General features: G+C 42.4%; 6 protein-coding genes, 2 long non-coding RNA genes and 1 other non-coding gene across 14 annotated transcripts in view; 5 read left to right on the forward strand and 4 right to left on the reverse strand.

Annotated features, from left to right (window-relative positions):
- Positions 1-1,417: 1,417 nt before the first annotated feature.
- il13ra2 (interleukin 13 receptor, alpha 2) lies at positions 1,418-12,628 on the forward strand. 4 transcript variants are annotated; one of them, XM_030437016.1, is made up of 10 exons: positions 1,418-1,468; positions 1,917-2,014; positions 3,098-3,249; positions 4,166-4,322; positions 4,424-4,544; positions 5,522-5,706; positions 5,867-6,006; positions 7,704-7,839; positions 10,939-11,056; positions 11,161-12,628. In XM_030437016.1, coding segments are annotated over exons 1-10 (1,206 nt in total). In that variant the 5' UTR covers positions 1,418-1,466; the 3' UTR covers positions 11,258-12,628. The 4 variants fall into 4 exon arrangements, with proteins under 4 accessions (XP_030292876.1, XP_030292877.1, XP_030292879.1 ...); XM_030437017.1 differs by having other exon boundaries at positions 7,707-7,839; XM_030437019.1 differs by lacking the exons at positions 10,939-11,056; positions 11,161-12,628 and adding exons at positions 8,240-8,307; positions 8,610-9,751.
- Positions 12,629-12,804: 176 nt separating this feature from the next.
- On the reverse strand, positions 12,805-16,518 carry LOC115594777 (uncharacterized). Its single transcript, XR_003986552.1, has 2 exons — positions 15,909-16,518; positions 12,805-13,128 (listed from the first exon to the last, which is right to left on the reverse strand). It is a non-coding gene; the product is annotated as an uncharacterized LOC115594777 (long non-coding RNA).
- Positions 16,519-20,815: 4,297 nt separating this feature from the next.
- LOC115594796 (transmembrane protein 47-like) lies at positions 20,816-29,923 on the reverse strand. Its single transcript, XM_030439046.1, has 3 exons — positions 29,571-29,923; positions 24,992-25,132; positions 20,816-21,819 (listed from the first exon to the last, which is right to left on the reverse strand). Exons 1-3 carry the CDS (start codon positions 29,791-29,793, stop codon positions 21,638-21,640), a joined length of 546 nt encoding a protein of 181 aa, XP_030294906.1. The 5' UTR covers positions 29,794-29,923; the 3' UTR covers positions 20,816-21,637.
- A 9,216-nt stretch (positions 29,924-39,139) lies between these two features.
- On the forward strand, positions 39,140-39,211 carry trnaq-uug (transfer RNA glutamine (anticodon UUG)). Its single transcript has one exon. It is a non-coding gene; the product is annotated as a tRNA-Gln (tRNA).
- Positions 39,212-41,597: 2,386 nt separating this feature from the next.
- On the forward strand, positions 41,598-71,375 carry LOC115594127 (neuronal migration protein doublecortin). The gene is made up of 7 exons (XM_030437946.1): positions 41,598-41,775; positions 46,582-47,007; positions 49,995-50,335; positions 61,070-61,172; positions 64,777-64,863; positions 68,176-68,273; positions 68,386-71,375. The coding sequence occupies exons 2-7, from the start codon at positions 46,644-46,646 to the stop codon at positions 68,440-68,442; spliced, it is 1,050 nt and encodes a 349-aa protein (XP_030293806.1). The 5' UTR covers positions 41,598-41,775; positions 46,582-46,643; the 3' UTR covers positions 68,443-71,375.
- A 5,354-nt stretch (positions 71,376-76,729) lies between these two features.
- On the forward strand, positions 76,730-89,166 carry LOC115593993 (calpain-5-like). The gene is made up of 13 exons (XM_030437735.1): positions 76,730-77,334; positions 79,134-79,322; positions 79,787-79,918; positions 80,599-80,807; positions 81,185-81,377; positions 81,474-81,664; positions 83,164-83,241; positions 83,329-83,524; positions 83,611-83,733; positions 86,336-86,538; positions 87,018-87,139; positions 87,237-87,373; positions 88,156-89,166. Exons 2-13 carry the CDS (start codon positions 79,158-79,160, stop codon positions 88,336-88,338), a joined length of 1,932 nt encoding a protein of 643 aa, XP_030293595.1. The 5' UTR covers positions 76,730-77,334; positions 79,134-79,157; the 3' UTR covers positions 88,339-89,166.
- A 537-nt stretch (positions 89,167-89,703) lies between these two features.
- LOC115593994 (serine/threonine-protein kinase PAK 3-like) lies at positions 89,704-106,873 on the reverse strand. The gene is given in 16 exon segments (XM_030437736.1): positions 89,704-93,120; positions 93,460-93,597; positions 93,721-93,917; positions 94,090-94,189; positions 94,381-94,498; positions 95,194-95,306; positions 95,398-95,446; positions 97,180-97,243; positions 98,308-98,482; positions 98,570-98,725; positions 100,887-100,949; positions 104,647-104,684; positions 104,789-104,942; positions 106,452-106,552; positions 106,682-106,814; positions 106,816-106,873. Coding segments are annotated over 16 exon segments (1,728 nt in total). The 5' UTR covers positions 106,855-106,873; the 3' UTR covers positions 89,704-93,030.
- Positions 106,874-136,447: 29,574 nt separating this feature from the next.
- LOC115594392 (uncharacterized) lies at positions 136,448-140,117 on the reverse strand. The gene is made up of 4 exons (XR_003986467.1): positions 139,999-140,117; positions 137,795-137,846; positions 137,607-137,708; positions 136,448-137,020 (listed from the first exon to the last, which is right to left on the reverse strand). It is a non-coding gene; the product is annotated as an uncharacterized LOC115594392 (long non-coding RNA).
- The window catches only part of mepcea (methylphosphate capping enzyme a), an 11,232-nt gene continuing 6,993 nt past the window's right edge, over positions 139,941-144,179 (forward strand). Inside the window, exons 1-2 of one of the 3 annotated variants that reach the window (XM_030438451.1) lie at positions 139,941-140,249; positions 141,514-143,369. In XM_030438451.1, the coding sequence (XP_030294311.1) occupies positions 141,561-143,369 (1,809 nt within the window). In that variant the 5' untranslated portion in view covers positions 139,941-140,249; positions 141,514-141,560. Of the gene's footprint in view, positions 140,382-140,423; positions 140,537-141,513; positions 143,370-144,179 lie in introns of those variants that run through there. The other 2 variants (XM_030438450.1, XM_030438453.1) reach the window with 2 other exon arrangements.

The following is a 144,179-nucleotide window of genomic DNA, read 5'->3' on the forward strand; positions in this document are numbered from 1 at the left end:
TGTTGAAGGGTGCCTGCGCAGGTGTGGTTGCTGCAAGAAAAGGAGTCATCAGCCATGGTAGGAGTGGATAGGCCCTTCTCCTAATATGATGCCATCCGATCGGTTGGTTTAGAGCTCTGGTTATCCGGATTTGGTAATCTTGAAAACTGTGTATCTGGATCAGGGTGATCCAATCCAATGTTGCATTGAAAAACCGGCATAAAAGTAAGCGGGATTACCTGATCCTGGATAGCATAAAATGGGATTTCCAAATCCAGATAATTTTGATCCAGATTAAATGTTTTGAACAACTGGCCCATAGTGTTTAGGAGTCTTACAAAATGGTGGTTGCTAACAAGCGGCTAACTGAGACAATAGAAGTTGTCACATCCATTAAACGTCTTCATGCCGAACATGGAGACTCATCAACTTACAGTCCGTCTGTACAGGCCGACTTAGTTACAAGCTATTCTAAGTCACAACTTGTAGACCGATCAAATATTAGAAAATTTCATGCAAGTCATGCATCCACAATGTTGCCTGCTTATAGCCTAACACTAGTTTTTTTTTTTTTACTTCTAGCGATTTCGTATACGCTTCGAAAAGCACAAAAGTGGTGCTCATCAGTGAAGACATCCATGAAGACTTCCGTTTGTGTTTGCCACAGAGATTATTTTCCGCAAAAAAATCCAGTTTGAAAATCCCACGGTATAACATGACCTCCTCCGAGTGTTTGGCCCGTGGCAAAGTTTTTTTGTGATGTCATGCCAGGCAAAAGTTCAACCTCAGGTTCAAGTTCAAGTCAAGATCTGATCACAACAATCTGGCTATTGGATGAGTATCCAGACACAAAAGTAAAGGGAGGGACCAAGTCTTGTTTCTGCGTGGGTCTGGTTGTCATGGGGAGAAACATACACATGCCAGGTGCTGACTAATATCGGATGACACCCCTGGCAGGTGCCCACGTGTTCACTGACCTATTGTGGTTTGAAGATTAAGTTATCCATAGATGGTTTCATCAGTGCCAACTAGACATGTGCATTGTTGCAGCGAGTCTTTATATATAATTTATAATAAGTAGGGTATGTTTGGCATGGACTGCAAAGATGCCTTATTTGGTCAGGTAAGGAGAAATTCGGTGGAACAGTTATTCATCCATAAATCTCAGTGACAGGGCAAGAGGCAACATGTAGGAAGAGATAAATAAACCTAATTGTTTTTTTTTCCTCCCTCTTCTTCTTCACCTCCTGTTCCTATGTGCAACATGCTCCCAATGATAAAAAGAAAACAATAAGAAAACAAAGAAAAACAGACCAACAATATCATTGCAGACACGGAGTCATTGCTCACCAGCACCGGAAAACAAAACAAAACAAACACGGTGTCAGTGTGCTCTCTCTCATGAGCAGCATAAATTGGTCAATCCTCCCACGCTGTGTCAGTCTCACGCACTCAGTCTGCGCGGGGAACATCGCTCCCGCACCTTCATGTAAGTACCAGTCTCTTTGATTCTGACAGCCTTCAGACGTGTGGCGACGTCTCCTCGACTGTTACGTATTTATTCGGTTTCATGGGGATATGGAACATTTAGTATTTTGTGTTTGATTCTGCTTCAGACCTTTTTTCTTTTTTCTTTTTTTTTTTTTTTTACCTCAGAGATTTCAATTTCAATTCCTATTATTGTGGTAGTTATCTACCAAAGATCTCCCACTTTGTGAGGATTCTGGTTGATCTTGTTAAAAGAAAAAGAAAAATCGTTCAGTTAAATCTTAACTACCAGGTCATTTGTAAAATAAATAAATAAATAAAACAATTAGGCCATTATTATCGTGTGAAATTCATCTCGTTTCATTTTGCCTGATTTTTTTTTTTTTTTTTTTTTAATCCTTCTTCCTCCTTCAAATCCTTTCAGTTTTTGGTTGTCGGTGTGTACACAGGCTGCTGATGGCGGCTAAATCCTGGCTGACTCATCCAGCCGCGCTGATGCTGCTCCTAATGAACTGGATGGAGTGCACGCTTTGCAGCGGTTTCACAGGTCGGTCCGCAGCCGTTTATGTCAATCATTAACTTTTCAGTCGCGTGCTGAGTTTAAGCATCGATCAATCGCTCGTGTGCAGTGTAAAACCTGTCCAAGCGACATAAGATTAATGAATGGGGCGTACAATGAATCAACTGGGGATGGTTGCCAGCATGGGTGCGACTTTGCGCAAACCTTTTCCATGGAATGAAGTCTAATAAATGCGCACGCAATAATCAGCAACAGGCAGTGATTAGATTCGGTTTCAAGCCATCCCTGCTGCAATGGATTGCCATGGATGGACTGTTTGCCACTTGGTGAGAGTTTGGGTGCCATGGTGTGGACAAAAGGAGCTCAATGAAAAAATAAAAGATGGCATTAGACAACTTATTTTAGGCAATGTGCAGGACGCACAATATTGACCAACGTCAGTAAAAAAAAAAAAAAACAACATGCAGAAATGTACTTTTTAAAGAGCATGAACCAAATTCACATATTTCATCAAAAACTCAAGTGTCACCGTCAATGTCCCCCACTTGGGGCCACCTCAGGCGATTTAAATAATAGAAAAGTAAAGCAGCAAACATTTTTTTTTTTTTACCAAAGTTAGAGTTAAGCAAGAAGCTCTGTACTGTAAGTAATTATCTTATATGTATTAAAAAAATCTGTCAAATAAGACGCAACAAACATTTTAAAGGTTTTTCAGTATGCATTCTGATGTTACAGTATATCCTGATAACACCTATTTTCTAATGAATAATAACACTCTTCATGCACATGTTGCTGGTAGTTGCTTAGCCTCAGTTTATAGGGTATTGTGCACATTTGATAAAATGTATAAGATATTTGTCATAATTTCAAACAAGACTCAGCAGCAAAGTGTTCCCTTTTGTTAGTTAAGATTTCTTGGTGCAAACTCCTGTGCAAATGATTTTTCACAAATAACGCGTTTAAAAAAGTGTAGGGGACAAAATCTGCTATTTCGAAAAGTGCCCCCAGTGTTAATGACACCTGTGTGCGGGTTTCTAAACAAAGATTGAACACTTAACGGTCACACTCAAATGCACACAGTCTGTAAATAGATATCCTTTTCACTTGCAGTGGATCCTCCTGCGGACATTGTGATATCAGACCCTGGTCATCTCGGATATCTTGACATTACATGGAGCCTCCCGACCAGCCTCACTGATAAGACGGAGTGCCCCAAACTGTATCAGCTGGAGTACTTTGACACATACAGGGACAGGTGGAATGTAAGTGCAAACCATTTAATTCTGCCCTTGCTAACTCGTCTAACCTCCTGACAAGAATTCAGAGATTTCTCTCACCCGATTAGCTATCCGAATGAGACGATGAATGGATGCATTGTTATGTCATTATTGCAACATGATCTCGCAGGATTACGACATGGAAGTGTCTCAAATTATGCTCATCTTCAGGTTCATAGTTTTCTTTTGGGTTACTGCTCGAATACTGCCTCAAAACACATTGGTTGCCCTCTCAGTAGAATATTTGTTAGCCTGTTTTGTCGGGGGTTGAAAAATCCAGATGTCTGAGCCATAATTCCAAACAAAACTTACGTCATTGCAGTGTGATGCGTTTTACCACGAATTGTCTAACCATAAAAATTCCCAGGTCAGTATTTTAACTTCCTGGACCTGGTTGAATGAACCGGATGATGCCAATGATTTAGGCATTGGAAATGTTCCTGATGGTGTCTTGGGCAATCAGAAGTCATGCTATGATGACAAAGACAGATGATCAATGATCATATCTCACCCTTTGACAATCAGTGTTCCTATCTTGAGTCCAGACTACCTTGAGGATGCATAAATCTCTTTCTTTTGCAATCTCGTACAGTCCAACAGGTTTAAATCTTAAAATATTGACTTGTACTATACTGAGGACTGATATCATCTTTTCCCAGCCCTGCCCTGTCTCAGTGGCATGTCTTTCAATAGGGCATTTGTTGTTGGCAGGGTAAGAGTTTCTACGAGGACACTGAAAACCTTCAGGGCATGATCTTTTTTAACCGCTGAGGTATTTTGTGTCAGATGGGACTGACTGTCATCAATGCTCGGCTGTAAGCATTTACAGGGAAACACATTGTCAGTTTTCCCACACCTCCTATATGAATCATATTAACGGCGTTGTGTTTCTGATTGGCAGGCTGTCAGGACGCCTCAGAGGACATACAGCGCCCAGTTTGACCTGACGAAAGATGTTAGAGTGCGAGTGTACACCTTGCTGAATGGACCCTGCACCAACGGCACTCTGACCAGGAGCACCAACTACACTGAACTGGTCCAGAAACCCCCCAGCACAGGTCAGTCTGAAAGCTGTTTTGTCGATGACAGATAAAGCATCAACATCAGACAAATTTGATGAGATGGCATTGATTGGTTTTATTCGTCGTTCTTCCCAAAGGTGTTGCAGACACAGCAGTCAAAGATTTTGTCTGCGTGTACCATAACATGAAGTACATTGAGTGCACTTGGGGAAGGAGCCCAAAGACGCCGGCATACTCACAGCACAACCTATATTTCTGGTATGTCACATCCCATCAAATATTTTAGCCACGCCAGCCATTGACTGTTTAAAATAAGTACAAAGTCAATGCAGAAAAGCGTGAACATGCACTCTTTCTAAAGGCCAGCAGGGGGCGGCTCCACTGTTTTAAAAAAGAAGTTAGATTGTATGTAAGCTTATGAGAAAATGACCTGACTTGTCACTCAGAAAGCAGTTTCCTGATTCAAGTCTCCTTCAATGCGGCATGATGTTCCTTTCGTAAAACATGGTCCCATGCAGAGTAAAACAGACGATAGTGGGGAATGCTTAGACACTTCTGGTCTAAAAAGCCAAGTCCAGATCCAGAATCACCTCAGGACGTATTTTGGGCGGGAAGCTTTTGCAAAGACAAGCTTTTTCTCTCCTTTCTCCGCCATGCAGCTGGCACCTAAAAGTCTGGGCAGAAAGATTACGAAAGCTTCACGCCAAAATGCACGAGTAGCTCTTTGCTTTTGGGAAACAGGCAGACTGCAACACGTGGCTCACCTTTAAAGGCGAGGCCAGTGGCAAGGTGTTTCAGGAGCAGCGTTTTCTTTGGGAGAGAGGAGCTTCTGTTGGCCTTTTTAACGTTCGAGACCTTTTACATGTACAAGGAAAGGAATAAAACAAAACAACCACAACAGACCTTGTTTAATGATCACCTTGAGAAACCAGCGTCAATGAACGAGACAAGCAAATGTAAACACAGTCTTGGAAATATCAGTGAGGATTGCGATCAGATAGTCTTATGTAAACCCCTGAGGAATTGTCTTTACAGCGTGTCAAAATCCACTTCATTATCATCAGGAGCAACATTGTCTCAATTATGGCGAAAATTCTAGATGATTTAATGAGTGCTGTTGAGGTTTCATGCGACTGAGTACTTCAAATTATTGGCCACCATTTAGGTAAAGGTGAACCTCTCCTAAACTCTCCGAAACTTACGATCTCAACAACACTGGCCCATCTCTTCCCCAGGCACATGGAACTGGAAAAGACGGAGGAATGTCCGAAATACCTCGTATTGAGCGGCGTCAGGAGCGGCTGCAACTTCACAGGGACGTATCTCCCTGATTTCACTGACATCATTTTCTGCGTAAATGGCTCCTCTCCTGAAGGGCCCCTTGAACCAGCATTCATCTCCCTGCAAATCCAAGACCATGGTACGTGCACGTTCTGGTAGCAGCAGTAAAGACATAACATTCAGACTGAGTGTGGGTGACGTGGTTATTGTTCCAATGTTTTGAGCCCGGGTCAACTGATTCCTTTCAGCCTCTTGCCACGATCTGTAATCTGCTCCGCTGTGTTTTTATGTTCATGCAGTGAAGCCTGAACCCACAGAGAAGCTGTATCTGCAAACAGGCTCTGACAGGAAGCTGGAACTACGCTGGGACCCTCCCGCTGGCAGGGTTCCTGGACCCTGCCTTGAATGGCAGATGGAACAGGATGGAAAAATTGCGCCGGTATGGATTATTTACATTTTTGCGGTATCAATCTCTAAGGCGCTGATGCAAAAGTGATGAAAACATTGCAGAGCCACCTGCTGAAAACAGTAGTTTAAGCACACAAGGAAAAGTAAAATAAGTCTCACGTCAGTTTTATTTATACAGCCCAAAATCACAATCGCGTTGCATGAGTGGGCTTTACAAACTGTACAGTGAATGGCATCCTCTGTCCTTAAACCCTTGACTCGAGTGAGGAAATTTTGCCATATTGAAAAAAAAACAAACAACCTTTTGGCAGGGAAAAAATATGGAACCTCAGGCAGTACCACAGAGGAGGGAACCCTCTCCCAGGATGGACAGACGTGCGACAGATGTTGTGTGCACAGAACAGGACAACAAAATTTATACAACACAGTTTATAATTTTCATTGACATAATGTCTGACACACATCATTTATACAGATAGATAGATAAAGATATATGTGAAGAGTGTGGATCCAGGAGTGTGGAAACACGTGCACCTTGTGTGTTTTGCAATTCGTTTTCTCGTATGTTCAACATTCCCAGATTACCTGGAATACATTTTTAATCACTAACCTCCGGCAACAGAGCTTGAAGTGATTCATCAACACACCTCTTAGTGGATAAATTACAGTAACACATACACTATGTGTCAAGAGAAAACCAATTCTTGTCATTTGATAATTGCAGACTTTTAATAAAAAACACTGTTGACATTTTGACAACCTTGGCAAGGCAGAATAATTGATTCCAGGTTATGTAAATCAGAAACATTAAATTCAACAGACAAATAAAAATACATTAAAAAGCAATAAAAATAAATTCTAAGCATGATGTGTCTTGCAAAGACCGCAACACCTACACAAAAGAAGAGAAGCATTAACATGTCTCACAACACCTTCATTACAGAAGTGATTACAGAGAAGAAAACTCTACTTTCTCTTACATGCAAACCTCACATGTCATAACGACGCGCTGTCTGACTTCACCAACTGCCCCGTAGCTGTGGGTGGCCAGCTAGGGGATGTATTAGCAGCTAGTTCGCTACATTTAACATGTTCTCTTAGCTTTTTGGACTAATAAGTAGATTAGGAAACAACTCTGTTAAATGCTGAAATGACACAGTCATATTTACACAAGCAAAAAAGCTCTCATAAAACATACCTCAGTCCTAACAGGCTACCCGGCGCGACAGTTACCGCGGGTGTGTGCTTTATGCTAGTCTTAGCAGCAGAAGGAGGCAGCTGTTGCCACCACAGCTCTGTTCAGCTCAGGGGCTGTGTGCTTTGTGCTAACGCGAGCCGCTACAAGAGCGTGTCGCTGCTGCAATGGTGTTTTTAATTGTTAGTATTCTGTTAGCGGCTGAACGATGGTCTGTCACTGATGCTGCTGCTCACTCATTTTTTGGGTCATGTGCTGTGTGCTTGATGCTACTGAGCCATCAAGCTGCTGAAGAGCAGGGCTCAGCGGTTCGGATATCAAGATATTTTAGCTTTACTTTCCCTGTCATTTTGTGCCGCTAGCTCACTTATAGCTCCAGCGATATGTCTGCCTCACCCTTTGTGCGTCACTAGATTTACTCATACTTGCACAAAAAAGCTGATTCATGCAGCTTTCAGCTAGTTAAGGCTTCAGGCTATAAGCAAGTGTCAAGCTCTGACTTAATTTCTTCACTTGTTTTTTGTTGTTGACAGAAGATTATCACCGGACAGACTTTGCCCCTCACCCACGACGAAAAAATAAGCTGCTTCAGGGTTCGGTCCAGATTGAACAAGTATTGTGCAGAAAAAAGCCTTTGGAGTGAGTGGAGTCGTCCGATGTGCCACCCAGGTAATGATGTCTCAATTTATGAAAAAAATACAAAGTTTTTCTACCTAATATATGAGTATATAAATCTAATTTTCCAGTGAAAAATCAGTTCACCAGTGAGAAAAACAAGCTTTTACTATGGAAAAAAATGAAAACAACATTATGAATGCTCTATCAATCGTCAGTACTCTCCCAGTCACTGTCCATCTTGAAGTTCCTTTTAGAATTTCCCCTCAATCACTAAATCTTTTTTTTGCACATTGCATGTGTCACAGACAAATGTGTAAGTCTGTTTGGGTGTTTCATTTTGGTTTTTAAATTCCAGTGAGATTTGAATTATATCCCGAATTCTTGAGGGATCTTTTCTGTTTTTTTTTCACTGAATAAAAACTAAGCTGTAAAGCAACTTTTTTGTTTAAAGCCACATCATCAAGTCTTCATTAACTTTGTGGAATCTCAGCTGGAAGGCCCCGATGTCGTCATTATATGGTACGTTTAATTTTGTGTTATTTATTATTACCACTGTTTTATTTTAATTGGACTCTTTTTAGTGTCACGGTTCGCCCTTCTCCGTGATCCCAATCAACTCCAACTCAAGTTTATTTCACTCCATATCATTTTCAGAGCTCAACAGGATCTTGAATTTTACTCTTTGAATTTGAAATACTGAGAACTATTAAAGACACATATCCACTGACACTCTCGTGATACTGATAGTCATTCTAATGTGTTCAGTGTTGTTTTAAAAATCATTTGCCATCTTTTCTAATGTGTCCTCTTTTGTTTTACAGCCACAGATGTTGCCTTACGTCGGTCTTTTGAAGGGCAGGATGAAAGGTCATCTTCCAAACTAAAAGTTTTCGTCATTTTTTGAGCTTCAAACAAGAGACGTCCAGTTATACTTTTGTGAATGTGTTTTGGACCACTTATTATTTTGAATGTAGGGGATTTTTACCCCCCCCCCCACTAACCAGTTGAGCACAAGTCCAGCATTATCTTAAGTGCCTGTCTTCTAGACGGGCTATCTACGTAAATGCAGTTTAAAAACTTTATTATTTCACTTCATGTTGAAAGTTGCATTACATTTATTACTTTTTACTTGGATTGCTATTTTTGTTTTTTGCACTGAAGATTGACTGAAATGTACACTTTATATGTATAAAGCATATATATCTATATATAGATATATATAGATATAAATAGATATTAAGCATACTTTGAAAGTTTAGATGATAAATGTATGTGAGTGGCCTGCACTAAAGATAGACTTACTGAAGTTATTTCACCTTAATGCACAGATCTTACCTTCATTGCACCACCAGTAACTCATACTGTGTGTTTACACTGTTTACTTGTGAGTACACCTTTGTGGTGATGGGTGTGATGAAACACAATTCAATTTGTAAGAAATAATGTCAAACAATATCTCTTGTCTCCTCTGCCTCAGGAGACATTTTATATAAAAGGGGCATTTTTGACAAATGAGGTACATAACTGTACTTTTGACAGTACTGAGCTGACCATAATGATATAACCTGTTTAGCTTTATGACTTCTAATTTTTTTTCTTAAGTTCTTATTTGATGAAGCTGCCAGCTGTGTTCTGATATGTGCACTGTACTTTAATGTTATTTGAGGGCATGGGCGTATACACATTGCACGGAGAGTAGAAGAAAGGGGGTTCAATACGAGTCCAGTCACTCATTCTTGCCACTAGAAGGTAAATGTGAGTGTTGGACACAGACTGCCTACTTCAACACCTTCTGCTGAAAGTGACCCCAGAGAAGTCCACCTCCATGTCCACAATACGAAAATAACTTATTCTGTCACTGTTTGTTTGAGTGTTTTCTGGTTGAGTACTTGCCACATCTCTTGCCAGTTCATTCAGACTTGAAGCATCACAGTGCATTCATAAAATAAAAGTTTTGCTCAAACTGTGCTGCTGTGAGTTTCCTTCATTGCACTACAGATGGTTGATAATGGTGTCCCACAAGGGCCAATATTAGGCCCCCTATTGTTAGCTCTGTTACCAGTCACAATCTTCTTTTGGCAACCTTCAGACCTTCTTAATTATTTGAAACTTGGAAATCCAACCATACAGTAGAGCATTATAAATAATTCAACTCATGTCCAACTAATCACCAAAACACTAAAAATACAAATTAGAACAAATTAGAACAAAGCTTGTTTCTCCTTTCAGAGTGAAAAATAACGACAGTGTACAATCCCCTATAATATCTAAAAAGGATTATGGAGATATCTTGTGTGTTTTTGCAATTGCCACTGCCCATAAACCACTGAAAGCCATTAACCAGACTGTTTGATTTGATATACTCAGGAAAACTATTGATCATTTTCTGTACACTGTACTCAGTTTGAAGTGATAACCATGACACTGAATCACAGAGTAGGTTAACTTAGAAAGTGTAACGCAAAAACTGTAGCTGAACTGCGGAAAAACTGATGAGAAACACTCGTTCCTCTGCGGGGCCATCGATGTTCTTCTTGCTGATGTTTTTAATTAGATATGTAAATCTCTTCAGAAGTATGCGTGTCTCTAATTACTGCTCTGTTTGACAGAATTGTCATGCTATGATGCTCTCAGCATCTTGATCTTAATGAGACCGAAACGCTGAACTAAATAAAGCACAATGCAAAAATTACAGTGTAATGTGTTTCAGGTGTCAGTTGTTTGTGTTCCGTAGGCTAGCACATCTAATTTGAAACATTTACAACAACGTTAAAAGATCTGACTACCAGCTTTAGTAATGTTTGGGTGTGTGCATCCACAGTGGGGGAAGCATGTGCAAAATGTAGCTCTATGTATGCCTGTACTCTTATGTTTGGACACTGAAAACGATCAGTGACAGGGGTTTGAAATGTGAAAGTTATCAAAATTTGTAATACATACTGCTGTAACACAGTGTCACACTTGTGTGTCTATAAAATGTCCAAATCAGGACCTCCTGGTTTCCTGGACTTTTTTTTTTCTAATGCTTATTTTTTGTTGTTTAGATTTTATTTGACTTGTCTTTGTAAGGTTAGTTACTTTTTTTGCAGAAGTGACATGTAACTAAACTGTAATGAGCCTGACCCTCGTGTGTTTTTGCTTTTGCTTTAGAAGAGAAAGAAGTCACGCCTGACCCCGGGTCGGACATGGTACCTGTCTATGTCTACGTCGCTGTTGCCGTCATTGCCACACTGGTGCTGTCGCTGTGTGTGGGAGCAATGCTGAGATTGTGAGTAAGCGCATTTAAACTATACAGTGTAGTGTGCACTCAGTAAGATATGATAGAATAAGTGGGATTAAAGCTCTCAAAGTTACCTGTGATTCCCCTGTTAGGAGGGCACCCAAGCAAGAGAAGGAGCCGGACTCTCTGCTCACCACCCTCTTCGCCCAAAATCCACTTCCGACGGCGGGGGGAGGCCTGAGAAGATGAGAAAAAACCTCTGACAGATGTTTTGACTGCATCGACATTATTTCAGGACGTCGTATTTGAAAGTCATACGACGGAGCTCAGTCCTCAGCTGAGATTTTAACCACTGCTAACAAATCACTGAAGATAATACACATTGGGGTGAAGGTTCAGTATTATTATGTTACGCTTGCCTTTTTAGTTTACATTTTTATACAAATGCTTGAATCTATGAACTGCTTGAAGTTGCAAACTGGAATCCTGTGTTGTCTCTGATGTGCTGCCAGCCGAGGGAGTCAACAGAGGTTAATTTGCAGATGTTGTGTCCAGGGGTCATTAAGGAGGATTTGTTGTTTGTGTTTTATTATTTGCCACATCGCTTGCCAGGTGATTCAGTCCACTTGATCCCGCTGGGGAATTAAGACCTTTCTTTTTTATTGAATTCAGTAACATGTTTTTGGTTTAATTGTTTACTTTTTCTGCCTCAACTCTTGCCAGTCTAAACCCAGTAAACAGCGATAGTGAAATGGACTTTATTGCACACTTCAAACAAATGAAGTCTTTCATCGCAAACAGAATTTATTATTGTTGTATTTTTTTTTTATATATATATAAACGGAAGACTAGCCAGTTTTGTGATGAAGAGTTTGAATTAACAATCTGTAAATGTTGACGCAGTTTCGTTAAAAACATGCCAAATGTTACACCAAATGTAACCACCCTCCCTTTGGCTTTTGAACATTTTATTTCATGAAATGGAGGAGTTGGTCGGACCATTACTTTTTTTAACGAGCTCTTCGCATCATAAAACAACAGATATCTGACTGTCTACTCCTATTAACTTTAGAAATAAACATTTTACAAGCAGCCAGAACAAGAACTAATATGCACATTATGAGTGTATCACCTGCAGCTTTTATGCTCTCATACAGGAATATTTTGAGCTCTGTGTGTGTTAACGGGGGCCTGAAACGTAAATGATTTTTAATGATTACTAGCCTACTAATGATCCTCATCAAAATGATATTTGCTTGTTCAGCTACTCTCTCAGTGAGAGTTACAGGATTTTGAACCATTACCTCCTTTTATATTTACTGTTATAATGACTTAAATTAAAATATTAAACAAACGCACGATACTGTTTGTTGTGTGGTTTACGTCGCCTCAGTATCTCATGAGTGACATTGGTTGTGTTTTTTTTTAAAGTACACACACACACCACCACCACAACCACCACCACCACCACCAGCACCACCAGCTACAAAAAAAGCCCAGTTTTCTTTGCAAGAAGCAAATGTTTGGGTTTTTGTAATTCAAACACTGGATATCAATAGTGTTCATTTCTGTTTTATTTGGTGGCCTATTTCAAATAAAGCTCATTGTTGATGAAACTACGAACTTTCGTTTGCAGTCACTTTGCTAACAAACGCTCACAGCAACAAGTTAATATTCTGTAACATCTTTTTTTATGACCTTCTAGCCTTTGAAAGTTTTTTGTGTCTTGCTGACTAAGTTTAGTGTACAAAGTGATCAGTGGTGATCAGTCAGCCACTGATTTTAGAGGAGACATATTTCAGGATCATAATTTTATTTTGGGTTACTGCGAGAATAGGTTTACATGCTTTAGTGCTCAGAAGTTTTCTCATGCTGTCCACTGCAGCAGCGCTGTCTTCCCCAGATACAAAGTCTGCTCTGATTGGTCAGCTCACAGGCGCCCAAGCCGGCACTGGTCACCATGTCTCTGGCTGGCTCAGCTTCCAGTTAGCTTAGGCAGGATAGCTGATAGGGTATTTCAGGAGCAGTGTTTTCCGTGGGAGGGAGGCACTTCTGCTGGCCTGGACTTTGGTCTCTAAACTTTCGAGACCTTCAATATGCACAAGAGCCTAAATAACACACTGACGGAAAGGAAAAATGTGGAAAAAAACATAGTGGATGAAATCATGTCGAACATCAACCCAGCCTTGTATTAATCAGGCATACATGCAAACACTTAAGTTACTTAATCTAAGTAGCTATGCACTGGCCCTGCCAAACAAACAAATACATAGTATTGTAAATCAGTTAAATAAGGTTTAATGAGGTTACAATGATTGAATTAAAGTGTCCACATCAGCTAACAGGGTGTTATTGAGGACAGAGGGGCAGACTGCCCGGCTGAAACCTATATTTCTATAACTCGCTGAACTCTTTGCCTCATCAGAGCTGCAGAAGACAAAACAATCTAATGGAGACTTATCGTGCCTGGCTCTCACCATCAACAATAAAGTTGGTTTCACTCCAGTGAGTTTAATAACTTGAATGACCGAAGGAACCAATTAAATGTCTTTGATTTGACATGAGTAAACACATATGGGTGATTTACTTTTAAAAATGAAAATAGGCTTCTATGAAAATGTGGGGTTTTCTATCGTACTCAGCCCCGTCTGCCATGGCTGGTTGCTCTTAAAGAGTCACAACATATTTGTGTTCTAGGAACAATTATTACAAGCAGTGATGTGTTATGTAAATAATATTTCTGTTGGCAACTTATTGCATTTTCAAACAGAAAAATATTTTTACAACCTTTCCCATAAATCAACCTCAGCAGCCTCAAAGCCATTCATGAGAGAACAATCTGTAACCAACGGAGTTGTCCTTGGATATTTTTTTCTATACTGCAGGAAAGTTGGTTTTGATGATGAAGGTCATGTATTTTGCGTTATTCTTGGAAATTTTGAGTTATTTCCATCATTATAACTAATTGTAGTTTGCTTTGGATAAAAAAAAAACCAAAACAATAAATCTAATGTAATGTGTTCTCTCATTTCAAACAGTAAAGAACCCACATGTGTCCCATTTGTCACTAAATCGAAAAACAAACCAGCCCCAATCTACATTAAGATAAGAACAAAAAGTATGTAAATATATGGGGGATGCTAAATGTCAACTATTTGGCTAGTGAAGAAAGAAAAAGATGTCTTGAAATGAAATTTAGGTTAGCTGAAGGTGTATAGGGGCTGACACACCCACACCTGGAGTAGATTGTCAATCGGCGCCTGCTGATAAGCAGTGTAATAACACTGTGTTTTAAGCGTCTTAACATGCTCCAAATCTCACCCCAAAAGGTATGCAGCATGAGCAGACACCTAAGAACACAGCACTGTCGCGTTTATGACTCACAATGAATAAAAAAGTGGTTAAAACAGTGTGTTTGTGCAAGCAGCTACATACCGTTTGTTGACATCCATGTCGTAGACCAAAGTAGTCGATCCGTCGAGCGTGCGCTTACTCCCTCACTGGCAGCGACGGAAACTTGAATTTTGCAGACAGAAACGTATTCCAGCATTTTCGTTTTTCTGTTCATAATGTACATGTTCATGTTACAGCCTGCCATGAGCCATTAGCCTTACAATAGCCTGTTATGAGTCTATTCGCTCTGCACCGAGAGCTAGCTTGTCTGCTCATGCTAATGGTTCTTGCAGAGAGCAGAGCAGAGAGTCCGTGATGATCGAAGCTGTTTACGAAATAGTCACGATGGAGAGCTTGTCTGATGTCGAAGTGGAAGACATCGACGACGAACTTTTTGAATTCGACGGTAGTCCATATTTGTTCGTACCGGAGTATACAGATGAGGAGTTACTAGCACTAGAGAACAAGAGAGCGGAGAGAGAGGCGCAGAGAGCGTAACAGGCAGAGGCGGCTTCACGGCCAAGGACATCGGCGACCTGGTGGTGCTCTTGTGGATGTTGTGTCCAAATGGATACAGAAGAGGAAAGCCTATGCTGTAAGGAATGGGACATCATACAGCCTGATGTGTCCCAGGATAGTGCACAGTGTGTCACCCGCACAGAGTTCAAACAGAGTTTGCACGTCTATTTGAAGGACGACCAGCCACAACGGTGATGTTTTGGGGTCGTAAAGAGGCAAACGGTGGAAGCTTATATTCTTATATTTCTTCATTCTGTTGCCACAATTGGGCATTGCACAAACTCGTACCATTTTCAGTAACTAGCGCTGCTTCGATCATCACGGACTCTCTGCTCTGCTCTCTGTAAGAACCATTAGCATGAGCAGACAAGCTAGCTCTCTGTGCAGAGCGAATAGACTCCTAACAGGCTATTGTAAGGCTAATGGCTCATGGCAGGCTGTAACATGAACATGTACGTTATGAACAGAAAAACGAAAATGCTGGAATACGTTTCTGTCTGCAAAATTCAAGTTTCCATCGCTGCCAGTGAGGGAGTAAGCGCACGCTGGACGGATCGACTAGTTTGGTCTACGACATGGATGTCAACAACTGGTATGTAGCTGCTTGCACAAACACACTGTTTTAACCACTTTTTTATTAATTGTGAGTCATAAACGCTACAGTGCTGTGTTCTTAGGTGTCTGATCTTGCTTCATACCTTTTGGGGTGAGATTTGGAGCATGTTAAGACGCTTAAAACACAGTGTTAAGTTCTGACCCCATGCTGTTAGCTGTCAATGCTAACTCTCCGTTCAAGGAGCCCTGTTAGGGGTGGACCAAACGTGTTCGCGTTTTCGGTACTGGCTAGTCAAGGGTAGCTTGAGCGATAAAGCTACATGTTGAAATCGACCAAAGTTCTCCTTTAAAGCTGGCTTTATTCCATTTAGTAATGCAAACTACAAACATTGCTCACCAGGACACTCGGAATCGTTTACATTTGTGTTCATACCTGTGCTTCTCCTGCTTTGACAGTGAAAATGTATGCTTTGAAAGAAAATCTCTATAAACACAATCTCCCTCAACTTGACTTAAATGGGGCTGCAAATTAATCTCAATAGGGGTTTTAAACAAACCAGAGTTTCTGGCTGGCAGTCTATGGGGGTGAGGTCTGCAGTGTGACACGGACAGATTAGGAATGAGATAGCAGGTATCACACAAAGGGACTGCTACACTATTTGCCAATTTTCCCTTTCTGTTTTTGAATGTATGATACCTGTATACTTTTTTTTTTTGCTCTTGTCGCCCTCTAGTGTCCAGATAGTATTTAGCACCCACCTTATAAATGAATAAAATGAGTGTTACTGTAATTAAAGAAATGAATGTGATTTAGTTGTTATGATGCAATTTTGGGAGACGCTACGGGGAGAAAAGTAAAAGTACTGAATATCACCTTGAAACTTCCACAGTGGATCAGACACATGACAATTATTTTTTGGATTACAAGTTGTCTAGTTGAATTTGCACTTGGTCCCATACATCTCCAACAAACATTGAATAAAACCAGGTTGAAAATGTTTGTTTTGTTGACACATTGCAGTCAGGGATTTTTAACGAAGGTAAGTTTGAATAGTTCCTTTTCTCATTCCACAAATCAGAAAAACGACCAATTCAAAACAACCATTCAAAAATGTTACATTGCTGCAACGTTATTAGGAATACAATGTTATATAAATCAGGCTATGACTGATATATGAATATACATATGAACAGACAAAAATGGCCTTAATTGACAGAGAAAAAATGGTAAATGTGGTACAAATTAGTTATCGCCATTAAACATTCCTAGCTGATTCCTTACATGAGGAACATTATCATTATTATATCTTGCATTACAGTGTGTGCGGGTGCAAGTGCTTGTGAGTGTACGCTTGAGTTGGTTGTCAAATATATTGATAAAAAATAGTATTCACAAATGTAATGAAATGGGCACTGTTTTGCATAAATATGATACAAAAATGAATGTGTCTTTTGGATGTTTTTCCCCCCCGATAGTCTGGAGGAAGTCTTGTTATTAAAGCAAAACAGCCCAACAACTCAAAATTGAAGTCCTGAAGACCAGAGCTGGATACAACCAAAAAATAACTACACACTCCAATATGTAATGAAAATGGTCATTAAACATAGAATTTCCACTGCATGATATTCTTCTTTCATGTTGGGAAAGTGAGCATGTGGTTTGAGGCTGACGTTTGTCTTTTAGCATTTCACCCAACATTCATTGACGTCCACAAGGTCAGCGAGGCAGCTGACGGCTTCCCACGGCGGGTCCCGCCTGACTGTCCGTGTGCATGTGTGTGTCTCTGGGGTAGCTGTTTGTCTCTTGTGTAGTTCATTGCTCAGTAGTAACAAAAGAAGGCCCTTACACGATTAAACAAAACAGGAAAAAATGAGAGAAACTCTGACACACACGCTCTCACACACTAATGTTTCCCATGCTTGTGCCACGCTGCTCAGATCACTTGGGACGCGGCCTCTGACGGCTGTGAGGCACGTCCAAGTGAAGCAACCTTGCTGCATGACAAAACACAATATAATGATTGGTGTGCAGTTCGATGAGTGATTCTGAGGAGGCACAGAAAAGTAATTGAAGTGATTTTGACTGTTGAATCTGGGTTGAATGGGGCCCAGGTGACTTGCAGGGCAGCATGAGTGTGACGGTGGAGGAGAAGTGAGTAACTTCTTTCAGGTTAATATGTAATTTTGGCGGAGCCAGGCTTGACAGAGGATTGGTCGGGGGGGGTAATGTGTAGCCCGGGCTCTACTTTTCAGTCCGTTTATCTGCAGACGACTTTCCACTGCTGAGGATCGCAGGACGAGCTGGTCACCTTCAGGTCTGCATTGTATCCTTTTCTTGGGAGTTTTTCAGTACATCTGTGCTTAATCTCCTCAACTAAAACAATGGTTTCCGTCCTCAGGCATGACGGTGCCAGAGCCAGCCGTTGTCTCTGTCCCCCAGGCTCAGTAACTGGAATCTGTCCCTGCAGAGTGAAAAGAGTGCAGGGCCTGTCTGGTTACTGCACCCAGGGGCCAGACTTCTCTCCGAAAAGGCCCACGTTATCTCTACTACAGCTACAATTCACTGCTTGAGATGTAGAAATGTGACTGAATGTGTTGTGTGAACAAACAGCTGCACGAAAGGGTTTTTTTCTTGTTTCTTTTCCTCTGCTGACCTACAGTGAGAGTTAGAATGCTAATCCTCTCAAGCAAAATCGTTGCTCATGTCCAAAGTATTCGGAGATGAGGGCATGTAGCAGCAGCTGCATTATCTTCAGCTGCAGAATGATTCAGTGTTGTGTCTCAGGTCAGTCTGACTGAAGTCCGGTGCCCACCGCAATCAGAACAATCTTGGTCTCAGCACCACTGGTATCTCAAAAGTTTCTTATCTTGGCAAAAAAACAAAAACAATCATATGGTGCTCTCATTGTAGTCTTCTCTATCTGTTCCGCTTCGTTATTTTCATAGAGCGTAGCGAAACAATCAAGATAAACACATCAAATGTAACCTGATGTAAACTTGAAAACATGCCAGCGCTTGAATCCCCCCTTCAGCTGCGGGAAAGAATCACAGCTCCATCTCCGGCCCCTCACGGTATGGGCCGGCAAAGCAGAAGCTAGAATCAGATCACAGGGGATATGAGCATCTGGAACTTAGATTTACCGTGAAAAAAAAAAAAAGAAGCAAAACATGAACATTGCCTTTGTTGAGACATTTCCTGAAGGAGCAGTTCTCCGAAGAAATAAAATTCAGTCATTATTTATTCACTAACATGCCGGTGAAAAGTCTGGTAGAGTTTTGAAGTCGTTCCTGGAGCTTCACAGCAAAACAGCGTTACAGCATTCTCGTAAACAACTGCAGTAGATGGGAAGTTGTTTTGAAATGTATAAAAATCAACAAAAAAACCCCCCAAAATGGCCAACAAGGCCCAAATTGATTTGAAATGACGTTCACCCCCTTGCATTTCAGATAGTGTGCTTGCTAACACATTTAGCTTGTAGCCCATGTGAAGACTTTGGCTTTTAAAAAGGGTGTAAAACCATCTTTTTAAATCATTTTGGGATCTCACCGTTAACACAGACTTGGATTACGCCTGATAAACAACTGGGGGAAAAAAACAAACTAAAAATGCAGGGGTTTTTGTCCCGGACTACAAGTCCCCATCTGCTCCACTTGTTTAGGGGAATGCTTCGATACTGTTGTGCTGTGAAACCCAGAAATGTTTTGCGAACCAAAACGGGGTGAGCAGCTAATGATCGAATTTGTATTTTTGGGTGAACTGTTCCTTTAAGTCCTCTTTACTATTCCGCGCATGTAATGCAAGAAGGGGCGGCTATCTGTGTGGGTTGGAGATGCTGAGAATGAAGACCTGCCTGCATTCTGGCCTTCGACCTTCACCAAAACCAGTGAGTGCATTATTTAAAAACCTTTTTCTGCACAATAAAAGCAGAGAGAGCGTGCCCGCCCTGGGAAACACATCTGTATATGAAGTGGCTGCACCGATGAACTGTGGGTGTTTGTGAAGGTTTTAAAATATTCACCTGCAGTCAAATTACAATATTTTGGAGTGTCAAATGAGCTTGCTGTCAAAACATCTTCCCTTTTGTGTTCTCCGCTAATGTTTAACTTAAGTTAACGCTTTACACGTTGGACAGGGCAGAAACACGATCCCATCATGCTTTAGAGGCTGTATAATGTGTGCCCCCTCTGCCAGCCTGTCACCTTTCACTCGTTAAGTCACATTTCAAAGATTCCCCAGAGGTCACTGCTATTATAAGACCCCGACACCTCACACACCACACCACACTACCCACAGGAGCCCGTTATCTGGTTCACGTGGCACTTTCATTTAGGTGTTTTTTGCCCCCCCCCCCCTCGGAGCTGTTGATTCGGGCGTCCGCAGGTGGGGAAGTTCTCACCGCTGCAGCTGCGCAAATTGTTTATCTGCAGACGTTCCCTGTCCTGGGATTCTTTAACCAGCTGTTGCAGTTTAAACTCCATGGGGGTGATACAAGTGTGCGCAGGGAGGGTTCACAGCAGGCCGCTCAGGTGTGGCAGTGCCTTCTGTTTAACACAGGACGCCAGGGGAAATCATATGGGTCTTTTTCAAACTTACCTCCCATTTGCACACTTGGAAAAAACGTGAACAAACTAACGCTGTGCAAACTGAGTAGATTAGTTGACTTTTTAGCCAGTGAGGACGTTTATACGTGACAAGCTTATAATGCGGCAGTGTTGTAAAACTGTCCTACATAAATACGTGTTATCAGTAAATGTGGTTTTGAATGCTGAAATGCCATCAGTCAGGATTTGAACCAGTGATCTCGCGGTCCATTGTGCAAACATGAGCTCTATGCTCTAACCTGTTGGCCACTGAGCCGGCCAGCAATATGTATGTTTATGTCAGTCTGTGTGTATAAAAGCTGAATAAAAGTCATAATGTGTGAAGGCCGTCTGAGCCCTGTAGTGTCTGTCAAACTGGTCAGTGTCGTGTGACATTTATAAAGGAGACGTTCACACTAATGAGCTGATCATCTTGTAGGAAGTTGCCAAGTTTAACTGCAGAACATGCCTTGTGCTCAGCAATAAAATGCTTTATGTGGCTCATTATGCTTCCACGAGTGCTGCTGTGTCATATTTTTACACATCAGCTGGCTGCTGACCTGGTGATGTCTCTTTAAATGGCATGGAGTGGCTTCCCCTGAGGAATGCGTGTTCGGGATAATGAAACTGTTTTGCATTTTTGTCTCTTGCTGTCCGGGCGAGGGCACCCCTGACCCCCCCTCTCTTTAAATCAGGGGTCACACCCGCTGAGCGACACACGAGCTGCGGAACAGGACACAAACAATAATTCACACGCCCTAATACTCCCAAAACTACACTTTATTCTGGATTTTCCTTCATGTAGAAATACTTTGTACACATTTACATTTTTTCGTTTGAGAGAAACTAGCGCGAGTCTTCACGCAAACTATGAACACTCTAGCGTATATCAAAGCTGTCTAACTGAGGCTATCAGAGGGCTTTAGCGTTTACTAGATATGTTTCAGCTAGAACACACAGAGGGAGGAAGGTCAGCCGTTTCAATATTTATAAAGTGAAAAATGAGGCCATAAATACATTAACAAACAAGCTTGTCCTTGTGATATGCTACAGAAAGAAGAAAAAAGAAAGAAATTAGGAGATAAGTCAACCCCTTTAAAATGTTCAGTCACTGCACATTCAGGTCTGTGCTGAGAATCTACCATCCTGTTTTCTCTAACAATAGAGATCCAGGTCAACGCGCAGTGGAAACGTCCAGCAGCGGCGGCTCGGGCCTCGTCCAGAAAGCTCTCTGTGCTTCAGCACTGCCGCCTCGCCCCCGATACCGGCGGGGCTGAGAGACCCACTGGCTGTAAGGGAGGAGCATGGAGGTGGAGGGGGGCCTATTCATACAGCCCCGGCCTAAATTAGGCCTTCACAACCTGTCTAAAAATAACAGAGAGAGCAAGACGGCAAGAGAAGGAGAGAGATCGGGTCTGTGCTCACATACACAGGGGGAGTGTGCAGAGTGAAGAAAAGTAGCACGCCTCCTGAATGAGAACTTGTGTGTGTGTGTGTGTGTGTGTGTGTGTGTATGATGTGTGTATACACATGTTTGTGTGTGTGTGTTTGTCCAGCGGTCATGGAGGCCGAAGAAAGGACTCAGTACATTGCGTCCTCGTATACATCCGTCCGCAGGCAAAAGAGAATTCCTCCGCCCAGCATGAAGATGGTGGCTCCCCAGCCGAGCCCGTAGCCCCAGTTGAACTCGTGGTAGGTCTGAAGAACCGTCCCGTCGATGAACTTGATCGGATAGAGGACCAGAGCGCAGGCCTGCAGGACCACTGGAACCAAAGCAGAGTCAAACATGGGAGTTTGTCATTGAATTCAATTAAAAGTTAAGCAGTCAGTTTGACAGAAAATAAATCTGGCACAACTTCTGATTATTTTTCATTATCGATTGTTCTGATGATTAACTGATTCATCTTTTAGTCTATAAATGGTCTACAACCCAAGGTCACAAATGGCAAAGAAAAACAGTCAATCCTCGCCTCCTTTGTGAAGCTCTGGTTTGAAATCTTTCTGTTTCAGATGAATCCTTTTTTTTATAAAAATCTATTCAGTGTAATACTTTTGGCTCACTTTGTCTTGCACCTTAACAGGGACAAAGTTTGTGTATTCATCAACCTTCGACTCAAAAACAAGTGACGTTAATGGCTTCGCTTGTGTAAAAAAAGAAAGCTCTGACGGCCAAACACGCTGCTGTAAAGGCAGAAATGAGACAGTGAATAGCAACTGAAGGCTTTTCAGAGTCTGCAAAGAGAGCTAAGAGCCACCGAAGGTTACCAGAGAACGGTTATATAAAGTAATTACATACTGCTGCTGCTTCAGATGGCGTCAAAATGAGCCTCTTTTTTTTTTTACATGCTGGGAATAACAATAAAAAGTGTTTTTAGGAGCATGTAGATAAAACAGGCTTAGGTAAGTGAGTGATCAGTCACTTCACTGCACTTCTAAATAAATGCACACACTAATCAGAGGTCCTTTATTATACAGCAAACACTGAGACGTTTGAGGAGTGAGTTCATTGATTTAGTACTCTTGATTAATGTGATGCTAATAAAACACATATCGTGTATCTGACAGAAGCAACAAGCGGATACAGTACATACAAGTACATCATAATAATTTAATCCATAGCTTTCAAGACAGGAATAAAAAGCTCCTTCCAGTGTAACAAGATGGGTTTCATCATTTCTATGTCTCATCCAGTCTCCATCTTTGTGAGACACACCTCCCTGTGGGTTTCCTGTCTTTTCACTCTTGACACTGACTGACTTAAACATCACATTTAAGGACCCCAGAGTGAAGCCGCACGGTTCCTTTATTCTTATGAAACGTGGAAGTATTTTTTAACAGTTCTCTTTCTTCTTTCAACCTTGACATCCCTGAAGGAATATTAACTTAATGCCTTTGATGCCTCCTCCATCATTGTGAATCACTTTTCCACCTTTAGTCACTCAGCTACCGGTGGTGAAATGTGTTGGCGTCATCGTGAGTGTTCGCCCATGTTTGCCATCAAAGGCACATTGTGGCACCGGTTCCTTTAAGCTAGGTGACTCTTGAGGAAAGCACTTTGTGTAAGTACGACCCCGCCTTTCCTTCCTACAGGACGGAGCAGCGGGCGTGCAGGAGGTACCACGGCAGCCCAGGAATGTGGCGGTGTTGATGGAGCCCAGACTGAGCTCGCGGGCCCGCTGAGGTCATATTTCCGGACAGAAAATAAATACCACACAGCCACGGTCCTGCCAAGGGGCATTTTACAGTCCGGCCCCTCCGCTGCTGCTGCTGCCGCTGCCGCCGTGCTGAAGACTGTTCGCCTGTTAGGAGGACCTTATTCTCGCAAGGCTCTTAAAGCAATTACAAACAGGAAAGGATAATACTGCACTCCCACGCTTTGCAATAAATGGCTAGCAGTCAAAGGCGCAGACATGAAGTCGACTGCACACTGGTCCTTTGTGACAGATGTGAGACAAAAAAACCCTCACATTTCCCCTTCATTATTCCGCCCTGTTTGACAACATTATATTTTATTATTTATCTGCTTGTTACCGCTCACTTACACTCCTTGTGTTGACATTTATTTTTGGGTTCAATGGGTTGTTTTGCCCTGAAATATTGCCTGGTGTCCCTCCATATTTTCACCCTCTGTTGTCTTTTCAGGTACTGATCGATCAGGACGCAGTGAAATGATAACAATTTGTCAGATTATATGACTTGCAACCTGAAACACAGCCGTACGACGACTGATATTCCCACCCTTGCCGCGATGTCAGAGGAAAATGGCCACCGTGTGAATGACTATAGTTTGATGTTGTGGGCAATACAATGGTTTGCTTTCTTGGTGAGAGTTAGGTTAGAAGATTGGTACAACTCTTGTTGATTATATGAAGCCACAGCCATCAGATGGTTAGCTAAGCTTAGCGAAAAAATCTGGAAACAAAGGCTGGGCTCTGTCCAAAAGGACCTCTCAAGCTAACATAAACATGTTATATACTGTTTGTTTAATTTTTAACAAATATCTTACTGTGGAAATGTGAAGAAGTGGTTTTACAGGGAGCTATGTGCCCGACAGCAGTTTATTTTTTTCCTGTTGAGCAGAACTAGGCTAGCTTTTTAAGCCTGTTCCACTTTTTCATGCTAAGCTAAGCTAACAGGCTGCCAGCTGTGGCTTCGTATTCAAAAACAACTCTGACCAAGGAAGCCGATATGTGTACAGAGCTGTCAAACCATTGTCAAACTGTTCCCCTGAGTTTAGATTACAGGCACGATGTACAATGTCAAGTAGGAGGAATGTTATTTGTGAAACACAACAGTGTGTCTGTTTTTTATATAACTGGAACTGGGCACGAGGTAAGTAGCAGTAAGTGGTTCGTGTTTCATCACTCGTGTTTTTAAAGTAAAGTAAGCGCAGGCTCTGAGTCAGTTATCACAATACATCCTGACTTCTACCCTTTGGCTTTAATTATAGGTTTCATAGATAGATCCACCCTCATCGGTGTCGAAATGCGGATCTTTCTCGCTAAGCATGCAGGAGGAGTGCAGTCCAAGTATGAGGCAGCGCTGTGTGAGGAATCCGCGGTGGCTTTTTCTTTCCCCACAGTGACTTCACTTCTGCAAATTCTGTGGCTGCTTTTTCTTGGCCCATGAGCCGGGCAGCTCCCCAGACGCCACACCGCAGAAAATATGAGCTCAACCAGAAGCCTCTTTTCAGCTGCTTCTTTCCCTCTGCGCCCCTTCCATTTAATGTCAGCACTGGAACAAAAAACACCCTGTCTATATGGAAATTGTTGTGGTTGTGGCGGAGCCTGTGTGTGCCGTCTTTCTCTTTCCAAACGTGCGTGAGCGTGATGTGTCGGAGCGCCGGGTAAAATACTCACACGGGGCAGAAAAGTGCGAATGATTTCAGGCGTTCTGGGGTTGGAAAGTAACAGAAAAGGGAGGAGACGGGCGTACCTGCGGTGAAGAGGAACACAGCCACGGTGCGGTAGTGCCTTCTCTGCGTCCCCCGGCAGAGGGAAATCAGGGCCACCAAAAAGGCCACAAGGGTTGATGTAGCGCCGGTCACCAGCAGCACCAGGGTGGCGATCTGCCAGTCTGCAGGACGACACACACACACACACACACACACACACACACACACACACACACACACACAGGTTAGAGCGGAGCATCCCGACAAAAGCACGATTCACAGGACAGCGCGGTTGAATTGAACCGCTGTGTTGACAAACACAAAGCAAGAGCTAATCCCACAGAGTGAAGGGAGCGAAGCAGAACGGACTCAGGCCTGCACCAGAGAGCCAGAGTCTTTACATAACATGCATGTTCAGAGGGTTAAAATGCAAAGAAATGCAATTTTCTTTCATCTCATTAACAGCTGATATCTTTTAGAATTAGATCTTTGAAATATTGTCAGTGATTTCACTCCTGCATTTGTTCTCCTCACAATCCACAAACACTACCGATGCAACTCCACCGTCTCTTTCTTTATTTACTCAATCAGGTGTTTGTGTCACGGTTTGGGGTTTTTGGTTTGTCATTTCCTGTTTTATTTTGTAGCCAATATCCTCATGTGCCATGTGTCACTTTCCACGTCCTGCCTGTGTCGGTTTTCCTGCCCTTTATCCTGCTTACTTGTTTTTTTAGTCAACCGTTCCTTTGTATCAAAGCCCGTGTTTTCTCCTCGCTCTCGGTTGGTTTCGTCTGCGTTTCGCACCTGTTTCCTGGTCCCGTGTTCTCCTCGTGCCTTCCTCGTTTCTTGAGTTTTTTGCACATGTGGACTACTGTTTTGTTGCTGGAGTTTTGATTAACTGCCTTTTGCTTTTATGGACTTTCCTCTGCCTGCGTTTTGCTGTTTGCTCTGACTTTCATATAAGCCCATAAATAAAACTCTTGTGTTTGGGTTTTTCAGTAAACACTGACAATTTGGTCTATAAAATGTCAGTAAAATGGTGAAAAACCACAGTCAGTGTCTCTCGAAGCCCAAGATGACGTCCTCAGATGTCTTGGTTTGGTCCACAAGCCAAAGACATTCAGTCTATGCTCATAGAGGAGTTAGGAAGCCAGAAAATATTAACATTTAAGAAGCTGGAATCGGAGAAGTCAGACAGATTTTTGTTTAAAAATCACTCAAACCAATAATCAGCGATCAAAATAAATGGTGATTAATTTGGATTTGATTGTTGAAGCTCTGCTTTCTACCACAGTTGAATGTAATTACAATGAATATCATTTGTAGCACACCGTCCACTGCTCGTCTATTCACTGCCATTCTCTTCACACCTGTTCTCCATTGTCTATTTTTTCTTTAGGTTTTCACATGAGAATTGAGAATCTAATCATTCTCACTGCTCATTAATCATTACCGGGGTGTTTCTGCACACTAAACATCACGTGTACGTCAGCGTGCACGACACTGGTACGCCTTCTCGGAGCTTTTGGTCGATGAGCTCTTTCCATGTGGGTTCGGCCGCAGCACATTTATTTTGTTTATATCAAACATACTCCAGCGGCTCCCGTTGGAAAAGTAAAAAAGGCTCACGACTTCCTTTGCGTCAGAGGACCCTTCCTTGGAAAGACCTACACAGTACCAGGTTGTTACAAACAGCATGTTTTTTTGTTTTTTTTAGCGTCCCTGCACTGAGCTTAAAGCTTTGATTCAGAAAATGTATTTAAAAACAAAAAAAAATCACATTTTTCCGTTCCTGCCTGCTTTGATGTCTCACTCGTCAGAAGAAAAGCCTCGACTCGAAAAAAGGAGAATTTGCATTTGAAGATGCCAACGAGCTCAGCAAACAATCTCTGCTGGGTGTGCCTCTCTCTCTCTCTCTCTGTCCCTCTGAGCTCCTGTTTCATTTGTCTTCAGGATGGTGAAATGAAACTTTTTCCTCAAAGACACATCTGCACTCGATTTGATTCAGCCCTCGAACATCTTTTGTCCATTATGTGGTTGTAATTTTGGTTTTGACTGAAAAAGAAAAAAAGCCTTCCCTTCAAAGGATATTAAACAGTCTGCTCACACCGCAAGTGTATTTTTCTATCGCTCACCGAGACGATAAGTCAATCATTTTCTCATCTGCATTATTTCGGTCTCTCGCTATTTATTCTGCGTCACCCGGGTTACGCCGCTACGAAGGTGGAATGAAACTCAAGAGCCTTGGGATCAGGTATGAGGGTATGTGTGTAGTCAGTCTGCTTTGCCTTGTGGTGAACTGCCCCTTTAACCTCAACACACCCCATCCACTGTTGCTTTAATGAGCTCAGCAGACACTCAAAGCGAGAAGCCCGCCTCCTATTCACCCCAACACATTCCACAATATCAGCGGTCAGTCACCCCCCGAGCATAGCTGTGTGTTCCCTCTACATAGCTGTGAATGTTTGTGTTGCCATCATGGTGCACCAAAAGTCGTATTTCACATACTCTCTGCAACCGAGACAACGCAAGTTCATTAAATCGTGTGGTTTTCCTTTGAGGATTTTTTTTTTATTGCTTATCTCAACAATCAGCGAGTGTAAAGTTTAACAGAGACGAAGCTCCAGTTAATAACAAGCCGACCTCGCTGCTGCACCAGCCGCCAGCCGAATGCTGGTAAATCTGGTGCGTTTAATGCGGATTTCCTCCCCCTTCCTGGTGAGTCAAAGAAAGGGGTGGGGGGGGGGGGGGGGGGGGGGGGGAGAGGTTGGGGGCATGAAAACACTCCTGTCATGTGCCTTCTGCTACGTGACAAAAGGCAACCACGGTGGGCTCAGAGCCTGGTGAGGTGGATGATGGGGAAGATGTTCAAAGTGTCTCTTCAGGCCCACTCAAAGCCTTCTGGTGGGTGGAGTCAGTTAACTGTCCGTGCACCAGAGGGATTATATTTATGTTTCTACGGCGAGCCAGTTGTTTCTCTTATTTCTAATCCTCTACACGACCTTATCATGAAATGAGACCGAATACTGTCTCAGATTTTGGGAGGTTGTTATGTTGTAATATGACGATATAACTGTTTTTTTTTTTTATGTGCAACACGTAGGAATTGCCCGCCTCTTAGGATTCATACTCTGGAAGCATTTTACCATAGTAATCGCTAACTGCAGCTGTTTTAGCTAGATAGCTCAGTTAGCCGTGCAGCTAGTGGTTCTACCAGACAGGATGGGCTGGGCTTAGCTGGTTACCGTGGCAACTCCGGCATTTATCTCGGTGACACAAAAAAAATAGATGTCTTTCACGCAACGCCAAAACTTTTATCTGTTTATCTTTACATTTGAAATTGGGGGGGAAATTCTTACATATTGCACCTTTAAAAGCTGCTTTACAGTGATGTGATGTCATTTTCTGAACTCACCGGATTTGTTTACAACAATTGTTTTTACCAACTGATTACTTGATAATATCCCATTCTGATAATAATTGGTGAAAGTAAAGAGTATTGTTGTGATATTTGATTTATTCGTATCACGACGTAGCCTAATAATGATCCGATATTCCTTTAAAGGTGCACTTTGTAGTTTCGGGGACGACATTTTTATCAGAAGAGAAAGAGATTTTTTTTTTTTTAATGTCTAAACAAACTAAATGAACACATGACTTTCATGACTGAATAAACAAACTGAACTTTGTTTAACTTTGTTTACATGTGGCGGACCCTGCCACCTTTCTAGCTTCAAACAGTCTTCTGGGGACCTTATTTTTCCCTGAGAGCAGCTTGTTTATTCAGTCAAGGAAAAAATAAGATTTTCCTCATTAATACAGTAAAATCCCGAGTTTGAATTTCTTCCCAAAAGTGCACGGTGCCCCTTTAAGTCCATATCGCCCTGCTAAACATGAAAACTGACACTGAATTGCCGAAGACATATTGTTAAAGGCCTCACTGTCAACATGTGACTCATGAGACCTTTGTTGACTGATCGACCATTCATAATATCAACTGAAAACAAAATGTTTCCACGCTTGCTCACGGAAGAATCAGTGCAGACCTGGCTGTGTTTGTCACAGTGACACCTACCACGTCACTGCTCTGGTATGAACAGGGGAAATTTATCAGCAGCACAAGAAGTCCCGAATGCCTCAGCTGCTGGACACAGACCAACAACTAAAACAAACTCAGGCTGGGTGATGATGTCCAGAGCTGCCAGACAAAATACCCCTCTTTGTTTTGCTCGAACACGGGATGTGCAGCTTTGCGGAGCCCTAAAAACAGATCCTGAGACAGCCACTAATGACATGCTGTTGTAAAACCATCTTCACAACTTACAGAGTGGCTTCACATGGCAGAAATACCCAATTACACGTGCATTACGCATTGAAGCCCATGTTACAGTATGTGTTTGGCAACATTGTAAAAGAAGGTATAACCAGCATGAGATTACAGATTTTTGAACCACGCAGCACTGTTTTTCAACAATAACAAGCTGAATTCCACGGTTGCTGTTTTCCCTCTCTCCTGCAAAATACCAGCATCTTCTCCTCCAGAGAGAAAAGTTACAAACACCAAAGCGCGCTGCGTAAAAATAAACCAAGAAAAGGTGCGAGGGACAAACAGGCTCCTACCAGATGTGAGGGTGGAGAAGCAGCTCCACGGAGCCGCCTCCTCCTCCGTCGGGTGCCGTGCCTCGGACTGGGAGCAGGATTCCCACAGAGACAGGGAGAAATGGTCGGCGGTGACCCAGGCTGGACTGAGCAGAGCCACCACGTCCAGACAGAGCGCCAGGAAGACGCAGAGCAGCGCGATGAGCTTGAAGGGTCGGAACACGTACACCTCGTTGACAGACATCTTCTCCGAACAGGAAGCACCGCCGGCCGCACGTCAGTCAGTCAGTTGGACTCGTGAGCTGGAGGTCCGCGCGCGTCTTCTCCCACCATAGCCGTTCACTCACTGCTTTGTGCCCGCTGGAGCGTGCTCAGCTGGAAAAGTTTAACAGGGGACTTCCGGTTACAGCGGATTTTCAAAATAATTGCTTGTTTATTTAGTTTAGAGAGATTTCTTTTTTTTTCTTCTCTTTTTTCTTTTTTTCTAACTATCCTTGTCTATTATACTTATTTTAAGCACCAGTGTTTTTAAAAGTTTCTCAATTTCATTCTCTATTTTAGAAGCGCATTTAATTTAAGCCCCCGCTTCTGTAACCTGACCCAAGTAAAAATACGGACAATCATTCTTTTTTGGGGGGGTTTTGTTTGCACTTTTTGCACATTATTTAAACTGTACATTTGATCTTATATATATATATATATATATATATATATATATATATATATATATATATATATATATATATATATATATATGTGTATGTATATATATGTATGTATATATATATATATATATATATATATATATATATATATATATATATATATATATATATTATATATATGTATGTATATATATGTATGTATATATATATATATTATATTATATATATATATATATATATATATATATATATTATATATATATATATATATGTATGTATATATATTAGTATCTGTATATATATATATATATATATATATATATATATATATATATATATATATATAGTTCTTATTGCTTGTATAATATATGTTGTTTGTATATCTGGAGTGTGTAACAAAAAATTATTTCCCCCTGGGATTATTAAAGTATTACTGATTCTGATTCTGATTCTGAATTCGATATTATTCTAGTGTTATTATTGCTGTCATAATCTAATATTCTTCACTGATTATATATAAGCCTATGATAATGTATGTTTGTGTGTTTCGATGTAGCTAATAAATAAAACCAGTGAAGATAATAATAATTACAGAACCACTGTTTGTTGATACATTTTTCCTTTTTTTTCCTAATTAATATTTATTCAAGTTGCACATTTTTTTCTATTGTTATTTTTCTCTTTGTAGTATTGATTATAGTCTGTTGTCTGTTTTTGTTTGTGAAAGGTTCGTCAAGATTAATGCCCTGTCTACTGCAAACCAAATAGCTATCTCCAAATAAAGTTACCTGAACCAAAACATTCATAATGTTTCAAATTATTATCAACGATTTTGTCTTCATATGGCATCCTATGGCAAATTAAATAGAAAATACCAAATAATAAAATGAAAGAAAAACAACCCTAAACCCATTATGCAAATCAAGAATTCTTCCAGTTCAATTTAAAAAAAAGTTATATTTGTTGACTGTGATTGCAGTCAATAGAAGGAAAATCATCTGGGGAAGAACTCCAATTCACGCAATTTCAATTCATATAATTTCACATAATAATCACATGTTAATGGAATTACACCCATGTGAAGAAAAGCATTCTTGCTCACCCAGTCTTTGATTTGCTGTGCTTTTATTTTGAAAGGCCACATTAGGGAAACCAGACTTGTTTACGCTCTCTGGAGGCAGAAGCATCTCTTCACAGGGTCAGCAAGTTACTGTCAGTCGAAGGAAAAGTGGTTTAAATTCAACAAAGTGTCTCACACACATACAGAGGACCAGATCATCAGATCCAGAGAGGAAAGACACCAGTAAACAACGAAATGCTCACCCAAAACATCCCTGCTGTACCTGAAGTTATCAGCACTGTATGTGTACCTTCAGAGGGAGGGAGTGAAGGTGATACATGCAACCACAATGTCCTATTCTTATAATAAGACTAAACAAATAATGCAAAGAAACATTCCCATTATCACTGTTGAGACAATAATGCAGTCTGGGATTAAAGGGCAAGTAGCCTACAAACTATTAATAACTCACTGTTGGTGGTATTGATGTAAATAAATGAGCTCCATCTTTATAGATCATGTGGCCGGAGAACAATTCATACCACATTGTGTCAATAAAAAACCCTGGACTGTCCCTTTAATGTCATAGTTTAGAAGCATAAGGATGGAGTAAATGTTTTAATGCAGGTAGGTTTAAAGGTCCAGCAGGTGGCAGTCGTGTGACATTAAGGATGCTTAAACCCACAGGACAGCAGCACTATATCTGCTATGACTGCTTCCTACCACTGACACACTGTGGCTTGTGTAATTATTAGCAGGAGATGACATTTTATGAGCAGCAGCCGCAACAGGAGAAGCATTCAAATGGACGGATTGGCCACAAAAGACCAGAAAAATCCAGCACTAGCTGAAAATCTTAATGGCATAGCAACAATAGGTCTGTCTATTAGCTTCTTAGTCTCCTCTCTTAATCCTGTTTTGGCTTCCTCACACAGTCAGTGTGTAGGCCGAGCTCACTGATATTTTTACCTCCTTTTGGGAAATAATCTTTGATGCTCGCTCGAACATTATATTGAGTTTAATATCTCCCACGAACAGACACGGAATTTAAAGAAAAAAAAACAGAGTAAATCCCCCAAAATGAAATGGCTGAGTGTAAAGTTAGGCTAGATTTGGACTACAATGCAGTATAATCTCCATTCAGCTCATGTTTGTGAAATATTTCCATCCTCCGGTGGAACAAAATAAGAGCAGGTAATGAACTCTAGTAGAGGCATTTGCTCTGTGAATGTCTGATTCTGCTATATGTTAAGGAAATTGTTCGACTCGTAGAACTTGAAAACACCATCTCTTCTCAGACATGCTTGTCCGGTTTTGATTTATTGACCATCTGTTATGCCTACGCCTCATTACAACAGCATGGTGATGAGTGGCAACAAGTTCACTGTGTGTGATCTGACATTTTTAAAGATGTCTTCCTTCTCACATATAGAACATTTGGTAACACTTAAACATGTGTGCATAACGCTGACATGACAACTGTCATAAACATGCAGGGGTCTTTCTGACTGTTTATGAGTGTGGTCATTAAGTGTCATTCAGGGTGTTACTGTTAAAACAGTTTGAGATGTCGGTAACACTTTTTCCACTAAGCCCATGTCTATGATGAATTATAACACATTCCGAACATACTTAGAAATCACCTGTAGTGCTGTATCATTTTAAGCACTCAGAATGCTTTATGACAATAATTATTCATTATAAAGCATTCAAGTGTCAATACTTACTACATTTATTTTGTATTGCACAAGTTAAGCACATACAAGGACAGTTACTTTATAGTGTGTTTATCTTTATTCAAATAGTTTTTATTATATTTTCTATCCAAATTGTTGTTTTATTCTTCCAGTATCTCTGTATTATTGTCTCTATTTTTTTAGACTTACTCTCGTGCTACTACCTATTACCCTGTATTGCTCTGTTACCTACAAATTTCTCCCAAGGGCGGCCAATAAAGGAACATCTTATCTTATCTTATGATTGCTGGTCAGTCACTATTTTCGCAGGGATCAGTTTCAAAATCTTCAATGTTGCAACACTTTATAATTACAATTACAATGCATCATAATGTGATTATGAGTTGTGGTGATTTAAGTGAAGTAATGATATCCCTCTGCTCTAGGCAGATGTAATAAATTACAAGCTGGTTATACGTCACTGTAAGTCGTCATTAACTAAAGTTGAAAAGAGATTTAATCAATACGAAACGTTCACACAAAACACTGTTATTTTTTTATTTTATCAGGCGCTAACATACATTATACGACCTTTCCTGACACATCTAATATTTTCTTAATCATCAGATTTGATCTCATCTTATGTTTGTGCAAATAAAATAAAAATAACAAAAAAAAAACAACTTAAAATGAAATGTAACCAAAACTGTATAGAGCATAAATAAAAGCTCAATATGCAAGATTTATATTAGATTTCTGTGGCATATTTGATTTTTTACCTATGAGTTTCATAGTTCTCTACTCTGAGTTTGGCCTGTCCTGTAAAATGTTTATTTTCAATCAAATTCCGGTTAATGGAGTTTTTCCAACATGCTACAAATAGAAAATACATTGTTATTGCTGGCATCAAATCCCTCCATTTCTGTGCACAATGGGAGTTGATCGAACATTTGTGTTGTATTATAGCAATCGGAGGCAAAGGTAGTGTGCATGGGAGCACAATGGGAGCTGTTAAGTACAAGCAAATATTCTGAGCACAGAATTTGCTCTCGAAATAAAGTTGTCCAGCATAAAGAACAAACAGAAGGCATCTGAGTACTCTGAATTGCACCTCTGCTGCCTTCTTGCCCAGTTTGGTTTAATTCTACCCCTATCATTTGGTGCCTAGATTAGGGGTTTTCAAAGTATTTGACATAATGAGAGTTTCAGACTAATGCCACCCTTCTCAGTCCTAATGGTGCTGCCAAGCTGCCAGCAGGGCATCTGAGTAGGGGGGAGACTAGTATTAGGCGTATCCATGGACAGAGCATTGCTCATTTCCTTTAAATGCCCCTCCTCCCCGACAGAACAGCCAGAGCGCTCTGTCATCCTCCTCCAAAAGCCCCTCATTAGAAAATCTGCCGAGCAGACAAAGCTACTTGAGACGGCACAATGGTGACTCCCCACATGGTGGTTTGAAAGAGCATAAAGGAAATCCAGGTCATGTTTTTACTTTTTTGGCTCTCTGTCCCTGATTTTGACTTATCCACCGAGCCGCCCACCTACAAATCTTCTGTTCGGCTTCATCCACCATTTTAAATACTCAGGTGATATTATTCAGACTCCCACATGCCAACACAGGGGCTCACATGGCTGGTTGAAACATTTCCTCTCTGATAAAGACAGAGAAATAACAAAGAATTGAAGAGAATGAGAAGAAAAAATAAATAAACACACATGATGATGACTCACATCTATGATTCAGCATAATTCACGACGGCGATGATGAAGGTTATATTGTGTCTGAGGAAGAAAAAGCTTCTTCACTAACCACTCATCACATGACGTCATCCTCTGTTGCTCACTGTGGTCCTCCTGGAGGGGCTGCAGCTGATTAGGCTCACAGTAAGCCTCTCAAGGTTTTTCCGGCTATGAGTAAGCTTCCATGGTAACTGATGAGGCCTTGTTTAATGATGCTGTCATTTTCTGGAGAGGTCCTGTCCTGCTCATCTCCCTCAATACCGTAACAATAACAACGTCACACCACCAGGAGTCATGCTGTGGTCAGACTGTTATAGCAGACAAACCCGCTTTAAAACATTTTCCACAGATTGATTATGTCGACCCGAGCTACTCTCGCCTCATTCATTCATTGATTCTGTCAGGGTGTTTTGGAATTTCGTTATCAATATTTTCTGTATTTTATTTAAAGCAACTGTACCTTTCAGGTCACCCATTAAAAAAATAAATAAATCTAGTGTTAGCTATCTTGAGCATGTCCCAAAGACAATGCTGACACACTGTGTTGCACATCTAATGATTTAAGTGTTTACCTTCTTAGCTTACCATGTTAGCATGCTTAAGTATAGCCAAGACTGATACGAGTTACAATTCTGACCTGTTGATGTTAAAGTCACTGGAAACCTCATTAAGTACATTTACTCAAGTATTATTATAGTTTACGATGGTACGAGGTATATTAAGTAATCCCAGGCCTAGCTATATAAAGTAGCATGCCAAGTTAAATGTAGCCCCACTCTTTAGTCTTTCATGGTGAATTTCATGATCATAAGTACATTCTTGTGACTTTACTTTTTATTCAAAGAAACCAATTGCTGCACTTTTCAGGCTAATGCCAGCTGAAAGCTAACATCAGCATCTCCCACAAACAATGCTTACATGGTGATAATAGGCTCGTCTTATACTTACAGCAATGGAAAGTCACTGAGATTAAATTAATTATTATTATAGCTTATAATAAGAGGCTAAAAGGTTCATTTATTGATCCCTTGAGGGATATTCACAAGCTAACCAGCAGTAGGCTAAATAAAGTAGCCTGGATACATTTAACTGCACTTTTTATTCTTTATCTTAGTTAGTTACTTTTCATGTAGCCTCTTGTAACCAATTAGGCTACTATATTAGTATTAGCTGAAACATTACCATCAGCGTACTCACAACTACATGCTAACATGCTAATTTTTAGTACTAATGTATACAGTGTTCACTAGCTTTGTTTACCACATGAGCATGCTAACGTAAGCCAATAAGTGCTAATGTAAGGTTAGCTGCGGTGCAGGAGTTACTAAACCTGTTGATGGAGTACCTTACTTGGGTTAGGGGCATCACAATACTTTTAGCATTATAAGTAGACTACAGGTTGTTGCTAAAACTTTTGTGCTTTTACGTCCTTAGTTCACTTACTTGTTGGCTGCTAAATTCTGTTTTTTTTTCTGCTTTTTTATACAAATTAGTGTTGCTACTTTATGTAATGAAACTGGGAATAGTCAAGTTTTCTTGCTGCAATGTTTCATTGTGAAGTAAATGTTGATTGCGCAATGTAATGGATATAGAATAATGAAACTATAAGCATTTACATTGGTTCTCTTTAAACCTCGCTATCACTATACAATTTGATCTGCCGCTGGGCACCAGGTCATCCAGAAAAGGTTTACTGGTGATCTGTTCTCTTCATTTTCATTTCAATCATCAAAGTTATTTCAATGTATCCTGACAGGGACATTATTATTGCATTATTGTGCACCAAAATTTTAATGGCAATCCATCCAAGGGTTGTCGAGTGATAGACACACATTTATCGCTGTCTCCCCCGAACATCACGACATCAGAGCTCATGGGGTTTGCCCAAAGTCACCTTGAAACCTCAACCTGCTCAAATATTGTCATGACAGTAGCATTTTTTCCCCTCCAGTGAGTATTTTGTTGTGTCTTCCAAGTCGGTCCAGCATACGAATGCATCTAGGAGCAGCTGGGTTTGAAGTGCCTTGCTCAAGGTCACGTTGACAGTTTATGTTAAAGGAGGCGACAGCACATCTCCTTTATTCCCTGCACTCTGATTTAGCAGCTTGCAAAGAGATTTAAGCCGATGGCTTTCCAGTTTCAAGCCTTACCTCAAGACTGCTGCTGCTGCTGCTGCTGCAGCGGTGACTCTGCAAAACGCTGAAGTGGGTTATAAGCCGGACAGTGACGGATTAATTTGGACTGCTGAGATGAAGACTTTCACACTGCATAATCATCAATGTCTCATCACTTCACGATTGCAACTTACAACTAATTGGAAGTGACGGCAGTGACCAATAAGGGTCATGAAGATGATTGTGTTTCGCCACTTTATGGAGTCATCATCAGCAAGCTTAAAAATATCAGGAGTGACTTTGATGTGGTGGACGACGCCATATGGAGTCGCATTGTGTCTCAGTGCAACAAATACTTTTAATTTGGTGTCACAGCGATAGAGTTCTACTCACTTGGATTCAGAAAAGTAAAATGGGTTAATTCTTTATATGACAGATGTATTGAGATATGATATGTGATACGAGACTGCGGCGTTGGCGTTCTATATGCAAAGCCCGGCTTGGCTCCACAGTCACTCTGCAGGCCCACTGTGTTCCTGGATGTCCACCTGTCTCTCAGTGGCTCGACCACTCCGGGCCTGTCTGCCAGCTTGTGGACATCTGTTTACTTCCTCCTCCATCAGTCGTCATGGCTGCAAACCCCCCTCCACCCGCCCACACCATCGCCACCAGACCCCCCTCTCCTCCCCTTGCCTCAACTAGCCGGCCGGCCTTCTCCACCCCTCTCTCGTGTTTCCCCCAGACACCAGCTGTGAACCACTTATGCTTATCCTGCAGTCCACCTCAGTCAGCCCTGTCATGTCCCCGGTCGGCACAGCACCCTTTCTGAAATGGTCAATGTGTGTATTGTTTGTACTGGTTTGCTGATTCACAAATACGCACGCCGAAACTGGGTGAATTAGCAAATTAGATGTGGGAAGGTTTGCATATGGTTAAATGTTAGAGAGATAGGCAAATGCGGCTATGAACACATCCAGTGTTTCTGTTTACTATACTGCAGGAAACAGCCACTATACGATTACAGGTGATCCTGCTGAATTTTGACTGAGCTGCTTCCTCAGAACACATCACGTCGTAACATTTGTGAGGCCGAATTTGAATAAATTCAAATGGTCTGTTATAACAAGGCCATGTACGTGACAGTAATGATGCATGAAAGCAATTGAGTTCATTTTGATTTCAGCATCTTGAATCATTTCGGAACTTTTATTCTTTAGCCCTGCTTCTTTGGAGTGCCAGAGGTTTTCTCTTTTCATGTTAATCCCTCATTTAAAGATGTGGCTATATGTCTGCGCTGTGCATCTGAACCCTCAGTCAGCATGTTCTTGCACTTTTCGTTCCATTTGCACATTTCCCTCCAGGCAAAACATGTGATATATGAACAGAAAACAGAAAAGAAGTTCTCCGATGTATTCCATATTACATTTCGGGAGCTATTATTCACACTCAAAAGATTAGGCACTCAGACGGTCAGAGAAATGCCTCTAACAAGGGCTTTTTTTGACAAATCATAGCTGAAAAAAGGAAATATCGTGACCTGATTTGCAAAGTTACCGAGTCTATGTTCAGCTTTGGCCTGAAACATGGTGTGACACAGCACCACACTGAGAGCCAAATATCCAAATCTGCTCCTCTACCCGTATGCCCCCCGACCTAATAAAGCACCTCCTGCACTGACACTTTCTTCGCCGTCCCCTCTGACAGACTGCAGTCAGTGGGCAGCAGCCCATGGGGAGCTCGCTGAGGGAGGTGCGGGGCAGCCAGTGATCAGAGTGAATTAGAGTTATGCGTGACATGCAAAGGAGAGGCTCCAGAATGTGACAACAGCTGAGTGTTAAAGTGAAGCTTTTCCGCCTGAGGGGAGAGGAATAGACGACAAAGAGAGCGCAGCCTGCTGTGAAAGGAGTCAACTCCTTTTGTTGGCTCTTTAAAAAACACAAACCTGTTATCCATTGGTCTTCTGGTTTCAAAGCGGTAGGCTCCTGAAAGACGTCTCTGGCATCAAAGCAGATCAGTCAATTAATGAACATGGCTGCCACGGTATAAATCATCTTTACAGCTGGCACTTGTTGACATCCTCACACCTTCAACAGTTTAAATGTGCAGATATCTAAATAATGGATAGAAAAGAGAGCAACTTAATACACTTCCACTGTTGTCACTTTTATCCAACTTAAATGCACAGTATGCAATTTCTGCCACCGCAGTCTTCTCAATCAAAACAAAACAAACCATCACACGGTATCTCCTCTTCTCTTCATTTCTTTAACAACCAGAATTGCTGATAAGTATCAACATGACTCAGGCAGGATTCTTCTTCTGTGAAGTAATCAGTGGTTCCATGGTGTAATGGTTAGCACTCTGGACTTTGAATCCAGTGATCCGAGTTCAAATCTCGGTGGAACCTGATTTAAGTTAGTGAGACTCAAACAAAGATCATCATGACAAATGTAATTCTTGTCAGTTGCTTTGGACAAAAGCGTATCCTAAATGTGGGTAATGTCTTTAAGTTTTCTAGTCATGCTTTGTCAAGTTAACCGAGTTGCGTCCTCCCTCCCTGCGTCTCTCCCGGATGTTATAGCAACAGGGCGACCGAATGAAACACACTGTTAAAGAGATACACCTTGAGAAAATATATCTCACAGGTCTGATCGTTTATGGATATCTTAATGCGGAAATGTTACATATTACATCTTTACATTTAGGACCATTAAATCTAATTCTGAATGTTAAGATCATGTTATGTCCCTGATTTCAATCCACAAGATCCACCAAGGTGAGTCCCACTGAGGATTCTGTTTGAGTATTTTTTTTTTTTAGATATTTTTTTAGGGGGGATAACGTCATAAACTACAACGAAAGACATTTGAAGCTCCATTCAAAGACCTCGAAGCTCACTGACCTACATATCAGTGGCACAGAGAAGGACCGAACACATATTTTCATCCATCCGTCTGCCCTGAAGTCAGCGCTGTTGAAGCATTCGCCCCGAACATGAACTCCGTGGAAGCTTATACGTTTGTACTGTGGCCCAGTTTGGAGGCCCAGAAGTCGTTACAGTTCAAGTAATAACATCACAATGGAGTTCATTTGTTTCGGTGACGTTACGTTTGTGTTTTTTTTTCTCGCCACATCTGAGCCTCTTGGGAGTATTGTATGACACCTCTGAAGGCTCCGCATCTCACCTTTCACCCCGATCTGTGACACTTCCTGTGGAGTCTCCTCTAACCTGACGGAGCTGTCGGTGAAACTGATACCACGCTACAATAACTAGAACTATCGAAATCAGATACACGGACACGAGGTTCAGAAAAGTTTTCCCCAAGCTTGTAATCTGAACAATGCGGGCTCAACAGTGACAAAGTGTTTTCTGGTTTCCTCAGCACGACAGTTTCTCCCTGTGTGATATCTTGTAAATGAGCCCGACAGCCTCACATGTCCACATCTCCCACACAAAGTTCATGCAAAATCAACCGCAAACATTTGTTCCTCTGGTACACAGGGATCGGTTGTCGGTTCCATCACAAGGAGTCTTGTTTTTTTTCTCCTCATCATTAAGTGCAAACATGTAAAATGACTTCTTAAAGGAGGAATTCTGCAACTGAAGCAGTGGGACACATTTTCAGACTGCAGCGGAGGTGTTCTGTCAAGAAAGCAAAAGAAAGAAAGTAGGCTGGATAATGTGTCATGAGTACATGAGCAATATGTGAGTCACTCCTGTCTAGCTGAGTAAAAAAAGAAATGCATGGTCCCATGATAATGAAATACTAAAGGGTAAAGTCACTTAAAAATTAAAATTCAGTCATTATCTATTCACCTCCATGCTGGTGAGAAGTTGGTTGAAATTTCGTAGCTCACAACACAAAGAACAAAACAGAAATAAAACTAAAAACATAAATGCCTCCATGCAGCGGGTAAATACGGTAAACTTATTGTTCTTGTGAGGTCTTTTGGCTGCCATGATTGTGTGATTGTGTAGTAGAAGTAACTTAAACCCTTCGTCATGCAGTCAAACTCCTTCATCCACGTTCAGACGCGGTGCGCCACGACGCTTTCAGCTAAGCAGCGACAGCAACGATTTCTGCTTGGAAAAGAGGGTGCCAGCAACATGATTTTTTAAATCAATGTGGGAAGGTGCGGGGCTTCTGGAAACTTCGATCGAGACAGAAAAACTGCATTTTTTACGTTTCAAAACAAGTCCCCATCCACTTCGGTCGTTAAGCAGAACGCTGCAGCGCTGTTGTGGCCGCGAAGCTCAGGAAACGTGTCGCGATGTGTATGAAACTTCGCCCAGATTTGTGAGTAGATAATGACCCAATTTTTCCTTTTTGGTTTGAACTTTTCCTTTAAGAGAACCAGAAAGGCAGGGGGATCAAACACAAGCACTGTGGCGGTGCAGCTTTTTTTTTTTATTATTTCTCTCCCAACAAAGAGCTCCACCGGACCGAAAGCATCAAACTGTGGCTCGTCTCACTCGTGATGATCTGCACTTGTGCGACACACAATAAAGCACAATATTTAAGGGTGTTAAGAAAAATCCTGGAGAAATTCAAGAAAAAAGACATTTAGTTTCACCCTCTTGACATAAAGCAGGGGTGCTCCATGCACACATGTGGTCAGATCTCCCACAGGCTCTTTCATCCTCCACACATTACTCTTCATAACAGCCTCTTGTTAAGCCTTTTACTGTCCGTGCACCTTTTTGCTGAGGCTGCTGTCAGCTCCACCCCAGCCCCAAGCTCACTGGTACCAGCAGCATTACCACAGTGGGCGGGTCCGGGGGCTCGTTGGCTTTAGGACCCAGTGGCTCCTCCAGCGGAGGCAGGCAGCGGCTCGGCTCTCAGACTGAAGCAGACAAAGGCGAACGGAGAGACGGCGTGCCGCTATCCTGCAGCATAGACTCACACATCCACACACACTCCCCCCACGGCGCACACACACCCTTCACTCTGCAAGCAAGCAGCGACGCAGGTGAGTCCGCTTCTTGGGTGGGATTATCCGCAGACTTTTTTTAATTATTTCATTTTACCGAGGAAAGGGAATGATGATAGTGTGATTTTGCTGTTGGAGTTGAGATGACATTTGAGGGTGTTTGAGCGCGTAGGGAAAAAAATGATTGCAGCCCCTGTTTTTTCCCATATCATGTGCGTTTTTGAGCAGGTGGATTGTGATAAGGTGTGCGCACCACCCAGCCTACCAGCCTTCCCTCCCCGACCTAGAGAAAAAAAAAACTTACATTGTATGACGCTCTTTGCCATGTGGCCATACTCAATCCAGCATAAATGAGAAGTGTGGGCGCATGAAACTTTTTTTTTTTCCTTCATTTTTTTTGTGTGTGACTGATTTTTTATTATTATTATTATTTTAAAGCAGCTGGGTGTTTTCTAGACAGATGCTGCCGGTGGATGGATGAGCTCTGATGGTGGGGGGTGACTGGAGAGAGAGAGTCATGGTGTGGTGCTGGTTTTGTTCGGGAGTGTGTGTTGTGTGGGTGGCTCGGGCAGGAAGACGGAACCAGCCAAAAATATCAATGATTGCTGCAGTGCTGCTTTTAATGCTCAGAATGAGTGGCTTCTGCTGTGGTGGGTGGATTTCTTGATTTAATTGTTTGTACTGCAGTGTATCAATCATCATGTAAGGCTGAAGTTTAACATTTAAAAAAGGTTGACAGCATTTATTGCCCCTGTTAAGACTTTTCTTGGAGAATGAGCCGGCTGACGGTGATGTCACTCTGAAGGCAGGCACCCTGTAGGAGACAATGGACTGTCCTAGTTGATGCTCCACTGGGGAAGGGTCACTGTTGGCTCTGCCCATTAGTGCGGCAGATGGGCTCGAAAACCTGGCCTTTGTCAGCTGAGGAGCACCGATTTTCCACAGAAGGCCAACCCCTATCAGCGTGCCTGTCATAGAAAAAAAAAAAACCCAGTACAGCCAAGGGTTATCAGGGGGATTGGAGGGCCCTGCAACATGGATGGATGGATGGATGGATGGGTGGCGGCAGCATGTTTCCTTCTGTTCTGCTAAATAGCCCGTTTGTCATTGCGGTCCTTTTTTTTTCTTTTTTACAGTACTGTAGATTATATGCAACACAGAGGACAATGAAGGATTGCAAAGTGTTAAAAGACTCTGCGAGCGAATGAGCATGATGAGACCTCGTCTCATTCACTGGTTTACATGCATGGGCTGAAAAGATTTAAAGAGCCTCTAGAGGTTTCTGAGGAGATGGGTTTTTTTTTTTTTTAAATGTTCATTAGAAGTAGTGTGATATGTTTGAGATCAATATCAGAATTTATTAGTAGAGTGATGCAGCGCTGCAGCTTCAGAGTCGGTAGAACATCCGAAAATGTCAAAGAGTCCAAGGTGACATCCTCGAACAGCTTGTTTTGTCCAGCCAATAGTCTAAAAGAGATGGATGAATGGACGTTCGCATCGATTTTAAAACCGAGAAAAGCAACAAATCCCCACGTTGGAGAAGCCGAAACCAGAGAGCGGTTGACATGTTAGCTGGGAAGATGACTGTATCAGCAGTAATAATCACATTTTGATAGTTGAATCAGCTATTTTGATACGGAGCTCCAGGATGAGACCGCTTAAGTCGAGCATTCACCAAAAATTTTGCGGGTCTGATTAAAGAAGAAAAATGACCGCCAGCCTGAAAAGATACTTTGAGCTTATTGAGGTTAATTCAAATGTGTTATTGGGTGCACCTAAAGAAAAAAGTGATGACTGTTATAGTCATCTCATCTCCATTCAGAGCAACGAACCGTGTTGAACCTGCTTTGCATATGTCAGACAAAACTCTTCAGAGGTCTGAAACATGAAGTGAAAACCTCTGTTTTGGTTTCAAGACAACACAATACTGTAAATTCACATTGTGATGATACAGTTCCACTCAAAGTCAGTGGTTTCTGGCCCTGAGGCCCTTCTCACCGAGGGTTCGGTTGAAAGTTTACTGACGGAAGATGCCAAACAGTGATGGTGCTACATGTCATTAAGATGATGAAAGTGACTCAAACATCCTAAAATACAGACATACAGTGTACGTGTTGTAAATGAGCCACTCTGAAATGAGATCAATGACCCGGATAGTCAATATTGTCTGGTTCTGTAGGCCGACTGTGACCTGTAAGAGAAACGTGCGTGACAGTGTCAAACTGGGCGACGGTACTTTTGTGACAAGTCTATTAAACAGAAAACATGCAATATTACAAAGATGAGAATGTGATCGCTCTTCGGGAAGGTCTTTCAGTATATTGAAATTGTATTTTGTCAGCGGAGCGCGGCTTTAAACTTTGCACAGAGAACTTCCTCTTTTATGTGGCCGTTTTTATGGGTGTGTGTCAGGGTTCAGTTTGAAATACATGGTTCAGTGATCTTCTTTGGGTTCAGAGGACTGAGCACATCAGGTGGTGGAAGAGGACAGCTTTTTTTTTTTTTTTTTTTTTTAAAGGGAAGCTTTTGGCCCGTCCCTCCAGTAGCATAAATGGTTTATTGTTTATTGGCAGGACAGATGCATCTTTGCATAATTTCCAAGAAGCAGGAAGAACCGGATCTCCTGTAACATTCAAATGTCCGCTATTTGAAGAGTCAGGAAAGAAACAAAAAAAAAAACAAAACAGGGTTGGCATTTTCCTTTTTAAATAATGAACACTTCAGCTGAGGTTCAGATCCAGACGTGGCATGGTGGAACCTGAACTTTCAACAGAAATGCACTGATAACACACTTAAACATGTTGTTTATACTCAAGCACGTGATTACTTCATAAATATTACGGATATTTAATATAATACACAAGAAAACATGCTATACCTCTATTTAGGGTTACTGCTAGAATAGGTTTACAGGCTTTAATGCTCAATAAACGCATCAGTGTTCTCATTCTGTCCAGTGATGCAGCTCTGTATTCCCCCTCTGTCTGAAACGTTCTGTTTTAGCTTCTGTTACATTAAGGCCTCCCCTCCCGAATACCCAGTCTGCTCCGATTGGTCGGCTCACACATGCCTGAGTCCAGCACCACTAACAACAACAGAGCAGCTGAGCTGAATCAATTCTTATGTGCCAAACCAGCCCCCATGCATACAATTATGCAAATGTGTGACTCGGCATGATGGCACAAAGTCACAGAATTGAAGGCGTGGCTACTGGCGAGGTGTTTAGGAGCAGGGTTTTCTGTGGGAGAGAGGAGCTTCTGTTGGTGCGGACTCTGATCTTTTTAACATTGGAGGTCGTTTCCATGCACAAGAACATGTTTAAAGCCCTGATGAAGAACAAAAACTGAAACAACATAATAGGTCTCCTTTTAAATGTAGCCTCTATCGCTCCAGCCCTTGTCTAGGTTGTCCTTTTTTTTTACCTGAATTTTTCAAAACCTTTTCTGTTTGGTGCCACAGACACAGGACAAAATGGCAGCATATTGACAGCTGGATATTTGAACAACATCAAAGAAAGGGAAAGATTGGTTTCAGATGTCTGAATCAACAATCACAAAGTTATCAAATGTTCTTCCAAAGGATCGTTTTGCATCTGTAAACCTTGAACTTTATTGCTGGCCGAGCGCCAGTTACTGATTCATCTGAGCGAGTGAGACAACTGCTCACAGGTGCATGTAGGCGTCGGAGGAGACGGAGACATATCACATGTGAACCTGCTACATGCAGCAGCAGCCAAAGCAGATGAGACATTGGATTGTAATCTTACTCTGCGCAAAATATAACCAAACGCACATTTTTCATATTTCTGGGCCTAAGCCATTTACAGATGTATCCTGGCTCAAAGTGTTGAATAAGCGACAACAAATCTTCCATTTCATTTGAGTAAATAATAGTCTTTTAGTGTTTTTGAGCATTATTCTACTTGTTAATCATCAAATCTTTACCAATGAAAAACCAAACTATTTTCCATTCCGTGATTCAGGTAGCCATCTTAATCTCATCCATGTGTGTAATCCTATTTTTACACTGAAATCGACACCATTAGCACCCCCGACAGTAGCTTTATGATAATCTAAACATGTAAATGATAGGATTTATCATCTCCAGACCTCCTTGGGGAAAATCAAATCTGCAGGAGGTGGAGGGGAACTGGATCATCTGTTAAAATGAACTTTTCGTGGAGACTTTCAAACTTTTATGATGTGATCACCACAATGTCCAGCACAATAGTGGTTCACTGATTACAAAAGCTGCACGGAAGGATCTTTTTTTTTTTTTGATGGTACAGCTGATGTTCTTTGATGTGGTCCCTGTTTGAGGCGGGGCTATCAATCACAGCTGTCAGAAGGACACGTTGGTCTGCAGCCTACAGGACGGTATTCAAAACCAGTGCTTTAGTCTTCCTCTAAATAATCAGTGGATTCATTCATTATCTCTCTGTATGCAGATGAAACCATTACCATCTGTCCAGGAATTGGATTAGTCATTTTCTTTACTCCTCTACTAATTATCTTTTGGGCTGTGGACAAATCAAGACATTTGAGGATGTCGTCTTGGGTTGTGGGAACCAGTCGGGGTCATTTTTTGCCATTTTCTGACATTTCGTTGACCCAACAACTTGCGACAGATTGACAGAATGGAATCAATAGTTGCAGTCCTACAGTTTAGCTCACCTTGTGTTATCATGAAGTAATCTATGACTGGTGACCGCTAGCAAAAATCTTCCTGATCCTTTTTAAAACGGGTTGTCACATGTTATTGGAGGCCAAAATGGCAAATCACTACGTCTCTATAATGATCTTGCAGTATTTGAGATTACATCCGTTGTGTTCTTTCTGTCCGTAGACTCTCCGGAGCTGGTCACCACCACCACACATCTGTCACAACCATCACAACTTTCAGTCATCATGGAGCTAGACTTTGGACATTTTGACGAGCGGGACAAGGCGGCCCGTACCCCGCGGGGCGGGCGCATGAACGGACTCCCCAGCCCCACCCACAGCGCCCACTGCAGCTTCTACCGCACACGCACCCTCCAAGCCCTCACCAATGAGAAGAAAGCCAAAAAGGTGCGCTTCTACCGCAACGGGGACCGCTACTTCAAGGGCATCGTGTACGCCGTGGCCAGCGACCGATTTCGCACCTTCGACTCGCTGCTGGCCGACCTCACACGCTCGCTGTCTGACCACATCAACCTGCCACAGGGTGTCCGCTTCATCTTCACTATCGATGGCATGCGCAAGATTTCAACCTTGGATGAGCTAGAGGAAGGTAAGGATGTCAGGTCGGGTCGAACGCAGCAATCACTCGTTACATCTGATCAAATGCATCAAGGTATCATTTGAATTTCAGGTTTCTTTGTTCCCCAGTGGAGCTGCTGTACTGAGAAAGAAATTACAGGCCCCCATGTTCAAGATGATCTGCAGTGTCTGTGCTGAGAAGATTTAGAAGCAGAACATTTCCACTTCTGAGATTAGAAGTCTTATCTTTTTCGGTCTAGACTCCTGTAATCTCTTCATGTGATGTATCGACTTCTAATCTGAAGGGGTTTCTTTGGACATGCGACGCGGTCCGCTCCCCCTCAGCTATCTGCCCGTAGTGCATTTTGCTATAAGAATGCGAGAGAATGAAGGTGAGGATTAACAGCCACCTTCTCAAAAAGCCAACACAACATATTTCTTCATATTAATAGATCCCGCTCACGGTTCTGCTTTCAAAGAACCGTTGAAACCTTTTGTATAAAGCTGAAAGCGGGTCTTCTATCTGGGCCTCAGTGGTCTCAGATTTTGCATGTTTAGCTTTATACTCGGGCAGGGGATCACACTGAGCTGTAAAGTCAGCCCTCTACAGCTCAGCAGGATAAATGGTTCATTAACAGACGACATTAGCATCGGATTCTTCAGGCACGAGTGACTTTTTTATCGTCTGCATCCGTAGTAACGGTGGGTGGCAATCTCGACCAAAACTGCACCTTTTTTGCACGTTATAGTGGAAAAAAGAGATGGATTTTTCTCTGATTCAGGAGTTGACATACTTCACGTAATGAGATATTTTACTCTGAGTTTACTCATCATTTCTTGACTCTGTCTGATAGATGTCTGAAAGGCAGCTTCATGAGCAGCTGCCATCGTGTCTGCTGAAGTCTATATTCGGAGTCGGAGGGCTGATCTGATCTGATGTGATTGGGCGCGCTTACAGATCCATGTAGTAAAAGTCGCCAAAGATGATTTGGAATCCCTTTTTGGGAAATGAATGAAATCTTTTGCTTGGCACCAGACGAGATGATCCACGCCTTGCCCTGGAAGTGGAAAGTCATATTTCGATTAAATCTCCTACTTTGACTTCTCCTACAGAAGCAGTCGACCAGGGTGTTCGACGGATTACAAAAGGAAAAGTTCTATAACATTAATACTGAAGGTGTATTTTGCCATCAGCTATATTTGTTGAATACTGTTTCACCTGTCAAATCCTCAACCATTGGCCAACTTGCTGACAGACATTACTCTGTGTGATTCTTTAGAAGAAGCTTGGAAGGAGTGAACTCAGAGTCAAGCTGGAAGATAAACTGCAGCTTAATTTGTTCAAAATAAGATGATCATCTCCGCTTCTTGAGCTGCTTAGGAGGGACGGGGGTGTGCGCGCCGCTACGTGCACTTTCGGCGTGGCTGTGTGTGGCGACTGCAGTAAAGACGGGGCTGCACACTGTGGGTGGTGGTGGGGGGGCATTTCATTGTGCTTCCTCTTGCGGGATATAATTAATTGCTCAATCTCCTCTGCACTGTGTAATCCCGTTTTGTGCCTTTTTGTCTTTGCCGTAATTTCTCCACATTTGGCCTAATTGTTGCCTTCTGGATCGTGCCCCCCCCCCCCCCCACTCCCCCTTTTGTCAAAATTTCCCTTTCTCTCCATCTCTCTCGCCCTGCTGCAATTTGTCTTTAACTCCTTTCCTTGTTTGGGCAAGAACGGCACAATCTGCTGTAAAGGCTCGAGGTCGATAATGACGAAGGAAATGGAGGATTGTTTAGAGAATTGGAAGAATGACGGGCCAATTTAGGAAAGGCTGCGGATTTAACTTTTTTTTTTTTAATTTGAGGAATGCCCGCCATCGCCGATGTCCCATAAGGACGTCTGTCATTTTTAAAACGGGCTTCGTCGAGAGCGATGGTTCCCCCAATGTAAATGAACCAAAAGAGACACGCTTTAAAATCCAAACTCAATGAATCTTTAATAAGTAACGATGGGTCTCTGCTGCATTGCTGTTGTATTCTTTGACTGATCCGCTCTGTGATCTCATGTAGTTTAAACTCGAGCCGCAGCACGATATTAAATCAGTGTCGTGAACATCAGCACACATGTTTTCTTTAGATTTTAAACTAGGGCTGGACCCAAATATTAGGACTATTCGTGTATTTGTTCTGTGGGTAAGTCTTTGGTTTTCAGTTTTGGGGTTTGGATGTTTGTATTTTTGCTTTTTTTCCCCCTTCATTTATTCTAAATGTAGGCAATCAATAAATCAACAAAATAGCCGTTATTATACCTTCTTTAAACAAACCGGTGGGATAATAAACATGCATTTTCCATTTTATTCAGTGACAAATGACAATAGAAACAGCAATAGGAACCTTTACAACCATGCAGTCCATCTCAGTTGAGATCAGAGAAATGTCCGGCCACGTCCTTCACAAGTCAGCACTCCCTCCTCCTCCAACCAACGCTTTGATTATTTGCTGTCTATTACTACCGAAAGCTCCAGAGCCCCCCAAAAAACGGTGTTGAGGACAGCCCTGCTTTTAAACCACATTTTTTCAAATCACAAAAAACAACACACGCTTCCCGTTTGTACTGTGCTTTTGGTGTTTCCATTTGTGAGAGGGTCCCCATAACATGATGGGGATTAATAGCGTTTAGTTTTTGTTGATCCAAGGATCAAAAATAACATTTGCAAAAACCTCGAGAGCAGCGTGTCTGCAGAAACGTTCGGTGACTCAAAGCCTGCCCGTGAACAGTTTTCACTCTTACAAACTTCCTCAAGCAAACCTGACACCGTCCTGCAGTGTGTGCTGTTTACATCAGCAAAGTAAAACAATTTTGGCCGTTCCGCTAGATCGATTAGAGATTAAATCCAAGATGCCGATAATTTGACTTCCAGCAGGTCTAAATGTTTCTCAGCGGACACCCCTTGGACTCTCGGGTGTCAGAGTTGAACATCTGAGTGTGTTGCAACACGCTAACCCAATTTTTTTTTTTTCCTCTGCCAGGGGAAAGCTACGTCTGTGCATCGGAGAACTTCTACAAGAAAGTCGACTACACGAAGAACGTCAACCCCAACTGGTCCGTGAATGTAAAGGCCTCGGCGAGCCAGAAGAACATGCAGTCCCTGGCTGCCAAAGCCGCCGGCGAGTCCAGGGAGACCAAGGACTTTGTTCGGCCCAAGCTTGTGACGGTGATGCGCAGCGGCGTGAAGCCGCGCAAGGCTGTGCGCGTGCTGCTCAATAAGAAAACCGCGCACTCCTTCGAGCAGGTGCTCACCGACATCACAGAGGCCATTAAGCTCGAAAGTGGTGTGGTCAAGAGGATCTACACACTGGATGGCAAGCAGGTACAGTATGCCCTACCTTTAGCCTGGCATGCATCATGCTCTCAGGTATAGAAGTCGGATCACATGTGTTCATTCGGTGACGCCGCTCTCATAAAAAACTGCTGCTGGTGGCTTATTATGTCTGCATTTGTTTAGAGGATAGAGCCCTCTGTTCTAGAAATGACGTGAATGAAGCAGGCACAGTACATGTAAGCAAAGCAACACAATAGGAAAATTAGTGGTCAGGGTTGTATGAAGTCATTCATACCTCCACCTGCACCCAGACAGGTATCGGGATCAAAGGAGAGCAGGAAGTGAAACTATTTGCACGTAAAAGCGAAAAAAAAAAAAAACAGAAAGACAAGCGTTATTGTCGGCAGTGACACGGCAGGTTCATGAGAACCTCGAGCGTCCGTGAGACCAAAAACCTGTGTACACACTGACCTTCATTGTCTGCAGTCTTTCAGTCCGAGGCCACACACTCTCCTGTCTTGTGGTTCAGGTCATTAGTATCGTGTCCACCGGCCTTTTGTTGTGGAGTTTTTAGGCCATCGGTATGTCTGACTTGATCTGTCAGTGAAAAGCTCCAAAGTCCTGGGAAATTCTGTCGTCCACCTATTATGGCAGCGCACAAAGGGCCAAACCCTGTATTGTTGATTATTCTGTCCCCGTTGTTTCTCTATTTGGGATGGTGCACGCTTGATCTGGATAGATCTAGAAAAGCCCACGCTAACATGTGAAGGTTACAACTAGGTTACTGAGGAATGCAAACTCAGAGTCCTTCTAAAGAGCATGCGCAAAAGATTCAAGTTGGACTTGATGCGTTTTTAGTGAGCTTGCGGTGGGGGGGGGAACATTTTTTGGAAGAAGATGATGATCAGGTTCAAGCCAACAGACAGTTCTGGAGACAGTTAGGACTTCAGTTTATCTAACATGCAGGCACATCTGGATTCTCAGCTTGAACTCCCATTTTGAGATGCTGCTTTAGTTGTATGTTGCATGTAACTGAAGCCACAGAACACAGAGCGAGAGAGAGGGCGTCTGTAGTAACCTTGACTGTTCTCTGGCGCTCATATTAAGGACCCTTCGGCTGTTAGAGCCAAGCTGAATTCAGGGCAGTGCAATCCCCATGAGAAGGGAGAAAAAAAAAAAAGGTTCGGTTTCCACTGGCTGACGGTGGGCAGTAACATCATGCATTGACTCCAGACCTTTATTTTATATATGGAAAAGTATGCGAATAAACTTAATACAGTCTCTCTGGATTAAAAACATCAAGATTGAGGTCCTGATTTTGTCACAAGTTGGGAAATGCACATCAAACATTCTTTATTTCACGGAAAATTATTAAAACACACATTGGAATATGCATTTGTTTAATGCACACCACGAGTAGCTTATCAATGGGGCTACCCAAATTACTGTCTTGCTAAATTCAACCTGTGGAATGTATTTTTACTTACTTTGGAGATTTCTTTCCCAGCGTAGACGCTCAGTGGTGACAGTTGTGCCGCGGCTTCTTTGCATTCGTAAAGGGAACGACAAATTCTTTCACGTGTTTTCACTTTTGAGACGATTGAAAGCAGATCGGGACAGAATGCATGAGATGGTTTGCTCGGCATTAATGTCTCGTATAAGCTAGTATCCACAGTAAAGCCATGAAGATTAGCAGAATACTGCACTGACCGGGAACTGATATAAATGGAAATGGGACACATCTGTAAATTCGCAAAAAGAAAAGCTGAGCGAATGATCCATGCGAGGAACACAACATGCTTTAGATTTACCTAAAAGTCACTCCCTGGGGAAGACTATTGTTTACTCAAGACTGCTGGCGGAAAGGACGTGATGTTTTATTCATGTTCACGCTTTATTGGAGCAGTTTTGAGGGACAACCACGGCCACCACGCAGGGTCACCCACCTGGAAGGGTGTGGAAAGGTCAGCGAGATGCATCATCTACTCACTGCTCCTTTTTTTATAATTTAAGACTGATGCTGCTTCATAAAACGATTGACAAAATGCTAAATATTCGTCTGTGCAGTAGGGGAAGTCACCTCACGCCAGCAAGAGGCGTTCACCGTCTCGCGGGGTGAACGCGACTGCCGCTCTTTCCTCTCGAGAGCTCCCAACGGTCACACCTGTAACTGACGGCGCACATCAAATACCTGTGCTTTTTTCACACTATCCCAAATCACGGTTAATTAACAGAGGCGGGGATGTGGAGCGGGCGGCGGAAGCATGTGTGGATGCGAACGCAGACATCTGTTCCTCGGTCCTCGCTTTGATATGGTTAAATGTTCGCTAATTCTCCTGCGGGGACATTTTTCTTGTATTATTCATTACAGATGGACGGGGGATCATGCCCTGCTGAGCTCCTTCTAGGTGTTGTACTTTTTCAGGTTTTTTTTTTTTTCCTCCCCCCCCCCCCCTCTGTATTTATAAGGCCCGAATCACATGCGGCTTGGAGGAGGGGAGGAGCGCTGAGATGATAGATGGGGGAATTTGATTTTAATGCTCTCTCCCAAGGGTGCAGTCTGGCTGCCCCGGGTCTTCTACAAGGATTTTCTGCAGAAACACTCGCTAAGATGTTTTGGATATTGTTGATCAAATTCTAGAATATAGAACATTTCTATATCGCACGGTTCCTATGTTTGTGGTTTGGGCTGTGGTGAGGTTTGAATCCTCTTCCCTTGCTTTGGATGCCATCATACATTTTTAATGCGGCGCTGCCACAAAAATGAATTGAACAGCCGCCATACGGTTGCTACCCCGATCCGAGCGTATTGATTCTGTCGTCATCGCTGTAGATATAGATGAATTGGTTCATGATTAGTGCCCATTGATCGGCGATCGCGACGGGGCTTCCCAGGTTCCATAGCGATGCACAGACTGTCGAGAGAAAATGCTGCACACATTATTGCGGCGTCTTTGTGTGCAGAGGCACACTGCAGCTGCTCTGTGGTGGAGGTGATATGGTAGAAGCAATATTGATGCAGTGCCCGCCCCTCCCTGACTCGCGCCGATCCTCCTCTTCCCAGTCCATTGCGATAGCTGCTGGGACCGGTTGCTAGGAGACCACATCCCGGGCACAAAGAGAGCCCAGCTGGTGTGGACTGGTCTGTCAGATACCACATCCTGTAGCGGGTGTGAGAGTTTACCATCAATGCAAGCCTTTAAAAAAAAAAAAATATTTAAAAAAATCACATGTCATGATTTTTTTTTTATTATCATTTTTTTTTTACCTGTGTACATCCCATAATTGGGCGTGGATTGGAAGCAGGGTGGGCTACAGCGTGTGCGTGCAGTGTGTGGTTTTAAAGGATCAGACTGGAGATAAAAGGTGATCAGGTTTTGGTTTTAAAGCATTTCTGATACGCCTGCTCTCCCTCCTGATTACCCCCCCCCCCCCGGTGCTGTGCAGACTCTAAAGACAGCCTGCCCTCCTCTCTTTTGTCAGTGTTGTGAACAAAATCACTCCCATTTTCCCCTCAAATGCTGCTGCTTTTCACTTCAATCGGGAAGGGTGGGGCCAGTGGATTCGGAGGCTCATTTTCCATTATCGGGAGCAAATTAGGATCGTTTTATTTTTCGCTGATGGCTGATAATTATTCGCCGTGCCTAAAACATTACTTGATTTGCCCTCGCCGCTTCTGAAGGCTACATGAAAATCGGAAGAGAGTTTATTTAATTGCTGGCAGCCATTTTGTGTTCACTCCTCTTTTTTTTTTGATAGAGGTGTCTGTGTAGCATAATAGGTCTGATTTGCAATGAAGATCAGCTGTGTGTTTTATCTAAATTGCACTTTGGGAAGGTTTTCACCCAGTACATGCCACATCCAGATGTCATTTTTTTCTGAAATGTGGTGCAGGAGGAGCGTGGTGGTGTGCAGTTTGTCCTGACAAATGATCTTGACCGTTCTGCAGCATTGCTGAGAGCTCTTTAACGGATTTGAGTGCCCATTATTCTGACCCGTGTTTAGAGTCAAGGTTTTCTTTTTAAGCTCTTTTAAAAAAAAAAATGTTTTAATCGATTTGTCAACAATGAGCCACAGAAGAAAAGAAACGGATGCTTCGAGCATGCTTCAGGCACAAGGTCACACTGTTATTGTCAGAGAACAAAAGATTCCAGTTTGCTTTTAAAAGTTAATAACTTGCGGAGGGAAATTATTCGCAAGAATAGGATATGGATTAAGGCGCGGGTTCAGGGCTTCTTAACGTCTAAAATACATCCAGTAATGGGGAAGAAAAGCCTGCTTTTCCTTGGTTATCAGTGCTCGTGCAGTCTGCCTGCTCTTTGCCATGCTGCAGAAGCAGTTGTCATGGCAATAAGCTCCGCCGTGATGGATTCAGTTTGTGACAATGGCTGTAATATGCTGAGTGTGCTCTTTACAACGGGTCTTACCTGCTTGCTCTCTCCTCCTCGCCCCTCAATCCAGCTCACTGCTGCAGTCACATTTCAATCACACGTGCACGCACACACTCACACACACACACGCACACACGCTGTTAAACAGAGACAGACAATCAGGCTGACAGAGGGGCGTGGTCGCCATGATGAAGCATCCTGAGCAAGCATGGAAGCCCGCATCCCCTCACAGGCTTCCTGCACGAGCACCACATCAACAAGTGAGCATGACCTGGGGGGGGGGGGGGAGAGAGAGAGAGAGAGAGAGGAGGAAGCGCAATTTAATAACGCTGAGGCCACATCAGTCAGCCAAATGGAAAGCCTGCTTCCTCGGGGTTGGGGAGGGGTGGGGTTAAAACAACATCATGCACCAGCTGCTCCCCATGACGGTGCAGATATCGCTGCCTAACTGGCTCATCTGTGCTCCAAATGCAGCCAGAGCACCTACAGTAGCACACAGACACAGTGGCAGTTCACCAAGGTCAGAGGCGGGTCAGGCGGGCGACTGGTTACAAAGTCGTCGTTGGAGTGGGACGAATCGCTGCAATGCTCAAAATATAGATTGTCTTTTAGATTCCAATTGAGGGGGATTTGATTTATGTTTGGTGATTATATCAATCAACCGAGCCTCTGTAATTAAAGCGTCCTGACATGATTCTGAAGCTATGATTGATTTAAAATGCCTTGTATTGTCTGAGAGACCTTCAGGAGAGATGGGTAAAATGGAGACGCTGCGTGCTTTCTGGAGGAATATTCCAGTCAGTGCAGAGGCTCTGGTATTGATCAGGTCTGTGTGCCTTACAGTGAGGGAGATGGTGTGGGAGTTTCCCCATGGGCTGCACAGAAAAGATCTTTATCTTTTTTTATGCTTCACTTTGCTCTCACATAGCGAAATAATCCTGAGACTACACAATACTACATTTAATAAAGAAGTACTGTCAGATTTATGGGTTTTTTTGCCCTTTAGGTTTAAGTTAAATGCTCTGACTTTGATGAATTATCAGAAAAATCAAACAACAAAAATAGGAAAGAGTGCGAAAAAAGGCAAACCAGTATCGACCAAGGAAAGCACGAGGGGGGCGTAGAAATGGGGATACATGTGAGACGCAGACCAGCCAGCAAAGAGTGAGGAAAAACACAGGAACTGATTAACTAATGAAACACGGGTGCACACAGACAGAGGTTGGAAAACAGACAAAGACAGGAAGCAGGAGGTGGAAAGTCAGTGATGCCACATGAGGACTTAATCTACAAAATAGGACTGGAAATGATTAAACCAAAAAAAACCATCACACAAATATTTTTACATTCAGATTTTTGTGTACAGTTCAGTGTAAGGGAACCATTAAGTAAAATAAATGTTAGAGAGCTGTGTTCGATTTAAAGTTACACATTGGCAATTTAAAGTACACAAGCAGGAGATGTGGAGAAACATCAGTCTATATGAAATCGTCATTCTGAATGCTGTGCGTCACTCATGGCTTCCGCTTGACTTGGAACGGTCCGGATCATTTATATTTAATAGAGGTTTTACTTTTGAACATTTTTCAAATGACAATGTACTGTTCTGGGCCCTTATCATTTACTAATGTATTAGTTATATGTATGTATTCTTTATTTATTATCATCTTTATTCTACTTTAATCCAGATTATATCACATAGATTTCTCTTTCCCTGCATGGAAGTTCTGAATGTTAAACATGGGCGGGAGGGACATCTGTCAAAATTAATTATTGAAGTTGTATTAATAAATTCAGACATAAACTAAAATGAGTTTCTTCCCTCTACCCCTGGAGCGATTCGTTTTTATAACGGCAGAACGCTCATAAACTGATCAGCGATCAGTCCTCTGTGGTATCTCTCCGAGCACAGCAGATTACTGTTATCAGTTATATTGGATTTTACTGACTGGCCATTTGCTGACTCATTATCGCCCGGTAAGCCTCCACTGTGTCAGACAAGTACTGATTAGATGAGCCACCCAGGTCACGACAGCAAGTCAGAATGTTATAATGCCACATTGAACAGCTTTACTTCCGCACGGAGATCAATTAACACGGCTGCGCGCAGAGATGAGACAGATAGTGGGACCGGGAAAGAATCATCAGTCGCTCGAACTGTGCTGCTGAAAGGATGAGCTGAAGTCAAGACAAGCAGCTGCCTGTAGAAGACAAAGGCTGTGTGGGCTTTGTTTGGAGATGTTTCCTGCTGATTCACACAAAAGCTGAGGCAAGGAACCATTGACCTGAGATGCTGAATGTTGTTTTGCAGGCCAGATTGTGTAATAGGTGGGCACTGGTTGGTTTAAAAAAAAGAATTGCCTTCAGATCATAGACAAAAAACTTTGAGGCACTGCTCGGCCCAGATTATAATCACTCTCATCGATTCGGGAACTTCAGCATCTATATTTACCACTCAGCTACCATGACCTACCTACCGTTGGCCGGAGTCGGGCTTAGGAAACTCTGAATAATTCAGTTGTTGTAGTTGGTGGATCCCTGCGTAGCTGCTGGTGGTGTTGGTGGTTTTTTGGGGGGTCATGTGGTCCTGACAGCTGGTGAGGCAGAGATTAGGGATGGGCTTGGTGGGACAGAGGGTGGTGGGCACCTGGAGTCTGGAAGGAGCCAGTTCTTTAGAAAACCCCGCCTGCCTGCCTCCAGTAAACACTCAATTATATATAGATATATACTCTAATGTGTGCATCGCCTTCTGAAATATGTAAATATGCAACAAGACAGAGCATTGGTTCATCTTTAAGTTGAATGTCATGCTGTTCCTTCTCCTGGATTCTGCTGCCAGGTGGAGCTGGTCGACGTAGGCAACTGACCTTTTCAGACTGAGGGAGGAAGGATGCTTCTTAACCCACATCCAAATGTTCCCAAGCCGGCCTGCCCTTTCCTCACGGCAGCCGCGTTTCAAAGGGACTCTGACATTTCACAATTGATCTGATCGCGTGTGAAGCAGAGCGGGCTTTCTATCAACTGTCAACAGATGTCAGATCAGAATAAACGGGAGAGAAACGGAAACTTTTAATTGACTTGCCCAGAGAGTTGCGTGCATGTGGGCCGGCTTTTTGGGTGATCGTCGAAGTGTCTGCGGGACATTTGACTCAAAGTGGGCATGAATTATTTGCGCGCTTAATGATGGGCGGAGGACCGGTCAAGGAAGCTGCACTGTAACCGGACAGATAATGTGGATCTTAAGTGATCCCTGTGGAGACTAGGATTAGTGGGACTGCTTAAAAGGATTCAGTGTTTTTTGAGAAGGGTGGCTGTTTTCTGATACATGGGGTTAAGCCCAGGTTATCTCACAGCGTGCTGTTTTGTCAGGTAAAAAACATTTATATATGTGTGGCTTTTGGTCTTATCTAGGGAATTGAAGTAGCAAGGAGCAAAAGGCTTCTGCAAGTGTCTGGCAAAGCTCTCGGGTAAATGGGAATACCTTGTGGCGGTGAAAGCTGTGGCGACGGGCATGTAGCCTGCAGTGTCATTCAGTGTTTTGGCTCTTGTGCCTCTGTTTCAGTCCCAGTTCTGAGGAGAACGACTTTGAAAACCAATAATGAACAAGTTTCCAGTGCAAAAAAAAAATAAAAATCCAGATTTCCAATCATGCTTTGTTTTCCTGATTAGACAAAAGAATTATGCTTGCGTTGCACCTCCTCTCAGGTCTGTGGGTGGACTGATAAAGTAGTGCCGCGTGTCAAAGGCGTGCAGTCGGAGACATGCAGGGAGACTGAATCTTCATTTCAAGTGGAGATTCTGCTAAAAGAGATTAAGGTAGCAGTCTGCTGGATAAACGCTTTATCCCTTTAATCAGCTCTGTTTTTAAAGCTATTAAAACGTGGGCTAGCCTCTTCCCTTCCGCCCCATTCCAGCCCATTTCCATCTCCTCCCCTCCGCCGTAGGCCGTAGGGGGGAAAAAAGAGTGCTCTTAATGCCTTCCATCTTATGATTAACTGTCAGGTGCCCTCGTTGCCACACAACAGTTTAACCTAATGAAAGTAACATGTATCTAATCTCTTGATAATGGACACAGAAGGAAGCCCAAATTTGCTGCCTGTGAATTAGCCCTGGCTGGAAAACCAATTAGATTTTGATCCCCGGGGTCAAAGCGCCATCTCCGTGCCCCGGCTGGGATCTGCCAGGCCTGTATCCAGGGAATCTTGTGGGACACAGAGAAGGGTACAGCTGTTGGATGCCTCGCCAGCGAGTCACCACCGCACGCTTTTAGCTTGTCGAGCAGGACACAGAATCAAGATGGCAGCTGCTGGGGTGGGGTGCTCCCAAATTTATCTGCAGCTCATAGTTTGGATGTGTATCACAAAGGAAGCCATGATACATCTTGGCCCTCCTGGCGTCATCCCAACACGTGGTAATCTTTCAAACCGTGGGCCTCTCCGAGTGATCGGCAGAGAGTCGTGAGTCAGTGATTGTCTTGTGTGTTTTTTTTTTTGTTTTTTTTTATAAAATTAGCCCTAAAAGTAGGCTGGTAAATAAAGACAGTGAATGAATCTTCCTCAGCATCATTTGATGTGTTGTGAGCCAGTAATTCAAGTGGTGTTGAAAGGCAAAGTGGAAATGAGGCTGGGATGCTTTGTCGAAAATCTCATCTGCACCAAGAAAAGAAAACAACAACAAGGGGAAGCACAGCTTTTGGCTTGAATGGCTTTAATAGGCGTGCCTGAGCTGGTTACAGGGCCTGTATAATGGAGAGCAGAGGAGAAGGTGTGGCCCAAAGACATCTGTCCACTCAGGACATATTGTGTCAACAGCTGCTATAGAGTGAAAAGTCCCTGGGGAAGGAAGTTGAATCACTTAAACATTACAGCAAAGGTGTAACGTTATACTCTCTGATTGGGCTTTTTTGTGCCTTTTGTCGGTGTGTGTGTTTTGTTACATGCGCCTACTGTAGCTAAAGGCATGTTAACATGACAAGTAAAGCACAAAGGCGGCCTACTGCTATCTGAGGCTGACTAAATCCTCTGGCTGGCAGACAAGTAAGACCTTCCTTTTACTCCGAATTCTTCCACATAAGGCTGTGTGTTTACACAGTTCACCCTTTTTTTACAGTGTTATCAAAATGTAACCTTTTACATTCTGTCGTCAAATCTGTCAGCACATCATCCACGGTGCTCCTTCCGCGCGGTTATTGGCAACGCTTCATCATACTGGAAATGCCTGTATGCACGTTATTAAATTAGGAATAATAACATGGAAATAATCAGATGAATCTGAGCAGATAATCCTCTTTGCAGTTGTGTAGTCTTGGGTTCTGTAGCTCTCACATGAGGAGCAGCAAAAAAGGGCATTGATGAGCATTCGAAGCAAGACGTTTTTACCATGCTGGCAGCGTGTCTCCCTGGTGACAATGTGGATCTGTCAGTCAGTCCAAGTCTGACTCAGCGGATGTAGACTGTCGGTGCAAGCCAGCCATAGGGTGCCTGTTTCAGGCCGTGTTCTCCTCCCTTCCACCATCTCTGTGTTACCGTTTTTCAAAATTCCCATCGCTACAGGTAACGGCAAGAACCCTGCAGGCTAGCAACATACACACTGAAGATGACACGTTGGTAACCTTAGCTCTTACCTTTTTATTTTGCAGGAAGGTAGCCATTTTTACGCCAAGGCACGCCTCCCCACATGCTAAACAAGTTCACCTAAAGAATTACAAACAAGACAAGTGTTTTTTTTCCCCCTATACCAAAGTGATAATTTGTAAATAGAATTACTTACAATAGAATTACTTTATTGATCCCAGACTGGGAAATTATTTAAAAGCCAGGCTTTTCTCCAGCACTGACAGCATTAAGGACTTACATTCATGGTTCACAGAGGATGAATCCCAATGACTTTTCCTCCAGCACCACCAGCAGGTTCACATCTATGATTTCTTAGTGAAATATCGCAACAACTGTTGATTGGATTGCCATTAAATTTGGCACTTCCATTCATGTTCCCATCAGGATGAATTGCAATAACCTTGGTGCTCCCCTAACTTCTAGCAAAACTTGAGTCTGTCCAGCACTTGGTTCTTGACTAAATGCTTGCAAAGCTAATTACGTCAACACTGGCCTCTACTGTATTAATTGCCATTTAGCAAATGATAGCATGCTAAAAAACAAAGCTAAGATTATGAGTATGACAAACTTACTTGCCTAGCATCAACATGCTGCTATAGTCAATCTGAGCATGTTAGCGTGCTGATGTTAGCATTTAGCTCAAGGCACCTCTGCTAAGTACAGCCTCACAGAGCTGCTGCTATGTCTGCAGACTCTTGGTCTGGCTGTGATACCAGTGGATTCAATTATACCAGCTGTTTTTAGGGTCTCAAGTTTTCTGTCTTCTGGTTTTCCAGGTTACCTGCCTTCAGGATTTCTTTGGCGAAGACGACGTCTTCATTGCATGTGGACCTGAGAAATTCCGCTATGCCCAGGACGACTTCTCTCTGGATGATAACGGTGAGTGTGACAGTAGTAGCCTGTGTTCAACATCAAGTGTAGGCCACTAGCCATATATAGGCTACATAATATCATTTTGTCAGACGTGATGGTGAAACAGTTAAGCTTATGCAGTATTACTGCAAAACAATAGTACAATATAGGCTTTGTAATAATCATGTAGCAACATCGACCTTAATGCAACATAATAAGGATAGGTTAAAGGAGATATATTGTGCCCAATTTCAGGTTCAGGATTTTATTTTGGGTCACTACTAGAACAAATGTTAATGCTTTAATGTTGAATTACACATCAGTTTTCTCACACTGTCCAGTGTCTGTTCAGCTTTTTACTCCTGTCTCTTCAAGGCCCCTCCTCCTGAATACCCAGTCTTCTCTGATTGGTCAGCTCTCACACGTCTGAGCCAGCATCCCTAACAACTACAGATCAGCTGTGCTAAATCATTTTTTACACACCAAAGTAGCTGCTATGCATTAATTCTGCAAATGTGTGACATAGTGACAAAGTGTGATGTCACAAAGTCACTGAATAAAATGCAGGACTACTGACGAGGCGTTTCAGGAGCTTTGTATCTGTGGGAGAGAGGAGCTTCTGTTAGGCCCCGTCCAGACGACAACGTTTTTTTTTTTTCGAAGACGTACTTGTATTACATCGTTTTGGCCGACCGTCCATACGGATCCTGAAAACGCGGCACCTGAAAACGAACTTTTTTGAAAACGGGTCTCAGGGTGGAGAAATCCGAAAATGCAGCCCTCCCGTTTTCATGTGGACGGCGAATCTGCATACTTTCTAAAACGATGGCGCCATCGCGACGTCCCACAACAACAACAACAATGGCGTACTACATGCTCGTGTTCATGCCGCATTTTTTTGCTCAGAACTGGGCTCGTGCTTTTACGGAGTCACTAAAAAGTGTAAACTGCACAGTGCAGCAAGTGCAATTTATATTTTAATGTTATTGAAATAAACTGCGGAGGGTGAGTTTTGCTCCTGTTCTGAACTCTTCCTTGGTCTGAAATCCACTCCCTTTCATGTAGTAAACATAATTTGAATAAAATAATTGAAGAGGGAAACTTGAGCAATTTTGCAAGATCCTCAACATTTCAATTTAAGAAAACAAGTCCCTCTCACACTGCCCCTGCTCTCCAACATTGCATTTGAGCGGCTAAAATGAAAACGTCTGCATGCAGTGAGAGCCGGGTAATTCCTGTGGTGTCGGTTAATTTACTGGATATCTTCTGCAAAAGATGTTATTCTCACATGCGACGCTGTGAGCTTGTTTATAGTGTGAAGAGAAATTATGTGTGTGAAGACGGAGGCCTGGAAAGAAAGGGAGTCAAAGAGAGAAGTCTGTTATCTGCAGCCGGCAGCAGGGATAGAAAAAGGTAGAGAAGAAGAAGAGCCATTAATCTGTCCTGTGACAGGTTTAGGCCAGCTGATCTGCTGCCGCAGATACTGCTGGGAAGTGGAGGAGAGAAAATGTAAAAGACGATCCTCTAACACAGTCTCTCTGCTCCCCGCAGACCTGAAAACCCTATTTATAACAACCCACTTCCATCGGATGTCCCCTCCTCGAAACATTCAGTATCGTATAAATGTCTTTTAATCTGAACGCAGTGCTTCTACAGGGCTGATTTGTCATTACGTTCCCTTCGTCCCTTCTCTTTCCTCCCCCTCCAGATCCTTGTCGGATCTTGGTCGGATGGAGATTCAAGTTCATTTATAATGTTCTGGGTCCGTTCCTTTCAGCGTACTCTCCCCCCATGGAACCGAAACTAAATTGTTTCATTCAGTCCATAATAACCTTGGGGGCAATACTAAATAAAACGAGAGTCTCGAGCATCCAGACCATCCAGACATCACCGAGTCGGCCTCAGTGGAGCAAGGAAAAGGGGAGCTGTCTGTGATGCATCACATGGACATTACAGCAGCGCACAGATCACTCTGGCTGATTTATAATGAAATTCTGAGTTAATATTCTGTATCTGCACAAAACAGAGACAGACGCGCCATAAAATGATCCATCTATACCAGAAATGTACTTTTAAGCGTTGTTTGGCAGGATAAACTACAACAGATTTCAATCCCTTGTTGGTTACTTTTCGCGGTCCTTATGTCAAACGCAAGACGGAAGTGCGCACGTGTGTCACCTGCAGCTCTGCTTATGCAGCAACACCATCAGTCGAGGCTCGGAGGGAATCTGCCTTGGATACACTGGAGAGGGGCTATTTCTAGAGCCCTGAGTAGACTCGACAAGCTGCCAGTCTGAGGAATTGTCAAAGGCACGGTGGCACACCTAGCAAACAATAGCACGGGAGTGTATCCAGTAGTGTGTGAAGGTTAAGAGAGAGAAGACAGACATGGTGCGATCCCGGGAGACGGAGGGAGGACAGATAGTATAATTAGCATCAAAAGTGGAAGAGGGGAGAGGGAGGGAGGAGGAAAGAGAGAGCCTGACAGTACAAACAGAGGGGACGATGCAGAGGGAGGGGTAGCGATGTCTGGAGTCTGTCTACACCGATTAATGCAGTGACCCAGAATGTACTACTTGCTTATCTATACGATTTCCATAAGCGCTCACTGCTACGCATCTACATGAACTAACAAACTGCAGATATCACTCTTGAATAATGGCCAGTAAAACCCAGCAGTCTTAAAGATCAAGCTGTTACGGTCGGGGACGAGTGCTGGTCAATGTTGTGGAGGTAATAAGGCCCTTTTATAAATAAGTATAAGATGCTTAAAGCTGCTGCGAGCCTTGTTGTTGTATTGCTGTCAATCCCCGCCCTCGTGCCTGCGTCACCACACAAACACAACGCGGTAACTGTACTCTGAGTATACACCTCTTTCTGGAGTACTTTTACCTGATTGGATAAAAAGGGCCGGGATACCAGGAAATGTCTTTTCTCTTTTGGTGCGGGAGGGGGGAGTGGGGGGGGGGGGGGGGAATCGGTTACTAAAATTCTTAAATATTGAACCTTTTTAAAGTTCTTATGACATGTTTTTGATTCTGTAATTATCGCTTGTAATTGAGCCTAAAAAACGGAAATGTAAAGTGTTGACAAATGACACAATTTAGAAAACTGAGGCAGGTAAAAAAAAAAGGGAATAAATGGCGTTCAACGGTTTCCAATCAAAGACATTTAATAGAAGAACTTCAAATGAACATCCTGTCAGTTCAGGGTCACAGCGGCTGCCACTCTGTTTTTTCTAAAATCCCACATGTTCTTGGGCAATCGAGGCTGTGATAAGGACCCAGAGCGTATGTCTGCTTGCATTGCATTTAATTTCGATCAGTCAGTGTGTCAAGTCAACATGCAGTCATCCAAGACGGTGTACACGATCAGGATAGCACCAGAGTCAGAATTGCTATTTGAAAAATGCATTATTTCTTATTTACATAAAATAAACCTACATATTTTATCTATAACCCTCAGTGTTACCCAAACGTGCTTCATCCAGGGTAGAGCATTGCCTACTACTTTTACATTGATTCTCGACATTCTGATGGATGAACTCATATGTTGGACCGAGTGTGAACACGTGCGGGCTGACTCATTACGTTCGGAAAAAGTGATGTTGTCTTTGTGCTTCTTTCCACAGAGTGCAGGGTGATGAAGGGAGCCAAAGCTCAGCGTGGAGCAAAGAGTCCCGGCCCGATCAAGCGCAGCAAGTCTCCTGCTGAGTCGAGTGAGCCCATTACTATTATTATTATCTCATCATCTCCACTGTAAAGCTTCCTGTTTAACGAAGAGCAGATACTGACCTCACCTTTTTCTGTAAATCAAAACAGAGAGAGAGCTGGTGGAAAATATAGCAGCAGACATGAGCTCGAATACGTGAGATATGACAGTAGAATGATGTGTAGTTATCGGCTCCTGTTGTTGTGTTGCTGGTCGGTATCTGACCGTGACCTCTGACCTTACTCTGAGGGGAATGGTGGGCATAAATATGGATTTCCCGGCGTCCAATGAGCAGATTTCAGATACGCTTTTATGTTGGACTATGGTATGACAAAAGGGAGAGATGAGTTAAAATCCCAGTTCTCTCTCTGTGTCGTTTTGAGAGCTGCACCCAAGTACTTTTCTATCCGGGGGGTCCAATTGACGTCGGCCCATTAATCTCACTGCAGCGCCTCGTGAAAACACCCCGAATGCCGACAATAGGGACAGTAAATATCCAGACTTTGTTTCATTGTGCTAAATCCTTGTTTATTATCATAAACCTGCCTTTGTTTTTAGACCAAATCTGATGAGATTATTAGTATAATGAAGCTGATGCAGATTCCTTTTTTTTTTTTTTTTTAAGTCATGAATAAAACATTAAAAGCAAACAAAGAGGGTGCAAACAGCTTTTAGCTGTTTGTTTGACAATCAGGCATTTTAACATTTAATAATATCCAGGAGGCAATAGGACATAATAGAGACATGAGGGGGGGGCCTGCTCATGTTTGAATCTTTAATGTTAACAGCACTGGAACACGGTGCCGCAGCTCTTTGCTACAGAGCTATCTGAGTTTATGTAGCTTCGCTGTTAGTTGGCTGAACAGTTGGTGCAATGAAATCTGATCTGGTGCAGGCATGACAAAGGAAAAGCTGCTTTTCTTTGACAGCTTTCGCATAAAATCTGGTCTCTAGTAAACAAAAACAAAGGATGCACGTGTTGGATTGTATATTTTGTAAAAGTGTATTTAGTCTCCCACCATTTAAGCCTGATTGAGGTATGAGTAAGGGACTGTGCCTCTGCTCTAGACAGAAGACAGATCAGGTGAGTCGTTAAACCCCCTGTCGGACATAAACAGATAGGTGATGCTCAGGGTCGATGTGGTGTGATAGCAGCAGGTAGTCCACAGTTCATGTTTCACGCCGTAGGTGGGGGGAGAGCGTCGGGGTCTGCAGCCCTGCGGGGTTCCCTCGGTCCTTCAGCGCTCTTGAATATTTTATTGATCACTAATGGGGGATGCCTGCCTTTAAGGCGGCAGATGGTTGGCCAACATGCTGGGGAGGCAGTAAACTGTTGAGCATTAACCACCTCTATAATACCTGAGAGGTCAGCTGGCTGATAATGGGGTTGTGACTGGACTGCGTTAACTGGGATTAGCACATGTAAATGATGCTGATGGGTTTTTCGGTCGTTTCAGAGATATTTACCAGAAACTTTACAACCAAACGAAGAGGGTCGTCATGGCTCAGGGTCACCGGGGAAAAGGATGGTTAACTGGCGATCCATCTGTATTATTGACACAATGGTTGAAATAACTGATGTTTTGTCCTGTGTTGTTGTTGTTGTTGTTGTTGTTGTTGTTGTTGTTATCTACGTCTCTGAGGATAAAACGTCTTCCCAACAGCAGCATCAATAATAATACCAGCTGGAAATGCTCGAGAGAACAAAGTGGTCTGTTGCCACTTTAACATTTCACTTAAATAAGAAAAAATATATAACAGCCATATAAAGCTAGCTCCATTCAGCCATTTAGTGCATGAAGTTGAAGGATTACGTACACAAAACCTGCAAAATATGACCAAAAAGTGTCATTAATTTAGTTAAACCCATGAATGTGCACGCTGGAATGTAATAATTGGTCTCACAGCGCTGAAAGTACAAACTGAGCTCAGCATAAATCCATTGACATTTTTTCAAATCGGGGGAAAAAAAAAAGCGAGATTACAATGCAAGTCGATATTTTTCCTGTTTTTATGTTTATGCATTTTAAAGTCTACCTGTTAAGACATGATGATTATGTAAAGTAAAAACAGACATTCAGTTTTGTCTCGTGCAGCCACTTCTTGACAGTTTCTATGGCAAATTTCCACCTCTGACAGAAAAAACTTGTGTGTGGCTCTCCCTTAACATACTGGATATAGTTGTTAACCATTAACCGGCTAATAATGTATCAAAGATTCAGGGAGCAGCCAGAAAATCTATGCACTTGTCCATTATTTAATCTGGACCCAGCTTCAGCTCTCTGAAAACTATAAGGTACAATTAAGTCTCTCTGACGATTCTCCTGCCTCTGATTGGTTAGCAGCTAATTGGGTGGCTTCTTGGAGAGGTGCATGTGCCTTGACTTGCAGACTCATGTTCTCCAACATGTTAAGTCAGTCCAGTCTGATTTTAAAGAGCTGCTACCAGCACTTTCCTGAGCCTCTGGCATCTAAAACAACAACTTGTACCAGGGTGCACTGGGTTCAATGAGTCGAATGCACTCAAAGTGTGTTTGGCGCTGTCCGGGCCGAAATGAAACACAGTGATTTTCAATTACACATTGCCACACTGGAATGACTTTTTTTTTTTTCCCCACAAAAGGATTGATAAATGTCTCAAATGTAAAAACTTCACTTTACAAAAAAAGCACCCCCCCCCTCTGCTCCAGCTGAACTCTGCACAGCATGTGTGGCAGAGCAGCTCATGTTTAGATGTTCTGATTTTAAGATTCCAAGATACTAAGACTTGTGATTTAAGTGTTCAAACAGCTTGTTTAAGTCCACATTTGTAAGTCTTGTTTATGTGCCTGAGTGGTTAAATGAAGCCAGTGGCATTAAGTCGGTCGACAATGGAGCTTTATCCGCGTTGTGTTTTTCAACACTCGCTGGCTCAAATGTACACCGGCCATCTGGCTCATAGTCCTCAGAATCCTTTTCATCTCTTATAGACAAAAAACTCTTTTAGAGCACTTAACACACACGGCTACATCACATCACACCGCTCTTAGATATAAACACAATGTTCCACACAGAGGAGAGTCCTAGCAACGAGGCACGACGCAGAGACGGTGAATAAAATGTCATCTAACAAACGCGGAGGGCTTGTCAGCCACCTAAACCTGGACCAACAGCGTCCCTCGGGCGCTGGAGCCAAATGAGGCCACGGTTCAGGAATGACTTTTCTCCAGAGCCAAGAAAAGGGGTTGCACACTCTCTAATCCACACTACTGTTTACCTCTTTTTCTCCTCTTTCACTCCTCCTCCCCTCCCCTCTCCTCTCCTCTGCGGCCTCCCTCAGCCAACGGGACGGGCTCCAGCAGCCAGCTCTCCACCCCGATTTCCAAGCATTCCCCCACCTCCACCCCAAACAGTCCAGGCCTCAACAACAAGCAGAAGGTACCTTGACCTCTGTTCCCTCTCATCACCTAGTATCTCTTTTCCCTTCTTCTTTTTTTTTTTTTGTTTCCAGATGAATCATGATGTGATTTTTGCTCCTCTGTGTCTGCAGGATCTCTACTTGCCCTTATCTCTGGATGACGACGATTCTCTGGGCGAATCGATGTAGACTCTCCTCCTGCAGCCTGCCTCCTTTTATGGCCTGAAACACAGAAGTTTTTATACCTCTGCTGCTTTCCACCTTCACTCACAGTGCCACCTGTTGTTTAGGAGAAACCACTCTTTGTCTCTCTTTCTTTTTTTTTTTTTTTTTTTTTTTGAAGGCCTTAGCCACCAGGGCTATGACACCATTTGCTGCTTGAGAATAACACAAACCTTTTTTTGTAAAAGAATGAAATAATCAGTTTCGACTACGTTGTAACGATCAGCGCACATGAGTTTCTATGTATTTCTCAAAAAGGGCACACGCAGTTCATTGACCAGCAGGTTTCACGGTGTACAAATCTCACTTTGGTCTCAAACATTTTGTTCAAGGTTGCACTTAATATTCCAGCCACAGAATTCCAAGCAGCAAATGGGATCTTTTTTTAGGGGTGTTTAGTCGAAGCTGACTCAACTTTTGTATCACTTGTATTCGTGATGTTCCTCTTCTGTCCTCCTATCCTTCTGCCCTCTACGGTTAAAGGTGTGAAAGGTAATGGGTCCTTGTCAGAGGAAGTCTGTTAAGCCAGATAAAGTCCTTCTAACCCGCTGTAAATACTGTGTATAGCTATCCATCCTGACATCTCTGCCCAACGTCCATTGCTGTGCTTCCATAACGTCACTACAACGTCCGTCTAACATTCGCTCAACATGATACAGGGTATGGTCAAAGTAGAGGAAGAACCAAAAGTACGAAGTCCCACCACAGAGGGTGAGGATCGTGTGGGATGCAGCTCCTGACTGAAGAGGATAATTGGTCAGAAGCGAACGCCTCCTCAATGAGAATTCGTGTTCCCACGTGAACACGTATATGAAAGATTATAAAACCACCACGGAGGCCTCGAAATCCTTCCGCTGGCAATAATTAGCATTCATATTGTCTAATTAGGGACATGAAAAATGTAAGAAAAAGCATCCCACAGAGCCCTCAGTGAAGTCTTCACGTTGGTGTTTCCTCTTTTCTGACCCTCTACATAGACAGTAGGCCATACATGCTGTATACCCTCTGTGTTTTTAGATTTTCACAAACTGCAGTGCATGATACTGATGAATGATGATGAAACTTTTGGGCATGTAAAAAGCTGAAGGACCTAATGTTGCTTAAAAAAAAAACAACCAAAGGAACAAATATTAGGCCATTTAAAAAAAAAAAAAAAAAAAAAAAAAAGAGAAAACCCAACCCACATTCAGTTTTCAGTTTTTTTATCGACCAAGTCTGAATAATTCGGCCACGACTAGTGGTGACGTTTTGTCGTAGAAGGTGTGAAATTCAAAGATGAGTGAATAAAGGGTCTGAAAGCCAAAGTATGATTTTTAGAAAAGCGGGAAAAGATGTAACTATATCAGCTGTAAAATTCTTTTTAAAAAGAAAAATCCGGAGGAAGCACATCTGGAGAGTTCTGCATGTTACTTCAAACACGAAATAAGGTTCAATCATGCTCATCCGAGGCGATTAGAGTTTTTATCAGGGGGCTAAACGGTAGTAGGGTTTCTCCTATTTTGCATGGCTCAGCATAGTTCTCAGATACAGGGGAGATGAAAAGCGTAACGTTGTCTAAAATCTATGTGTGGGTTTTAAAATTTTTATAAAGTCTATTAATTTATATCAAGGGTACTCATCTAGGACATTTATTTATAGTTTTAACTCGCTCGCGTGAGCTCTTAACACTAGTACTTTTTTCAAGCCTCTGTGTGCAACTTTCTACGGCCATACACTTCTTGTTTCTACTGTCACGACTCGCAGCGTGAGGGGAGTTTTTTTATCCGATTTCTGCAGGGAATCGAGCCTGAGAATCGCTTAAAATTGGAAACGACACTTAAGCACAAAGCAGGGAGCTACTTTATTCATGATGGTAACGGTGTCTACTCGCCAGCATTACAATGCGTGACCACAATTAGATTTTTTGCTCAGTATATTTAAAAAAGAAAGTGTTGCACATGTAGCTTCCTTTTTAAATTAACATCTATGCATTCGGATTCAAGAATAGTTCAATCTTATTTTCGGTAGGAATGGCCTTTTTATACCTGATGATGATGATGATGATGATGATGATGATAGCGTGATAAGAAATGAACTAAAACTGATCATTTCCAAGCAGTTATTCCATTGTGATAATGTGACCGTCTGAAAGTTTTTATGTCTCATGAGTGACGCGGTGCCCGCCCTGTAGGGATTTGCTTTGATTAGCTGTTATCATTACAAGACAAACCATCACCAAAACCTATCCGGTGCTGTGATTTACACCTTTCTCCTGCAGGGAGCGCTGTCACACCAGCACAACAATAGCCAATAATATCAACTAATCCAACAAGCAGGGACGCCTCACTGTACCCACCATTTTGTACAAAATACTCCCATTTGTTGTCGTTTCCCCCCCCCTTCATCGGTCCTGTATGACCGCACATGCTAATAATGTTCTCGTTTGGTTTTTCTACAGCTTATTACAGCATATAACACATTAACAGGAACTGTTGGTTGTCTTGTGTTAACCCGGCCCGCCACCATGTAAGATGGATGGTGTGAATTCATCACCTACAGTGGTGCCTTTTTTTTTAAGATTACCGTCTTTTTGATAAAGAAAAATGAAAAATGGGACGTCCACGGGTCGTACTTTGTTAACAGCTCGTTTGTAAAACATTTTTAAACATCCTGAATGAGGAGGCCGACACGCTTTTGTTTTGTGGAGTCACGGGACACTTGATCATGGTGTAAATACGCTCCCCCTCCTGTGCTCTTTCATATGTATGCCTTTTTCTGATTGAATGAATGACATTTTTTTCCTTGGGAACTTAACAATGTCCTTTTTAGTGGTATTTTGCAGTGTCACAGTGGCTTGTTTCAGTGCTTTCATTCAATGTATTAACCGGTATCCTTTTGCAATTAAAAACAGTCGTATTTCACCTCTCTGGACTTGAGTTTTTTTTTTCTTCAGTCTCATTGTTTGTCTCATCGTGGATCACCGCTACAATGCATTTCCCTTTTCACTGATGAGCGAATGGTACAGTCGTGTGTGAGTGTGCATATCGTATGTCTGCAACACGGCCGGCCATCACTCAATGTGTGCTGAAGACCTATCGAGAGACGCATAAATAGATGAAAGATTTCGCTTGTTTAAAAATAGTATTGTGCTCATGTTGAGATCACTACACTACACGGCCATCTCCATCACCATGGGAACAGCAAAGTCTGTCTCGCATATTCAGCAGTGGCCAAACATGTCAAACAACAGCCAGACTGTAAACATTCCCCTTCTGATTAATCGGAGCGTAATATTGATGATGTTGTTGATATACATGTCATGTTCTTGTCTTCGGTTATTTTTTTAAATCTTTATTTTTATGTTATATTTGATTTAATCCGGCGGTGTCTTTTGAGATCCAGCTCTCCTCTCTAGCTGACACCTGAGAACAAGAAAACAATCAGCAAATTAACACAAGTACGCAATAAACGAGGAACTATTCATAAAAAAAAAAAACAGTTGCAAGAATCATTAAGAAATATCTGCCAGTGAAGCTTCAAAGTCGTGAAGAAAGAATGCAAGACTCGAGTTTGAGAGCAGTTTGTGGTTTATGCAATTTAAAAGGCAGCATCTGAGGCCAGTAGTGAACAGAGGGGGGTGAGGAGGTGAAGTAATTACTGGATTTAAATAAGAGAAGGGCTGTGAGGCAGTTTGGAGGCTTCAGCACATTATCAACATTTCCTAAAAATGAGCTAATTCATATTGTAAGCAGCTTGTAGTACAACATATGTGTGAGGATGTGGGGATTGTTATGGTTTTTATTGATAAAATATGATATATGTATCGGTGGAACTGTCAGGGGCGTTGCCAGACACTCTTTACCGGGGCACATGCCCCGGTAAACATGCGCTGTGCCCCCCTGTAAAATTCCAGATGAAATTTCACATTGAGTCTATTTTTCATCACAGACAGTTTATGATCACAGAATGGAGTAGTTGACAGCTCCTGTGACAGGTGAAAGCAGGAGAAGATGCAGGTGGACAGTCAAGTCAAGTCAAGTCTGAGGAAGTGGAGGAGAGAGACAGACGAGAGAGAGGGAAAAGACATGAGGGACCATCACTTCATCACACTGAGGGAACAGATTCCATAGAAACAGATATATCTGTTGAGGAGGACACTGGTCAGACGCAAGACTATTCAGATTCATAGTGCATTTGTCTGTTTGGCACTAATATAATGAGGATGTGTTTGTTTGTGTGTGTGTGTGTGTGAGCGGATGGGGGGGGGGGGGGGGGTTATGGGGTGCTGTGCCCCTGTAAAACTGCAGGCCTATCAACGCCCTTGGGAACTGTCTATATATATTAACCACCGCTCCACAGAATACAACTACACTGCTTTAGATAATAATATAGGCAACTAGTTCCCCACTATAGTCCTGCAGTTACAGTCAACATCACAAATACAGAAGGAAGTTTGTATGCAGGGTTGGAAGGATAACTTAAAAAAACATATTCAGATTCAGCTGCAAAAAAATGTAGCCAGTAAGATAATCCAAGAATCAAGATGATAAACTAACGTAACTTCATGTAATTTTGGCAACGTTTCCCACTAAAGGCCTGAAATTATATTCAGCTTCACAAATGCTGAGGGCAGTGTGTACGTTCACTGCTCCTTAAGCCACCCAATAATCCCTACATGTGTGTAAGATGTGGAGTCATTTTCATCCGTAATGAACACGTGTCACGTACAAAACCATTTATCGGGTGATGTTTTATCTGTGCAGTACAGGCAGCGCATCCCTTCACACAGGATTCAAAGGCTTTGCTGTCATGTGGAGAAATAAGCGAGTTATTCATTCAGTGATATTCTTGGTCTCAACCTAATGTCATCGATTAACCTACTTACAATCTACTGGGGGGGGGGAACATAGAAGAAAAAGAAGGAGAAAAATAAATGCACGTTCACATGCACAACTCACACTGTACACTTTGACATACTGAGGCTGACAGCTGCAAAGAATGGTGTTAAGATACAAACGAGGTGTTGCGCAGACAGACATGCAACAGGCCCTTGACATTCACACCATCAAACAGATTAAACGTGCAAACGTTTTGATGTAGATTTATTACTGCACCTTCCAGAGCTGCACCTTTTTTTTTTTTTTTTCTTTTATGGCCGCCCCCTCACACTGCTCTAACACAACGCTGGATCTGTGTGTTGAAGTCCGATCTGGCGGCCTCTGCTGCAGGGCTTCGTGTATGGGCACACTTATCTCGCTGAGTGTCCTGCCATCTGCTGGCTGAGATGTACCGTAGCATACCGTAAAAATGGACAATTGGCCCTTACGGGAAAGGCCAACATTTAAATTCCGATGAAACCGACTTCATCTTTGGATCGGAATCCGGTCATAGAATAAAGAAACTGTTATCAGTCACTATCTTATTCTGTGAGGGTGCATTAAAAAAAAGAGTAAATGTATGACAGGGGCACCGAGAATTCAATGTCTGGCTTTGTTGCCAACCCTTAGAGGTCATGTGTGGTCGCATGCTTGTTATTGAGAACTTAAAATTGTAAAAAAAAAAAAAAAAAAAAAAGTGAGGCTGCATGATGTCTGACTGTTTCTGACTATTTTTGGGTTTTTGTTTGTTTAGTCTTTTACCGCAGATTAACCAAGAAAATCCACATTTCTAGCAGCTCATGTGGATCTTTCGTTCTCTGCTCGCTAACCCAGAAACAGATATTAATGTCCGGTTAAATGACACATTAAATATCACTCGACACAAGCAAGCATGCAGTTTACAACGCATTCTGCATTTGGTCTTTGAATGATAAATGTGACAGAAAAACGTGTTGAATTCAAGCTAAACGTAGAAGAAAAGCTTTAATAAACAGCTCCGTAAGAATGTAGGACTCCATATTTGTAATTCCTGAAGCCCAGAACTGTAAAATCCAATCCATTTTGCAAACAATATTATCAGATGACATTATGAATGTGGTCAGGTTAGTTGACATTGCAGGATTGTTTCCTGCTATTCACTTTGCTCCAGAGAATGTTCCCTTTATTCTGAATAACCGACGCACTCGTCATCCTCCCGTGAGGACACTGAGGGTCAAAGATCGACGCCGTCTGCCATTGAGAAAAATTGATTCATGTCCACAAATATTGGCTGGGCAAGATATTTCTCTTTGACCTGACCCGCTCTAATCAAATTTTAGACACAGTATCCGTTATAGTGTCACCAAAGGGTGTCTCTGGGGGTGATGGAGGGTGTTTAGAAAGATGAGAAGGGAGTAGGATGAGTTATGACGTCTATCAGCGTGGGACAGATCTCAGCTGTAGCACGAGCTGAAAAGCTACCAGCTGTTGCACAATAAAGGTCAAAATCTGTACTAATAGCCCCAAATGACTGTAATGTTCCTTACATCCCACACAATACTGAAGCACTGGACAGAGTGTACAGCACAGCAATACGGTAACTACCAGTGTGGAGCCTCAGCAGGCGGGGTGAAGATGTAAAGGCATTAGAGGATAAAAATTTAATTTAAGTTTATTTCTGTGTGCTTAACAGTTCGCAAACTATTTTGTGTATATGTTTTGGCCTGGAAGACAGCTTGTGGAGTGTCAAGGGAGCGTGGATGTGCTCAGCGGTGTCACGGAAATCTGTGTGTTACATTTTCAGGACAGCTCGGGAAGTCTCCGAGAGGGCTCGTGAGTATCCACGGTTAATTTTTCTAAAGGTTTGTTTGGCCTGTGTGTGATGAGATCTTTTTTCTCTGGAGCACATTGTTGGCAGGATCATCCTCAGAGCCCGCCGAGTGATCGGATGGACGAACGCACCCGTGGTTTCAGAGCGAGAGGATGTGAGCTAGCCGGTCAAGAAATAGTGACGAGAAATAAAAACTGACAGAATATAAGTGTCACTGGGAATAATGACAATTCTCAAGTTATTTCACCAATATTGGTTCATTGATATATTTTACACAGTTAAACCATATAGCATTATATATTTGATTTTGACCAAGTAGGTGGTACATGACTAAGAGGGAAACGATGTATGGTTAACCTATACAAATTGAACATTCAAATGTTTAAAGATGCGGTGTGTACATTTTTTGTTAAAAGAATCAAAACATAACATCCTGGAGAAGTTATATCCCATCCCCAGGCAGCTAGGGTCGTACGCCAAGCCAAACATCGGGCTGAGAATCGCCCATCAGCCGATCGACTACCTTTTTCTAGGAAGTACAGGACAGGTACATTTGAGTTTTTTTTACTTCTTTGAAAAAAAAAAAAGTTATCAACAAGGAGTGAACAAATAATGTTTGCATTATGTCAAAGATGTGTATATGTCCTGTGTTGCAGGGATATTTTTTAAAGTTAGCATGCTAACCAGCTAGCAACTTGAAGAGGTTTACATTTAAGGCATTTAGCACTCGCTTTTGTCCAAAGCGACACTCAGCAATTCAGACCAGCACATCAGGAGTTTAGTGACTTGCTCAAGGACACTTTGACATGCAGACCAGGGGAATTGAACAAGCAACCTCCCGGCAACAAGACGCTGGCTCTACCCCTGAGCCACAGCCGCCAACAGATGAGACTATTATAGTAAACAACACCAACACTCCTTCGGCGCTCTGAGGTCCCGCTAACAGCAGTTAGCAGCAGTTAGCAGTTGCTCCAGTGACATGTGAGTGTAAATTCAACAGGTGGCTATTTCTTACATCTTGCACCTTTTTAAGTGTTTTAACGTGAAGAACATTCGCTTTGTGTTTGTGACAACCTCTTAAAAAACAAACATATTTCTAACAGGAGTGAAATTTACTCTGAACGTCACATTAAATCACAACAGCGTGGAGCTCTTTTGACTTTTGTGACCTTGTCAAAAAACTTTCCCTGGTGCTCCGGTTCAGTCTGTCATTGACCCGTAGGAATGTTGACAGTGACAGTGCAACCGTGGTTAATTAGGCCTCACTGATGGCCTGCTCTGTTTTGCAGTGCTTCCTACTTTCGTGCACTGTGTGTGACAGGATATTTCTCCTCCCCTATCTCCAAGATGCCTTTTTCTCATGAACTTGTGATCGTATCTGAGACCTTGCACTGGTCCCTCTAATATCTCTGCTAATCCAAATGATTTGGGATTTTCTTCAGTCTGTCTTCTCAGCTCCTGCGTGGATTTACCTTATTACTGTTGGCTCCGACCGGACATTTTTCATTGGCTTCCTCTCGTTTGCCCTCGGTTTTCAAAGCCCCAATTATCCAGACAAGATGTGCCTGTTTGAGGGAGTCAAAGTGCTTCTTGTGCTCCTTAAGCTCGGACCGCTAAGCGTCTGCCAGTTCCGTCTTATTACCACAGTTCACTTACAGCTCGCAGTGTTTGTTCAGTTTAACTGACCTCGGGCTAACTCGGGCAGTTTTCTTTTTTTACTGGAGAGGCAAACACGACAAATTAGTCAACCGTGTGACAATCAAGGCATTAAGCGAGCGTTTTCCGTTGTAATCTTTAAAGGAACAGACACTAAACAAAGACAGGTATTTACTTGTCTCACCTACGAGTTGGGGAGCGGTGGGCGTGAAGGTGTTCGGTTTCAGTCCCTTCCCTGCCTCCTTGTCATCATCGTTTCAGCCTTTGCGTAACACCTCCTGCCACGGAGAGGTGCTCGTCAGACCAGTTCTCAGCCAGTGTTTGTGTGTAAATTTTGTGAAGGGGGGAAGCCCTCGCAGCCAGACGTTCCAACTGAAGGAGAGCTGGATCTGGTTCTGTGAAGGGTTCAACTGTGACTTCTCATCCGTCAGATCTCGTGCCAGAAACGTGGGATTGATTCGAACGTTTCACAGGAGCCTGAGAGGATTTTGAATGTGTTTGACTTCATCACTGCAAGGATAAGACTGCTCATCACAGGCAAGTGCTGCCTTTTAACTTAAATTACACTCTTCGGATGAAAATGTTATCCTTCTTGTCTGTTTTTCACTTCACTTTTCGGTATCGGTTATCTGTAGATTTATTGGGTTTTATTTTGACATCTTCAGCTCTTTTTTTCTTGCCTCAAACTCTTATACCTGTTCCTTCATACTAAATGACACGCGCTGACTTGTGTCAGAGAGTCTACAGGTAATGTTTCGCACATCTTTGAGGGCATTTAAGGCTTTCAGAGAAGGTTTTCCTCAGGTACAAGCGAGGACGAACTTCTCTTTGAGACACCTGATGAAATCTCTTGCCTTGTCTGACGTGATGAGTCGAGCGTGTCCCTAGCACGACCGCCGTGTGCTGGCGTGTATGACAGAAATGCCTGGAATGTGAACTGCTGTCACCTTTATACGTATCGAGGCGATTAAACAGAGAGCACACGACCTGTTGCTGAAAACGAACATTCTCGATTGTTAGGAAACAAACGCTTCACAGTGCTGAATTACACTCACGGTCCATTAAAGAAGAAACAAGCGGCCGACCAAAAATAACCTGCCTGACCACATTGGCCAGGAACTCTCAAACAGATAACGCACACAGCGCACACGAGCACAAAGAGACTTCAGCCGTGTCTATCCGCCTTAACCCGCTGAATGACTTATTCTCAATCAGAGAATGTGGAGGTCTTTCACTCCTTCTTCCTAATTTCATATTCTAGAGCCGAACGACAGCAGTGAGAGGTAATGAAACACGAGAAAACACAGACAGGGTGTGGCTCCAACAGTGCACATGCATAAATAGGTAACTTGTGTGTGGGCGGGCGTCACAGGCAGGTACAACACCTGGGAACTTCCTTATTGTAGAGCAGGAATGAATCCTGCTGTCCGAGGGATACGGTAGGCGTTTATTGTTTAATCTTCCCCTCTATTTCTTTTCTTTCTTCAGGGTTTATCTCTGCTATTAACAAACCCTCCCGCTGCGAATTCGCTTGCTTACAGGAAATTAAATTTGGTTTACTGTAATGTGTTATTCCTGGCAAAAAATAGAGAGATTTATTCAAAATGATTACATTGGCACATGCTGTCCAAATGCAGTCTGGAGCGGTCAGTGTGAGGGTTCTCTAAGGTCAAGAGTTAGAACATCATCTCTCTCCAGAGAATACAGCCGGGTTGTTCATCACTTCCACTGATACAGTAATTCTCTTCAGAGTCCGGCCTTGAACGCAGCCCACGTCCCTACTACTGAATTTGCCAGTTTCAGTCAAAAGCCTCGGTTTGAGGGTGTTAATGTGTTAAGAACATACATCGTCATTTTAGCTTTTTCTGTCAAGTCTTGATGGATGAAAAATAAAAAGTTCAGTTTAAAAGACATTTGTGAATTATTTCTCTCCACCAGACAATTGCAGCACACCAGGGTATTAAAAATTAGTTCACTAAAAAATGTACGTTTTTGTGAGATATACTTTTAGAAATCTGGGCTTCCATCTGTGGGATCTTTCTGTATAAACCAAAAAATACCTCTCAGTCACAGCCCAGTTTTTACATGGGTGAATATTTTGTTTTTTACAACGCTGTAAGTATGCTCATCAGTGAATCCAGACAATCCTGAGGGACTCCAGGTCACAGGGCACTCCGCTGAATTACAGCAGAGATTTACAAGTTGCACGTCTGCGGGATTTCTCCCAAAACTTCTCAGAATCGGAGGTCAGAGGGCGATCCTGCCCACATAAAGCCCTCCTGAACACTTTATGAAGTAAAAAAAAAAAACGTCTGGTTCCTGTCATTGATCCGCAGCTGTGAGGCTTCACTGTCTGGACCATGTTCTCCTCCGCCGTCCCGTACAAGAACCAGCACTACAGCGAGCTGAAGAGCGACTGCATCAAGGACAAGAAGCTGTTTGAGGATCCAGAGTTCCCTGCCACCAGTGCATCGCTGTACTTCAGGAAACCACCTCCTGGTTTTGTGGAGTGGAAACGACCTGGGGTGAGTGGCACAGGTGGAGGTCCGTCCCTTAGCAGGGAATTTTACAAACATTTTACTGTCCAATGTGGGATTTAATGCCATTGTTTTGAAAGTGTTAAGCAGATGACTGAGCCACTGCACTCTACTTAATGGTTAGGAATATCTTATTATGAAATCAGTGAAAAAGAGAGTGTGATGAACAAGAAAAACAAAGTGACTTTCTCTCTTTGATACTCATTTAGCATCACACAGATTACACACATTTTAATGTCCAATACAAATTCAGGTATATAAGTTATTATCAAAAACGGCAATTTAACTAAAAATACCAAATATGTGACAATGTAAAATATGCTTTTGGTTTGGTAAACTACATGTCTCACAGATATAAACTTTACTTTTCTGGTTTTTCTTTTTCTTTCTTATGGACAAAACACTGAGGTATAAAGTGTATTAAGTGTATTGCGTTAACGTTTCCATTGCAGGAGATAAGCAATGAACCCCATCTGTTTGTGGAGGGCATCAGTGCCCACGACCTGAACCAGGGAGTTGTGGGAAACTGCTGGTTCGTCGCTGCCTGCTCCTGCCTGGCTTTGAAGCCAGACCTCTGGAAGAAGGTGAGTTACTTCACTTCCTTTAATCTGAACGTCTGCTGCCGTATTTATGAAGTGAGCACAAAAAGCAGCACTAAGCGGTGAAACATGAAATCAAGTGACAGAGCAGGTCAAATTTTTAACATCGATCTAATATTTTTTGAGTTAATAATTGCTGTTGAACCTGAGATCAATAAATTAACCAAAATTAAAACACAATTGTATGCTTGATAATGATGGAATAATGATGGAGGCGGAACTGGAGGACTTCGAGGATGTTCAGTTTTGTGTGGAAAGAATGTCACAGAACAAAATGTAACAGAGTGAGCAGCTGGAAGTCATCCAGTGTCACATATTTTGCTCCTAATTCGTTCCAGTTAAACATTTCCCAATCATCCTCATTCCCCAAAATAAATAAACCTGCGTCTGATACATGTTTACACTAAAAGCTTGAATTAAAGAAGCAACAGTATAAAAGTTGTTAAAGCTGGAAATACCTTCAGGATGACTGGATTAACTTCAGGGACAAATACGGAAAATACTGTGTGTGGAAATACATTTCACCATAGTGATTATTTTTATTTTTGTGTTGACAGCATTTAATGGTACACCTAAAGGTTCTGATCGGGCTTAATGTGCCTGTCGATTACATCACACGAGGGGCCACGTTTGACGCTCTGTTTGTGTGTGTGTGTTATTTCCAGGTGATTCCGAATCACAAGGATCAGGAGTGGGACCCGAAACACCCGGAGAGCTACGCTGGCATCTTCCACTTTCAGTTCTGGGTGTTCGGGGAGTGGGTGGACGTGGTGGTGGACGACCGGCTGCCTACGATCAACGGAGAGCTCATCTACTGCCACTCGAAGAACAACAACGAGTTCTGGAGTGCCCTGCTGGAGAAGGCCTACGCCAAGTGAGTACACCTGAGCCACACTGTCCACACTTTTTTTTGTATTAAATATGGTATTAATATAAAAAAATAATAATATTTAAGTATTAACTCTGGAGAATAAATGAATTAAATGAAAACAAAAACTGCTGCTACAATTACTACTTATCTCACTACTACTGCAACTTATGTATTTGCAATGCATGACATCATAGACATTTTTTTATGTCTATACATGTGAAAAGCACAAGTGTTTTAGTAGAATCTATGATAAAAATCCAAATATGTGACGAGTCAGTTCTTGCGTTCAACTGTATTCTTAAATACATAGTGCTTTACATATTCTTATATTTATTATATACTTACGTACATGTATAAACTTGTGATTCCTCTGCGTCCAGGCTTGCCGGCTGCTATGAGTCCCTGGAGGGGGGAAACACCGGAGACGCCGTGGTGGATTTCAGCGGGGCCGTGGCCGAAGCCATCAACCTGGAGGCAGAAGCTTTCTACAAGGACCAGGAAAAACAGGACCAGCTGTTTGAGGATCTACTGAAGGTCTGGGACCGTGGAGGGATCATAAGCTGCTCCATTAAGGTCTGTGCTTGTCTTGAATTATTGCCTCTTTGTCTCATTTCTCTCAGAGAGAATCTGGCCAAATGACAAACAAGTTGTTATTTATGATTCCATCAGGCAGATCCTCATGAAATCGAGCTCAAGATGGCGAACGGGCTGGTGAAAGGCCACGCGTACTCGGTAACTGCGGTGAAGAAGGTGCGCCTGGGTCACGGGCTGCTGGCCTACTTCAAGAACGAAACCATTCCTCTGATCCGCATGAGGAACCCCTGGGGCAAGACTGAGTGGAATAGAGCCTGGAGTGACAGGTGGGAATTTCTTCTCTCCTATTTCATTTGTTAAAGGTGACACTCCATACAGATTCTTTCAAAGGGCTTCAAAATGTAACGCTCTCTGCCAGTAGATTTTAAAGATTAAAGGTGGTTCGTTGCTCTTTAAATTGAGAGGAAGTGGTCACCTTTTTACACATTTTCTTGGGTATTCTCCACTTCCATCTGCTGTTCAAAACCAATGCCTCATTAGTCCCAAATAATCATATTTTTGAAAAAATATAGTTCGGACCACAGCATGAGCAAGAATTGAGAGCTCTAAGGTGTGCAAACCAACAAACACTCGTACTCTCAAGCTCACTTCGAGGCATGCATGGTGTTTTGAAGAGTGTGTGAGAGACCAACGCAGTCACGCTACAAGAACCACAGCAACAAAAACCCAGAATTCATGCAGCATGAAGATCTGCAGAGCTATCCCAATGTTGGCGGACATTTTCCCCTGACGTGATCCTCATGGTGGGAGGCTCGAATGCTAGGCTAATGTTACGCCGCTGTGTTCCAGGTTAAAAGTCACATAAACTAGAGAATCTAACAATTTGTTATCATTTGACTGCGTATTGATTGATCAGCAGCTGAAAAGAGGATTGTGACACTTTTTTTTAAGGCAAAAGTACGTGTGGTAATCCATTAGCATTAGCTAACGTTAGCGTTCAACCTATTCCTGGCTAACATTACCGTTTGGTCACATCCAGTGCATTTCACCTCCAGGATATGATATTACTGATATTTTAGATGCATTTATTTTTTCCTTTACAATCGTCAGGTAACAATCACGTAACACTGTTGAACCGTGATGTTGGCTAGGTACTGTTTGAATGCTATCGTTAACTGTTCTCTAACGGAAGCCAGTGGGTTATCAAATATGACCCAATGTCCCTCCGAATCTTCGCCATTCATTGTCTTCTTAGTTGCTTTTGAATCAAAGATTAACATCCGACAATTTATCAGGTTCTCTACGTTTCCTCCACTTTCAACCTGATGTCAGAGGAAAATGGCCGCCGTGTGAACATAGTCTATTAAGGCCAGTTTTTCAAAGACCACAGAAAACACATTAAGGAACAACAACGTTTATTAACCAACTCGAACAACTATGATAGAATGCAATTCGGATTTACTTGAGTCTGGAGTCTATTCTTACTGAGACTATCCATATGTGTTATATGTCTTTTGTCACATATTATGTGTTGTTGTTAATCGACTCTGGGATGAGAAAAGCTGCTACATTAGTGGCAGTTATTTGGATCCAGTTAAGGAATAAATATGACAGTAATTTGCCATATTTTGGAGGAAATGATCATGACTCTGTGGAGCATGTGAGGTAACAGCAGAGAAGTCGATAATGCTTCAAGTTGGCTTTTAAATCCAATGTAATGTACATATGACTTTTAAAGCCACATTTTAGGAATGATTTATTTGTACCTAGCACTAACTCAGAAGTGTGTTAACAATCTTCTTTTGCCTTGTTTGCTGGTCATCAGCTCCGAAGAATGGTCAAAGGTCGGAGACACCGAGCGGGGCAACCTCGGCATCACAGTAGAAGATGACGGGGAGTTCTGGTGAGTTTCTCTGGTTACAACAACCCACCTGTGGAGTTTACCTCCTCTTTCAGCGTTTAATGATGCATCTTCCGTTCACATCCACAGGATGTCATTCACAGACTGGTGCCAGTGCTTCACAGACGCAGATGTTTGCCGTCTCATCAACACCTCGCTGATCAGTGTTCACAAGACATGGCACGAGGTCGTGCACTTCGGGAGCTGGACCAAAAACGCAGAGCCGCTGTTGAACCGCTGCGGTGGCTGTTCCAACCACAAGCGGACATTCCTGCAGAACCCACATGTACTGAACACTCTGGATGGACTCTTTCGTCACATGATACACATTTATCTCTATATACATTCACTTCTTCTCATCTTCTTTTACAGTACTTGTTCGATGTTACAAAGGAGGTTGATGAGGTCCTCATCTCCTTGCAACAAAAAGACATTAGGATCCAAAAAAAAATTGGTAGAGGAGATAATCTAAGCATTGGCTTTGGTGTTTTCAAGGTAAAGTATATTATCACACTTTCATCCATTCATTATTATGAAACACTGCACAAAGATCGAGGCGAGCTTGACTAAAGATGAGTTCACCACAGAGGAAATGATGTTAGTCCGGGATGAGGACGTCAGTCAGAGGTCAGTTAGTTTTGGGGGAGAACAGGGTCATTCCATCACATGTTGGCTCATTCTGGATGAAGACTTTGGCTTTGTTTGACTTTTCCACTCATTTGTTGAGCAGCTGTTGGATGCTTGTAGTGACAGGCAGACATTACTAAATAGGGTTATCAGAAACAAAACAGATAATTTCATCAAGAAACTAAATCATACATGATAAAAAAAAAACCGAAAAAAAAACCACATACTTTCACAGAATGCGAAGTGCAGCCAAACACATTTAGACACAGTTCTTTTTTAACTCCCAGAAAGGCGAGAAGAGTTCAGACGTGTGTCTTCTGGTACCGTGTTCCTGCTGCTGTTAGACTCTGATGCTTTAGGGTCGAACGTGGTGGCTGCTGGAGATAAAGAGAGCCGTGCCTTTTGCATTCCTGCTGCGTTAGAATATAATGTGCATATTGTTTAGCATGTGAAAGCCAAATTTCACAAAAAAAGCTAGAAAAAATAAATGAAAGAAAAGTGAAATACCGTATGAGTTTTGCAGTAGAGATGATTGTGCCTAGAACAGAGGTTTTCACGTGACAGGGTGGTCTCCCCAGAGGGCTCCAGACTGTTTCTGTGGCCACTCACTTGGCATGGAAATGCCTTCATGTCTGTGATTTGGTTAAAGAGCTGCAGCAGTTTTGGGAAATGTGACTGTTTCTCCCACTTTCCCAGAGTCTGAAACTAATAAACACCCGAGGAAAGACCCCTTTTTTTCATATATTTGGTGCAGTCTGAAGTTATGTCTGACAACACCAGCTTGGCTCAGTTGTTTAGTGTCTCGAATAACATAATCACGATCCCATAGGCATCCAGGAGTTGAGCGAAACTAAGCAAGTAAACAACAGGGGTTGAGCGGCGGCCCGCAGTCTCAGACTTTAATAACCATCCTCATCTAGCGCATGTATAGACTAACAAACCAGTTAACTCAGTAATGCATCTCAGTAAAGTTCTCAACTGGATTGTAAAGTCAACACAGTCCTCTCCTGCAGCTGGAAAAACTTGCCCAACTAGATTTTATCCGACCGGCTGCGATTAGATTGCCACATTCAGATGACAAATGAGGTAACCGTACATACATGGCAAAGCTGACGTCACATTTCCCGCAATGTGATTAACTTGTCAGAGATCTAAGTTTAAACACACACACGTGCCGGCACACACAAACACACTATTCACTCTTATCGTGCTGACAGAAGGGCTGCCAAAGCGGCAAGGCTCTGGACACCAATAAATGTTAGGGCCACGAGGAGCAGGTGATTAAAAAAAGCAACAATGTGCACACTGATGAGCTGCAGTGACGGATCCTCCATCTGACGGACTGCAGACCCACCCTCTGCACTCTACATTTTCCTGTTTGTTAAGTATGTCAGTGGGCATCACAGGAGCTCAGTGATAGCCTGAGTTTTCAGTACTTACTATGCTAACCTGAGGCTCTTTGTGCTCCAACAAGAACAATATGCGGTGTGATCCAGGGGCCGGTCCGACAGGATTTCTTTGTTGTTTAACTGACACACAGGTCATCTCACCAGTGCAAGGATTACATTAGTCCGTGCTGTCAATAACACTGTAATACAATAAACACACAGTCATGTTAAATTCAAGTTCTATTCACGATTCTGCCACAAGGAGGCAGAAGAACGTGTGTATTACCTATTATTTACAGGTTTAACCTAAACTACTCTGATACATGTGGACTAGCATCATGTCCAGTTGCTGATCATATTCAGGTTGTCACGTTAGAAACCTGGTTGTTCACATCCCTGTTTACGTGGTTCCCACAGCATCCAGGTTTGCGGCCGTCTGTGTTGAGCTGTGTCTTCGATCCGATTCAGAATTTTTACATCGGCCCCTTTTAGCTCTCACACTGAAATAACATCAAAACGTTAAAGGACAAGTTCACCCAAAGGTTAAAATTCATTCACTACCTACTCAGCCTCAAGCTGATGGAAAGTCTGGCGAAGTTTCGTACTCTGCAAAACTTTTCTGGAGATTTAATAGCAAAACAGTGCTGCAGAGTTCTCCCCGACCAACAGATTACAACAAGAATCCTGCATCTAGTCAGAAACCCACCCTATACACAAATTATATTATCATGGACTACATTTTAAAAGTCTATTCAAGCAATTTCCCTCATGTTGTCATGCAGTTTATTCCGTCTTTGACAAACTGTGCCACTGTGTTCGGTGCCAACAAACAATGCTCATAGACCTGGATCCGGTAAATGCCACAGCATCCTGGATAGTAACCAGTAACTAGGATAAGGTCTTATGCAGGTTTCGGAAACAAGGATTACTGTTTACATGTGCAAAGACATAACCTGGATATGAGTGTACATGTTGATGCACTCAGTGTTAAAATCACTCGCCAGGCTGTACACCTGTGATGAGTAAAGCCAGTGATCTATTTCCATTTTAACAAAGCCCAAATGCTTTTTTTTCATTCCCAGGTGGAACTGAACAGGAAGTATCGGCTGCACGACATCCTGACCCAACAGTGCGTGGCCACGTCCACCTACATCAACGCCCGCACAGTGTTCATGAGGGTCACGCTCTCGCAGGGCCGCTACGTCATCATCCCCACCACCTTCGAGCCTCTGACGCTGGGGGATTACATGCTCCGGGTTTTCACAGACGTGGACTCGGACTGCAGGTACGGCTGTGGTGGAGGTGTGATGTCGAGCCAGTAATGAGGGCTGTCAGACAGAAGTGTAAACGTTCACATATCATACAATTATCGGGTCTTGGGAGACGCTGCGGGGAAATCGAGAACACAGCTGTTCTCTGGCTTTTTCGTTTCAGACACTGGTTTATGGAAAATATCCAAGAAAAGCAAATGAGCGTTTTTGGGGGAACTGAGACTATAAAACTATGTTCGTATTAAATCTCCTCTTGGCCAAAGATTTTTGTTTTGCCAGATTTAGAGGCGGGCCTTGTTGGCAGACCCTAAACACAGACCCAAATCATGTTTGCTCACATACAGGTCATCAAAGCTGGCCGGCTCAACTGCTGTTGTGTTAATGAAACATAATGTCTTCCATCTTGCTGATAACGAGATGTAGGACAGAGTACCAAGAAAGAGGAAGTCCATTTTTTTCTCCCAGCCCTTTAAACTCTCACGTACTCTCACAGGGAGTTGACGGAGGATAAACCACGAGTAAGATGCTGGAGTTCATTCCTCGGATACCCACAAGCTGTGAGTCACGTCTATGTCCATGAAGCCGAGGGGCTGCAGAACCAGGACAGCTCAGGAGGTCAGAGTCCGCTCCAAACCTGCTAATCGCTGTGATCAGCCTGTGGTCCAATACGATCGTTTGCTGAGGTGTGTGTCTTTTACATGTTTCCGCGCAGGTGCAGACCCCTATGTGATCATACACTGTGAGGGCCGCTCAGTACGATCCACCATCAAGAAGGACACCTTGAAACCAGAGTTTGCAACCAGCGGCGTCTTCTACAGGAAGAAGCCCAGAAAGCCCATAACCATAGAGGTGAGACGGCAGCTCTCGGGCCCCGATGACTGTAATTCATCTCAGTGAAATATTAATACAAAAGTAACTTGTTAAGCTGCCACTTATATACCTGTTAAAAGCAGATTTTAGTGTTCTCACATAAAAAAAGTACGATTTATGTTGCTTGTGCAGGTTTGTTGGTCATTTTTACAATTTTAAAGCATTCACAGCACCCCTATAATAAAACAAAGTTTGAAAATAGTCATTTAGATGATATTGACATTATATTTTTTAAAAAAAACAAAAACTGAATATAGATTATTAAGAAAACCACTCTTCATCATGTTTTTTTTTAATTCAAAGGAGTCCTATTTTGGACTTTTTTTTAACCTGTTCCTGAAAAGCCTCGTCAGTGTAGTCCCGCTGTTCATTTCCGTGACTTTGTGACATCACACTACCTCACCATAGCACACGTTTGTATAATTAAATGCACATAATTATGATTAACACAGCTGCTCCGGTGCAGGGTCAAGCTTGTGTGAGCTGACCAATCAGAGCAGACTGAGGAGCTAAAAAAGAGCATTTCGCTGGCAGAGAGGGCAAACAGAGCTGCAGCACTGGACACTATGAGAACACGGATGGGTTTTTTGAGCATTAAAACCTATAAATATATTCTAGTAGTTACCCAACATAAAACTATGAACCTGAAAATGAGCATTATAAATATATTCCGTACCTTTGGTAACCGACAATAAGATGAACAGACTGAGCTTAATGGACTAGAAAAGCTGCAGCATGTAAAACTGACTGCTCTTCCTCAGGTGTGGAACAGCAACGCGGTGAAGGACGAGTTCATGGGCCAGGTGGTGCTGTCCGGGTCGGTGAAGGACCCGTCTTCCCCTCAGAGGCTCCAGCTGAGGAAACGGGGACGGCAGCAGGCGGATGAGATGCCCGGCTTCATCAGTCTGAGGATCTGCACTTCCACTCAGCTGACCGCCATCTGATCACGTCGGTGACCTGAGAGAGAGAGAGATGAGGCTTTTTTCACTCCTGAACTATACGGTGAGACTGACGGGAGAGGTGGCATCAATCAAAGCACCGACACCGACACCAACACCACCGCTGGATGTGAACCATGCTTGAGGACATTATTTACATTACATTTACATTATTGATTGCATGTTGGTGAATTATTTTTAATGTTGAGAGGTGAGCAGGGCACTATTGGACGGACTGAATGTCATTTCTTTTTTTAAATCAAGATGTTTAAACTTTTTACTTTTTTACAATTTAAATCATATTGACGTTTTGCAAGTTGCTTGTAAAGATATCTGATGTGACACTACAAACACTGTGAGGGATGTGATGGCGGTAATTTGTCATTCGAGTCTTACCGTACGTCTCCTTAATGCATGTACGACACATACATCATGTATCATCTATTTCTTTTATGCATGTTCTGTTCCTCTTATCGATCAGTTCAGATCATCATGTTTTATTCTCATCACAGTCGCCAGAATAAAATGTCTGCAAACTACACATATATTTTCAACATTGGTCCCGAACCTGGGACCAATGTTGGAGATGGCGTTTCAACAACTGTACTCATGTAACCACTAGAAATTTGAACTAGACATCGGGGAGTTTCCAACAGTATTGCATGACGTACTTAAAAGTCATACTTAGGTAAAAAAAATAAAAATAAAGATGTTGTGTTAAAATATTACTTGAGCAAACGTAAAAGTCACCCAAATGAATATTATGTGAGTAAAATTTTAAAGTATCAAATATTAACTGTACTTATCAAAAGTAAAAATAAAGATTTATACACATATTCTATGGCACTGATTATTCGCCTGTTATCAATTATCAGATCTGACATTCTGCATTTTTCTGATGATCAGAAACAGTGTTGTTTAATCAGCTTGTTGGCAAAATACATTATTCTAAAAAAGTGCTACTTTAGCTCTGACAGAACATGTAATCTGCAAGCAGCACCTACTAACTAAGGTAGTCATATAACTGTAGTGGAGTACAAGTACAATATCTGTCCCCAAAATGTAGTGGAGGAGGTATAAAGTAGAGGGAAATGGAAATACTCAAGTAAAATACCCCAAAATTGCACTGGAAGCACAATATGTAATTAAATGTACATTCCACCATTGACTTCAAGCCGATCAGGTGTTTTTAAGCCAAAATGTGATCTTGTCATTAAACCTAAAGAAACGTACATTTCAACATATCCTTGGTTTGCAGAAAAGTACATTACCAACATTTATTTTGGCAATGAAGTTTGACTTGAACGGCACAAACATCTCAAATGAAATTCAACCGTAGAACCATAAAAACCTTACAGGCATGGCAACAACTTTGGTTTTCTTCCTCTTTTTATTTCAGTCCAGTTCCCAAACTGCAATATTTAGATTTTTTTTACACTCAAGACACAGCCATGCACAATTCAAAGTTCAAAAAGTCTATTGCTTCAACCACAATTAAAAATAGTTTATCCAAAACCTCATTTCCCCGTCGCTCGTTTGTCCATTTTCAAAGATAGGGAAAGGCCTGCTGAGGTATGCCAGATGGATCAGCAGTTTTTACAAAGCTAGACAATAATAAGAGTAATAATAATAATAATAATGATAATAATAATAATTTAAAAAGTAACATTTTTTGTCTTTGTTCCATTCTCTTGATACACATTAATAGAGGAATTTTCACACCACGTGTACAGGTTTACACATTCAGAAGATAGGAATGTACAGGAGCAACCACAGAAAAGGGGCACGTCAGCGGTGTCTCTTGTCCCGAACAGAAATTCACCTTTTTTGTGCTCATAGTTCCGACCTGTACATGAGACAGAGGCCAAACGTCCAAGGGAGGCCGGCGGAGCTTCCTGACAAGGCCACCCACACCTACCGCACGCACACATACATGTACTAACACTCAGCAGTGGTACTCGGGACAGACTGTGTGGGCCCGCACACAGAGTGCTGCATCCAAAACCGGCTCTCTGTCCAGATGGAGTGTCCGACAAAGCCCCTCAAAAAACAGCAGAGCTGGATCCAGGAGTGCGGAGACGGCGTGTGTGTGTGTTTGCTTTATCTCTTTTCTTTTTTTTTTTGATTCCCCAGGGTGCAAAACATTTATTGATACATAGAGCAACCTGAATATTGTCATTTTAAGTTACATAATTCTGAAAAAAAAAGGGGGGGGGGGTTGTCCCACCATATTTACATACATACATACATATCCTAACAATCTTAACCTATTTGAAGATGAGATACAGTGTATAGTTTGTTTTACATGCATGAATTCTGTTGCGTCCTCCGGTCTAACGTCACTCCTTCATCTTCTGTAAATTTGCTGTACAATGGAGGTACAATATGACTAAGCAGCTACCCTGCACCTCAGAGTCAAGGTGGACAACACGAGTGAGGCATCTTCTAGTGCAGATTGAGGTAGCCCCCTAACACACACACAGACACACACACAGACACACACACACACACACACTCGCTCGCACGCGGAGGGATGCTACACGGGAAATTGCCAGACGAAGCTACCAAACACTGACACCTCTGTACAGGAGTTTAAACGCTAACCAGGTGGAGTATGGAGGGAATGTCAGCGAACAAAGTGAACTCCTTACTGCGGATTCCGTTTCCAGTGCTCATCGCCGGAACAAGGTACAATCATAAAAAAAAATGGCACTCAGCGCTTCGCTCAGTGGATAACATTCCCCCTCTTTTAATCTGCCACACGTTTCAAAGACACCACCACAAGACGTATGGAAAATAAAACGGTTTGAAGACAGAAAGGACACTGAAACATGAACGAGCAGCATTTTCAACACCAAAGGAGAGGACAGGGAGGGGTGCAGGTGGGCGAGGAGGAAGCTCGGTTGCCCGGTGTCGTGGTAGATGTGAATGTTTTATGTTCAGTCTGAACAGGAAGGTCTTTTGGTTGGCATCTAATCCAAATTCACATCGTCACAGTCACATAATGTGCTCAGCAAAGCGATCCTTCTTTAGTCGGCATTATACATTTCTCGTCAGACTTTAAAGTTCAGATGTCTCTCCGTTCGTTGGGGAAATGATGCCAAGTCACCACAATGAATTCTGGATATTTTACGTTTGCATGTTTTTCTTTCTATTTCATACGTAAAGGTGCAATATGTAAGAAACTGGCCACCTCTTGAATTCATTCTCCAAACAAATAAGAGGCAGCATGTTACCAGAGTAACCACTCAGTTACCAGTGCTGTTAGCAGTCCGGACTGGGAGTGGGGGTGGTTTTATGAGAAAAGCAGAGGCTGGGGTTAGCTGCTCAGCATGCTAACTAACAGCAGATATCTCTGATAACTGATATCTCTAATACAATATGCAGACTGTTATTGTTTCTTCACACTCTGTTGATAATCTTAGTTCACTCGAAGTTCTTACGTACTGCACCTTTCATTGTCTGATGTAATAAAAAGAAGAGAATGGCCGTTGGAGATGGAGAACTAAACAATAGATGTTAAATTGACCAAATTCTGATTCATTTACAACATGAAAATGAAAAAAAACAAACAGATGTCAGCACCAAATGTTGATTTATCATCACAAACATATCAACCCCAATAACTTAATATGTTACACCTTCCTACATAATATCTAAAATGTACACGTTTACAAGTAAAGTCACTATTATTTTAAGATGCTGTTAAATTTGAACTTCAATGCGGGCAAAGTGTGCACCGACGGTATTCCGATACATCAAATGTTTATAATGTTAAAGCTGATAATATGTGGCCAATTCTAGAGAGAAAAATCAGCGAATGAACCGCTGCTAACCTGAACGTCAGCGACTGTCACACCTGTCACACGAGACCCGTATCTCTTCACCGATATGAAGCGGATTAGCGACGGATGTTTAAAGCTGGCATAGGTCGTGTGAAATCTTTCTCGACTGTCTCCCCCGTAGCTGCACCCCTGCACACATTCACACACCCACACACACACACACACACACAAATATGCCACCTCGAGGTGTGACAATCTGCAGAGGAGTAGCAGTGTTTCTCCACAGAGCCATAGTCATGCAGGCAAAGGTTGGGTCCCAGAGTCACTCTCTCACATCAGCTGGTCACTGCGGGTGCAAGTGTGGCCTGATTGTGCTCCACGGAGGGACTAGGAGAGGTAAAACTAACCCTACAGGTCTGGACAGGGAAGGATTCACAGGCTCTTTAGTTTTTGTCAGTTTCTCCTCCTCGGGTTTCTTCTTGAATATGAGCACGTTTTCTCTTCCGTTTTTGTTTTTCTCCGTTTGGGTTAGCGACTGCTGCCAAACAAGACATATGACACAAAGAGATGTGCACAGTTTGTACACACACAGGCACACGCACGCAGACACACGCACTCACACACACTTGTGATGGACTGCTCTACATGTACAGAGTGCTGGAGAAGTAAACGAGGAGGCAAAGGTCTGTTCAGCAGCATTGGGCCGAGAGGCTGCAAGGCCAGATGTCCGTCCTACATATGAGGCCTGGGGGTCTTTTGTCCTTGTGCTGTCACTGTTAGTCACACAAACCCCCCCTCCTTGTGCTGTCGCCGTCACGTCACCCACCAGCCCATACACCCAAGCCCCTGCCCCCATGAACGCACACATCACAGGCAGGGCTCCAGCCTCGGGTGGGGACACCTAGGGCACACCCTAGCGACTGCTGTTCTTTATGGCTTCCTTCGCAGCTACAATCAGAGGCGTCAGGCTGGATAGAGGCTTCGCCAGCTTGAGGAAGGAATGCTGCAGAGGACAGGAAGGATGGAAAGAAATTAGATATTGAGCCAAAGAGAGATCAAATTCTAAATTCTTCTCTTTAAGTGATGATTTGGTGACAACTCAAGGACGTGAAGAAGCAGGGGTCTCATGACAGACACTGCCCAAGTCTGAAATCCGTTTTTATCTCAGTTTGGGATGACATTTAGGATTTCTCTTACTTTAGAAAAATATTTCCGTACTGCATTTAGGAAAAAAATCTTATCAAGGAAAAAGATATTAGGCTACAGGACCATCCTAATTGAATCATTTCGTAAGTTCCTTAGGATAGAACAGATTCAGCCCAAAAATGGCAAACAGTTCTACCTGGAGCAGCTCCTTGGCAGAGCCTCTGCGGTCCACATCCATCTCCAGGCAGCGGTTGAGGAAGTCTCTGAACACAGATGACAGCCTCTCTGGGTTTTGCAGCTCTGGAGTTCCGTTGGTAGCTATCAGGTACAGCGCCTGGAAATATGGAGAAAACAGAACCACCGCATGAGGGCACCACAAAAATCTGCCTGCATACCGTACGACCACTAGCGTGTTAACATCATGAGTCGTGTGTCCTGGCTGCACTTCCTGTCTTACCCTGAGCGGATTCTCATTCAGGTAGGGCGGCTCTCCCTCCACCATCTCTATCGCCATGATTCCCAGAGACCAGATATCCACTTTCGGGCCATAAGCCTTCCGGGTCACCACCTCTGGTGCCATCCAGTAGGGCGTTCCCACCATCGTGCTGCGCTTGTTCTGCTCTGGAGTGATCTGGGCACAGAAGCCAAAGTCGGCTGCAGGGGGAGACGGAGGGACAGAGGAGTGGTGGTACGTTAGAATATGAGTTTGCATTCTGCATTAGTGCATACAACACACATACTCCAGTTACATTTCAGAAGTCTGGTGCTTTTTTTTAATGTAATTCTACCTTATGAAAGATAGGGCAAACTCTAAATGAAGACTTACTGAGCTTGACAGATCCGTCCATACCCAAGAGTATGTTGTCACTCTTTATATCTCTATGGATCACCTGGTTGGAGTGTAGGAAGTCTAGGGCTTGGAGACACTGAGGAGAGAGGGGGAAAAAAGCTTAAAAACATGCCTGATAAACACACATTCATAATAAAAAGGGAAGCCTGTGCTAAACATACATTTGCACAGTCTTTTTCTCTTGGCTGGGCAAAGTGTTAAGGAGACAGACAGTCAAGTCACAGAAGCAGTGGGCGGTGTTGCTGATGTCTAAACTTGGCTTCTTACCTCTCTGCAGACCGCAGCAATCTGGCCCTCGTCCATGCAGGTCTCTGTCACTACATCTGTCAACGAGCCACCGGCCAAGTACTCCATCACCACCCATAGCTCATCTCCTACTAAATAACTAAAAAAGACACAAGACAGAAAAGGAAACATGCCAAATTTATTGTGGTTTTATCTTGACACGCACATCGTTTAGGAGTTTTCACTTCGGTGGTTACTTGAGGTCGCTGCAGACACATGCAGAGAATCAGAACAAATCTTTCTTTTGAGAGGAAATGAATGGCGTAGTTATTCTGCTTTTACAACAGTAGGGGGCAGTAATGCACCTCAGGATGAAGGCTGACTACCATTAAAAGGCAAAAGGAGGAAGAAGAAGGAGCTGAAGAAGAAGAAAAAGGTATCTGGAATGATTTGCTCGGAGGATCCCTCAATGTCATTACGGTAACAACATGCAGCGACCTTGTCCAAGATCTGAACATAAATCAGTCGCTGTTTGCAAATTAACGTCAGAGACGTTGAGACTGCTGCATGAACTCATTTATGTTAGAAACTTGGACCATCTTACAAAAACAAAAAAATGCTTTACATATGCAACACAGTTATAATAACTGTACTGGACGATGAATTGTCCTTTACCAGTCCTTTAGCAGGCAAACATGCCAAACATTTGCTGCTTTCAGCTTCTCAGGCGAGAGGATTTACTGCTTGCCCCTCTGTTTTTTAACAGGAAATGGAATATCTCTAACTCTAACCAATTCGGAGACATCCCCTTGGGCTGTGATTCATCTTGTATATTTACATTCATGTGAGACTGACCTGTCTAGGTAGTTCACTATATTGGAGTTTTTGTTTTCCCTCATCACCAGGATCTCATTGATGATCAGCTCTTTCTTGGGCTGCTGCTGCAGGTTCATCTGCTTGATGGCCACCTGAGAACGAAGAGCAGGTCTGATTAGCGAGGACAAAGAAATGATATACAGCATCCGCATGTTGTTTCATCATCATAGGAATCTGACCTACCTCTTGGCCGGTTGCTATGTCGATGGCCGTGTAAACAGTGCCGGACGCTCTGGTGGAACAAAAGATCATCATCACATTAATGTTGTGACATTAAAGACACTTACAGACATTTCATTTGCCTGAACTCTATCAAATTCACAATTCAACAGGTATGTTTCCAATCAAAAACAAAGGGTGATATCATCTGATTTTTTTTTCTGTATAATGTAAGGTAGCTCTGAAAATTGAAATGTGTTGAAAGGTTTCGAGAGACTTCATATATACTATACAGTATGATCTAGTTATATTTATATATTAAACTGCTGAGGACCAATTTTAAGTTGTGTGTATCATTTAAACCACACACACCTAACAAGCAACCTGAACTCTGAAGGATATATTCAGATCAATTGGGAGAGTTAGCATGTTAGCCCCCACTAAACCTTTTTTTTCCAAGCTTTATTAAGTTTAAGTTATTTTTTGGTTTGTTATAAACACAACGTATGTACAAATCGGTTTATTTTAGTTTTTTTTTTTTTACAGTATGTTAACTGTTTTCACACTAAACGCATTCAAGAGGTGCACTACATCAACAGTAACATGTGGCTTTTTCCTTCTTTACTCCCTCCAAACCTCTTCACCGCTAATATACTTTGCAGAAAAGAAGAAAATATATACCTATGCATATGAATAAAATATAAATACACTTTAACAATTATATAATATAGTGAAATAAGTTCAAAATGTGTTATAAATCATCCTGTCAGTAAGTTCACCAGATCACCATGTTCCTTAAAATGCATAAAAGGTCCTCAGATCTGTTCGTACAAATTCAGTTTACCTTTTTGAGTGTTTATGTAATTTTTAACATAGACATTAATTGAGTAATAGTCTTACTATGTTAGAATATACTAGGTCGTTTTGTTGTCTTTCATTAAAGTCCTATCAGCCCTATGTTTTGGTTGAATGCCAATATAAATACATTTGAATTAATTCTTTCTCGGAGGAAGAATTATAAACCACATAAACTGCCTCGCTGCAAGAAGTTCAAATCTTGTTTTATTCCCATGCGCAGTGTATAAATGTTCCTTGTAGAGGGTCTGGAACATTATCATTGAATTTGTGTGCATAAACCAGCTGAGATAAAGACGTTTTAGCTTGTATGCGCTAATTTTCCCACAGAAACGAAAGTGCTATTAAATTACCTCAGCAGTGATGAACTCAGACGCCGCAGCCACACGGAATTTATGGTTTTACAATCGTCGGTCAAAGGAATGGAATGCAGCCACTCTGTCCCTATTTGGAAGTGTAACTCGCGACACTGAAAACCTTTCTCTCCTTTTTCTCTCGTGGCCAACTACACCTGTGCACTGTCAGAAGCTATGAATAATGAAGCACAGTTCCTGGTCCTAATAAGTTACAGATAACCCAGCAGAGAGTAAATAGACTGTTATCTGCTGATCAAGATAGGAGCTTCCTGATCAAATATGGAAATAGTGAGCATGAGCGGATAACAACAACCACACAGTTTTTATCTGCTCAGATGTGAAGAGGGGAGAGTGACAGTAACAGCGGCAGCGGGGAGAGAGGGAGATGGCTGAGCTAATCTAGCCCAAGGCCGTTTCAGGATACAGTTCTCATTTCCTCTCTACTTAGTTTTTCTCCCAGCCCTTCAACCTGACCCTCCCTCTGCCTCTGTCTCACTGAAGTGGTCACCGCAGCTCCATCTCCCTCCTGGTGAGAGTGACTGCTCTTGAAATTGCTCCATTTCAATAACCGCGATGACTTGTTTCATGGACTTACCCTTGTCCTATTTTCTCGAAGCGCGTGTACTTCTTTTTGGGATCCCCCACGCTCACGATACTCCCTGAGTCGGAGAGAAAGCAGATATATAATGAGTAAGCTTGTGTGGGCGCGAACAGCCATGGCGGCCTTTTCGCACAAACACACAAATACACAGGAATCGTCGCTGAAATAGAAAAGCCAGAGAGGGTCTGGGCTTTCTATTCCAGACGTAGCGTGCCATGGAGTACTATAGCTCCACTTTTCGATGCACTCTGATAATTTGGACTGGTGTAGTGAAGGCAACAAAGTACGTCTGCATCCAAATTTGATTAGATTAATGCTCCCTGTTCCTCTGCATATTATTTTGTGCACTAGAAGTGATATGCCGAACACAGTCGCTGGAAACCAAATATTCCAGTCCTGTCCTCTGAATCACCACCACACAGGGAATTATTCGACATGTCCTCAGTATTGTTTCTGGGAGTGTGTGGATTCTGATGTCAGGAGGACTTTACATTCAACAATTCTGGATGATTATGATGTTCTTTAAAGACTCCAAAGCTATAAATGTAAATCACAGTTATAAGAAGTCATGAATATCCAGAATGCTTTATAATATGATCATAACTAAGTATTACAGTGATGTCTATAATGCATTATAAACATTAGTGCAACGGATTACTCTGACTTTACAACAAACGTGTTTTGGCCTGCTCTTGCATTGACTCTATCCAATCTAATCACTTATAGTCATTTATAACCAGCCTTATGTTTATTAAGTATTATATCTACCTATACCCTCAGGACATTCCTTACTTTATTTAAGGCCCCCAGTGGCCACACTTAAAGTAACTTTTAATCACATTATGATGCATTGTGATAGTGATTATGATGTGTAACAACTATAAAAACTTGAATAACAATGATCTTTGCAAAAATAGTCATTATTAAATACTTTATAATTTGATATAACTATTGTTATAATGCATTCTGGATATATACAATTGCTTATAACAATGATTATACAACAGTTCAGGTCATCATTTACTAAGATTTATTTTCAGCTAGTTAAAAATTGCTGTAGGACCCTCAGTCTTTATGAAACTCTGCCCCTATACATGTAAAAAATTATGCACAGACACATACTGAGTCTCTCCAGAATCTCCTCATCCGTCATTTTGGACTTCTTCCTCTGGCGGTCAGTGTGCCGGTACATTGTGTTGGACGTGTTCTCCGGCTGGACCTGCGATTCTGGAGGAGTCAGCACTTCTTTCACAGGGGTGGGAGGCTTTGGTGGGTCCATGACGGAGCGCGTGTAGATCTGCGGGGAGGAAGAAGAGTCAAAGACATGCGGAGAGGACTACAATCGCAACAGAACCATTTCACCAGTCGCGCCGCGTGAACTCACAGATTTGGTGTGCTCTGGCCGAGGCGCGATGACTGGCGGCAGTTCGTCGTCATCGTCCTCCTCCTCCTCCTCCTCCTCCTCTTCTTCCTCTTCCTCGTCCTCCTCTTCTGACACAGGTGGAGCGATCGGGGGCTCTGACGATGATGTTTTGGCAGCCTGCGGGGTAAAAGTGTAAGTGAGCGCGGATGCACGAGCCATGTAGCAGCACGGAATGGATGCGTGTTCAGATCCTCAAATCTTTCCCCAATTAAACAAAAATTTGTATCATTATTATTTTTTTTCTTTGATTATTTGTGACCGCAGTGAACGTTCTGAAGACCCCTAAACCAGCCATGTGCACAGTTTGAGTTCTGGCCAGCGGAGTTTCAAATTAACTAAAAAAAAAAATACAAGTATAATTGCATAAAACAGATAAGAGATTCAGAACATATCATCGAAAAACATTATTCAGAAGTGGTGAGAAGAATGAGCGAACATCATAAACGGAAGTACAGTAAAAGGTCCAGTGTGTTGGATTTAGGGGGCTCTATTGGTAGAAATGTAATCACATCAAGCTTAGTATCGTGTGCTTGTTACCCTAGAATGAGGCTACAGATGTAGTTGGTCATGGAAGTATAATTTGATTGGAAACAGCGTACCAAGTGGGGTGCTGTTACTTCCTCTATAAAGCTGCACAATGGTGCACGGAACCAAAAGAGATTGATGTCCAGATATAAAATGACCCTGATTTTCTGCACAGCTTCTGCATTGTGGGGCCCACAGAATGCGCACACAGGGGACTGCTACCTGCCGAGCCGGCCAACTTTCTGGCTTAGCCCTCGGCAGACTTGAGTGGGGCCAGTACGATCATTGTGCAGCTGTTGTTTCTGAATGTTATTCAACCAAATGGAACAAGTCCTGATAGTAAAATATGGTCAAATTAAAATCATGTGTCCACCACATTACAACTGCTTCTATCACAATGTAAGCTTGGGGAAAAGTCTTTTTGGCTCCTGTGCATCACCTGACATTGTAATTAAACAGTTTGGCCTCTAGGAGCTAGGAGCAGGCATTCCTTTTTTTTCATTGGTCCGCCATGTTGGACCGCCATGTTTCTACAGTATCCCAGAATGGACAAATCAAACATTGGCTCCAGAGAGGCCCTCTCATGTTTTTTCTGATTTCAGCAGCCGATGTAATGTTGGAGATGAGGGGCGTTGAACTTTAATGCCACTAAATCCTACACACTGGACCTTTAAATCTGTTGTGATGCTCTACCCTGTAACAGTATAGCTGACATTTTGTGTAAAAAAAAAAATCAATCAATCAAAGAAATTAATGGGTTAAATTGTGTAGAGCAGTTCTGTTAATAGCGGAGCGAAGTAGTATGAGTCCAGTGAGAGCTATACAGACCTTTGTTAAAACAGTGAGGTGCCATTCAGTGCAGGTTTTTGGGTAAGAAATTGTTCCATATTTAACTGTAGGAGAAAACATGCTGCCACACTGCAGTGATGTGCAATATTGCGATGAACTGTAAGGTAGACATCCTCCTGATGGGGAAGATACCTTTTAACAAGTATGATTAATAAGCCTCAGGCATATTTATTATGCCTGATGCTAAGCCTTTCTTTCCCCCCCCATCCAACACTCTGCTAGCCTTGGATCATCTTCCTCTTATGGAATGGAAACATTTCATCCATTTCCAGTCCCGTCATGCATAAATGAAGCGGTGCAGCTTAGTTCTAGTGATTAAAGGGAAAGGGTCTGGCTGAAGGAAAGTCCCAGTCCTTCATTCAGTCGTACTGGGCCTCTGACCTGCTCCAAGGAGGGCTGGGCCAAGACTGCAGTGCAGAAATGAGTGTCTCGCTCACTGTAAGCAGTGCCATGTGTTTTGTTTTTTTTTCTTACAGAGCCATGCGGTAATGTCTTCAATGGTGATGAAGTTACAGGCACATTATTGGCAATGTGGATCTAATTGTAAGGAATATGAGCTCATACATGCAGCTTGACAATCATCACAACCCTCTGTGGCATGCGCCCCTGCCCTGCCATTTCAGAGACGTTCTATTTGAAAGAAGATAAGAGGTGCTCTTGTGGAAGATAATAAAAAAAAAAAACATCTATAACATTGTAAAGGAAGAGATCCAATCATATTCCCCCCCCCCCCCCCCCCCCCCCCCCCCGGGGATTACAATACAGAGAGTGATGATGCGTCTAAAATCAAATACCTGTACGCATTTTGCATGAGCTGGTTGGCAGAATCATAATTAAGAGACCAGATTTGGCTTCAGAGCCAATGCAGAGATACATCATGTGGAAAGTAATATGGAGGAGTTACCTTGTCAAATAATGCGCTGCAGGTTCTAAGGCTGACAGGAGGCCCAGATGACAGCAGTCGGTTCTGAATGTGAAGGTTGAGAATGGGAGGATTTACTCAAAACAAACCCACACAATGTTTAAGAGTAAGTGGAGTTCAGGGGAAGGGGGGGGGGAGGGCAGGGGTACGCTACTGAGGGATGGACGTTAGGTCCATAAATTGTCCTCATAACACCCAGCAAGAGCGGGGGACATGATAGAGAGTAATCATGCCAACTGAGGACTGTCCTCGCCCGAGCCTGGAAAACATATTCCTCTCCACCTCACGAATTCTCTTCAGATTTTCTTGTATAAAATGTTATTTGAATCACCTTTTATTTGGATGCAACAACATAGACTTTAACTTCCATTTGTGTCCAATGTTGATTGATGCCTGATTTAAAAATTTAAAAAGATGCAATCCAATAAACTGCGAGATTACACCTAATTTATTGTCACGTGTTGTCGTAGAATACACAAAAGCACACACATACAGACAGACTTGTTAAAATGTGTAAGATGTGTTTTTTCTGAAGCCTTTTTTTTTTTTTTTTCAAAAGTGAGAAGACAAGAAGTTAGAAACCTGACATCATTGAGTTCACACTTGACAGTTTTCAATGTCACCGTGCATTAGCTGGAAGGAAAGTATCGTTAATGAAACAAATGTCGGTGGATTCACTTTGACAGCAAGGTAAACACTGAAACAGATGTGCTAGTTATTAACGCACGATTTCTCGTGATGAAAGCTTGCTGTTTGGAGTTGTGTTGGATACTTGAACATAACAAAATTGGTGTAGATCGAAGAGAATGGTCACTGACTGTCTCTACAACCCCCGATGACAGTAAAGTGGCTGCTCCCGGTCGTCTGTATGGATAAATGGTGTTTCCCAGCATTATTGAACATTTTTCCGTCAAATCAAGAATGAAGATTTGAAGGGAAAATGTAAAGAGTAAAGATTAAAGCTTGTGTGATGAGTTTTATTGAGTTGTAGCCGCGGAAAAGCACACTTTCTCTGACGAACTGTCAATGCTGTTAATGTATTGTAGCTATATGAACTGTGGTCCAGCTGTCTGTGTTGGCTGACAGTCCTGCAGTCTGACACGCTGAAGTTCAATATCCAGGACTTCCTGGTTAGTAGTAAATCTAATGTGAAATTATTAAAGATATGATTTGAGATCGAAAATCAAAATCAAACATCAAAAGATATGATGGCCAAGTTATCAGCCACTCAAGGATGGGTTCACCCAAAAATGACAATTTAGTCATCATCTACTCACACCCCCTCACAAGCTAGGGTGAATGGAGGGTGTAAATAACATCTTTTTTTAAATCAATTTGGGATCTCAGTGGCTTCTAAGGACGTGGAGTATGCCAGACAAGCTATATGGAGCCGTTTTATGCCTGTTTTTGGTTGTTCCCCATCTACTTCAGTTGTTAAGGAGAACGCTGCTACGCTGTTCTGCTGTGAAGCTCCAGAAATGTTTTGTGGACAACAAAACTTCCTCCTACTTTCAATGGGCACAGGGGTGAGTAGACAAATCACTCAATCTTAATTTTGGGATAATTTATCCTTTAAACCAGCAGCAACACCAACAAAAGTGATCCTAGCACACTGCCAGGGTCTTTTTCCCAGGAAAATCTAATCTAATCTTAATTTCTGGTATAAGCGTGTGTCTGTTTCCTGCAAGATAAAGGTCTTCAGTAGATCTATTGTCCGGTAGAGGCGAACACTGACTGCAGTATTTAGCGTATTAGAGTCTACAGCATGCACTGGAAGTAAAGATATTTTCTTTCAGAGGTCCCAAATTCAATTACGACTTTTTGGTCTGACCAAAGCTTTGATTAGGATGCGACACAGAGATCTTTCAATGCGACCATCTTTCCATTCGACTAATCATTATGAAAACAGTTCTTTCTCTTCTTTAATCCTTATTGAACGGGACCAGAAAACTGCTCGGTGGATGTGGACTGTAGCAAGTGATAAGAATATAAAGCGGATTGCTCAAGGAAGGCAACACACCAGCTCTCAAATATTTAACTGCATTGCAGGTTTGAAGAAGTTGCTGTTCAAAATAATCTGTCAGAGAGCATCAGGTGGGTCATAGTGGGTTTCAGTGTCACTCTGAAAAAAAGATAGCGTGCTCTGACAGACCAAGCTTTGGCACCTCTCCTGTAGTTCTGCTTGCCTGCGGCCCAATCCTAAAATGAAATCTGTGGCACCGTAGCCAATAGCTGACTCACCTCTGCAGAACGTGGGCCACTGTGACAGTCCAAGGCTGAGATGCTCGCAAATACCTCCACTGGGTTTGCACAACCTTTTAGACACACTGCCACACCCGCTTGCCCTTCACTGGCAAAGAGCTCTTTCAAGCAATAGCCTTGAATTAAGTGATGCTATTGTAGTTCGCCTGGGGCGGCGAATCCCACTGAACAGACTTGGATTCCACTTTTTCACCCGGCTGAGTGTGCACAGGCCAAGGCATTCAAAGCATAGATTACTGTGGTCAAAGCCAGGAATGAGGTCAGCCCAGCAGGAGTCCTTCTAGATGCAGTTGAGCCTCCAGTAAAGCTTGTCTATGGGTATTTCAAAATCTGGTTAAGTCGATTGGAAAAATAAACAATGAGCAGCAGTGGCTCTCACAGCAGTCACAGTTTCTGTGCAGGAGCTGTGAACTGATTGGCGTGTGCGCAAAAATCAGGGCATTATGTCGCAGAGTGAGGGCAGTAAGCCTCCAGAGGAAAACGCACACACTTTGCCCGTGAACGTAGTCGGAGTCTATCCCAGATATTCCCAGATGGAGTTAGAGAGTAAAGTGAGACAGATTTACCGCGGTGCAGTCTGAGAGGTTCAAGACGATCAAATAAAGCCACATAATGCTGTAACTTACCTGTTAGGTAACTGCACTGATACATGTATATAAATCATGAAGAAATGTTTGCCCTCTATATATCACAGTATCTGGTAGCGATATGGCTCAGGGATTGTAGATCAAATATTTTGCTATAATAACCAGGCAGTAGGAGGTCAATATATGCAGTTGAGCAATCTATAACTCCTCCGAGCAAGAAGGGCCATGTTTTTTTAAAGGAGACATATTATGTTGATTTTCAGATTGATCATAGGTTTTACAGGCTTTAGTGTTCAATAAACAAATCAGTTTTCTCATACTGTCAAGTGACGCAGCTCTGTATTCGCCTTCTGTCTGGAACGCTCTGTTTTTGCTCCTGTCTCTTTCAGTCCCGCCTCCTGAATACCAAGTCTACTGTGATTTGCCAGCTCAAACGTGCCTGAGCCAGCACCACTAACAGCAACAGAGTAGCTGTGCTAAATCAATTCTTACGGGCCAAGTAGCTTCTAGGCATGAATTAGGCAAAGATGTAACATGGTGACGTAAGGTGGTGTCACAAAGTCACAGAATTAGAGGCGGGGCTACTGGCGAGGCGTTTCAGGAGCAGTGTTTTCTTTGAGAGAAAGGAGCTTGCAGACTCTTACCTTTTTTTAACTTTCAAGATCTCACAAGAATGTGCACAAGAACCTACTGTATATAAAACATTAAAGAAAAGTATAATAGGTCTCCTTTAAACTCAGTATCAGATAGTTGGGTATTAATAACTGACACATAATTTTGTCAGATTATCATTTTATGAGTTTTCGCATTAACAAATATTCTCAAAAGTCATCAAATGTAGTGTTTAGGCTCAAAAACACCAACCAAGTAAGTTTAGAAGAAGAGGTACTCACCAGAGTGTTTGCTGCAATGTACCCATGTGCTGATTTGTCTGAAAGAGAAAGGAACATTTTTTTAAAGCAGCATATAAAAACATTTTACTTTTCTTTTCTAAATATCATGTTATTGTTTTAACAGTATTTTGTTGTTGCTCACCTCCCGAGGTGAAGCTCATGTACTTCTGGTTGTTGACGGTCTCTTTGGAGTCGTAGAACTTTAAGACGTCCAGTACGGCCTGCGGGTTCTTCTTCTGCTCCAGCTTGGTGATGTTCGAGGTCTGTAGGAGTCGTGCCCACTGCTCTGGGATACCCTGCGCGAAGAGATAAGAGGTCAAATGTTCAAACATTTTAGCTCGAGGGCAGGAGCATGGGTTGTTAATAGTCCTTCAACCAGAACTAGAAACTGCTAAAAAATGTAGATGTGGTGCTTCTGGTGTGGCACGCGGGGGTGGACGAGTGATTGCTAAAGCTGAATGGTCAAGAGTTTAAGACGACGGTCAGCTAAGCGAGCGTATGTGTGTGACTTTAACATAAATCATCTCTTTTGGACTTACTATCTTTAAGTCATTGAAATAACTACATCAAAGTATTGTCCATGATCTCTTCTGAGCATAAAGACTAAAAGACGGTGGGGAAACATTCTAGCCAAACAATCACTTGTTGATTTCACATTTCAGCTTCTGCACGATTCTGCAAAACAAGATTTAACATGGCCAGAATACTTTTCCTACACAGCCGAGCAAGCTGTTTCCTCCTACTTCCAGATCATTTAATGTACATATATGAAAGTGGTAATGTGAACAGTGAATATGTTTATTTCACAATATTTCGAAATATTCCATCAAGGCATTGCCACACTTGTTCAGCATGTTGTAATGTGCATTAATAGACATTAAGCCTTTAACAGAAGCTGACTGCCAATCAACAAAGGGTTTCATTCATGCCGTCTTGTAAACTTGTGGTTATTTTTACACTCAAAGCAACTGTCCGTGGTGAATGGTCTGCTGTTCTGTTGGTGTTATAGGCGTCTTGAATGGGGATCAAGGGGCAAATCAACAGTAATATACTGTATCCTCCCAGAAGAACCATGAAAGACGTGAAATCAAAGTGGTTTTGGTTTAATCTTGTCTTAATGGGGCTCTGTGTGTCACACAGGCGCACAGCTTATCAAACGAACAAGGAACTACAGTATTTGTTACTGATGTCAGGGACCGAGTGCTGTTCATTTGGAAGTCAAATAGACCCGAATACACACAGTGTTACTGAGTATGAGTGGTTTAAAGGGAATGATGATAAGTCTTGGCTTGCTCATTCATTATTTAATGAAGTAATGGATGAGAAAGCCAAAACAAAGATGAATAGACAAGAAATTTAAGGTGCAGCGCATCTTTAAAGATTCATAATACAACACAATGATGCCTCAACACTGACTGGGTCCTCGAAAAAGGAGCTACAAACATCTCTGTGGGATCAAGAACTGATCATTAAACCTTAATAAGCTTTTGATTTGTTGCTGTTGTACTGAACCACTCAAAGGTAAAGAACATTAACAGATAAAATAAAAGAAGAAAGTATCATGTCATCTAGGCAAGAAACGCCGACAGATTCCAGTGCAGGTTGCAGCCGACAGGGGAGATGGAGTGATTGTCATTCAAGTCACTTGCAAAACCAACTTTACGTGGAGGAAAAATTTATTATTCTTTACTCAATCACCTCAGGGAATTGTGATTTTTAGAAACGTGTGCCTGAGACTCTGAGAGTTTTCGAAGCACACCTGTCCCTGTTTATACCCCTGATTGTCAGGTGGAAGAGAAACTCACCGTGAATTCTCCTGTTACAGCATCAAAGCCAACGTGAATGGTGTGTTCAAAGTCTGAGGGTAGGGATATCTCAGGACGTTCCTTCTCCTTCTTCTTGTTCGCTACAAGAGACGAAAACAGAGCCTGATTAGAGCCAGATTTCGAGTGCTTTTATAGACAGGATGATAGTGAATAAAGTGCATCAATGCGGCGCCGAGCGTGAAGGTGACACGCAGGGGAGGGATACTCACTCTTGTCTCCCCCTGGGAAGATGGAGCGCAGGCGGACCTTCTTGTTTTTCTCTTCAGGAGCCATTGGAAGCGGTTTAGAGGCGTGATTTAACAATGAAGAGTCTCTGGAACTACTGTTCATTCTCAAGGGGGGGGGCTGGTGGTTTCTCTTCAATATCAACACTATCAGACATCTTTAGTAGCACTCACAATGTCCTGTGAGAGGGAGGGAGAAAGAGAGGGGTGGAGAGAGAAGGATGGTGGTTAAAAGTCTGGGTGTAGATCACAGGCAGAGCGAGAAGAAATGCATTCTGGACGCAGCTGTGCACGTTCACCTGTGGTGTCTTCAACACCTCACATTCCAAAACCCAAAGATTAAGACAGGAAAAAGCAACTACAATTCATGTGCAAAATTGAATAAATTGTGAATCGTTTTTACTTTTTTTTGCTTGATACAACTTCAACAATCACTTGATTATCAAAGTTGAGTTTTGTCCATGTCGATGTCTAATCGTTTAATTATTTTATCATTTTCAAACAGTTTATTTCTGGTGATTTTTTTTGTAGAATAAAATGATTGTTGGTCAAACCACAGTATTAAGCTTAGTTTTTGCTCAGGTTTACTGACAGAAGCAGAAGAAAACTTGCCTTTTAAACTTGCCAACAGGTTTTGGGGGGTTAATACAGACATGACACACGACTGAATATAGACTCACACACTCTTGATGAGAAGGAAAAGTCGCAAACAAAGACAATAAATTAGTAGGATCGCTTCAGTAATTCAAATAAGTAGCTTAGCTGTACATCTAAACAACTGGAATATACATAAAGCGTAGTCCATTTCACCTTAAAATACACATTTTCTAATCGACTAATTCTTTCAACATCACTACAGTGACACAACTTTGTACCTGTGACTGAACTCTATTTGATAAACATCTGGCATTAAGGAGTTGTGCACAGATAACAGTTATTAGCGCAGAGATGTAAAGTAGGTGTTACAGAGGTTAACGTGAATCTCTTTCCTCGGTGGCTGGTAACATGAGTGTGACAAAATATCTTGATAGACTGGATAGCTGCATTCAGACAGATCTAACACTCAAGAGTGTCTTTTCAGAGTGATGGCCTATTTTAGCGTGAGGAACCCTGTTACAGCGTCACTGGCTGCAGGTCTGTAAAAACTCTCTTGTTTATTTCCTAACAGACTTTAGAGATTATTTATACACAGCTTATAAAACTGTGATCGTAATGTTAAAAAAGATCATCGTATGAATCCTATTCCCTTCCTGTTTGAATGGAGGTTTATTCGGGGGCAGGGTGGAGCCGTGGTGTCCAGTGGGTCTGTTCAGCTGTGAAAAAACGGTAACCAGGAGTTGATTCTAAGAGAAACTGGCAGGGGTAAACGTTCCCATCGCTCATCCACTCATCTCTCATCTACCCACTTCCCCACTACCATCTTAAACTCCTCCACAGCCTCACCCCGAGGCCAAGCCCATCATGTGATGTGCGGCACGACTGTCCCAGAAAAGCGGGCCATTCCAGGCCGCCCCCTCAGTGGAGACCTACATTAACAACAACAAAGACCACTCCTCGGCTCTTAGACGGCGCCCGCTGCCTCTGACAAATGACACATGTGCCTTCCGAGTGGCCTTTACGATTTTATGTAACCGTCTCCTGCATGAGACAGAATCAGGCGTGTTGCACCCTACGCTTTGTTGACTTCCCATAAGAACTGATTATGAGTGAGGGAACTGACTTACATTGATACGATGATAGGAAGCTCTAGTTTAACCAGATATGTGTGCAGTAACAGCATTATTACAGAAGAGCTCTTTGCTTTCCCTTCTGCAGCCTCAAATCCTGTTTCCTTGCGATAAATTCTGGTCAGTAATGTGTAATTTCCTGAGAAACCAATTTGAACAGGACAACCAGAGCGAATATAATCCCACAGTATGTGTTTATTGTCTTTTTAAAGGGGCAAAATGTAGGAATTTCTGTTGAAAATGTTCCAAAATGTTTACATTTACTTTGTCTTTATATCTACCGTACCTCTATTGAGGTTAGCGCACTAACCAGCTAGCCCCTTCCCATTCCGGTCCGAAGTGCTTCTGAGCTCCAAGTTTGGACCACTAGCTGCACGGCTAACTTAGCTAACTAGCAAATGACAACCTCAGTAAGCAACAGTGAGCAGTTACTCTGGTGATATGCTGCCCCATGTTTGTTTGGAGTAAAACTTAGACACGTGGCCAATCCTTACATATTGCTCCTTTCACTACTGCAGAATTACTTTTTAACATTTATGCAGACGTCTGATGAAAACTAAAGCCAGCGCAACCACTAAACACCAGGATTATGAACTGATGGGTACTGTTAGCACGCTCATAACACGTCAATTTAGAGTCCTTCATTTCCTTACCACTACTGGATTAAGTACAAGTTTATGTCAACAATGAACTTGATTAAGTCAGCCTTTTCTTAACTTTATCTCCATAAGCGAGGAACAGTCTCTCATCTAATCTAACAGTTCTTCTTCCTTTGAATAGCATTAAACATTAATGAGTAATTAGGCTGATTCTGATGTTTTATTCATATAAACGAGATGACAAAATATTTGCCAATGCTTTTTTATGTGGAGAAGTCTTTAAGATCAAACACTGATGGAGATAAAAAAGACTGCCAACACAGTCTTGATGTTTCCTTATAAACTGGATTGTGTTTTTTTTTCTGCTCCCCTCTGCTTGCGATGTGATGAGAATAAGAAGATTATTTTTTTTTTCAACTGCACTGTGATCCTTCAAATTAACAAACTTCTCTGTAATCACCGCAGGAAATCGTTTGGTAGACAGATAGCAGCGTTGACTTTGCTGGGCTTTCAATGCCAGAGCTCGCTGTCGATGAATTGTCGTCTGAGCGCCGTGGCAACAAATGGTCGACGACAGTAAAGAATTAAAAATACACTGCGGCTTCTGTCTGATCTAGGTGACACTGATTGTATCTATGAGATCCGACTCAGTTACCCTTACCTCTCAAAACAGGTAATTCCTGACCGATTGGTTAACTGCACAAATAAAGGTTACATGTTGATCCACTTTTCTATCTGCGAATAACCAGACAGCTACAGAGAAACTCTCTGTGATCTTACTAAACTAGTATGTTTTTGATTTATTTTTTGTATTTTGCTGGTATATTTCCAGGATGTACTGGTAGTGGCAGTTTTTCTACCATGCTGGGTGACAACAGCTGCAAACGTGTCCTCTCAGGTTGGACGATAGGCGTGTCACTGACAACAAAACCTACTAAAACTCTTGTTTACAAAGGAATGTCACAATGTTGACATGCGAAAGCAGCACAGGAGACGCTGACAACGTGGCTATCACGACACCTGAGAGGAAAAATGTATCATCAAGGGAGGAGGAGGACGTCAAAACGACTTGAAAAAAAAAACTAACTAAGCAGGGCTCCAGACGAATGAATATTAGGAGCACCAGCAAAATATGTAGGAGCACCACTTAAATGGACATGCAAGGCACACTGCTCTAAAATATGGCGGTTTGGCTTATTAATTCAATTGTCATTAAACTGTGTTCCCTTGGTGAAATATGACAGTCATGATCATGACAATCTAGACTACTGCTTAGTAAAGTGTTTGCAAAAAACAGCTTAAACTCCTGTAAGTCTTGAGTGGCATATATTTGAAAACCAAAAAACGAGTACTGAAAATATAATGTATCCCCCCTTTATCCCCACCTCCCATGATCCCTTGCATGAATTATAGCCGTGTCCTTCGGTTGGTAGGCCGTATCATTAATTAATGAAGCTCTAGGTTAGTACATTTATCTGGTGAATAAATCTAACAATGTTATTATTAATTATCCCAGGCTAACACTTTTGAAGTTTAGAAAGAACCACGTGTTCACCAGTTTTATGATACTTTGTTACTTACACTAGTTCAAAGGAGCACTGGAAGTATCACCCATCATAGTTCCCCTGGTGACCTCCGAAAGAAACTTACCACTGATCATTTAAGCAAGATTTGAGTTTTCCAGATTCACCCCGCTGAAAAACAGAGGCTTCAAAATCCTATTTCAGATTTCATTTAAAATGCCAGTTGCAGCTCATGTTTCCTGGCTACAAGGTCGCGTCCGTTAACAGTTTGTGTCTCATTTCCTGTCTCTGCCTCTTGACCTGTCACTGTCCAATATAGGCAACAAATGCCCAGGAAAAAAATATGCTAGGTTATGTAGCGATGCTATGTAATCAACAAAATCCCCTCAACCAAGTACAACACAAAACAATTTAAACCTTTATCGGCTTTGCCACAAAGACAAGCTAGCTTACCTCACCTGGACTGCTGGCCACAGCACATCCGCACATGCACTGTAACTGATACATCTTCATCAAAAAAGGGTTCAAATCTGACACAGTGTTGCAGATAATCCCACACATACTGTACATCCACCCCGTCTAGACGAAAACACACACATGTGCCTCTGTCCTTGTGGGACTTATGCAGCTGTGGCTGTTAATCCATTACCATAATCTTCTGAACACATTCTACAGTATGTCATGAAGCTTTTATGGGCATGCACAGAACTGGATGTGCACAAGCCAGACCTGACAACAGCGACCGGGATCCAATCAATCAGGTCGCTATCTGGTCAGCAAATACAGAGGAGGAAAATCGATGGCTGCAACATCAAATAATGACGACGTGACAGGAGGTTCCAAACCCTTTAAACACAGAGCGGACGTTTTCTTAGGGTTTATTGGGTGAGTCATACTGTACGCCCCTGCCTCATCGATACTGATGCGACACAGACTACGCTTACATAAAACAGTGGAGGTATAGTGCATGCTCATAAATATGATAATTCCAGTAAAACCTGCCATTGGGAGAGCAGTGTGGATGAATTATGTAGCCGAAAAACACGTCGTACTTTGGCCACTTCTGCATCAGGCAGCAGCGAGGTTGTGAGCCACAACAGCAAACCACAAGCAACCAATTTTATGTATTAGGAATTAACTCATCGCCGCTGTGTGGCTACTCGTCTGATCACCTGACTGACTGGCGGCTGCCGCAGCGGCTCCGCTGCACGGTCAGAGTGCTAAAGATGGCAGTTTCACGGCGGCCCAGACATTACTGATTCTTCACTCACATAAAACACTGACCTATTTACTGCACAGACTGACAGGCAGGCAAGCAGTCAGTGAGCCACTGTCCCTGAAACAAGCAGCTCCTATTCCTGGAACACACATAGGCTAGTCTCTGAACGTGATAAATCAACTCGACGCCTGCCTTTTGCCTGATACTGAACATAGTCTTTCATGAGGCTGAACTCGAGGAGTATCATGATGGCACCGATTCTTGTCAAAATGTTGAACAGCATAAACATGCAGCCGCAACGCTGATGCACGTATGCTAATTTGTCAAAAAATTACACAACCACAACCTTGTTCTGCTCGGCCTGCTTTGGTGGGACTTGACGTTTTGACAGCGATATATGAATGTCTAAAAAAAAACACACACACACACACACAGAGAACCACCACAGACACACCACCTCGACTCAGACATTACTGGGGATGTTTTCACATTTCTCCCCATGAAATATTAATCTATCCACGAAGAGCAGGCATTTTCTCTCCTCTTTCAAACATTAATGCTGAATTTGAATGGCTAACACAGGAAGAGGCTCTAATCTTGAGCCCATGGCGGCCCAGTAATGGCCCCCGCAGTGGGGGGAGGGCTTCATAAGCCCGGCTCCTCATGCCCCTGATTAGGACACGCTCTCTCTGTTTGACTTGGCTTTGGCTTTGGCTGTGCTTCTTTGAAGGATGCTGATTACTTGGATGGGATGGACAGTTAGAGGACATTCAAAGGATAAGGAGGAAGGAGGGGGGACACTCCAGAGCCGCAGTTTTAGCATTGTTATCTTCTTTATCTTGCTGCCGTCTATACAGAACATCTACTAAGATCTATAAACACTGAGTCAGAGAAAGTTGGCTTATTCCAACCAACACAAAGAAAACCTGAAAGACTCAACAAAACCCAGACTCTTCGCCCAGACATAAAGCACCGGAGGCCGACAGCACACAGATGTCGACATGTTACTGCACAAATGCTCCTCTCTCACATGGTCGGCCTCTGAAGGTCACAATTAAACACACAGAGTCACTGTGTAGATGCCATCTCCCTTCAATTTCAAATAAAGGTTGGGGAGGAGGAGGAGGAGGAGGAGTTTGGCGCTGTGGTTGGGACTCTTCCTGAAAGGGACATGAGCAGAATTTATGGTCACAAGATCAAAACTGCATGTGGTCAAACATGCCACAGCATCTGAAAGGAAATCGTCAAATCCAATTCTGGTTTTATCTCTTTCTCTTGCTCAATACAGTTGATATCCAAGAAGATCCATTCTTTCTGCTTCTGTAAATTCCAGTTTCCCTCTGACTGGGCGTCTCAGAGGGCGCATACAGACAGTGACCAACCTCAACTAAACCACAGCATCATGGAAACATAGAATTTAAAAAAATTATTGCCATTGAATTTTAAAAAACATAAATGTGGTCCAGACTTTTGCAGAATCGGTTCAATACCAGCGCTGTTGTCAGGCAGCAGAGCTTGGGTTCTAAGTGTTTCTAAGGTTTCTCTGGCTGCCGTTAGTATGGAGCTCAGTGAGCTCAGTGGCCTTATTAGCTGACGGAAGTCTGAACACTGTCTCTTGGACCAACAGCTGCCAGTTTGATTACAGGGGACACGGTAGACAGAAGACATGGTGGGCGGGGAGTACGCCTCACCTCTTACGGTACAAGGTGTCATTAAGGGACAGCATGGGCTCGGGCTAGCTGGTTAGCTTGTTCATTTCAATAGACATCTATTCAACACAATACACAAACGTTTTTGACATGATATCTGGCCAAAAAACACGTTTCCAATGTCTTGCAGAGAGGTACATGCAAATATTGATATCACTCTTGTATCGGCATTGGTATAAACTAACGCCAGCAGCCGGATAGCCTTAGCTCAGCTTAGCTTACAGTAGCTTGGCACATGATAAAAAGGCTCTGTTGGCTCTGTCCAGTGGTTAACCAAATCTGCAACATTAAACCAGACACTTCCTAAACATTACAATGCAGTAATAATAATTTCTGACATACCAGCTTTTGTCTGTTGAGCCTCCACCTCTGTGGTTTGCCCCCCCCCTTTTTTTTTTTTTACCAGACTCTGTAACTCTACTTTGCATACAGCTGCCAACGTCTGGTTCATGAAAGGGACAAGTCACACCTACCTCATCAGTCTGCCTATAACAGGTTGCAGGTGAGACAGGGGTGTGAGTCTATTCTCAACTCATGAATTAAATCTTATTGAGTTCACTTAAAGTACAAATGTTTCTTTTCTTTTTTTTTACATTTCATCAAGTGTAAAAAGAGCAGCAGTAAACATCTAGAGCAACGATTAATACAAACTCAGTAATATATTAATGAAGCTTCATTACGAATTTGCAACACTGTTTCAGTTGTCGTCGCCTTCGAGTAAGTGTGAAGTCATTTCTTTCGCCGTGTGTTAATTGCTTTTTGCAGCAGGAGAATTTCACTACCAAATAAACATGCCAAAATCAAACTTTTCCTCTCCAACTTCTATTCTTAGCTGAGACACATGCCTTGGGTTAAAAACCGTGAAAATGTTGAGCATGGACATCTTTTAATCATGTTGGTATAAAAGGCTTATACCCGTTCATAATATGCTAACTAGAGCATGATTACACAATATCAAAGGCACATCGCTTTAAATGGCTTATTCACACTGACCTATTACATCCGTCGGAGGTCTGAGGAACTGTCGATTCACATTCGGCTTGCGAAGAGAATTCTTCTACTAAGCCAGAAAATTACAACAAAAACGTTGATTTCTTGAAGCAATTGTGGTGTTATGCAATCCTATTTCACACACAGCACAAGTGCATAAACATCTCTAATCAGTAACCGGTCATCTATTATTAGCCAGCAGCCAGCTGTCTGTGTGGTCGTGTTTTTTTTATGGATTCACAAAAAAAAACCTCTGCTTAGACAAAAAATTACACAGCAGTGAAACTGGGTCACACAGTAGTTTCGTATTGTGGATATAAAGATGAAAGAAAAATGAAATCTAGAGAACCAGGCATGGAAGAAGTACTAAGATATGCCACTTAAAGGAACAGTTCACCTAAAAATGAAAATTCAGGCATTATCTACGTATTCACCCCCGTGCTGATGGAAGGCAGGGTGAAGATTCGTAGTCCGCAACACATTTCTGGGGCTTCACAGCAAAACAGCGTTGCAGCAGCGCTCCCCTGAACAACTGAAGTAGATCGGGAACTTGTTTCTAAACATTTAAAAAGCAGCCGAATAAAACATGAAATGCTCAAAACAGCAACTTCGGCGTAATCCAAGGTTCTGGGAGCCCTGAGATCACAAACTGATTTGAAAAAGATGTTATTTACATCCTTGATGTGTGGTCAAGCTCGCGCAGCCACTTCAGACGGGGAGCTGCAGTGAAGAGTTTGGCTTTAAAGAGGATGTAAATAATGTCTTTTCAAATCAATTTGGGATCTGTGGGCTTCCTGAGACTTTGGTTTTGTCAGGCTGTATTTAACGTTTTTTTTGTTTCAGTTGTCCCCATCTGCTTCAGTTAAGTGGGAGAATGCTGCTACGCTGTTTTTCTGTGGGGCTGTGAGTAGATAATGACTGAGTTTTTACTTTCGGGTGAACTGTTCCTTTAAGTTAAAAGTCGCCACAGTGTTAAAATTGTAATTAAAAGTCTTTCATTCAACTTTTTCGTGAAGATAGCTTAAGAAAGGTATTAGCATCAAACTGTTTTACATAAAAGTACAGGCGAATGTATATTTATTATATTACTGTATTTTAGGGTTAGGGTTATGGTTAATAAGAATACATCTATTTGCACTACTAATCTGAATCTGCAAAGTAAGTTGTTAATGGCCTAATAAGTACGTTTTAATAAAGTGTCCCCAAAAGTCTTAAGCGGCAGAAAATTTGAACTAATTGCGTAGAGTACCTCTAAATGAGTTAAGGGTACTCGAGTAAACATTCTTATTTATTGCCCACCCCAGCACAGCAGTGCTAATCAGCAACAACACTAACAAGACTGAAAAAGCATGATGATTAGGAAAAAAGAAAAAAAAAAAAGGACTCCTGGGATGAATTAACTGGCTGCTCACACGTTGTGGGACAAACACTCCTCATGTCCAAAACAAAGGAGTGAAAAACTGGTTATTCTACACACAAAACCCAGTTATTCACCGCGGCCTACAGTTCACCGTGACTCTCATTTTACCAGGCAGGATCCTTTCCCAAACTCCCCTGCTGGGGCGGCTTCAGAGCACGCTGTGTCATTTAATATTTAGTTTGGGTGAACTCCCCCCCTCCAGTGCTGTGCTCTCATATCCGCACATGAGCGTGTATGCACAGGCAAACCGACACACACACTCACTCTGGCTACACGTCCACAACCTGTCACGTTACTTTTGCCTTTTTCAGCATCTCAAAACAATACTTCTGGTAGGTGTTCGTCGAAAATGTAATTAGCTGTGTGCACAAGGCTTTTTTTTTTTATGCTGGCAGCAGAGGTAAACAACATTCAATTAAAAGCACGCAATAAAACTATTGAACGGACGCAGCTGACAAATCTGCGACACAGTGTGTTCTGGCGGTTTGAGTTGCCCTCTCGGGATGAGTTGCCAGTCGAATTAAAGTACTCGACAGCGGAGCAGTTTTATCTGTCAGGTGGAAAATGTCTATCAAAATGGACTAGCGTCGGTGGAACAGTGCTTCAAAACATGGAGGCTCATTCTGACGGGCGGACAAACACTATTATTTCTCAGCTCACTGACGGCACTGTGTCTGTTTTGACGAATATTCATTTGATTTTATTCACTGCCCATTTCTCTAACTGTTCTGACTATTTTTTACACTTAGGCATTGTGATGGCTTTTCTGTCCTCCCCTGACAGAATGACCTACTGTACCTTACCCGAGACAAAGATGTATCTTACTTTCAATCACATTTCATGGTCCGCCTTAAAATATGAAGCACTTGGAACGATTTTTTTTGCGCTGATATTCAACTCTTAACCTTGACTTGCAAACAGGAACGTGACGAAAGCAGAAATGTGTGGCCTCTGTTGGCTTGGTCTGGTTGACGCCACTAAATTCAACAGATTGAATGCCTTCTTCAGCTTTTATTCGCAGGTTGGGAGTTCATGGAGACTTACAGGAAACACTGGCAGAATCACACAAAAACACTACAGTCATTAATTATGCATTTCCGACCACTAGGCCACAAGAGGTGCCCAAAACCTTGAATACTTCATGCCATTTTGACATTACTTGTAAACCCTCATATAGGCTCCGTGTTTGCGGCTGCAACCCGTGAATACATGAATAGAGTGATTACACTGTACCAAACCATCCAATATATCAGTCTTTGACATGAGAAGAAAGAGTCAGCAATGGTTCCCTGGAGGCGATTCGACCGTCCTTCACACTGTCCAACCGTCACTGTACATATCTCTGAGGTTCCAATATTATTCTCTAACACCGAATTTGGTCAGTTTTAAGTCAATTTCATGGAATTCTGAGCTTGTAAAAGCGTTGCAGGGAGACATGTGAGATAAGCCTATTCTTGCTTATCAAAAATAAAGCCAAACCTACTGCGATGAACAGATTCTATCACTGTAGCTCCTCTTGAATCCGACTCTACCCCGGCTCCTTGAGTTACAGTTTAAGCTTGTGTCTTACCAACGTGTGAGCACCAAGCACGGGTAAGGCCGCTCATGTTGTACTGCCCACTTAGAGACACCGGGGGGATTGTTTTCTATTTGTTTTGGGGGTTTTTTGTGTGTTTTTTTTGCATTAGTGTGGCATGGGTGGGCATATTTGAATGCCAGCTGGAGGCAGAGAGGGGAGTGGATTCCCTCCTGCAATGCCAGCTGGTGCACCTGCTCTCAGTCAAGTTGAAACGGTTAAAACTCCCCCATTGTAGGACATGTACATGCTGTCAGTGTCTAGTACCTGCACCGTATTTTACCCAGCACTGTATAGTTTGCATAAATGCAAAATCAGCTGTATGTTGTTTTGAGGCTATGTAAGAATTAAATCCTTCATGTATGGGAAGAGATGTGTCTGTTTATCTAGACAGCCTGGCTGAGTGTACAGCTATACTGCACATAATCATAATAGTCTAGCTGTTGTCATTACTGCAACTAGCCGTGCATTTAATCTCGATGAGCTCTCCCCTGCTAAATGTATACAGCAGCGGTATGATTTTGCATAAACAAATACTACCATGAGACTAATATGGGTGGCAACAAGTGAGTGAAGTGAGAGGCAGCGTGTTGCCACACACAGAAGTTACACCTCCACGCAGCCGAGAAACCAAAATGAATTCTTTACAGTTTACTGTTTGGAGGTAGCGTGAGAGTGTTACAACACCGCTATAGATTACCTTCAGTGTAAAGGTGTTATCCACTTGTGCCACAATTTCTTTCTATCTGGAGTAAACAAGTCCCGGATCATGTGGTCGTGAAAACAGTTTTTCTATAATTTTACACTAAAACTGTGCCCATGTTTTCTTTTTGTTTTGTTTTATCTAACTCCACTTTTTCGAGTATTTCCTACTCATTTGAATGTAATTTATGATGCCAGGGGTGTCTCAATTAAAACGATACAAACAAAAGATGCATTTTGATGACATCCTAAAGTAGCATGGGGTCATGGGAGTTGTTGTCTTCATTTCTAAACGACCACCAATGCTGATGAAAAATCTATCTACGTGATAAAAGTTTTATTCGGGTTTCGTTCACTCATGGACATCCTTCCTCACTCTCTGACGTGTCATCTGACGTTCCCTCGGAAGTGACAGCAACAGGCGACCGAATGATTTCAAAGGAGACATATTATGCTTTTGTGGGGTTTTTTTTCCTTTCCTCCATTATGTTATAAAGGTTCTTGTGCATGTAAAAGGTCTTGAAAGTTAAAAAGATGTGTGAGCTGACCAATCAGAGGAAACTAGATATTCAGGACAGGAAAACTGGTGTTTTTAATCAGCATGCAAGCATGTTAACTTATTCAAGTAAAAGCAAGAAGTTAAATTATAACCCTGAAAATGAGCATAATATGTCTCCTTTTCCATTGTTGGAGATATTCAGCATAATATAATTAAACAACTCTAGAAAATAGATAACAAAGGTCCGGTCATTTGTAGACATTTTAATGGGGACATTTTTATTGAATGTCAATGACCATCTTCATCAAACTTCAGCTGAAGCTAAAGTCTCCTCAGCTGTTTAACACACTGTCGCTGCTGGACTGAATGTGAAGGTCTCGACTCTGGAAACACAGCCAGGAGATCCACAAGAGGGCAATCACTTAGTAATAGAAGAAGCAGTCTCCTTTTTGAACCACATCCGAGGTCATCGGCAGTCTTTTCCTTTCTCTGAAAAAACTCATCCGGCCTTCAACATTTTGTATTCTGCAGCTTCTTCCTCTTCAGACAAATTCAAGTTCAGGTGCCCCTCTGCAACTCTCTGCAAACTCTTGACCCACTGAAACTTGTTAATCTCTTTAACCACCTGAACCCCTTTTTCCTCCTCCACAACATTTCCCTCTTTCATTCTCCGCAGCCTCGATCCATCCGGGGCATCTCGTCCCTGCGCACTTATCCCACTGTAAAGGCTTTAATGCCTCTTGATTTTCTGGAGTCTTAATTCCTCGCAAGACACTTCTCCAACTCTCTTGAAGACAAATTTGCAGTTTGCGTTTGATGCATCAGAAACAGTTTAAGTCAAAGACGCTTCGTCCCAAACAGGGAGTGCATGGAGAGACACACACAAACACACACACACACACACACACACACACACACACACACACACACACAGACAAGCCGCCCTATTCTAAGTAGCAACAGACATCAAGTGGGGAGATTACGGAGGGAGAGCTGTGTCAATGTGTCAGTGTGTGAGCGTTTCCTCTGTTACTCTCTCTCCCTGTCTCTCTCCATCCATCTCTCTCATTTACTCCCCCTCCCCTTTCTGGGACAAAATGGCCAGATGGCTTCCAATCCTACATGCTAATCCAGCAACACACAGACTGTAGCCCTGACACACCTACCACAAGACTACTGCTCCGCTTTAGACGGCTGTGTCCTTAAACACACACAAACACCCCGGCACGAGGCCGCCGCACATTTATAAAACTGTCAACAGGAGTCCTAAACGATAACTACGGCGGACAATGGCGGCATAACTCATCCAGACTAAGTCCTCAACAGATGGAGGCCGACTTGTGTGCGCTGTGTGTCTCTACTATCATATTTCAGGCAGCCCAGTTAGCAGGCTACAGGCCAAGATGAGGTTCTGTGTCCACTGCTTTTGTTAGCTGAGGTGAGGTAAGAGAAGCTGTGTGTGTTGGGTTACACTGGCCAGTGGAAAACATGGGGAAGCCCAGAACTGCACGCTAAGCCATGGAGACATGCAGGCAGACACACTGGAAAAAGGATAGGTTTCACGTTGCGTCGCTGTGCCAGTGAAGTTCAGCCTTGCTCGCATTCGTCGTCTACGACAACGTTAAATAAAAAGTGTAGGACAGTTCATGTTTATACGTGCAGACCGATTAGATTACTTTAATTTGGCTAACGCAGGTTTGGGAAAACGCAGCAAAAATATCATTTGAATAAAGAAAAAAAGAAAATATCTACTTTGTTCCTCTATCAAAGTGGCTGCAAATGAAGTCAGTCCCTCGCAAACCCTCCTTTATAACAGTGTAGACAAAAATGCGTAAAATCTAACAAATCAAATGCTGAATTTCAATCTCTTTCCTCAGATGGTTTAGAAAAAGATGTATCCCTCCCGTCAATCCGGCAGGGTAATTCTGATACCAGGGGTTCAGGGAAATGCTATGATAAAGAATATTTGTCTGGAACGAAGCAAAGTAAGTGCAGTAATTCTCAAAGTATGCAACATAAATCCCTTGTTTATATTTCAGAGAAGAGGACTAATAATCATTCATGAAGTGGATTCTACAGAACGCACCAACCGACTGTTCATTAAGTGGGGACTGTTGAAACAGGGCTGCAACTAACTGTTATTTTCATTGTTGAGTAATCTGCCGGTTATTTTCCTCAATTAATGAATCGGTCAGGCGATTGTTCTATAAAATGTCAGAAAGTGCTGGAAAATGTTGATCGGTGTTTTTTCAAAGCTCAAGGTGTCGCCCTTTAACGTCTTGTTCTGTCCACGGCACAAAGATATTCAGTAGATGTTCACATTTAACAGGCTGAAATTAGAACGTTTTGACCTTTTATTTGTTGCTGACACTGTTAGAGATATGCAGGGCAGAATATTACCTCAATTCTTTACAAGAATTGTTTGTTTTTTAAGTTCGTAGACCATAAAAGGAAATGTGTAGATGTGACGATGGAAGATGTGTATTTGAGCGGTTGGTGCCAAAAAGGGTTGTCTTAATATCTTTCGAATCGAGAAACTGTATAAGGAAAGAATAATTAGGTTATATAGGAAGTTGACAGTTAAAGTGTTTTCTTATTTTGGCTAATTACTGTGTGTGGTTTTTGAAGCACAAATTAGTTTACTTTGATTGATAGACCATCGGTGCTTATTCTTCATGTATTTATTGAGTGAGGGGCAGGTAAAAATAAGCGTATTTTCTTTGATGGACGTGGCAAAGGGTGTTGTGTTTTAAATGTGAATCACTTTATGTGTTTGCGTGCTATGGCTATGTATTACCATGAGTGAAACACATAAAGCATGAAGTGAAATAAACAAAGATAAAAGTGATGGCAGCTTTGGGTGTGCCGGTTGATCACAGAGGCCAGTTGTGACAACACTTTAATAAAAATGGCAAGCCCATGATAAGCTTGATTTATGCCCGCACAATTCATGTTTACATGACAAACGGCGCACAGGTTGCAGTTTCACTTTCAGTTGCAGTATGACAGAACTCACATGTACAGTACAACAGATGTGACACATCACCATCTTTGGACTTTCATTGAAAATATAACAGATTTCACGAGGTGCTTGTTCTACCCAGACTCATACTGACATGAAAAACACAGATATATTAACTGACCATTTGCATGCAACAGAGATAAAGGTGTGATGAATGTGTAATGCTTGTGGCATGTGGAGCAAGACTTCTTAAGATCCAGAACGGCGACCAATTACCCGGCAACGGTTTCAAGGATTTGTCGAACAGCAGGATGTATACATACCAAACACCTTCTACTCTATCACAGCATTCTCTGTCTGACTGTGACACTGCATTAGATTACTACTGTGAGGCCTGGTGTCTTTTCTGTGGACACGAATGGTTGGATGAACACACTGGAAGAAGAAGAAGAAGAGTGCAGTCATGGTGCTGGATGTCTGGACAGATAGATAAGTGAAGGATGGAAGGGCACGTATCACAGCTATATCAATATCACAGGCCAGTGTTCAGAGAGAGTAGCACCTTCAGCTTCCCATCCCCCAATTCTCCTCCACTATCATCTCACCCTCCCTCGATCACTGACATGACTCCCTAACATCCCTCTTTTGCACGGCAGGCAGACAACAGGTCTCCCATCAGGCCCTGCTCCTCTCAAACCGGAGGATGACTGCGCTTCCTGGGTTAAGGAATCTCTCCCTCCCATCCTCCCATCCTCCACGCTAGCGCTGACACCAACATCCGAATGAGCAGAGGTGATGGGGAGGCACAAATTAAGCTCCCACCTTCCTCCAGCGGCGGTGACTGTGGGAGATCCGAGGCAGAATAGCTCAGCTTTCAGAGGAACCGGCCCCCGCCCCCACTCCGATCCCCAATGAAGTCAGGTGACCAGATGTTGTATATCTCCCTGTCACCACAGCCGCCATGAAGCTGCTACACACATCCATGTTAGCGGCAGGAGACAGAGGCACGTCTCTGCTCCCTGTGCATGTGTGTGTGTGTGTGTGTGGTCATTGAAAGACAGAAATGGGAATGAAAGCCATTTCTTGGTGAAACCCTCCCTTGAAAGGCCATAAGTGAGGCAGTGCAGAGATAACAAAAGAGCATCCATCAGCATATTAACCATCCATCACCCCCTCATCCACAGCATATACAGCTCTGATCCATCCGTCAGCCTCGGGTCTACAGACCCAAAATAGCATTGCTTCTTTTTTGTTCCAGTGTTGCCACTGCAGCTGCTGCATTTCTCTAGGACTAACACACACACACACACACACACACACACACACACACAGATACACACACAAGGCCCACACAAACGCCACCATTGATTCTAACACCTCCCCATCAATAAAGATGCTATTTGCGAGGCACAAGGGAGTGCATACAGAGATGATGTGATGCAGAGGGGGGTATATGATCATACACAACACGTCCAGCCCATCTGATGCGGGCATCCATTTCCATCTTGGCCTAACGCACAGACTGCTGATAAAACAGCTGCCTTCTTAGCAGGGCAGAATGCAGAGTGGAAGAAGAAGAGGAGGAAAAAAAAAGGCTACAAAGCACCCCTACATACACAGCCTCCCCCTCCTCCTCCTCTCCTCTCCTCTCCTCTCCTCCCTCCTCTGCCTCCCCCCCTTCCACATCCCATATTGCACACACAGAGAGGGAATTACCTGAAATATGTCTTCACATTCTCTTGCTCAGTGTTTCGCTTTGGAGCCCGGAGCTCTGGTAGGTTCATCGTCAGCCGTACAGTCCTAACGACAGTTTAAAGGCAGGAGTGCCATTCTCTTGTTAGACCAGTTCCTGACCCTAAAAGCAAGCTTGTTCGGCAGGCTGGATGCTTCACTGGCTGCTCACTGTTCCCTAGCCCATGATGTCATCCACCCTGCTCTGCCTATTGGCTGAGAGGCTGAATATTAATGCAGGCAGCAGGTCTGGGGGAGGAGGCAGCCAACGGGCAGACACATTTGGTTTTCTGTTTGACAGACAAAACCTGCTGAGTGAGAGGGCCAGGAGGGAGGGATTATATGTCCAGCTCAAGGTCTTTCTATTGCAAACTGTAAGGCAAGGTTTGAGTTTCTACCCTCTTAATACAACAGGGAGGATGGTAAAAGTTGGCCCTACAAGTTGAACTAGAATGGCACTCAGTAGAGTGCATACCTCCACCAAGGACCATCATGCATTATTCCATAAGAAAAATGTCCTGTATACACCCATTTATCCGGATCTACACCCAAAGTTAGTGGGGTCTATTCTGGACCAAGACGCATCCTCTGCTCAAGTTTCATGGAAATCCGTACATACGTTTTTGTGTAATCCTGGCAACAAACCAACCACACCAAAGCACACAGGTGAAAACATAACCTCCATGGTAATAGGTAATGACAAAAGGCTTTGCAAAGGTGTATTTTTTTGTGCGACGGTCTTAAAAACACTGGATTTGTTGCACCATTCGCTCTAAACCTTTACATTTTCAAAATGTGTATGCATGTGCAGCATGAAAGAGTACATGCTGCACATGCATAGTTTAAATTAACTTTAAATACCTGGCATATTCATAGTCATAATCATCAGTGGTAAATCGAATTGGACATTTTTATTTTGCATAAATAATAAAAATATAATAAATAGAAATAGAAAACTGCCAATGGATGGTGAGTTTTCTTTTAAACAGGTGAAAGCTGCTTCTACATCTCACCTAATTCTTTGGCTATACAAGATTTCACATACCACAGCAACGTAACTAGTTTATGACATCATAACAGGCTTCAAATTATCAAAATTCTAATTGCACTCCTGTTTACCACTAAATATCCATATTAAAAAAGATCCCTATTACTATTTGGTAGCCTGCTACATATAGCGTCATGATACTAGTCACTTTTATATCAGAAAAAGTATGCATGTTCTGCACACTATTTAGAGATTTTAAGCAAAACCATGTTTTTTGATATGATGCTGTTCATTAATTGTAATGCAACATTTTCAGCTCTTTATTAAGTGTTGTCTGCTTGACATGTAGTTTAAATTGCCTGATATACAGTAATTGCATTTATATTACATTGCATTTTTAAATATTACACGGCTGGTTTTCACATTTGTACGAACATGTAAAACTACATATTTTCCTGCATGTTAAGAATTATCTGCCAAACGACTACAGATTTCTTTTTTCTGAGTATAACAGTGACGCTGGTTTGACAAGCAGGCGGAGACGACAACCAAAAAACTCCCTGCATTTGCCCTAATTTGCCTATGATGTCATCTTTTTCCTCTATCTCACCTGTGATTGGCTGACTGGCACAGCATCTGCTCAGTCTCATGGCTAGTGCTTCTAGCCCAAGGTGGAGGCCTATCTGAGGCTCTGTGAATCATGGCTGGTTGTCCTGACAACCCCTGTAATGTCGATTCCTTGTCGGAGAGTAATATGGCTGTTCTGTGACAGCATTCACTCAAATGGAGAACCTGATGATCACAAGAACACAATGTGCCTCATGGTCCTTTATTCATGTCAGGAGGTGGTCTTTGTGATGTTTATACACATCTGTCATCTTTTCTGAGAAACACTATTTTTTCTTTGTTTTAAATGCAGTTTTGGAATAAATGGGATTTTAGAATTCAATACTCAATACAAAATACTTGATAATCCAATGTACATCATCTTTTGACAGTATACATTTCTTCTACAGCTTTGCAAAAGTGTTGCAACAGCACGACCTGATTAAACCCTGCCAGGAAAGAGAAATGCAAATGTGAATTCAGTTCAGCAGTGTCACGCAAATATCTGAAAGCAGAGAAGAGGTTTTGCTCTGACTCCTGACAGCAGACACAGAGGATCACTGTACACTTACGCCAAGGCAGCCAGGCACCATTACTACAGAAAAGTGTCAAAATGACACAACAAGCTTGACAAAACCTTTAAAGTACAGCAAAAAAACACCATTTTAATAATATCCGCCTCTTTGATGTTATATTTGCAACTGCATAATCTACTCAGAACCCTTTTTTATTAAATTTTTTCTAATCTAATCCTCCCATGAGTCTAAGACATGAGTAATAACTCATTCATTAATTTTCTGTGCTTATGACCTCTGTACATGTGACTATAATTATGAATAGACCACGTCACAGTGGGGCTGCCTAAGCAGACATTTGGCTGATAGAGAGGAAATACCCCGGACAGATCAGCTGCCCATTACCGGTCCAACACAGGGACAAACACACAAACATATGACCGTTTGAGGAACAACACTAACCTTATCTTCTGTTACTGCAGATGCCTATCTAACAGAGGAGTGTGTTTGTCCATGTTAGCATATTAGCTTATTCCTATCAACACTAACAGACCTTGTACATATTGTAAATAGTTACCACGTTCCAGATAGATAGCATGAAGAGTAGGGGTGTGTAGATTTTTGTGCCAGTAAAAGGTCTTGAAAGTTAAAAAGGTCAAAGTCCACACCAACGAGAGCTCCTCTCTCCCACAGAAAACACTGCTCCTGGAACGCCTCGCCAGTGATCTGGCATTTAATTCAACATCACAGTACATTTATAAGAATTGATTTTAGTGCAGCTGCTCTGTTGTTGTTTGTAGTGCTGGGTCAGGCGTGTGTGAGCTGACCAATAAGAGTAGACTTGGTATCCAGGAGGGGGGCCTTAAAGAGACAGTAGGGGGAATACAGTGCTGCATCACTGGATGGTATGAGAAAACTGATGTTTTTTTGTGTAGTTAAGCATGTGAACCTATTTCAGTAGTATCCCAAAATAAAATGATGAACCTAAAATGAAGATAGCATGTCTCCTTTAAGTTTAGTGAATTACTTTTTATCTATTTATTTTTCCTTTTATGGCTTAGGTTGCTTTTTACTGGGAGCTCAGGTTTCGTTGGTTATTTTGGCCTTAGTCAGTTTCACTTGTTGTAAATAGCTCATTCCCTGTATAAAGAAATAAATTGTGTACACTTCTTGTCCTTATTGTCACGCTCCCACACCCCTAAAACAGGCCATACCACAACATATCTTGGATTCAAGAGGAACCCATAAAAATACAGGAAGCACACTAAGCCATCATGCTGCCACATCAGGAACCAGGGTTGATCAATTCATGTCTTTAGCAATCTCATAGTCAATGCTTTTTGTTATTTGGACCATAGCAACCACACACATCCATTACAGAGATAGTTTCGTGGCGTAATCAGTTTTCCTTCCACTTTTAAAAGGGCTGTTAGTTCACTAACTGTAACCCTGTTCCAACCCTGTAATCTGTTGGATCAGTCCTAATACTTCTGGGGCCAGAAACTGGACCCAACACTGATATAACACACACATTCACTCATGGAGAAGCACTTCTTTACGTGACTGCACTGATTAGTCTCCACATGATGCTTCAGTCCATCTTTAATCTTCAAATTTGCGTTCATTTTGTAGTTCAAGTGGACTTAACAGGTGAAAGCAACAAAGGATTAATTTTTTTTCACTTGGATTAACTCGCTCAGTCCACTCCGCGAGACGAGCACTCTGAAAGAAACAAACTGGGAGGGCAACAATGACTAGAAAGGTAACACATTCTACACTGGCTGCGTGTGCCCTTTCACAAGCACATGTGTTGTGGACATGTCCTAAAGAAGTACTGAACATATACCTGCTCCCTCATTGTAAGTCACCATAGATAAGAATGCATAAAATGTTTTAAGTAAAAACCAACCAAAATCTCTGATTTACACACAGTGTCTCCGTCTCTGTATCTTGCCTCAAAAACTGTCCGCTCCAGCAGCTGCACTGACTGATGCACTATTTCTTTTATTCCACAATCTCTTAAATATGTCATGTTTACACATAAACTCAGCCGAGTATTACTCCAGGCAGATACATTCCTAAAGCTCAGATCAGTAGCTGACTGAACAACATGCAGCTGCACTGAGGAGGAGCACGATTTACTAGTACCCATAGGCTGCTGTCAGTGATCAGGTTTATATAATGAATCCTATAAATATCCTCCCAGGCAGAGGGCATCTCTGTGGTGACATTTTATAATAAGCCCTATCTGGAATTTACTAGTGTTGGGAGCAGTGTTGGGAAAACTGCTTCCTAAATATAATATTCACAACCTACACATCTCTATTACATACATATGTCCTGACGAGTAATCTAATCAGTCACATAATTAAGTAGGTTTCTAACAAAAATCATTTATTGTGGCATCTAGATCATTACATCTATTTTCAAAAGATGAGATAATTGCAAATGAAAGTAGGAAAAAGCCAATCTAGTCAATTACAAGTGGCTTTTCAGCCATGCTAGAGGTGTTGCTTTATGGTTGACAGTGTGGCAGTCCTCACCTTAGGTCCAGTACGATGGCTGACTTGACCGCGGAGCCCTTCACATGCCGAACTGACACTAGAGAGGTAGGTAGAGCGTCATAGTTTAAAGATCACCGACCAAGCTGCCATAATTGATGAGTTGGGATTGAGAACATGTTGTTTTTCCAAAGCGTTTTGTATGCCAAAACCTGACCAGACTCCAGCATGGCATTGTTGCAACATAAAATTGAAAACAACCTCAAGAAACATAAAGTTGAAATGCAAAGAAATGTAATGTTTTTAGCATATTTTGGTTTGCAAAAATGTACAGTGTCAACATCTATTGTGGGGATTGGGTTGTTTTAGCAAATGATAGAATCCTGACATGCTAACTGAGAACAAGAACTTGGTAAACATTACACATGCTAACATCGCCCAATTAGCATTGTCAATATTAATATGTTAATGCTGATGCTTGAAGCTGACGAAGTACTTAGTACGCTAGTATGCCTGTAGATGGATTAAAAGATTTGTGCACCTCTTATTGGTTCTTAGGAAAGGTTTTGCCTTCTGGATTAAAATGAAATATCGTGCATTGGTGCACGCTCAACAAGTCTTCTTCACATCATAACAGCGAGGCTTTGAAATGCAGTTCAGACTTTCATGTGCTACAGAATCCCTTTTGGTTTACCAACTTGCCAAGGCCAGTCATACATCCTACCAACAGAAACATCACACTTTTTGTTCCATTTTTTTTGGAATGTGAATCTGAAACGTCATCACTGCTGGTATGCAGGAGAATTTCCAAGAAGATCCTTCATCAGTCCAAGAAAAATGTCTCCTTCTGCAAAATGGAGGAGTAAATTTGAGATGACAGGTTCTTCTTGTCTAGAATCAAATAATCACAGCACTGGTCAATCACTACTGTATGAACCATATCAAATTATGGTTTGAGATTATCATATTATGGTAGAGTTCAATGTGTCACGGGAGCAGAGGCAGAGGGATGCTTCAGAAAGACATGCAAGTCTTGCAGGAAATGATACATGAGAAGAGAGGAAGTGTGCAGGTGAATCCGGCCGATCTAAACTTCAGTGTCCGCTACTGAGATCAATAAAAAATCTCTCACCTCTCACCCGTGCAGGAAAATATATCTTGTTATAACAACTGTGCGATTTCCCTTTAGTTATACAGACATCAGGTAATGTTGATTTCATATATCAAAGCTGTAGTACAGTTTGACCCTAAAATAAGGAATGAAAGAAACAGATTGTCTGACACATTCAGACAGCTATGATCTGTCTATAATGAGACTTTTGATACTACTTTGAACACTACAATTTCAAGTTATATTGTTTTTTATATCACCAGACATTGACAATGACAGTAGTCATAATATTCACAAAATCAAGCACATCTTTAATCAAATCTTTTAAGGATAGACTGATAAGCGATGCTGGCAGACTATCGGATCATAGCCAGCATTTTCCCAATGGTTTGAATCTGTGTTTTTCCCCCCGATTGCAAATAAAATAAATTAATCTAAAGATTGCTCCTTTCGTTCTGATGCAGCCGCCTCATTCTGTGGTATGACTTACCCTTTTTTCCCACTTTTTTACAATCAGAATGTGTTTAAAAGCTTTGTTGATCGATAAAGAGACGTGACAGCACATAGCGCAAATAATCCCCCAAGAAAAAAGCAGATGGAGCGTTGCACATTTGTCTAAGTGTGCTCGTGTGAGTGGATAAAAACAGGGGAGAGAGGGCTGGTGCGGACAGAGACAGTGTATTAAATGCTCTTCATTTTACCACATCAGATTAACTTCTGTAAGCCCCTCCACTGGTAACTTGGCATGTTAAAAGATGATAGGTCACGCTCATCCGCGCTACAGCCTCATTCACAAACAGAAAAATTACTTTTTGTGTGCGCTGGCACCGCAGAGAATACCCCCAAAGGAATATAATTGAGGTTAGTAGGCCTCTATCCTGCTGATTATGGTATTGATAGGTTACCCACCGTGATGCGAGCGCTCATTAAGTCTGTTCCTCATTTTTCACAGCGCAAAAGAAATGCTCAACGGCGATGTAAGCGCCGACAGCTGAGTGCAGTAATTACAGATTACAGCGCCGTTTAATGTTGTGCACTTAACACCTTGGCAGTTTTGCCAAGATTTTAAATGTAGGCTACGTTACATGTTTCAACCTGCTTACTCAAAAGAGGATGCTAAGGCTAAGAGGGAGCAGTCCATCCAACTCTCGCTGCCGTATGTTCTGGATTCGCGAGTGCAGTTTGTGCCTTTACTTGCAGACTGTTAATCTGTGGTTACCCGCGATTGGGGTGGCGTGTGCCAGCGCTTATGGAGGGGCTCTTATTGACATTTTGCAGTGTCATAGTCAGCCATGTCTGATTGCTGTGAGGCTGGTGTCACGTGTCAAGTCGTAGTTTTCTTTGTAAATCTATTACATGAATGCACGTGATGCTAAAATGGTTTAAAAGATCCGCGGCAATAAAATACGACGATATCAAAACAATTTTATTCGCATTAAGGGAGAAGCAGGACGTTTATTTTCCAGTGAAATATATCTAATCACAGAACTGTGCAGGGAAATTATTCAGTCTAAGCTGCAAAATGTTTGAAATGTACTGCTGTTGTACTACAACAATATAACATATTCTTAAAGTGACGTAAAGTCTCATCCCGCTCTAGTATTTTGACCACCACAATGCAACTTTTTTCCATTCAACGCACCATAACCTCTGGGCTGTAACACAGTCTGGTAAATCCGTTCTTAAGAGGGATCAGGGGATTTTTATTATGACATTTGTGCGACAGTGGAATCTACTGTGTACAAATCCATCTTACACTGAAATTATCTTGGACTATAAAAAGAGGCAGCAGCAGCAGACTGACGTTATAATCTGGGCAAACAAAGGTGAAGAGTGCAGGGGGCATTATACATTCAACACAGCAAATATGCCAGGTGTTAGCCGTGTTGATCAAATATTTATCTCCTAAAGGATAAGTTCACCCAAACCTGAAATATCTGCCATTCTCATCCGCATGTCGGTGAAAGGCCGGGTGAACTTTCGTAGTTTCCACAAACAATTCACAGCAAAATGGCATTATAACGTCAGTTGAAATTTCATTTTTGGGTGAAATTACTCTTCAATAAATTCGAAATTACCAGTATTTACCAAACTAGTTGAATGTAGCAACCTGGCAAAAAAACTAAATGTGGGCAGCTAACAAAATAAAACACAAAAAATGACTTGATTTGACAATGAAATCATGATATTCCTGTCAGACAAGCCAGAAGGTGTTGTGTTATGAAAACAGCCTAAATCATACAATGCTTGTTTCTATATCATTTCAGCTTAATAACACGTCGTTCGGTGAAGCTGAGTGGAATCACATTGTTAGGTAATTTTGAAGCCTTCTGCAAGGACGCCCAGCTACGATGTGAGGAGGCATAGGGACACACCTTTGAATGCAAAACAGGTGCGGGGGTGGAAAACGGGTGGCCTCTGGGGGATAGAGGGAGGAGTTTGTGGGAGCGCTCATAAAGGTCAGGTACAATTCAGTTGTTACACAAGTATAATAAAAAGGCCGGTGGTAAGTGGCGAAGCAGCATTAGCGCAATCCAAACAAAATTCAGCGTCTTCTTCAGCACAGCGTCTCAATTTTCAGAGTAAAATCACTCGTTTGCTTCATCATCTCGATATCCAACAGCTGCACAACCCCTTCCCTCATCCACAAACCAGTGTGTCCATACTCACTTCACCTTTGCTGACACGTTGAATACTTAATAAATAATTCTTTACCTCTCTCTCCCACTTGCCTGTCCCCAACCAAGCCTTGTGTCAATACTAATCAGTGCGTGGCGGGGCCGGCCTCACACACAGGAGCAACGCACCACAAACAGTCCTATCCATGACAACCCCGGTCCAAACAAGCCCCTCCCACTGACAGCTGGCTTATTGTGTGCTGTGCCTCTGAAGCGGCCTTGTTTCCCTCCGCTTGGACAGTTCAATAACTAATCTGAATGCAGCCAGCAGCGTGTAGCTTTGAAAATGAGGAGGGCAGGACCGATGGAAAGTCGTAATCTGCTTGTCAGTGTTGAGTCGGGCAACTGGGAGGTTATGTTACCAGTTAGGGTTAGGGTTAGAACAGTGCACACACCTGGCTGCACAGTACGAACAACACCAAATGGGTTAACCTGGGGGTTCAACACCTTACCTCTTAGTTATTAAAACTCTAAAGGGAGCATAGTTGTAAACTATTTCTTCTTAATCTAACTTTCAATATTTGCTTGATTTAATAAAAAAAAACCCTTTCTTTCGATCTCCACGTAGTAATTTGCTGTGCCATCTCATTAGTAACACCAAAGGTTATCACAGCGCTTTTCAAGCCGAGATTGCAAGTGACATTTTGATCTGTCATTTCGTCGTCCTCCCCACAATAATGAAATTGAGAAAGGGCAGGTCTGGTTTGGTCTCCGCCCTTTAGTTCATTCATCCATCTGTCAAAAATCAGGAAAACCCAATTTTGACGGAGCTCGGTGGGGATGACGCGTGTCAACCAAGCTAAAATAATTAGCTCAAGCGAGATACCCATCCAGTCCCTCTGGTTCATTGCATGCAGCATCTGTGACCCCCGAAAAGCATTGAGCTGGTATACTAGCAGAACCCCTCTGTCTTATCACACTAATAGACACCTCTCTATTTTTTATGTGCATCATGATTTCTTTTTTGTGATGTGCTATTTATTTCACGTTCAGTAGTGATGCACGATATTGGAATTTTGCTGATATTTTCCAACTCATTTTGTCCGATTGCAGATTCTGATACCCAGATCCTCAGATGCATCTTTTCTTGTTGTTTTGAGGTCTCGATCAATTCACAGAGGCGATGGAGCCTTTGCAGTTAGAGCTCCGAGACCGGGCCTGTGGAGACGAGGGCTGTGAGCTGAGTCTCATCTTTTGAATCACTTTTGAAAATCCACCTGTTTAAAATTGCCTTGCAGTGATTTTATCTGCCTTATTATTGTGTGTTTTTCTCTCTTTTGTGTATTCTACTTTATTGCTTTTTATTATTTCATCTGCTTTGTGTTTTACTCGAGGCAAGGTTGGGCTTCTTTGGTCACCTGTTGCTCGCTTCTTAGAGACTGAAAGAGAGCCACAGTGATTAAACACAACCTTAATAGCACTTTATTACATCACCTTCATCAGCAAAAGTGGTTGGTTAACAAAGAAGACAGCAGCTGTCATCATCCCACGCTACGTACGGCATTTGCTGTTGTTGCTGTTCTGTGTTTTTTCGCTTGAGAAAGCAGCAGAAAATTCATATTATGGGTTTGATATTCATTTTATCAGCAGGAATGTTCATTTTCAGGCTGATGCGGATGTCTAACCTTAAAGCCTTTGCTGGCACATACTGATGACGAGCCAGATGTATCCTGCAGTCCCTAACATTTTGGTATAAAAAGTAAATAGTCATAAATAGTCATGCAAAAAGTGTATAGAAGCACGTACATCCAAAAGAGTGTCACATGTGGAGGTAGTAAACGTTTACAGGAGCATTTATTTAGTGTGTTGCCTGGTGGTGTCGCGATACTGCTATAATAACGATACAGGTGATATCAAAGAATGAAATATCATTGTGTTCAAAATACACAAATGATAATATCGCGTGAATAATACACTGAAGATGTTCAACTTTGTAGCAATTGAGTGTAACTGTCTTTTTGTATATATATATATATTTTTTACAGTTATGGTTACAGACTCTCCAACTCCATACAACCTGTATTTTGAGGGTGATTTTTTTGCTAAATCACAAACTGAACAAAGTTAAAGAGAGATTTGATTGCTTTCATTTGTTTTTTCAAACTTGCATAGACATCGGGATGATATTGTTATTGTGAATTTGGTTGTCCGCGATAATCGTGTGGTGGAAATCTGATATCGTGACACCCCGTGTGTTATACGCCTGTATAAAAAGTGATAATATCTTTTATTCTTTGCAGGTTATGATGCCTAGGAGCGTGCATCATTACAGCCTTAAGTCACATGATTTGTTCGTTCACCAGCCCCGCCACACATTATCATTAAAACGTTCAAACTTGAATGAATTATGCATCATGTTCGGAGCACAATGGATCAGCTAAAAGATCATCTGTTGTCACAATATCTCTTCTATAATCTGCTTTAGAGAGCGTGCTGACCTGTGGATTCATCACCTCAGCCAAACGGTTACTCGACAAGGACATCGCAACATAAAATCTGTGCAGCGCTCGCAGTGGAACAAACGGCGGAGGGCCCTGATGTTGCTGCACACAGGGCACGCGAGCAGCCCTCCCACCGTCACATGTAGGCTAATGAACAGCAGGCTCGTGCTGTTGACGGAGGAGCCTTTTGGGCCACAAGAACCATCCCTGCTCACCACTTTCTGCTTGGACACACGCAAACAATGGGACACGTCTGGAGTGCTTGGGGCCCAAACCCCGAGGAAGGGCAGATGGTGCCCGGGATCGAGGACCGCACCCCCATTAACATGAGAAAAGAGAGGGACAGAGGCGGGGGGAACAGGTACCCTCTCTCCCTATTTTCCCCTTCTATAGAGATTAGAGAGGGGGTGACTCATTTACCCAACAGAGTCTGTGGCACTGGAACCCAATTAGGAACATGCTGTCAACTGAACAGCAGAGAATATCGAGTGTGAGGATCTTGTTTGAAAAAGAAAAAAAAAAAAATGGTTCTATGGTTGCATAAAAAATGCAGTTTTTTTCTAATCCATATTTAAAAGTTCCAGATCATCACTTATTTAGGATATTTCATTTTTCTTCCACCATATTAGCTTCCAGGACTCGAGATAATCTGTTTTTATTAGAACATAATATTTGAGCTGTTTTATTACAAACAGTATAATTTTTTTGCGCGGCTACAGCTCACGCAGTGTTTAAAGATGTCACAAGGATTGCTGTGATTGTTAAGTGAATAAGAAGTAACAGGATAGCTCTTTTATTCAGTTATACCCTGAAGTTCAGACGCCAGCATGTGGTTAACTCAGTAATAATGTTCCGCATAAATCTGCATAAATCTCTGATGTAAGTGGACGTACATACGGTGTTGTCATGTTGCTAAGAGAAATCTGCAGCGGGCCATGGCAACTCCAAGTGAAAGCTAGACATAAAGCTGCCAGATTTGGGAATATATGAGTGTGTGATAGAAATCAACACAATTTATCACCAACGTTAAAACACAGACTGGATTTTCCTGGATGTTTGCGGACCTGGTCAAACGATTCCTCATCATCACGAAACCCTGTGTTGTAATTTGGAGAATGGAAGTAGGCCAAGAAATTCCAGCCTTTAGTATCAATAAAGAATAAACTCTTGTTACAGATTCCGCTAGGTTTCTCAAAACAAAAGCTTGCCAGATTCCTTGAGGGCTGGTAGTGTTTTCCTTTCTTTCCACTAGGGGAACGTCTTACCTAAAAACACAAACACTCCTGTTGCCACAGCTGCAGACGCTGGAGCCTCTCTCTGGGTGGACTGAGGCCATTGTTTTAACTCGTGAATCATGCCAGCCACAGTGTTCATGAATTTCCCGTGAGCACAATATCACTACTGAGAAAAGGAACGTCTTCCTTTTTCTCGTTTATTTCATAATAGGCCAACTTATTGGGAAAGCAGCGACTTTTTAATCTCATACAATAATAAAATCATTGTGAATACCAACCATAGAAGAAGAGATTGGAGAGAAAGAGCGGGAGTGAACTGAAATACTGCTAAGGTATACACTCGGCCTATGGTGTACAGCACATTGATAAGCTCATGTTGTGTCTCCCCCTGGTGGCAACATGGAAGACAGCAAGTTCTCAGTAATTTCAGATGTTAACCTTCACCACAATGTCTTTTTACATAACCGTGTCCCACAAGCAAAAAAAACACTTGATTTCTTGATTGCAAAGAGTCGAGGAAATGTCTGCTCATGCCGTCGCCCCTCTCTCTTTGCTGCACTTTGAGGAACAAGCACAGGAAACACTGGAGCAAATTCTGTGCACGTTAATTTCGTGCTTTACTGGGTATATCAGGGCATAGCCACGTATCTGTTTCAAATGTGTACTTTATGACGTAAAGTGCTTTAAGCCTTCCGTGTACCCAAAAAAAGAATTTTCTGCGAGTCATGATATTCTATGTTAACCTGCATCCATTTCATAAAGGAAAGGTTGCACTGCTGAACAAACTGGACTAGATCACCTCCTCTCTGCTGTACCATCTTATGTTCCCCAAATGTTTCCATCAATTTTGCATTCATCACAGTCAAATATCCTCATGTCATACCGTAAAGTCTGGGTCTTCAACAGGGGGTTCATGATCCCTGGGGGTCCTCAAAATTACAATGAAGCCAGCCATTTTTTTATTTTTTTTTTATTTAAAAGTGTATCAAAATTTACATTGACATAAATCCAACATATTAATAGCATTTCATGTACACAGTATGTGTTTACAGTCTGCCAATGATTACATGTGCAATTATGTGATTAAGCAAACCTAACTGTAACATACTGGCTGATTATCTCTATCATTATCCCAAGTGTACGGTTATTCTTGTGACCCCTGATGCCACAAGAGAACATTTCAGAGGGCGAGGCTGACGCACTGAACATCAGCCATGCTACAACTGCTGCCGACCCGTTCATACGTGGAATTAAAGGTCACCCTGCGTGTTATTGTAGATCCATTTCAATATTTAACTAAATTGTTTACAATGTCTAGACTCAACTAAAGGGTCCTTGGTCTGCTGGAGATGAGTTGAGTGATTTGTTGCATTTCAGTGAACTTGTATGAAAGGTCATACTGCTCTGCATCACATTGTGTGTGTAGGAAGAAACTTATATCATTGAACTAAACATCACTCAGTTGGACATATCATACCTTACAACCAGGGGATCTGTGGTGGGATCCAGGGGGGCGGATACCAACACCTATATTAGCAAAATGGCCGAAAGACATCCCCACTTGTTAACCTGCCATCCTCCCAATCCATCCCCTAGTGGCAGAAAAACAAAAAAACAGAGAGTCAGTCTGCCAGTCAAAGGTTAATCACATGAACCAGAGCCATCCCCCCTGTTAAAAATTAACAAATTGCCTAACGCTTACAAAAGACCTTCAACAGATCTTCTTGTAAAACCTCATTCTGTTATGTATCTGATTGACAGAATGTCTGAGGAATTTTAAAAAAGCACACATTGTGGTATAATCAGTAACTCGAGAAATATGTAACGTATGTGTATGCAATGATCTTTATCTGTGCCGTCATGGTGTAACGCTAAATTCGAGATTCAGATCACAAAGACAATGTGGGTCAAATAAAAGCTCTAAGTCATCTGGAGAATCTGTTTGGTAGCAGCAGCACTCACCAATTTGCTGCCCTGTGTATCCTCAACATAGGCGTTTATCAAACCCTGTCAACCGCTGCAGTGTTAAATGACCACAGTTATGTGCAAATGGAAGTGACAAAAAGCCGCCCTGCGACCTCAGCACAATTTCCTTCTTAGATCACACCCAGAGCTCTCTAATTTAAGGCTTACACTAGACACTGGTCAGGGGAGCAATGGCAGAGGGAACACACCTACCTTGTAGATTGTGGCCTTGAAATTGATTGAGAAGGTGTCATCAGGACAACAGCACCGACAGCTGGTTTGTGGATTGAGCCAAGGTTGTGATGCTGCAGTAAACTAAATAAACCAAGAAGCCTTTGAGTTTAAAATTGACGCGTAGAAACATCAAATCAATTTGTGAATGGTTTTGTGAGCAATCTTACTGTGAGAAGTTGCGTTCAGATCGTCTCCACATTATATCGGTGACTCATCTATCTGTGCAAAGAGAAGACAGTGTAAAAAATACTCCTATGATCTTACTGCAAGAGGTTGCAATCATTACATTTCATTATGGCTGCTCGAAACACTCTCTAACATAAAATTCTAGCATTCCCTCTGAACACTGCATTTATTAATAAACTCTTGAAATGTCACGTGGAACATCTCAGATGTTTGTTAAATAATCAAAATTGTTCATAGCAAAACAGTTGGACTTTAAAAGCTATACTTGTAAAGGTCTTAAATAAGGTTGCAGCGGTATGCCATTTTGAAGATACACTTAGGTATGAAAATTGACAATTATCATAGTGTGTACACAGTGGCGGTTCTAGACCAATTTTAATAGGGGGGCCAGATTGGGGCCAGCTTTTTTGTTAGGGGGCACATACAACCCGGAAAAAAGGATCAATCCCTCATTCAGACAAAGCAGTGTTTACAATTTCAGCAATTTTGATTGGGTAGTAAATTGCTGAGACACTTTATTTCTGCCTTTCCCTTCAGAACAAAATCATAGCAAGAAATCTGTCATGGTGTTATTAATGCAGACTCACTGTCAGGGGGGCCACAGGGGGGGCCAGACTCAGAGTTACGGGGGCACTGGCCCCTGTTGGCCCCCCCCCCCTAGAACCGCCCCTGTGTGTACAAATCGATATTTTAAAAAATATATAATTCAATATAACCAAGCTGTTTTTGAGGGGAATAAGGTCCCCAGAACACTTTATTCCGTTATATGCAGTCATGAAAATCAATTAGTTTAGATTTTTCCCTTCTCTTCCAATTTCTTCTCCAAAACATTCTATTGCACCTTTAAGGACATTTTCCACAGATAATACTAATATAGACGACCAGAATTGTGCTGTATCGTCTACCATGACACCATGAGACTGTGATATTACCGGAGATGGATATCGTACAGTGAAAATCTTATACCTTGCAACCCTACTTTCAAAACGACTTGGCTGCATACATGAGGGTCGTGTTATGTTAATTGGAATATTCAGGAAGAAAGTGTTTCTGCTTGTCTGTAGTGAAAACATAGAATTTAGTCCTGTGTTTATAGTCGTGGTAGACCAATAATCGTCCCTGGCCAATTATCGGGCCGATATACTTACCATTTTATCCGATTATTGGTATCTGTGATTTCCGATAAAATTAAATAATTCAAAAATGTGCTGCTTTAGATTTGATGCAACATCTTCTAACACAATGTCCTGCCCACAACACAATCTGATTGGTAACAAGTCACAATTCATAGCCGGTAAACATTGACTCATCTGAATCTGCGAAGTAACTGGTAACTAAATGTATCAAATAAATGTACTTAGGATCATTCAACTACTGCTTTTTGACACAGTTTGAGTTTGTTTTATGTTTTTTTTTACTGTAAATGAATATTGGTCCTGAAAAGCCTTATCGGCCAGCCCCTGGTTTAAAGCCACATACATATGTAGAGTAAAAAAACGACTAATATATGAACAACCTACCACAAAGGAATATCATATTAGGCCTGGAAAAACTGGTCGATAAATCAATCAGCATACAATTAATTATTAACAAGTTTGATTCAAACTGAATCATCCATCAGGAAAAGCACTGACATTCAATGTCAAGAACCCAGAATCAGGTAAAAATAATAATAATAATAATAATAATAATAATAATAATAATAATAATAATTCCTGCATTGAATGTGTATATTATACAATTTGTTTTTTTGGGGAAATTCCATATTTATTAGAAAAACTGACAGAATCAATACCAACTTTCTTGCACTTGAAATATATACATATATGCACATATATGCACATATATTTGTTTTTGTCTGTTTGTCTGTGTATGTGTCTGTGCGTTTGTCCCTGTAGCTACTGTAAGTTTTTGACTGTTCATATTTCACCATCTACTGAGCAAACAACCCAGCTGAACAATGAATCGATCCATTTAGACAACTGGTTTATTCATGATTGCAGAAGGCAGGCCCGGTTCCAGCCCTGATCGTAACGTGGATCCGCGAGGCTCATTATCATATCCTAAAGACGGAGTCCTCCTCCCAGCCACAGATCTCCGCCCCAGTCGTCTTGGGCTGCAGCTCGGAGCCCGGATGCGCCGCCATGCCGACTCTATCAGCGAATGGAATAATTTATTCACCAACCTGCCTGACGCTGGGCGACTAGGAGTTCACCGAAGAAGTCGACGAGGCAGTTCGGAGGACAGAAGGAGCCTTTGTCGCGGACGGATCGGCACGGAACCACCGCGCCGTGCCTGCTGGCGTGCCCGCGTCGCTTGCCACCGTTGTGTTGATGTGTGGACACTTGTGAGCTAGCAGCTAACGTTAGCCCGAGTCGAGAGAGAGAGAGTGCGCGGCAGTGACAGTCCGGCCGGAGGCGGGGAGAGAACTGTGAGGTGAGACTGTTACTTTGATGGTGACTACTCTTGTTGACTGTGGGCGAATAGGTGGCCATCTGGTAGACTGTAGCACTTTCGTTAAACGTGACTCACGGGCTTTCTGTGGGGTCCAGGCGGCAGCGTATCGAGGTGGGTACTTGACTGTTGGTCTGGTAACGCTTGTTGGCCGGAGTGGAGCCGAACGTTGAGTCGACGTTTCAGTGTTCTGGCCCGCGAGAGAGAAGCTAGGAGCTAGCTTGCTAACTAGATAAACTGTCCAACACAGTGCCTGCTAAACTTTTCAGGTCAGTAACCCCCGAGCAGACATGCTTCGGACGTAAGATACCCAGACTTGTGATGGTGTAGCCTTAAAGACCCTGCATTTAGTACGGGGGACTTTTGTTATTAACACTATGTTAGGAGATGACAGTGGGAAGTGGGGGGTTTGTCTGGTGCATCCTCCTCTGTCGATACCAAGTGAGTGACCACGATGTGAACTTCTACTGACCCACATTCTATAAAGATGCATTTTAGAGGTCTAGCTAACTGGATTTACACATAACTTGATAGCTGATCAATCTTTTTACAATAAATTCCTCATCATACTTTAAAGGTTTTATGCTATTTAGCAGAGTATTTCCAAATATGGCTGCAGCTAATGATTATTTACATTATCTATACATCTGCAGGTCGCTCTCACGTTTCATCCATTAATCTACATAGTGTTTAAAAATTGTTGGAGATGCTCATCCTAATATCCCAGAAGCCCAAAGTGACATCCTCAAATGATTTCTTTTGTTTATCCAACAGTCCACAACCCAAAGACCCTTCATTGACTGTCATGGATGGCAAAGAAGTTCATTGTTTTTAAAGAAGGGACAGTGCACATGAATCAAAATTCAAACAAAAGTTAATGCAACCGAGCGGTGGCAGACTAAGGCTGTTCGAGGGGCAGGAGCCAGATTTAAAAAAAAATGTTCAAAGGGCAAGCTGTGAACTGTGTGCGTTGCATCCAAGAGGGAACAGAGTTTCACAGGCTCTTATAAAACATGGGTGCACCAGATCTGCCCTGAGTAAATTAGCGCATCCAAGTAAGCAAAGCAGCAGATCCTTAAATTTAAGAAGCTTAACCCAGCAAATGTCTGACTTCTTTCCTTGGAAAACAACTAATCAATGTTCAAAATAGTGGGCAATTAATTTTCTTTTAATCAATAAAAAGACTGACCCTTGCAGCTCTATTTCCAAGTTTTTCTTTTCACTGATATTATTTTGTGACTTTCAGATCCAGAAGTATTTCCATGTCTACATCAGCTCCGGAAACCAAAAGAGATGTCTGTTGATGAGGATACTGTAAAAACTGGCAGTCCACAGGCCTGCTCAACATCATCGCTGCAGCTGTCGGAGTGCACTGGAGGTTACAGCACTATATCAATGATGGTGGAAGGTACCGCCGCCACCCCTGATTTTGCAGCGGCTTGTCCTGTCCCGGGCACGACGGCGTCGCCAAAACACACCAGCACAACTGACACACTCACCCACTCGGATGACGGTGGACAGAGAGCCAGAGGGAACGAGAATAACATCAATCGCAGGAACAGCTTTCATCATTCCAAACAGCAGCAACAGACGAAGCTATCAAAGCGCCGCAACACAGCTAGCTTTAGTTTCAAGCATCCAACATCTGGCAAGAGGAGACGAAGGGCGAACTCTGAGAGTGACTCTGTCCTGCCGACCAACTTCCTACTGGGTGGGAACATTTTTGACCCCCTAAATCTCAACAGCCTGCTGGATGAGGAGGTCAACAAGGCACTGAATGCAGAGACACCCAAATCCTCCCCTCTGCCTGCAAAGAGTCGAGACCCCGTGGAGATCCTCATCCCCAGAGACATCACAGATCCCCTGAACCTGAACAGCGGCATAGCAGACAGCAGCTTTTTGGTGTCCCCCTTCAAGAGTGGTGGCAGGAAGAGACACCGCAACAGACACCATGGAGGAGGAGGTGGAGGTGGGGTTGGTGGGGGTACTGGTAGTGGGATTTCAACAGCACAGATCAACCTCTCAGAATCAGGAAAAAGTGAGGTTAAAACCGGCACCTCTGCACCGCTTCCAGGTATGTTAGCCTCATGCTCTGCACTAGATGTCTCCAAAGAGTCCAACAGTTTCTCCAGTGTCACAGATAATTCCCATGAGCACACAGCTGACAATTCATCCAGCTTCAAGGAGGAGATGCCATCTGTATCTATGGAGGATTCCACTTCCTCCGCATCAGGGGCACCAAACCAGCACACAAGTAGACGCAAGCGTAGGCGCAACTCTGGCAAAGTAGAGCCTCCTGTGACCCATTCTACGCCAATTGGAAAGTCAGGATCTGGAGACAGGAGTTGTGGGGGGCAGAGAAATTCACAGTCCTTTCACACACCAAGGAGTGGGCCCATAATGAGGCCAGGAGGTCGCCAACACCAGCAGACCCACAACCAGGCAAAGGAGCAACAGAGGAAGAAGTTCCAGTATGGAAACTACAATAAGTATTACGGCTACCGCAACCCAGGCTGCAGTGAAGACCCAAGGGTGCGTGTGCTTCGTTCAGAATGGTTTGAAGGTAAAGACGTTCTAGATTTGGGGTGCAACTCAGGCCACCTTACACTCTATATTGCTAAAATGCTTAGACCCGCCCGCATATTGGGCCTGGATATCGACAGCGGTCTGGTACACGCGGCCCGTAAGAACATCAGACACTATCTGTCTGAACTGCAGACCCAAGAGGCCAGGCGTGCAATGCAGAGCACCAAACAGGAGGAGAGGAATGGAAGCGAGAGTCGCACAGGCACAGACGAGAAGCAAAATGTAGCTGAGAGCTGTGATGAAAACGGGAAGCCAGTGAAAGGAGAAGGTGGCCCTGTGGAGGCTATAAATGACAATGACTCCCATCACACACGTGAGACAGCCACCCAGAGGCAAGATGGCAAAACTGAGGAAATGGTCCAGCAAGATTGTGATTCACCCCCCGCTGATCACTCTGGAAGCTGCTCCTTTCCTGTGTCCCTACGGATCTCCCGGGGTCCCATCGCTGCTCCCCCACTAACAGAAGCGTCCACCACACGGCCTGGGGAGTTCCCCTCTAACGTGTCCTTCATCAAGGTAAGACGGCACTCTTATCTATGCAAACATTTAGTGGTGCTGGCATGCATGAGGGATTTACAGCAGATTAAGATCAAATCTACATCTATATTTCACAATTGGACTGATATATTTATGAAGACTTGTATGAACAGCTTGATGTAAAGGGAAAAAGGCATTTTCCACCGTACAACACATCCTAAAACACTTGATAGGAGAAAGGCTGCTTGCTGCTGAAACACTCTGAGGTCTGACTGATCTCACAAGAGGACTTCATCTATGTTATGCGCCCACTTGTTCTCCCTGGAAACTGATAATGATAATTGTCTTGTCTCTAAATTAGGGATAGCTTTGTCACAGCATATTCAGGTTGCACCATGGAGCTTATCTGGACAATCATGTGGCATTAACTTGCCAAGAAAAAAATAGCGGTAGCTTTGAATTGCAGTCAGATTTTACCTAAAAGGGTGAATAGATCAAACGTGTAGAGTTGGTCCTTCAGGACACTGGGCCATGTTTACACGATTGGATCTATTAATTAAAAAGTCTTAACAACTCAGCGATGTTAAGATTTATTCGAGAACATCAAACCTTAACAAAAATAATGAAATATTAATGCTTGTTTAAAAAAAGGCTCCCACGTTATTCTCCTCCTATAGGGTATGGTGTTGTCATGTCCAGAATCTTTTATGGATCCATCCTTTTATTCTCTTCGACTCTTCAATTGTCTTGAGTTTATTATCACAGCTTCATACTGTGCGAATGGAGGGAATTCCCACTCATTTGTCCACCCTTACGTTTGCACACCTCATTGTGTGTTTCCAGTCAGAA

Source organism: Sparus aurata, chromosome 13 (assembly GCF_900880675.1).
Source record: "Sparus aurata chromosome 13, fSpaAur1.1, whole genome shotgun sequence".
Lineage (NCBI taxonomy): Eukaryota > Metazoa > Chordata > Actinopteri > Spariformes > Sparidae > Sparus > Sparus aurata.

Excerpts from the sequence above, each read along its gene's own strand:
- LOC115593993 (XM_030437735.1), top strand. The coding sequence starts at position 79,158 with ATGTTCTCCTCCGCCGTCCCGTACAAGAACCAGCACTACAGCGAGCTG. Across the intron at positions 83,734-86,335 it reads TTGGCTTTGGTGTTTTCAAG|GTGGAACTGAACAGGAAGTA; the intron begins GTAAAGTATATT and ends TTTCATTCCCAG. Across the intron at positions 86,539-87,017 it reads GACGTGGACTCGGACTGCAG|GGAGTTGACGGAGGATAAAC; the intron begins GTACGGCTGTGG and ends GTACTCTCACAG.
- LOC115594127 (XM_030437946.1), top strand. The coding sequence starts at position 46,644 with ATGGAGCTAGACTTTGGACATTTTGACGAGCGGGACAAGGCGGCCCGT. Across the intron at positions 50,336-61,069 it reads ACACACTGGATGGCAAGCAG|GTTACCTGCCTTCAGGATTT; the intron begins GTACAGTATGCC and ends CTGGTTTTCCAG. Across the intron at positions 64,864-68,175 it reads CAAGTCTCCTGCTGAGTCGA|CCAACGGGACGGGCTCCAGC; the intron begins GTGAGCCCATTA and ends GGCCTCCCTCAG.
- il13ra2 (XM_030437016.1), top strand. Across the intron at positions 3,250-4,165 it reads CATACAGGGACAGGTGGAAT|GCTGTCAGGACGCCTCAGAG; the intron begins GTAAGTGCAAAC and ends TCTGATTGGCAG. Across the intron at positions 5,707-5,866 it reads CCTGCAAATCCAAGACCATG|TGAAGCCTGAACCCACAGAG; the intron begins GTACGTGCACGT and ends ATGTTCATGCAG.
- LOC115594796 (XM_030439046.1), bottom strand. The coding sequence starts at position 29,793 with ATGTCTGTCAACGAGGTGTACGTGTTCCGACCCTTCAAGCTCATCGCG. Across the intron at positions 25,133-29,570 it reads CTTCTCCACCCTCACATCTG|ACTGGCAGATCGCCACCCTG; the intron begins GTAGGAGCCTGT and ends GTCGTCCTGCAG. Across the intron at positions 21,820-24,991 it reads TGTGTTCCTCTTCACCGCAG|TGGTCCTGCAGGCCTGCGCT; the intron begins GTACGCCCGTCT and ends CTTTGGTTCCAG.